Source organism: Eucyclogobius newberryi, unplaced genomic scaffold, assembly GCF_026437365.1.
Source record: "Eucyclogobius newberryi isolate DKJ021-1_F unplaced genomic scaffold, fEucNew1.0.hap1 SCAF_14, whole genome shotgun sequence".
NCBI classification, from domain to species: Eukaryota; Metazoa; Chordata; class Actinopteri; order Gobiiformes; family Gobiidae; genus Eucyclogobius; species Eucyclogobius newberryi.
The window spans coordinates 12,523,545-12,665,242 of record NW_027315768.1 but is presented as its reverse complement, the minus strand read 5'-3'; the positions used below and the strand labels follow the sequence as shown (position 1 = coordinate 12,665,242).

The window sequence follows — 141,698 nt, the reverse complement described above, 5'->3', positions numbered from 1 at the left end:
GATACAAGTATAGACACAAGTATAGACAGAAGTATAGATACAAGTATAGACACAAGTATAGACAGAAGTATAGATACAAGTATAGACACAAGTATAGACAGAAGTATAGATACAAGTATAGACACAAGTATAGACACAAGTATAGACAGAAGTATAGACAGAAGTATAGATACAAGTATAGATACAAGTATAGACAGAAGTATAGATACAAGTATAGATACAAGTATAGACAGAAGTATAGATACAAGTATAGACACAAGTATAGACACAAGTATAGACAGAAGTATAGACAGAAGTATAGATACAAGTATAGATACAAGTATAGACAGAAGTATAGATACAAGTATAGACACAAGTATAGACAGAAGTATAGATACAAGTATAGACAGAAGTATAGATACAAGTATAGACACAAGTATAGACACAAGTATAGACACAAGTATAGACACAAGTATAGACACAAGTATAGACAGAGGTATAGACAGAAGTATAGATACAAGTATAGACACAAGTATAGACACAAGTATAGACAGAGGTATAGACAGAAGTATAGATACAAGTATAGACAGAAGTATAGATACAAGTATAGACACAAGTATAGACACAAGTATAGACAGAAGTATAGACACAAGTATAGACAGAGGTATAGACAGAAGTATAGATACAAGTATAGACACAAGTATAGACAGAAGTATAGACAGAAGTATAGATACAAGTATAGATACAAGTATAGACACAAGTATAGACAGAGGTATAGACAGAGGTATAGACACAAGTATAGATACAAGTATAGACACAAGTATAGACACAAGTATAGACAGAGGTATAGACAGAAGTATAGATACAAGTATAGACAGAAGTATAGACAGAAGTATAGATACAAGTATAGATACAAGTATAGATACAAGTATAGACAAAGGTATAGACACAAGTATACTGTATACCTCATACAGTATCCAGACATTGATAATGTTGCAAAATTGCTTATTTTATTACATTTGTCTATAATTCAAATTATAAAATATAACTTCAAAGAGAATAAAGTGAACCGTAATCTTTCAAACGAGGGTTTAAAGGAATATATGATATTTCTGCCTATTCTAGATAATTTTATGGTTTTATGGAGCATTCACATTTGTGCAAGACTTGAACATCAACCAAGACTTTTACAGGCACATTTACACATTCCTGATGCACTGTTGAAATATCATCTGAATATATTCTTCAGACATATAGAGAAATATATTTCTCAGGGTAATGAGAAAAAAAAGTAAGATATTTGTTTTTGTCCATATTACCCACCTCTACGTATAGATATATACTGCACACACAGACATATGATTCTTGTATTCCCATGTAGAGGTGTATTATGTCATGTGTATATGTATATATTATGTATAGTATTATGTATATATTATGTATAGTATTATGTATATATTATGTATAGTATTATGTATATATTATGTATAGTATTATGTATACATTATGTATAGTATTATGTATACATTATGTATAGTATTATGTATATATTATGTATAGTATTATGTATACATTATGTATAGTATTATGTATACATTATGTATAGTATTATGTATACATTATGTATAGTATTATGTATACATTATGTATAGTATTATGTATATATTATGTATAGTATTATGTATACATTATGTATAGTATTATGTATATATTATGTATAGTATTATGTATACATTATGTATAGTATTATGTATACATTATGTATAGTATTATGTATATATTATGTATAGTATTATGTATACATTATGTATAGTATTATGTATATATTATGTGTAGTATTATGTATATGATGTGTAGTACTATGTGGGCTCTGCCACCTGCTTGTCTCTAAGAGGATGTTTAGGCTGAATGAACATCCAGAATGGCAGAGACAAAAACTCTTCAATCAATTAGTTTTAATTAATATATAGCAGTTCAATATCAAGGCTCCAAAAACGTTTTGAAGATAAAGGGAAGCGTTCATTTAATTTAGCATAATCAAAGCTTCCAGAGCACGGGTGAAGGTAACAGGCTGAATGATGTTCTAATCACAGACCATTGACTCATCCGCACGGCTTTATGATTCATAAAACATCACACAAACACACTGCTCCATTACGTAAAAATGCAAACGAGAGAAACGTAGAGGAGACTTTTGACATTTGCACTGAGACGACGCTGACCTACATTAGCTCTCACTCACAGGACACGTCCTTGTTTCAATCCAGGAAGGCAGAAACAACATGGCTTTGTTGGTTCTTTTTGTGTGGGCACATTCAAATTCAGCTGAAAGGAAAGACCTGGTGACAGCAAATTATAATTTTGCAAACAATATCTACCTGTTTAAATCAAATAAGCAAGAGTTATTAACCTTGATGTCACAGCAGTTTGTGGCAAAGCATTTTGTAAATATCACTAGAGTTCTGTTCACAGGTTAATTGGGGTGTTTCTATTCTGAGCATGCTCCAAATAACAGGCAAATGTGTTCTCGGAGCAGAGTCAATGTTTATCCTCAGTTTGACATTTCAATTGAAGAAATGCATTCTCGTTCATGTCTATGACTTCACTTTAACTGTTCCAGTGGAGGGTCCGCCACCTGTTTGTCTCCATGGACGTGTTTTGTATTATGGAAATCCAAAAGTCAAACTATGTGGTAACTATGTAGTAGCCAGTGGGTGTTTGTCACATTACTAAAGCCTCAAACTTCATTTTAGTAACAAACGTTTTGTATCTATTGAAATTGTAACACCACAAAAACACAAAAATACAGTAAACATAAAGATATTATGAGGTAAACTGATGTTGTCCTACTACAGTGAACTCCTGTCTCTTACCATGTCAGTATAATAATCATGAATTATTATTATTATTTAAAAATGCATTAAGAAATAATCATGATACCATTTTTATTTTTATGAATTTTACCATGCTGTGAAAAAGTTTGATCATTAGACTTTAGAGGTGGGTGATAATGTCAGCATTTTGATAATATCGTGAATGTTGTTTTGAAAATAGCTAAATTTGAATATTGAGTATATAGTTCATAGTAAACATGCTACAAAAAGAGCTGATTAAAGATACACATTTAAAATAGTAGTGATATGTCTGTGCTTTTGTTGTTATTTTACAGACATTTCCCTCTCACTGACAGCAGCACACGTCACATTGTAGTAAGTCAGTCGCATTCTAATTGCGTTGCGTTCAGCCGACACAGCACTGAGTCCCACCAAATCTGTCATTCTCCTAATCACTTCAAAAATGCATCCACACTATAGCAATGACACCAGCATTCTCCCTCTATGTCCTTTTTATCTCAGCACAAACACTGGCTCTTAACCTATCAGTCACCTTAATGAACTCATCACTGACCCCATTAATATGTTTTATGACAATCACCCGCTTATTATTCAACAACATAAAAAAGGCTGTATTTCTTCTCGCAGTTGCAGCCGTTAAAAATCCACAGTTTAGCTTTGCCAAGTGACACGGTGGCACTGAATATCAAATGTCTAGCAATAAACAGTAAGGGAACTAGCACGAACAGAAACGCCTATGTGTTTGAAAAGCAAGGAAAGTCCAGGGAGTAATATGAGAGAAACTGGTCCAATAGAAGTCAAGTAACTGATCTTTTAATAGAATGAGTTAATATTTTGAGAGGTTTTTCGTTTGTAGTATTTTTGTATTTGGCAAAGTGATTGTGATTGTATTTTGTATTGCATTTTGTTATTAGATCGGCTTCATATGTAAATTATTTTTGATTAATATAGACAGGACTGTGCAATTAATCACATTTCAATAGAGATTCTGTCGTTTATTCACATTATTAGCTTGAGTATTTTTATGCATCTTCTCGTTTGTATGAAATATCTCCATTTATAAGATGCTGGCTCTGATGTAAATGCTATAATAATAAAACTAAACACTTATAAACACTATATACTCCCTGTAGAGACAATTGTTAGGTTAAAGAGTCACATACAGCTATAATGTGTATCATATGTAACTACTGGTGACTGATGCTAGGACTTGGTGACATATTTCATAGTAAATGTCTCATTTGATTCTGCCAATCGCCGATGCCATTCAATATGGCTGTTCTCATGACAGACGACTAATGTTTCCACTGCATCGAAGCGCGCATTCATAAGCCCAGATGGCTTGGCAGATCGTTCTATTCATTCTGGCTTTGCTAATTTGAGTTTTTTTTTTCTCTTTTGGTGTGAATTGTGGGGCGTCGTCCAGTGGAACAGCACGACAAACGCAACTGCATTTTCCTACTTGTTTTACTGAACAAAGATTTAAAGCAGAACTTAGATTTTCACTTTATTGAGCGTCTTTATTTTTTGCCTTATTGAAGTCCCTGTGATGGTTAAATATGTATTTTTGAGTGTTTGAAATGTCTATGTTCTCTTCCTTCTGTCTCTGGGCTGAAAACTAGCCTTGCAACAAGACAACTCATCTGAGAAACCCTGGCTTTTTTAATATTCTGACTTATTATGCTAAAAAAAAGCAAGCAAGATCTTTATTTTCTTTTTTAAAGCTTTTGCGTCTATTTTCTGACAATGTATTTTCACCAGGGACCTGTAGGGGAAGCTCTATCACCAGAGTGACTTAGTTCTGCTTTAACTTTTAAGATAAGATAAGATAATCCTTTATTGTCCCACATTTTCATCCTCACTAAATAAAATCTGTCAAATGACAAAACAAGATTTGAACAAAGATTAAACACAAATAATTAACTTTTAACTTCTACATATTGTACGTAATTTAGGCCAAGCAAAATGTGCATGTAATTTATAAAAGCTGCTAACAATGAAAGTGCTAAAAATGGGAAAAAGAAACACCAGAGGATTAGCCGTAGACCTCTCCAACATTAGATTTGATGAAATGCACAGCCCTGTCGTGAACCAAACATTCAATACACTGCGGAAATACAGACAAAGACTATGCACCAACACTAACATCAGCTACTGTACACCAAACACAATATTAGGCTTCTGAATATAGATTTCAGATTATAGAATTATTTTGACACGTGAAAAAAACAATCCCAGATATATACAATTATTGATAGCGATACAACGGCTCAGTGCAATATTGTGATAAATGTGTAATATATTGAGCTGCAGCTCCTCCGAATCCCTGAAAAGCACAAAAGAATCAGAGCCAGACTGAGGCTGTGTTCGAACTCATCCATCACTGGTGTCGCACACGCCATAAACAGCAACCTTGAGCATGAGAGAGGAGAGGGTACAGAGGAGGGGGGAGAGAGAACGGCAAGGAAAGAGGTGAGCACAAGGCGAGAGAGTGAGAAAGAGCAAGAGAAGAGAGCGCACGGGAGGAGAGAAAGAGAAAAGAATTAAATCAGAAAGTAAAGGAGGGGAGAGAGGGAGAAAGGGGGAGGTGGATAGAATGAAGGAGGAGAGAGAGAGGGAGAGAGAGGGAAAGCAGGGCAGAGGAGAGGCCAGGTCTCAGCTGGACTCCCCGAGGAGCCGTGGTGGCCTGCATGATTACACACACACAGATGATGTCAGTGGAGGATCCCCAACACTTACATACGTCCACTGTTTGGTCAGTGCTTCTTAAATTAGACTGGAAAAGGCCAGTGTTTTTAAGAGGTCAGACACTCTCTTCTGCCCACTGCTTGGAAGTGACGGTCATTTACTTCTATTTGTCCATTTGGAACGATAGTGACGGCACAAACAAATCCAATTACAAAGATTTATAGTTGTTTTAGAAAAGAATAATCAGTATTTGCACAACCTACTCCATACAACATGTGCATTGTCTAATAATAACTAATTCAGTAATGACCATAGGTGTAATAATGGTGATTATATGAGAGAGAAAACTGTGACAGATTTATGTGTAAACAATAACATACAGTATGTTTATTGTGCAAGTACTGGCTATAACATACCTTACATGAACTAATATAAATAATGTTGTTGCATCACAGCATTTACAATGAATAAACCATAATCCACATACAGGATGCAATATTCATAATATCATATATTTGAGTGTTTTAATCAAATCGAGTTGTCTACAGTTTCCAGCCTCTGCACACAATGGTTCCATTTAAAGCAGAAACCGTTATAGAAAACAGTATATGTGGTTCACAATCTACTGCATGGAAACATGTGTGTCAATCCTATCAGCCTCTACAATCTACAGTCAATCGCCATCAAATAGAAGAATTATTGCCCGAGAACCATGTCCTGTCCCCACAATTCCTGATGGGCATGACTTGGCAAAACAAACAAAGAAAAAAAACAAAACCAATAACGCAGAGCAGCACAGACCTGTCAATCAATACACAAAGCACTAAATACTGTAAATCTGAGGTTAACATTTTTTAACAGTGATATTTGAGAGATGTCTTCTGCATTGGAGAGATATAATGAGCAGTTGTGATTGTATTGTCCCAACACTGTATCTGATGCTCTGGTCCCAGACCCTCTAAAGCAGGAGGGACGAGCTCAACAGACCAGAAAACAAGGAAAAAGACAAATCAGCTCCAACAACAAACACTTGTCATGCTCAATATCTCAATGTATTTCAAGAGATGAATAGAAATTGCAGAATCAATGTATCAGCATCGTCCAATCAGAGGCACATCTAACACAATTGTACTTTAATCTAGGGAAATAAATAATGTAATCTATTTAATATAATCGGAAAACTTTTAACACAGTATGAAAGCATGCAATACATGCCTTATTTCCAGGGGATAAAATACAACTACAAGATAAAAGATCTGTTTTAAATGATCTGGAACTTGGAAAAAAAACAAATAGTGTAAGCATTTGATCTACAGAGTGTATAACTGCATCAGTGGTGGACAATTACATGATGGTCCTTGTCATGTACTAATGTGCCAGTCCCTGGTGATGACAGCGTTTAAGAAAACATTGATTGTGCCCTCACTCTCCTCAAGCTTTGGACAAAAAAGAAAAAACATTGCACAATTAAACACAAAGGAATCCAGTTAAGGCCATGTAGCGACATCTACAGATTTATGCAAATGAGCCTTTCATATGCGCTCTGTACATTTGTTAACTCACACTGGCCCCGAGGCGGCAGACGGATGAAAAAGAGGTTGGGGGGCGGCAGGGGCTGAGGTGGAGAATGTGGGGGGGCTGTTCAGCACTCAGCACACAGAGGAGAGCTACAGCCTGCCCCTGTCTGCCCCTGTCTGCCCCTGTCTGCCCCTGTCTGCTGCTGCTGCTGCTGCTGCTGCTGCTGCTGCTGCTGCTGCTGCTGCTGCTCAGACAGGGCTGGGAACCATTGATCTGCTCTTCCTCTTCACAGAACAATAGAGGAAGCATGCTTCCTGATTAGGCACATGTCAGAGGCGAAGGCCCTTGGGCTGAACACAACACAGTCTGTCCTCAAGTGTTGGTTAGTAATCCAGGAGGAAGATTCATTCATTCATTTTCTACCGCTTGTTCCCTTTCGGGGTCGTGGGTGACTGGAGCCTATCCCAGTGACTTTGGGCCTTAGGCGGGGTACACCCTGGACAGTGGCCAACTCGTCGCAGGACCAACTGGAGGAAGACGCTCTGCTTTAATGCAAACAGATGACAACATACCGTACTATCTAACGAATGATCACTCATCTCTGCCCCTCCATTTCATCATATATATTTAAAATAGTCACACATTGTAGATTACTATATGTCTCTGATAGATTGTGTGTATTCACTATTTTAATGTTTTCAGATTATAGTTTAGTTGTTGGTACTTAAAAGAATAAAATAAAATACATTCAGGTTATATGAATGAATTTGCTGCATGTTTCCAAGAGACACAAAGCGCTTAGACAATTACAAGCATTGGTAGATGGTTTATGACACCTTATTCATGTTGATAACCCATTAACCAAAAACATGTGTGTATAAATAAATAAATAAATAATGTACAACAATTGCAGGCATTAATAAGCTGCTTATTAAACTGTTGCGTGATAAATACTAGTAAATGCCTTTTAAGTGCTCATAAATGTCTATTCATAATTACCAATTTGTCTGTATTTGCATTTATAAGCTATGTAGGTCCATAACACCTGTTAAATAATATATAAGAATAATACATGAATATAAATAGCCACATGTGCAAATATATTACTGAAAGGACTTCACTATACCGGTCATTTCAAGTTGTTTTATAATAACTGTTCCATTCATATGTTTATATATTAGAGAACATGAAAATGTAGCATTAGAGCTTGTAGTATTCCCGCTGTTCAGGTGAATGCAGTTTCTCTACATGAAGGGGAATCCTTAAGGCCACATAAGAGTTCAAAAGTAAGCTCCAAACGCGCCCTATGGCCAAACAAGTGCACACACAACTCCCATTCAGACTGACGTTTTGATTCGCCGTAATTCCCGTCACACAGAGCGAGGGCTTAATCAGGTACTTCTGGCCTCGCGTCAATCACAACGCTCGCCTCAATTATTCATGCCGTTATAGTTTATTTATGACAGTATTTTCCCATGCCACCTGAAAGTTCGCGGAAGCCGCTCCGCAAAGGCAAGAAAACAGAGCTGCCGAGGCGTTTCATGCAGACAGGGGCGGCTTTCATCTGGCACGCCGGCTGGGAAAGCAGCGGGACGGGGGCTCATATTCGGCAGACAAGCCTTATCATTTATATATAGTGAGTACGGTGTTAAGATCGCAGAGCGTTTTCATATGCAAAACATCAGCAACAGTTATCTGACACAAGAATTGGGTGAAAGTAGGCCAGCTCGGCGTGCGTCTGCGGTTATGAGAAAGCAGTGTTCCTCCAATGGAAATGAACGGATGGCGAGGTAGAGATTGTGTATTGTGTACTGCAGGACGTCAAAGAGCGAGCTTAAACAAATCCCCCTCAAACACAAATGACGAGCTGTGTGAAGACTTCTGTCACGCAATTGAATCGAGACGTGTGCGTGATGCGGCAGGTGATGTGATCTTCATTTTCACCTTCATCGTAGTTATAGGTTTGTGTATGAGAGGGGAGGATTTAGTGTTACATCTGTGAACTACGTCTCGTTTGTCTCTCAATGACAGTAAAACACTTGAATAAAATGCGATGGCTCTTGAGCATAAGAGACAGCATTTAAAAAACAAACTGGATTTACTCCCACTGCAAATATTGGAGTACTTTCTGCGTATCTGTGGCTGATATTCATGAGTGCAACTGCAGCTATCTTCCTGGGACTGAAGACTTTATTTTGAAGTGTAATATAGTAGTATAGTATAGTAAAAGCAAACATGTGTATATGAAATTCACCACTCTAATCCATTTTAATCATTAATTTTTTTGGTTCAATTATAAAAAACAAAATAGGTTGCATTTTTTGCCATTTTCTGACATGTTTCCGTGAGCATCTGTCACACGTGTCACTTACAGCTGACAGATCTGGTAAATTGCTTTTAATAGGATTTTCATGACAGATTAGCACAGATCAACTTGGACTCGCCTACAAGGAAACACAGGGCAGTACAAAATATAAATATATCTAATTCTAAAGGAAATCATTTGGCTTGAGTTCAGTGCTCAGTGTTCAGACGTACACCCCCTTGAGCAGAAAGGCCATTACATGTTTTATCTGTATATTTGTGCTTGTATTTCTTTTACTCAGACATGTCGGATTCTCTTTAATGAAATTGCAAAAGTATGAATGGCTGTCTATTGTATCATGTACAAAATAACTGCCGCCATCCTTCTTTTATCAGCCTTTTGTTTTGCACTTTCAAAGGAGCCGGGGAGATTATTTTTGCGATAGGCTGTGTAATCAATGTCACTACGATTAAATTTAGCTTTCATCCTCACAAGAGCAGAGAAGGATCCTGTTTTGTGTTTAAATGCAGGTGTCAGTTTTTAAAGAGAGTCGCTTATTATAAAGACATAATACTCACGATTGTCCCCGCGTTACACAAAAAAAACATCTATGTAATGACACGCCGCGCGCTGATAAATACAACTCATTAAGACGGGGAAATATGTCTTTCTTTTCCGCTCTTAATTAGCTGGCGCCAGACAAAAGATTCCAAAAAGGTGTCATGGCAACGTCCCAAGAGAGCCGTGTCCTGACCGTGTAAGCCCAGAACTCAGCCAGAGGAGGGCTGGGAAAGAAACAGAAAGGAGTCACATCAAAAGCTACTAAACTGGAACCATGAACCCCGCTGGGAGGCACAAAGCCAGGCTGTAATCTGAAAGGTTGATATTAGTTCACACTACACTCCTTCTGCAAAACGGATTGTTGCTGTTTGTCATTTGGAGCTGGGATGAGAGGCAATTAATGAACGTGAACATGGAGTATTAATGCATCTGAAATATGGTCAAACCTACACAGAGATTAGACAGTGTTACATTTTAATGAACTGATCTTAAAAAGGCTGAAGTTATTTTAGTTGAAAGCGGCAGGAAGTAGAATCCATGGCCTCTGGTAGATGATATACTGTCAGTACTATTCCTTTGCTGCATGTAACACGGCTAATTGCAGTTTTTTGGCAGATGGACAGCGGACTTAAAGACAAAACATTGTGATCAGCCATATGTTCAGCAGAACCTCTCCAAAATGTTCAGAGTCGTTTAGCACTGAGCATGAGAATACTGTATTTATATGATTTTTATTGCTTATGCTTTTTCCTCAAAAGAAAAAGAATCAAGTAGAAGAATCAATTTGTCTCTCTTCTAACCAAAGAGGCATTTCTTTGTTATTGCCTGTGAAATACAATTATCATTAGGGCCAAATGTTAATTAATTTGTTCAGTAAAAATCAATTACATGTAGCTTGTTACTTAAATCCAATTCGTAGTGGTTAGTGGTTTGTACACAAAAAGAGTCTATAGGATAATAACTAACGATTCATGAGACAAAATCAACAAATAAAGTCAATCAGTATGTCAAAAGAATAAGCACTGTGCCATTTATCACGCAAAGAAATTGTCAAATGCATAATCCAGGGCCAATCTGACTCACAGTGACCCTTAACCCTGTCAATAAAAGCTCCAGCAGATCAGGCATCAAACCGTGAACTCTTGTTGTTCCACATAAAAGGATATCAAATTGATTGTGAACCTTTTTCCCTTCTCTGACAATCCAGCCACACCGGACTCCTGCAGGGACGCCGCTTCCACCGCCATTAAGCCATAATACCTTCTCCGAGAAGCCTTTATGGAGCCGACGTTCAATGTTATCGAGCTTTAGCCATCTGCGCTACAGTATGTAACAGCAGCACGACCGAATCACTTATTCAAATCAGTGGCGTCTTAATGATGCGGCTTTTCACGAGTAAATACATCTACTTCATGTTTCAACGTCCTCGTACTCACAGCAACGTGTACTAATTAAATTCAGCTCCTCTGAGAACGGCGAGCTGATAAATTGAGGAAGCAGATGGAATCGAGGAGGAGAACATATAGTGGTATGAGGAGAGGCCCGCTCCCCAAACACACGAGCACACACAGCACCCACCCCCCCTTCACCTTTCAGATCTCGATCACAAAGATGGCAAAGGCCTGTGTGATTGCGCGCACGGCAAAGACTCATTTTTTTCTTTAACAAAGGGAGAAAGAGGACATGGAATAAAAGAGGCCGTGCGAGGCGGTGATAACATATGATTTCTAATTTAAAAATGTAAATGGAACGTTTGTTAAATGCATAGGAGGGCAGTAGTACTCTGACTGTGTCCGCGGTGTCTTCATGTTGAACAATGAAGACGTCTTTGACTATATGAGCAGTAGAAGTGTTGTGTCTGAGGCGGAGCAGCAGTATGTAGGCACAAACCAACAAGAACGAGCTCGAAAACAGCTTTTATAACACGTAATCTACCAATTGTGTCAACTTGATCTCTTCTTACTATATTCTGCACCAAATCTGTCTGATCTGCAGACAGAAAATGTATTGCTCCAGTCTTTTCTTCTCACATAAACTTGTACCAGCTCATTTACATAAGCAGTACATCTTTTTATTCTAGTTAAGATTGTCTCATAAAATAATAAGCCAACTTGTTATTGAATAAACACATTGTCTGCAAAAGGTATAAATCACAGACTCAAAATGGAAACGACAGAAAGTAACGTGATGATAATAATGATCCTGGTAAAATACTGTATAAATAATGTACAAAACTGACACAATTATGGTGACTCGTTACTAAACTGTGTCAATAACATTTTACTGACATACAAGGCTTTTTAACTCACCAATTAAGCTTCCACAAAGTCAGCAGCAAGAGCTCATTATTCCACAACAAAGACTATTCTCCAACGTGTACTTCAACTGTTTTTCACATGACGCGGAGCTCATAATAAGATTACAGCAATAACCTTCAACGCAACATTCAAAAGGCAATAAACACACTTTGTCCACATGTATTACCAATGATTATGCATTAGATTGTGACATACATCGTACTAAATGTAACTGCTTTGTCCTGAAACAACCAAAAAGACCTACGTTTTCTACTTTAACACGAATTACAGACATAAACTTGAGAATTTGGGTTGAACAAAATAATCTATACAGTGTAATCACATTCAGAAAAGATGCATAATCATAGTGAACAATCAGATCCATCTCCAGTGAGAGTAACTTGCATTGTCTGTCTCAATATCACATCATATCTTGTTATCAGAGGCTCTTTTGTGGCAACAGTTGTGTGCGCTTTGAACTCCCCGTGGGAATAAATATGTTAAAGTATTATGCAAAATTGACAACAGTGATTGCCCATAATTTGTTATTTTTGATTGATTCGTGCATGTTTGAGTTATCCTGCATTTGAGGTTTGAGTGGACTGAAAATTCTGGTTTCATCTACCCCCTGTCCCCGCCCACATCCCTGTACTTAGTTGCGATTGTTGCAAAAATTAAGAATCACACATAGAGATAAAAAAAACGTTGTGTAGAGGAAGTCAATTGTCCCACTTCTATTATCAAGCCACAATGAAGTTTACGATGAACAAACGGTCAAATTATGATCTACTATCCATGTTACTGCTCAATACTATGTACAACAAGTATACAATGTGAGAAAGCTCTGACCGCATGGCTCAAACAGACAAATAGACAGAGAAGATCTTACCTTTAGAAAGAAATATTACAAAACCGCAACGCGCCGCTTCTGTTCTGTGAAAATAATAGAGAAGAGAGATTATTTATTAATGCTTGAATAAGAAAGTGAGGGCAAAAATGATCACACAAGACAGGGGAGCTTTGAGAATGACAGCTTCAGCTACTTGTGGTACTGCGAGTATCTTTTCTGAAGTTTTTGACTGTAAACATGATGTAAACTTCAACGTTTCGACATTGACGCCTGAGTGATTGACAGGGATTTATCTTAATCTCTTTGTGAGCCCTTCTCTCCCTTTCATAGCCGGGGAGTGTGGAGGAGGTGGTGCGGGCCGGGGTGAAGAGGGGGCGGTGGTAGTGGTGGTGGGATCCCCCTGGGGAAAGCAGCAGGAACAGACCCTGCTTCCTTCGCTTGATTCTCAGCAGGGTCCCCCACTCACGGCCCGTCCTGGCATTGTGAGTGGCTTAAGGTCTGAGAGCCTTTTGGTCACAATGCAATACAATGACTGGAGCCACACAGCACTCGGGCATGTGTTCTTTAGAATGACAAAGGTATAGAGGGATTTTTAACAATAGTAACCTTCCTTCTATCTTTATTATAGGCAGTAAAGACACACATGGCGATGACATAACGTGACCATTTAAGTAGATGTTTTAGCAATTACATGTTCACAGGCACATTCATGTTAATGGCCATGTAATATCGCATTATAATAGTTAAAAGAGTGACACACAAGAGTTCAGATGAATGGGGAACACACACACACACACAGATTGTCCCATTGTTGGCCATATAAATGTGTGGCAATGGTATTACACCTTATTACAGGTGCGCAAGTGAAATTAAACAGGCATGTGTATTCAAAAAGAAAGACAAAAAAGCTGTACTTACCATTCATTCCATAACTATCTTGCACCCGGTGAATAACGCCCCTGTCTGCGTGCACTTTCCTCCCGTTAACGCGTCGCAGTCCGCGCGGATCGGTCAGTGCGGTGTCGTTAAAAGCCCAAATCCCGGTGAGTCGCGTGTCCACCAGCAGCAGCCGGTACAATGGTCGCGCGCACGAGCCGCAGATACAGCCCTCCTTCCGGCTGCTGAGAGGGGGAACAATGGTGCAGCATCGGACTGACAGCTCCGCGGACAACGTGACGCGCCCCGGCCAATCGCGGCGCGTCTACGGGACGGAGGAGCCGCAGCGCGCGCACACACGCGCCGCCGCTGCGCCGTCATGTGCCGCGCTTGTGTTCAGAGCATCATCACATCATCACCGGGACCAGCTTTTATACAGACTTATTTATGCATTCACACAATAAACACGCGTGACACTCGTGAGAACCGTTACAAGAACATGGTCAGGGCCATTACAAATACGTTGTGTTTCTGCTGTTGGAGCCTGTTATCCACCTTCACTGATGACTTTGTGTAATTACTGCATATATTATATTATTAACAAACTCCAGCTTCTGTTTTACATTTACTGGGGTTATTAGGGTGAAGAATGGGAAAAGTCCACAGCGGAGCAGCGGCCGCGGGATGGGATTCTTTTACCCAGTGACGCGCGCCATCTTGCGGCTGTAAAGACGCACTGCACAACTGGGGTTTTGACAGCGTCATTCCCTTGATATTAATTATTTTTATGTAAGTTATTTTTGCTTGTACTCAACACTTTAATTCAATTATAATAGCATAAAACCAAGTCAGCAATCATGCAAACACTGTTCACATTTAAGCCGTATGCTCTGATCCAATACTTAAATCACTGGGTGTTATAGATGTGTGAGTAGCTTATGAAATAATAGCTGCAACACTGAAAAGAAAGCACTCAGACTTCCATATTACTGCAAGCTCAGCAACAAATAATCTTGGCTGGAGTGTGCATTCCCTTGAGGTGTCACATTACCTTGTTCTGTGGTCGGGAGGCAGCTGGCTGTGGCTGAGACTACAAAGCCCATAGCACCCGCTAGAGGGCGCAGTGAGGCTGACTCTTGACACTGCTGTAGGAGAAGCACTGTTTAAACAGACACATGGCAAACAGAAGGTGTCAGTCACTAAGCAAATGCCCTGATGGACTGGTTTACATTGTAGAGACAGAACACTCGTCGTGCATGTAAATGGCCCAAAGTCAAGGTCACATCTTCACTGTGAGTGACAGACGCAGACGGGACGAGGAAGCTGCACTAGAGAGAACACACTAACATTTACTATGACACTAATATTATGTAAGTGCTGTTTTCACCAACACAAAGTCAAAGTACTTATTAGTCACAGTGTGGATCGCTGATGCTGCCTGTCTTCTTATGCCTGTCTTCTTCCTCTGCCTGTCTTCCTCTGCTTGTCTTCCTTTGCCTGTCTTCCTCTGCCTGTCTTCCTCTGCCTGTCTTCCTCTGCTTGTCTTCCTCTGCCTGTCTTCCTCTGCTTGTCTTCCTCTGCTTGTCTTCCTCTGCCTGTCTTCCTCTGCTTGTCTTCCTCTGCTTGTCTTCCTCTGCCTGTCTTCCTCTGCTTGTCTTCCTCTGCTTGTCTTCCTTTGCCTGTCTTCCTCTGCTTGTCTTCCTCTGCTTGTCTTCCTCTGCCTGTCTTCCTCTGCTTGTCTTCCTCTGCTTGTCTTCCTTTGCCTGTCTTCCTCTGCCTGTCTTCCTCTGCTTGTCTTCCTCTGCTTGTCTTCCTTTGCCTGTCTTCCTCTGCCTGTCTTCCTCTGCTTGTCTTCCTCTGTCTGCTCTGATATCCATGGTCCTGGAGTTTCCTTCGAGCAAATATCGTTTGTAGTAGAACTGGATTCATATAATAAGAGTCTTATAAAGTATTTATAGAACACTTTAATTGCCACATTGCACGCAGCAGGTGCAGGTAAAAATATATTTACTTTGTGTTGTTGTTTGCATGGTTGTTACAAAAGATCACTATACTATACTATACTATACTATACTGTACACTATGCTATGCTATACTACATTATACTATACACTATACTATACTATACTATACTATACTATACTACACTACACTATACCATACACTATGCTATACTACACTATACTATACTACACTATACTATACACTATGCTATGCTATGCTATGCTATACTATACTATTCTATACTATGCTATGCTATACTATACTATACTATGCTATGCTATGCTATGCTATGCTATACTATACTATGCTATGCTATGCTATGCTATGCTATGCTATGCTACGCTACGCTACGCTACGCTACGCTATACTATGCTATGCTATGCTATGCTATGCTATGCTATACTATACTATACTAACAAGACACTTTAGCATCTCCTTGTTCTCCGTTCTTTGCAGCTGAGACAGGTTCAGATGACATAATCCATGGCAGGTTCTGCACCTGCCAACTTTATTTTGATTCTGTTCAATCTTTATCATTCCCATTCCACATGTGATTTATTTGCTTGAAAACAGTTTGTCTGGGGCAGTCATAAAAGTCATAAACACTGGACTGAGATGAATGAGGCCTTCAACACTGACATTCCATTTGACTTTAAAACTGTGGATCTCGGCGGCAAAACACCAACAATGTAAATGATGGATGGAAGTGGAATGACATTTGGCTGCAGCAAAAAAAAAAAAAAAAATTTAAAATGCTATAACAAGGAGATTGATGATCGGGACAGAGCCAAATATCAAGGACCGGACTGAAATAACATTGCAGTGAATTTGATAATGGACAATTTTGCCAGACATCGGGACAAATGGGACAAAAGTGTCTTGTTCTGTTTGTTTTGTGTCATAGAAAAAGACAGAAAGAAAAAACTATTTGACAAGATGTATAGTGCCGTATCGATCAGCACGTTCCTGTTCTGTTTCCAGGTTTTGCTGTGAAGAAGGAAAGTGGTGCTTGTCTGTGTAACGTGATGTTTTTGAGCAGATAAAACACCAGAGCGCACATGACACTGGGCGGCCTGCTGCTCTGAATTATACATTCCTCTCAGGTTAACCGTGGATATCCGGTGTCCTTCATTCAGCCGCACACTCCATCCGGAATCTCACATTTAAAAGAAAAAAAACAACTACAACTCACGTTCAGTCCATTTTCACACAGAAAACATTCATGTTTTCATGTCACATTCATTAACTGATGTAAATAGAGTTTATTTTACCATTATTTTCCCCTCCATTCTGCATTAAGAAATGAGAGGTTCTGTCTATAGGAGTTTTTGTTTGTAATAGTATTTTTAATAAGTGTTTTTTTTAAACTTCCTATAAATTATCTGTCCTTTTCCTCTGTATCTACTGCGTTGCAACAATTAAATTTACCCATTTGTGGACTATAAAGTGAATAATTTATCCTATCTTATCTTAAAACCTCGTATAGATTTGTCGATTGAGCGTATTTACTGTTCATTTGTAATGAAATGTACATCCTAAAGAGGAGTGGAGTGTGATTGTGTCACAGTGAAGCATCAGAATCATTAAGTCCATTGCTCTTTCTTCTGGGGCTTTTGTGTGGAGTCTGTCAGTCCTGGTGGTGGGCCCCGCAGCACGTAGAAAGTGGAACCCTGCCGAGTGCACTGACCTGTGTCCTCCCCCCTCCTGCGGTCAGAGTACCTGGCGATAGCGTTGCACCGCAGTGGAAATTCAATCAAGAGATGGTCCGCCTGTGAGGAGCAACACTTCTCCCCGAGAGATCGATGAGTCCGTCTGAAAAGGGCAGAAGACTTTAGACACATCTGGGATTAAAGCTCTCCACTTCTGCTTTACATGTAAGTGCATTTGTGAATGTTGTGTACTGTCTGACTCAAAATAACAGTTAGAAAACCTCCATAAAAGTAGTGTCACAGCTAATGGTTATTTCAGTAGTCGACTAAACTGCAGTTCATCGTTTGATTAATCGCAGAGTCAAATTTTAACCAAATAAAGGTTGAAATGTGGTGACTAAAGGATTCTAGAATATTAGCAGATGAATCGTACTGTAGGAAAAATTCTGTTCTTTTTTGACATTTTGATTAAATAATGTGGCTGCCCGTGCTGCTTGGTGGTTGAGCGTTTGGGGTGCAGCACATGTGCCAGGCTCCATGTGCAGCCGGCCGCAGTGTTGTGGGTTCGAGTCCCAGCTCCGACTGTTTGCTGCATGTCCTCCCTTCTCTCTCATCCACCTTTTCATTTCCATCTGTCTAATAAAGCCAAAAATCCTTTGAAATAATAATAATAATAATAATGATGATAATAATGCAGCTGTCTTATGTAACAGAAAACAACTACAATGATCAAAAAATATGACTTGGATTATTTTTTATAGTGGACTAGACACAATTACCGGTAGTCGATTAATCGTTTCAGCCTTACATGAAAAAATACACTTTTTGAAATGGAAACCACGGCTTTACCGTGTCCGTTTGACATATGGATGTTTTGATGTAAATAAGACATTTCATCACACTAAAGTCTGTGTGATGAAGCGTGATGAGACTGAAACTAAATACACTGAACTATTATTAATCATGAGCCTGTTCACAGATAGAACAAGGAGTCACAGCTTATGTTTAATAACTGTAACAACCACAAAGTCTCATTCTTAATTAAGTCTCAAGGTATGAAATGTGTAATTTGTATAGCTTTATTTTCCAATATAATATTAAAGCATAATTTACAAAAAGTACAACACAAGTTCAGAGTTGTTAAAGGTTAAGTGCAGATTACAACGTCTTGTATTAATAACTTTGCTGTGGCCGCTCATTATGTCACTTAATAAGAACTACACATTTAATGAACTTAATTGATGAGGAATAAATGGTTTATTAAGAATGATTCATGCTCAGTAACTACCTAATTACTCCTAAACCATTAAATGGTTTATTAAGGCCTATTAATGTGTAGTAACAGAATTATGTCTAATATCACAATGTTGAAGCTCTGTTGGGACACAATTTCAACTCTACATTTGGATGTAACTAGTTTCAATTATAATCAAACACAATAGCAATACTAGCAGAGAATATGACAGAGCTTGAACATCACCAGGGACTTCTTGAGCTTGAGCTAACGCAGTTCAGACTCTGATGGTCTCGTTCCATTGTTCACAGTCGTTTACACTGTGGGAAGAACAATGAGCGGATCCGTCGAACATGAATGATCCTGATGGAAGGAGACAGTCTGGCACGGAGCACAAACGCACGATTAGTCCTGTGTAGCAGCCAATCGTGTCACACGACGGCACCACCGATGAATGTGAATGGCAGGGTCTCTATGACGACCGGAGTGAATGAGCGTGGGCCGAGGGTAAAAGCTCAAGGAACTGTTTTCACACTAAACATGGTGTAGTGTCGTTATTCAGAGCAGATTACTCCAGATCAAAGCGTTCCATGGCCATGTGTACTTCTGATTGTGATAGTGCTGTAAATACTGTACATTTATACTTCAAAGTAACAGTGAGCAGTTTTGAGTCAAATATCTGTAGCCTGTATTTGATTTGTTTTTTGTTGTTGTCACAATTGTCATTTAGAGAGAAGAAACTGCAAAACCAACACAAGAAAATGTGCTTAAATTATTCTGTTCTCAAGATTGACCTTTCTCAGACTTATAAAAAGAAATAATTTTTTTTAAATAACAATGGCAAAAATAATATCAGAGTTTTCTTGAAGCCAGGTCACACATTTGTTAGAAATTCTTTGCGTACAATTCATGTAAACTTTGCGTCTTTAAATTGTCTTTGAGAGGCATATGTAAAGTCAACACTGGGGGAAAGTTAAAGAATAAAGTAGATGGGGGTAAAGGTACTTTTGCAGTTGACAAAAGACATCAACAACAACATAAAGTCAACACTCTGATTGGTTAAATCCCCCTGTTACTCGCTCAGACCCATAAATGTTGAGCAATAGGAAGAGTGCATGGGGGAAAGTCTCGTTGGACATGATGTGACATTAAACAGAGAAAAAGAATGTGAAGATTTCACCTAAATATAGCCACAATTCCATATTTTCCCCATATCGCTCAGCACAGTTTCATGGCACATTTTATGGCCAATGCCATGTGATCACATGGTCTTGAACACCTCATATCGGGGTGACCAGCTCCAAAGGTGGGGTAAGGTGAAGTTCTCAGTTGGTTTTAAATTTCCAATAACAGGTCACATGTACAAGTAGTGTTGCAATGTCAATTCCAACCACAAGGTGGCCAACAGCTCCACAAGAGGAAGTCCTGTGTTGTTCTGAAGAAAGTTGGACTAACACAGTATAACACAGTATATCAGTTACTCCAGCCTAACCCTCATCTCAGATGAACACATGCAGATAATGACTTGCCTCCGCTCGCTAATCGCTCTCACTAAATCGAGGTGAAGATAAACAAATGATATGTAAATGTACCTAATATAATGCAATATTAAACAGCATCATAAAACACTGCTGAGACTAACCCTGTCCACAGCCTATTAATAACACAAAAGTAACTGCTGGCTGACGTGTTTCTGGTATAAGTTATGATTTAATATGCTTACACTGCAAGAGACGCTCTCACATTGGCAAAGATGAATTTAGCATTCTGCATTTTGCATAATGGCACTTGTGCTTAGTAAACAGTTCAATCAAACTAAAGTCACTTTGGGCACGCAAATAATGATTCAAGAGAAACGTGTTCCAAAGACATGCTTTTCCATGACAGCCGCTGCAGCACATGGCTCATGATGGAGCCCGTATGGATTCACCTAAAGTGGGTTAGTATTGATATAGTTTGGGACAAATTAAAGTATACATACAACATACATTCACTTTATAATAGTTACACACTTTGACACAGATATTGAGTACCTCTGGCATAATATACCATAATGTCCAAATCTTTATATATTCAATTCACACAAAAAACAGAAGAAAACAGTGAGAGATGTGGACGTACACACCTACACAACTGCTTTTATTGCACTGGTTTGACATTTGAAACACAGATTGCCTTGTAAAGGGACAAAGTTAACGAGCAATAGCAATAGTTTTATGATTTTCCCGACATAAATGGGAGATGCTACATAAACTGCATTGATTCGTATTTCCCTAACTGATCAGTCAGAAGCTTCCAGACGCTGCTTGAGATAGTGTTCAGCATCGATTCATCTCTGAGTCAGTGGGACAAATGTGTGTAATATGGGCGGCGTGGACTTCCCATCAGTGGCGCCTTGGCAGAGGACAGACGCTATAGTAACAGAAGCAGGCAGAGGAGTGTAAACAAGTTTAGAAGTGACGTGAAGTGAAAAAGCATGTGATGTGGAGACGTGAACTGACGGAGAATGTTCACCTTTACAGGACGTTTTCAAAGTCTTGATCTCCAGCACAACTTCAAACGAAACAATGACCAATAACTAATCGTACCGTCATTTGAAAAGGTCAAATATTTGATAAGTGTTAATGTAATGTAGGCCGTCTGTCTTTGAGTAATGGTGCTCAGTCTTTTGTCACTTGAGACAGTTATTTTTAGGCTCTTTTTGAGTTTCCGTCGTGGCTTTTGGTGCCGGAGATTGGGTGTCAGGCATCACTATGTCATAGGACAAGCAGTGGCTAAATATATATGTCCTGTTGCTGTGAATGCCACTGAAGTGCGTGCTTTTTGCTAATTGACTGAGCCTTTGTATTGGTTAAGGCTTCGTTTGGAAGCCTGTGTCATTTTGTGTCTATTGTTTTGGTGTTTTCTCTTGTATGAGACATTGTTGGATTTTTAAGAAGGTAAATTCATTGTAGTTGGTGTTTGATGTAAAATTTTATTAAAAGTTCATAATGGAACAGAACAATTAGCTATAGCAGGCCCAATTAATGATAACCTTTTTTTTAATAATTTTAAAAATGTTAGGCCTCTGCCCCAGTGACCCAGTTTCAAGGCGTTAGTACTTTTGTTTCATGGGCTTCTCAGAAAATGGACTACATGTCATAAAGGGCTATACTTGGAGCAAAAGTCTTTCTCCTTGGGGTTTAATTTTAGTCTTAGGTCTTAAGTCTTATCTCCATGAATTAAAAGTAGGACAAACTTTGTTTTATGTCTAAAAGTCCAAAAAGTGTATATTGAAATGTGTTTTGAAAGGAATAGGAAACTGCTGGATGTAATATACAGCGCGCTATGACAGGTTTTCTTGGTTTTAGATGGAGGTCACTACACTGATTGGTTGGGGAAATCTATTGAAATATTTAACATGCCTTAATTAATTCCAATCACATGTCAACCCTGGGCAGCGCAGAGCCGTCCTCACAAGAGGGTTGTGTTTTGTCATTTATTCATTTTATTTATTCAGGGAAAACCAACTGAGAAAAGTTCTCTTTTTCACAAAATAAACAGCAAACAAACATAGGATACTAAAATACAAAATTTAGTCAAATTAACCAATACATAAAAACATAAAAACACATTTACACATACAATATGAGATCAAATTATATAAAACGTGCATCTGTGGATAGTCCTGGACCAGTTCTTTAAAATCATTAAAAGGCACAAAATGATTGATCCATGTTTTGTTCTGTGTAAAGCCTTTCTTCCTGTCTCTGTGTCGACACGATGTGATTGTGAGATAAACATGTCCTGAGACCTCAAAGGGTTTTAATACTTGAACTGATGTGTAATAAACTTGATGAATAATCCAACTACTGCAGAGCAATATACAATATACACAAACTACAGGCAGTGCTGAGTGTGAGTTCTGTCTCCTCCTGTAATGGACCTTAGAGCTGAACCTCAGAGCTGAACCTTAGAGCTGAACCTTAGAGCTGATCCTTAGAGCTGAACCTTAGAGCTGAACCTCAGAGCTGAACCTTAGAGCTGAACCTTAGAGCTGAACCTCAGAGCTGAACCTTAGAGCTGGACCTTAGAGCTGATCCTCAGAGCTGAACCTTAGAGCTGAACCTCAGAGCTGAACCTTAGAGCTGAACCTTAGAGCTGAACCTTAGAGCTGAACCTTAGAGCTGAACCTCAGAGCTGAACCTTAGAGCTGGACCTTAGAGCTGAACCTTAGAGCTGGACCTTAGAGCTGAACCTCAGAGCTGAACCTTAGAGCTGGACCTTAGAGCTGAACCTTAGAGCTGAACCTTAGAGCTGAACCTTAGAGCTGAGCCTTAGAGCTGAACCTTAGAGCTGAACCTTAGAGCTGAACCTTAGAGCTGAACCTTAGAGCTGAACCTTAGAGCTGAGCCTTAGAGCTGAATGATAAACTGAGTTCAGAGGTTCTAACTCTGTTGCTGTAGAATGCACATATATAATATCAGCATCATCTAGAACCTAGAGAAATGTCGCCTGGATCAATCGTTTTCTATAATTAAGAGGAAAACACCTTATTCTTGTAAAACACGTTATACTTGTAATAGTTGTAATAGTTGTAGAGTTGTAATAGTTGTAATAGTTGTAATAGTTGTAGGGTTGTAATAGTTGTAATAGTTGTAATAGTTGTAATAGTTGTAATAGTTGTAATAGTTGTAGGGTTGTAATAGTTGTAATAGTTGTAATAGTTGTAGGGTTGTAATAGTTGTAATAGTTGTAATAGGTGTAGGGTTGTAATAGTTGTAATAGTTGTAATAGGTGTAGGGTTGTAATAGTTGTAATAGTTGTAATAGTTGTAATAGTTGTAATAGTTGTAATAGTTGTAATAGTTGTAATAGGTGTAGGGTTGTAATAGTTGTAATAGTTGTAATAGGTGTAGGGTTGTAATAGTTGTAATAGTTGTAATAGTTGTAATAGTTGTAATAGTTGTAATAGTTGTAATAGTTGTAGGGTTGTAATAGTTGTAATAGTTGTAATAGTTGTAATAGGTGTAGGGTTGTAATAGTTGTAATAGTTGTAATAGTTGTAATAGTTGTAATAGTTGTAGGGTTGTAATAGTTGTAATAGTTGTAATAGTTGTAATAGGTGTAGGGTTGTAATAGTTGTAATAGTTGTAATAGTTGTAATAGTTGTAGGGTTGTAATAGTTGTAATAGTTGTAATAGCTGTAATAGGTGTAGGGTTGTAATAGTTGTAATAGTTGTAATAGGTGTAGTGTTGTAATAGTTGTAATAGTTGTAATAGTTGTAATAGTTGTAATAGTTGTAGGGTTGTAATAGTTGTAATAGTTGTAATAGTTGTAATAGTTGTAGGGTTGTAATAGTTGTAATAGTTGTAATAGTTGTAATAGTTGTAGGGTTGTAATAGTTGTAATAGTTGTAATAGGTGTAGGGTTGTAATAGTTGTAATAGTTGTAATAGTTGTAATAGGTGTAGGGTTGTAATAGTTGTAATAGTTGTAATAGTTGTAATAGTTGTAGGGTTGTAATAGTTGTAATAGTTGTAATAGTTGTAATAGGTGTAGGGTTGTAATAGTTGTAATAGTTGTAATAGTTGTAATAGTTGTAATAGTTGTAATAGGTGTAGGGTTGTAATAGTTGTAATAGTTGTAATAGTTGTAATAGTTGTAGGGTTGTAATAGTTGTAATAGTTGTAATAGTTGTAATAGGTGTAGGGTTGTAATAGTTGTAATAGTTGTAATAGTTGTAATAGTTGTAATAGTTGTAGGGTTGTAATAGTTGTAATAGTTGTAATAGTTGTAATAGGTGTAGGGTTGTAATAGTTGTAATAGTTGTAATAGTTGTAATAGTTGTAATAGTTGTAATAGGTGTAGGGTTGTAATAGTTGTAATAGTTGTAATAGTTGTAATAGTTGTAATAGTTGTAATAGCTGTAATAGGTGTAGTGTTGTAATAGTTGTAATAGTTGTAATAGTTGTAGAGTTGTCCCCTCCACATAATGCAGTGTTAGCGCTGTATGCTACAGTTTTATAAAAGTAAACACATAACTATGGTATATTGTGATTATTTTATCTTCAATTGGAACTATTGTAAATCATGAAGTAATGCAGAGTTTTGCATAGGTGAAGGGTTAAATATTAGACATAAATCATGACACTTTCTGGGTAATGTTACTGTAGAACATGAAGAACAGAAGCTTAAGTCCAGGATTGCGTCACATGACACATGAGGCTTAAAGAGTCGGGCTAAACAGAGTTAGGTTTCCTTGACCCAAGTCATGCCACATATTTCAGTTATGATTCTGAAGTCAAGGGGCAATCTCAAAATGTTACTGTGGGAATTAGTCCCATTCTGGATGGTTCTTGTTGCCTTGGTAATAAATACTTGTTACACAAATACGTCAATTCAATAATAAATAGAAGTCATTATGTGCACTAATAAAGTGAGGAAGTTGAGCTCTGTCAAAATGACAGGGCTTTTCATTTGTCATGAACTGTTCACAGATGTGACATCATTATGCAGCTTTCCAAATGCACATTTAATGTTTATGTGGATGAAGTAAATTAACTGACATAAATTGCCCACTCCGAGATTAGAATTTGCCGGAGTTCAAAATCAACTAAAGCAAATGCTGAACATAGCACATGTACAAACATCTTTCATCTTTGTGCTTCCAGCTATTTTGTGTTGGGAATGTTTTCACTTTTGCAGCCAACAAAAAACACAAAGGTAACAAATCCGTGCAGCTCCATCGACACAAACATAATGTAAGGGACTTCACAAACCTCCATATGAATACTAAACAACATTGAAATTGGATGAGCCAAGGCCTCAACATACACAACATAAACTATTGTTAGCATAAGAGTTTTACCAGATAAACAACTCTTTATCTGACCCTTTAGATTCAAATATCTTTGACAGTGACAACGTGTATGTGCATGGATCATCTTTCATCTTTGAAATATTTGTTTTAATGTATGAATGTTTTCTGATAAAATGTATTTTTGTGCTTGGGCACAGGTTCTGACAGAAAGTACTTACTGTGGGTTCTCCCTGTGTTACTGTGGGTTCTCCCCGTGTTACTGTGGGTTCTCCCCGTGTTACTGTGGGTTCTCCCCGTGTTACTGTGGGTTCTCCCTGTGTTACTGTGGGTTCTCCCCGTGTTACTGTGGGTTCTCCCTGTGTTACTGTGGGTTCTCCCCGTGTTACTGTGGGTTCTCCCCGTGTTACTGTGGGTTCTCCCTGTGTTACTGTGGGTTCTCCCCGTGTTACTGTGGGTTCTCCCCGTGTTACTGTGGGTTCTCCCCGTGTTACTGTGGGTTCTCCCTGTGTTACTGTGGGTTCTCCCCGTGTTACTGTGGGTTCTCCCCGTGTTACTGTGGGTTCTCCCCGTGTTACTGTGGGTTCTCCCTGTGTTACTGTGGGTTCTCCCCGTGTTACTGTTGGTTTTCCCCGTGTTACTGTGGGTTCTCCCCGTGTTACCGTGGGGTTACCGTGGGTTCTCCCCGTGTTACCATGGGTCCTCTCCGGCTCCTCCCACTGTCCAAAGACATGCGTTAGGGTTAGGGTTAGGTCAAATTTGTAACTCTAAATTGGCCCTATGGACAGGTGTTGAAAATTAGCATATTCTACTATAACACTTAAAACATTGCATCTGGTTCGTCCAATGTAAATGCTATGTCCATATTAAATAAATAAATAAAGGAACTTTAATAATGCTCATTAAGCCTAAAACAGTTAAGAGAAAAGCAGAGGAAAAATGTTTAAAGAGGCCAGCTCTGGACAGCTGCAGGAGAGAGATCTGAGCTTTCTGAGAAATCCCTCTGTCTTTGGACAGTCAAGGTGCAAAGAGTCACTGCTCAGTCCGGCTCTGCACAGAGGACAATAACAGCCCCGCTCTGCAGGACAAATCTGGACAAACCGTGAAGCTACATGAGAGTCTTTTTTCAAAGGAAAACTTCAAAGGAAAACTTCTCCATGAAGATAGATCAGTTTTAGGCCATTATGTGGAATGTCTGATGTATAACATCTCCACGGTGACAGACCATTCACCAGAAAAGTTACAAGTCAGGTCTGTGCAGAAACAAGCTCAAAACAAGGGTGTATGTTTATGCACAAATGTCTATAAATGTTTGAGCTGAAGTCTGAAACATGAGGCTTTTTATGACTTCAACTATGACTCTTTCAACTGACTTAACGGGACGTATTATCAATCAACTTTAATGAGCTTTTAGCCTTGTTATGACAGTGTTTCCTCATCATTTGTTACTCAAAGTTGTATTTTGACTGCAAGTATTGTTGTTGTGTTACTTTTAATGGCGGTTGGCAGCAGTAGAATGACATGGAGCATCAGGTGGTGGTCAATGGTGCAGTCGCTCCAGCTGGTGTTGGACGTGGGGCGGTGCGGGGGCTGTTGTAGCGGCTGGTGGTGTGGAGGGAGGGTTGACCCAAGTTATGATGTCAATCGATGGTGCTGCAATGGGTTATTACATCATTGAGGTAAATCTGGGACATTTACAAGAAGTATAAATCGTTGAACAGGGCCCACTGCTGTCATGATCTGACCCGTCTCTGACCAGGGAGCATTACAACAATTGATATTGAAACCCAAATTACATATTGTGTTCCTGTGGAGTGTGGACCATCAAAGTACCATCATAGTGAAATGTACAACCGAACACGAGAGCCCTTTGTCCTGTCAATTTACACAACATTAAGAACATAGTTAAGATGTCAAATGTAACTTTGTTAAATAATTGCAACCACACTGAGCCAAGTACAATGGGGTGGGACTTTATACTTCTTACCATTCCACTTCGAGCTATTATCATAGCAATTTCATATGAACTGGTTTGTGCACCTGCATGTGTAATTATTGTAAACCATATGTGTCGTAGGCTTTGCAATAAGCTCAAAATAAACCAATCAATCAAAGTGTCTGAAACAATATCTCATTTTGAATGTTTGTGTGGACTATTAATAATACTTTGAATAGTGTTGGACAGAAGCTACTGCCCCAACACCACACACTAAATATATCAGCGACAAACATGGCGTCTAAAAAGATTTAACGACCCTCTAAACACTGTAAACAAGTTGCGAACCCAAATTGAGCATCTTTTCTCTGCGCAGCATCACTAAAACATCCAAAATAGCAGCATTAGCTCGATATGCTGCTAAGATTCCTGCTATCTACGCCCCAAGCAACCGCACTTGAATAATTGCCAAAGTGTTTGAGTTGACAAGATATGCGATCATAGTGTCAAATTTGAAAGCAAGCGCAGACATTTGAAACACACCCTTTGAGTCCATGGATGTGTGCTATGGCTGTGTCTCTGAGGCCACAGCATTCAAATTGGATTTCAAGCTCATAAAGTGTTTAGAAGATGATTCTTTCCATCAGATTTATGAAGGGAAGGGAGCCACCGCCTTGATTTAGGAAGCGCTCAGCCTAATTCTCCACAGAGGCGTTGGAAGATAAACCTTTGGGCGCTTACTTTAATTTGCAAACAATTTTTAAACCAAAGGAGCGGATTTTCTCAGCCCCGTGGTGTCGATTAGCAGCTAAGAAGTATATCCTCCTCACAGCTGTGCTTCTGCCACCGCCAGGAAGCCTTCGCATACATAAAACTAAAAGTATGCATAATATTATCTCTGACACTTAATCAGTCTCCATTAACGTGCCGCAGACGAGCCTCCCTCAGACGTATCGTGCACTTTTCTGCACAATTCAAGGGTGTAAAACTGCAGGTGTGACATTTACAGCGAATGAGACGATGATATAATGATGTTTGGAGCCTAAAATGTTGCTCCGCTTGGCTGTTTGTGCATTTCATATTTTCTTTCTCAAACCAAAAGTGACGGACAGTCGATACAGAGCGGGCGGGAGGTATGTGGGTGGACTTTTTTTTTTTTGCAGCCCGACTGTTTTAAATTAGAAGCAGTAATGTTTTCAGTGGACCACAAGAGACCTGGCTTGTCAAATGTAATAGCTTCACAGATAATGAACAATTTCACCACTCTTTGTCTGTCTGTGCTCACTACTGTTTCTTAGAATCATTGCATTTTTATAAGATAAGATAAGATATTCCTTTATTGTCCACACATGGGGAAATTTCATTGTTGCAACGCAGGTAGATACAGAGGAAAAGGACAGATAACTTATAGGAAGTTTAAATAGAAGTTCTTAATAGAAGAACTCTAGACAAAAACTTCTCATTTCCTAATAAGGAATGGAGGGGAAAAATAAAGATAAAACAGCTAGCGTAAGACAAGATAATACTAATAATAATAGTAAGTAAGTAAGTAAGTACATTTTATTTGTTTAGCACCTTTCACAGACAGAAGTCACAAAGTACTTCACAAAACACAGAATAAAACAATAAAAACAAAAAAAACTTACAGTGAGCAACACATATACAACAATATACAGTCAAATCAGTCCGTAAAACAAAAGCAATTAAAAGGCTTGACTAAATAAAAAGGTTTTAATAATGGTAAAATAAACACTATTTTCATCAGTTATATGCACATGAATGTGACATATATATATACATATATCTGCACTTTTTTGATGCATTAACTCCACAGTCTGCATCCATCGTCTGCAGAAAAATTCAAACTTACCAAGAAACGAAGGTATATTTTCTGTTGGGTAACCAGGTGAACTAGGACTGCCATATCTCCTTTTAGCAGAGTATGCCTCGGTGATGTCTGTCTGCTGCTTGTCATGACGGCATACTGCTCAGAGACAGAGGCTGGAGCAGCCTCATCACGCTCGGGCTTAAAATACTTAGTCCACCTGACATCATCCTCTAAGCCTGTTCGGATTCAATTTACATTCTTCACGTCTGTCAACGGCCAAAAGGATGCAAAGGTGTCGGGAGGTTTGAAGCTGAAATAGATTGTAATAGTAGAAACATTTTAAAATACACATGAAAAATATTTCTTACACTGTTATTATTTGAAGTATAGATGTTAAAAATACATTTGATTAATCCACAAAGAGTGTTCCCTTTCTCCACATTTTGGAAAGGAATAAGGATGCAGCCGGTGTAACAAAGGAGTGGCTCAGTGAGGGTCCTTGAGTGGCCCACCTGAACCAACACTCTCCACCTGATGGAGCCTGAGAGGTTCTGCAAAGAAGAACGGGGGGGAACTGCCCATAAATGTGCCAAGCCTGTAGCATTACTCTCAAAAAGACTTGAGGCTATAATCAGTGCCAATGGAGCTATTGTATTGTATAGGATTGAGCAAACGCTGTGAATACTTATGTACACAGGCTTTTTATTTTTACTAAAAGAATTCAAACAGACTTTTGCTCATGTTGTGAACACTTTCTGGATGCACTGTTCACTGCAGCTGATTTTCTTTGCAGTTCCGTAAGTAGATTGTAGCTAATTGCGAATGCTAATGATGTATAACACATTAACAACAGCAGAGACTAAAACACTATGAACGACAGCCGAAAGTTATTACAAATATTATAGTTTGTTTTGCTCTAATTGTATCGTCAATTATCACAAATGTTCTATTTGAATCATGATAAAACATTCACCTAACTTGGAAAAGGAAAATACATTTGATGATTGAGTATTTTTCTTGCCTCATTGGCATTGTGTGACTTTAATTTATTGTATGTTTATTTGATAGGAACAGAACAAAAAACATTTTAAAGCATTTGAAAGTGAAAACTATGTCCATGTGGCTCAGAGCCAAATGCAGACCAGGCTCTCCACATCCAAGAGATGTTATGTGTTAAAACAATCTGTGTCATTAAACACATCTTAACAAACCATAAATAAGACTTCTTGAATTTTAACTGATCTAGATATCATTTTTTTGCGAGGCAAAATCACAAAATGATTGTCAATTGACAGTACGCAAAAAAGGAAATAACAATTATGTTACTAAAGTTTAGGAAATATTTGTCCAAAAGTAGGAATCTGTCTCAAAGTATTTATGATTCATATTGTGTTTGCAATCTACTGCCTTTTCAACCAGTAATCGAAATGCGGACAGTCCTCACTATTAAATATAATCTTCTACAACACAAACACGCAGACCAATTTCAATCACCCCTTTCCGTATAAAAATGTCTTTGATCGATCCCTTGCTCTGGTGATTTACAGCCTCTTGTAATGGCATGTGGTGGAGATGTGCCTCATTGTCATGCGTCCCGTGGTGTTATCTGCCTGTGGTCGGCCTGCTGTGCTCACTGATGTGGACTCTACACCATCTCTACAGGGAAGAACATCAAAACCACTGCTGGCACCGTTTCACACAACTTTGAAATTCTGATATTGTTCTGTATCAGTATTTTGACATTAGAAGATAATGTTCAATGAACAATCAAATTTTTTGTTACAAATATGAGTGTTTATGTATGAGGACATAAATGAGGCTTGTCAGATGGTTGTGACGTCACACATTCTACACTCACATGACAACAGCAAACGAAACTGAAAGGAGTTTCTCTGTTGTTGCCCCACAACAATTCTTCTTCTTAATTGAGTGAAAGGTAATCAATGTGTGTGATCCCACAATGTCAGTGATACAGCTGCAGTGGTTTTCTACAATGCTCAGATAAAAAGTACATGTAAATGTCTATATCTATATGTGTATATTTGTTATTGGACAGTGTTGTTTTGAGCTCTTACATGGGAAATGTCATTCCTCACCCTCCACACTTTTTGTTCCACTCACTGCTAAAATTCTGAATGTTGTGATGTCATCTGTATAACCTTTATAGTGGTGTGCAAAATTTATTGAGATTTGCACATAACTGCACAACAATACAGTGATTTGAATTTTTTATTTTATAGCTATAATCATGTTACACATATTGAGCGTCTTCATTTGTATTCATGCCATAATAATTATACATATTAACATAATTTCATTATCATCCCCCAAAATGTTGTTTATGATACTGCAATCACATTTGCTTTGTGGCAACATTCAGCAGACGTCAATCAGCCGGTGTGTCATTCCTCTTCTTTCTTTATCATTGATACATTAACTGTTGTAATTGAACAAGCCGTCCATCTCTGGAGTCTTATTTATTTACAGCCGTGACAAAGATGACACTGACACCACTGCACATGTATGAAACGTCTCATGAAAGACTGAAACGCCATCTTGTCTGTCCACATATCACACTTGAATCTAATATAGCGTCATATATGGATGTCGAAAACTGTAAAAGGTGCGAGAACATTTACAATAGAAGTATTTGAATTTGGAATGAAATGTCTTCTCTTTTCTTTCCCTGCATCTTTGCCTTCGCTCTGTGGCTTAACTCTGCCATGGATCACAGCGGCTGAATAAAGCAGAGATTCATGAAAAGAACATGAGATATACCAACACTGTCATCTTCACTGAAGCCACAAGAAATACAACACTGTAATAGCATTTTACAAACCATTGTATTTGATAATCCAAAAATAAGGAGCAAGGAGAAAAAACATTTTACAGCTACATTTTTGTTATAAATTAGACATTGTACTAAATCATTACAGCATAGTCGTGGATTTAATGAACTTTTAGGGATTGCTAATACATTTAAAACACATCTGATTATATTTCATTGTGAACTGAACAACTTTGAAAGATAGATATTATTGTATTTTCACAGGAACTTTTAATTACCCTTTTAGGAGAAGAAGAATACAAAAACTACATTTGTATTTAAGAACCTATTGGCAGGACTATAGATATAAATTAACTTGTAGATTAATGTGTTTAAACCCCTTAAAACTACTTAGACCATCAAAAATTAACAACACTTACGGTAGTTAAAACAGACTTCACTATTCCTCATACAGGAAGAGGGGCGTGGCCATATTGCCTTTGAACAGAGTTTTGAACACAAAGATAACGATGGCGGATTTGTACTGGTCAAAGGAAACATGAATGAAAGTGTGTTTACTATATAAATGTATATGGTCCACCAGGAAGTGACCTCACTTTCTATCCCGAAGTTACAGATCTGATTGCAAACCACTCTGAGAGAACCCTTGTCTGTGGTGGAGACTGGAACTTACATGTTCAGACGATATTAGATTAGTCTCAAACGCACAAAGTAATGCTAAATCTATAAATAATCAATATCTGGAGAGAGGTGAATCGTAAAGTCCACCAATATTCACATTTTTCCACCCACTTAAGATCTATACTAGAATAGACTACTTTGCAAAAAAGATAGATCCAGACGGTCCTAAGTGAGCATGCCCTTATTTACATCACTGTAGATCAGGAACAGGAACAAAAAACACACTTTGGAGATTTAATAGTTTACTCAAGGACCCTCAATTTATAAAAACAATGTCAAATGACATCGAGATTTATTACGAGGAAAACTACAATGGTGAAGCTTTGGGGGGCAGAGTAACTGCTGTCGCCTCAAGCAAAAAGGAACAAATGCAGAAAAAAACTAAACGATTTACAAAACAAGCTATAGATGTCAGAAGCTAAACATGCCAAAAACAAGGATCCTCAAATGCTACAGGAATTAGAGGTGAGATTAATGACCTGGCCTCACGAGAAATCATTGCTCTTCACCAAATAAATAAAATAAATAAAATAAAATAAATAAAATAAATAAAATAAATAAAATAAATAAAATAAATAAAATAAATAAAATAAATAAAATAAATAAAATAAATAAAATAAATAAAATAAATAAAATAAATAAAATAAAATACATTAATAAAATAAATAAATACATAAATACATAAATAAATAAATAAATAAATACATACATACATACATACATACATACATACATATATAAAATTATATATAATCTAATTATATAACAATCATAAGAATTCCTGATTTCCGGTTATGGTGGGACTTCCGGTTATGGTGGGACATCCGGAAAAACAACCATAAGAAGTCCCGTTTGCAGTGTTCCAGAAGCCATGTGGGGGACCAGCAGCTTTGGTCTGATGAGAGCAGATTTACAGTTTTTGGCCTAAAGGCAAAAGGCGGTGTGTGTACATGTATGTGTGAGATGTATGTGTGGCAGTAAACTAACACGACACATGACTCTGAACACACCATCCCCACAGAATACAGGGCAATCTTGGGAGAAAGTCTGTTTGGCGTCTGCAAAAGACTTGAGCCTGGAGCTTCACCTTCAGCAGGACGATGACCTTAAACATAAAGCCAGAGCTATATACCACGGATACATTTTATATCTCCCAAGGGGGGCGTGCCAGAAAATGTTTGACAAGCCATGCTTTAAAGTGACAAATAGTACAAAAAGAGCTGATTAAACATAAAAAGGTTATGTCCAAGCTTTCAAATAAGGGCATACATTTCAAATGTTCTGATACTTCAAACTCAACTAATAATATGTTTACATATAATAATATGTTTACATATTATACATGTTTTAACACATTTTGGTTGGATTGACATGTATCATCTGAATATCATCATTGGAAAACAAAAAAATATGTTAATTTGTTGATGTTAATTTTTGTCAATATCGCCCACCCCTTGTTTGAATATTTGGTTGTTTGCAGAGGGTTTAGCAATGTAGTTTAGCAAGCAAAATCTGTGGCACATGTTACAAAGTGAGTGCAATTCCACATATCCTGCTCTCTCTGGACTTGCTGACAGAGGTTTGAGTTTCCATAGATGAGCAGACCTGACTGTGGCCATGTCTAGGCGGAGTGAGTCTACCTAATACCAGAGTCAGGCTGGCGCCGCAGTCTCCTGTCAGCCTACGGCATGAGCTGGCGTGCGCTTCCACACTCAGGGGTGTCTCTTGTATTTACGGCCTTTTTGACCCCCGCCCCTAACAAATATCATTACATCACTTACCCTGTTTCAGAGCCACTGCCAAGCACTGCATGGCCCACACTTCTCAGCACCCTTTTCTGTGACTAGCATTTACACCTGTTAATCATTCACTTTGCACTGCTTGTAGATCATGAGGAGAAAAAGATCATAAGATTCCAGTTTGTTGTGGATGTGTGGGCATGATGGGGCCTTTTATGACAGGCAGTAACAGCTGCTGTAGAGCGCAGCCCCTGTGATAGAAGCTGTGAGGATGAAACCTGGCTGACCTGATTTATTAGTACACCAGATCCTAGACGAGTTGCAGGAAGTATTTCCATATAGATTTTTGGGGGACTTGTCATGAGAGGTATAGAGGCCTATGTCCTCAAAAAAATTCTGGCCAGACCTCTCCTCTGAAAGTGGGCGGGGGGTCTAAAATAAAATCAGCTGTCACTGTCTGCTTGTTGGACTGAGGTGAACACATAGCACTGGAGCTGGCCTCCAAGACCGACTGGGATTTTCTATTGGTTTGGATAGACCCTGCAGGCCGGGGGTGCAGTGGCCACCGTGTGGGATTCTACTGAGCTTTTATCCTTTATTATCTACTCAACCGGTAGGATATTTTATCACTTTATACAACTTTTGAATTACTCCTGCTGGATTATCTTGAAAGGGATAAAAAGTATTCATGTGATTTAGATTGAAGTGAAACCATTGACATGACACACATTATTATACTCTGCTTCAGAGGGTCATGATATTAACTATAAACTCTAGTTTAATATGCATGAAGCTGACAAGGCACATGCTTCACACATAACACATGTTTAGAATACAATCATTCAACCTGTATTTTTTATACACAGATCAACCTTCTGAGGTGCATTTAAAACAGTGTGGCTTAAAAGTGACCAAGAGTAAATAACAGCAGCGACCTAAATAAAACCTAAATGTTAATCCCAACCTCCTTAGTTAACTTTACGTTTCATGAAGAAACATGACCCTTCGTGGTCCAGTTTAAAATAGGTGTGATTTATTTTTGCATGAACATGGTGCCTAAATTACTTCACTTTCTTGTTATTTGAGCTAGCAGCTAGCAGAGTGTCATTAGATATCACCTCACACTGTTGACAGATTTTTTGGGTTGTAAAATTAGATTTTTTACAAAAGACCTACAGATCAGAAAAGTTTAGATATTAAACATGTTTTAGCGATTCCCATTATGCAAAAATAATAATGCATTACAGTCTATCCTTCAGCGTTTGCGACAGCATTCAATAATAAATCACTTGTGCCACCAGTATACAGGCCGTATACATCGTTTTACTAAGGTTTTTTTACATTCTGTATTTTACATTAGCATTAATAGATTATTGTTTTGGACTTAATTATGCAACTCTGACAGAAAACCTACCTTATAGATATTAGTCTGTTTGAGGCTTAGTCAGAAGAGACTGCCATACCTTGTCACAATCAACAGGGGGAGGCCCTTCCACAGGCAGCTTCAGGAGCAAACACAGCTACACTTCAAACCAAAATGGCCAAAAATAATACTAAGATAAGATACTATAAAAATGTTTTTCTCTTCTGTTGTGCACTTAAATGTCATTTTATCATATATTATTTGATGAGTTGAGACAGTGTATCAACAAGATACCCCCATTGCCTTTGCTATAATTATTTTCTGTCAAGCCTTGTTGACAGTAATGGCAGGTTCACATACTGTACATGTCATGTAAACTGTATACCAATGCACTAAATGCCAAATATAGCAGCATTCTGACACAGAAACAATGTTCTACTCTCCTCCAAAGACACTTAGAATATTATAGCTAAAACACCATTATACACCTACATTGTACAGAATAAAACCACTTTGGGAACGTTTAAATATTGTAGTAATATTGCGATGCTATTCATCAATGCAAGCATAAAAATCATGCTTTTCACTGTCTATACCACATAGCTGCTGGCAGCAAAAATCTCACCAGGGCAAAAAGAAACGTAACAAGAGGAACCGGCTTCATTCTGAAAACTCAAAGGTCGTCCCACTGACCAACTGTGTGGCCATGTACCAAGCAGCTGTCTCCACGCGAGCAGACAACACCAGCGGGGTACTGAGCATGGAGTTAACTGCTGCTGCTGCTCTTGTATCTACAGCGCTTCATCTGAGATAGTGGATGGCTATGGAAACTTCTAGTTACGCACATATTCACTCTTACACTGATGTAAAAGAGAGACGCTGTTTTAAATTGCTGGCCAAAACTTTGTGGGGGTTTAATGGGCTTTGGCAGGCTTTAGAAATGTAACAACACTCAAACTGCATGTGCCGAGAAATAATGTGAAAAGTGCCCTAAAATACTCCAGTCACGCTCCCATGAATTGTCTGTACACCAAGTTGGTATAGCCATGTTGCACTGTATGTTGAAAGAGTCGAGGGGATGACAGTTTGACAAATGACATACATACATATTGTGTGCATGCAAAAATAGAAAGCGATATAAGACATACTTCACTTCAAACAAGCTGTTTTTTTGTTATTGGCATTGCCTATGATTTTAAATGCTTTATTCTAAAATGGTTGGTATCGTTATGTGCTGTATGTGCTGCTTTTCCGAGAAGAGCATATGTCATTAGTTATAGACAGCAATTGCAAGGTGCACGCGCTTCATGCCAACTAAACTGAAGAGCCTTTTCAGCCATCACTTTGATTTCCGGTTATGTAGAAGTGGAGGCAGCTAATGATATTTCCTGCTTCATTAGGTCATGGAGGAATCAGAGGTCTCTTCCCTGCCTGGGGGAATAGCCAGCGCGAGGAGACAATTTGAAAGTCAAGAAATTGCATCATCACACAGTGTTACGCAGTTTCAGTTTCAACACAGAACAGTGCAGGTATTATACTGTGCACTTGGGTTATTGAGTCATTGAGACTTTGCAGAATCCGTCAAATATGTGTCTGATGCATATTGTGTGGCATGTGGTTTAATCAACAAGCAAGCACTACCAAGACGAGTAAAAACCTCTGCATTTTGTCTTGTAAACAAAGATTTAAAAGGGCAGTTACTTTGCTCTGTAACAGAAAAGAGAACAGCTTGAAATAGTTTTGATCTTTGTTCCATCTGTGATGACCCTTTCTAAACTGTGCTAAGCAATCTGATCCTGCATTTTCTCTGCATGTTTGTTTTGTATTGGAGCGAGGAAGCAAATATACTGGTAAACTCACATCTGACTATGGCAAAGAGAAGCTGAAGTGGCATTGAACTAATCCGAGTGGATGTGTGCGTGTGTCTGTGTGTGGCGTGCACATTTATCAACTGTGTTTGACACCCTCTGTCTGCATCATCACAGGAAACGTCTAACTCTGAAGTGACGGTGTCAGGCAGCAGGCAAGTCCTCTCAGGCAGTCAGCTAAATCACAACCACCAAACTATGGTATTTGCTCATTCTATCTTTGTCACTATAGTTTGTTATTCATATTAAGGAGCTAAATCTGATCTTGTTGTCTATATCTCTTAATGTAGGTCTCTTACAGTGGCAGTACACTGGCTTCCAATTTTGAAAACCATGAAAATGAGACAGGTAAGTATTAATGATAAATATAATGTATCATCATAACATTTACATGCTTTCATTTACATAAATGTCCCTGTTAACACGTAGACGAGGATCAGCCCAGATACACAACCAAAGAGCTGAGAGATCACTTTGAGAAAACAATAGAGGAGGCTGCACCCCACAAACCAGCAAAGGTAAACCATTATAAACACACATAAACACACATTCATTCACACATTTCATTTTCTAATTAAAGTTTAAAAATAAATGTACATTTATGTTTTAGTTTATATGAAATGTATAAAGACATCTAGAAATATATATACATCTTTTTTTGTCCTTCAAAAGATTACCCGTGACATCAATCGGTCAAAGTGGGCTTCAAACATGACCCAAAACGACACAATGTCCAGTGAAGCATATGAAGCATCTATAACTGCAGCACACGATGACACTGGAGCGGCAATGATGGATTACAATGATTTTCCGCCACCACCAGCTGATGATTCTGACTACCTGCCACCCCCACCTCCAGATTTATTGCAAATGCCACCGGAGAATCATGACATGCCAGTATTCCAGTACGCACCAGAGCCTGAAGAACCAGCCCAATCCTCCAAGTGCACCCTCAGCAAAGACGCTTACTTCAAACAGAGGAGTCAGAGTGAGCTCAAACGTCTCTACAAGCACATTCACCCGGAGGTTCGGAAAAACATTGAGAAGGAGATTTTTAGCGATGTCAAGGAAAGTGTTCAGAACCAGGAATTCACCTATAAAGAATATGCAGAGGAAATGAACCAAGATGAAGAGGAGGAATATGAAGAGATCCTGCCGGGAGATGTACAGTCAATGCGGTGGATGTTTGAAAATAAGCCCCTCGACACCATCAGGGACGAATCTCCGGATGAGGAGGACGACGACAAAAAGATAACACAACAGGAAGTCATTCTTGGGAAAGATGTCAGACGCACCGCTTGGATGTTTGAGACAAAGCCCAGGGACAAATCAGAATACAAAAACAAAGTCAATAAATTGGACAAAGGAGATGTGCGAGCTGCAGCATGGTTATTTGAAACAGAGACCATGGACAAACTGAACAAGAGACGAAAGGAAGACGATTTAACAAAGGAAATTGTATTCACTGAGGAGGATGAAGACTCCACCATCAACATGATCGATAACAAGTACATGCAGACCTTGGGGCACACGGAGACAATTGATGAGAGCCATCTGCTCATATTAAGGTCAGTGTTGGAAGAAATTAACGGAGACATGAAAACTATCACCAGCACTTTTGACACGCAGTTTAAGTGCGTCATCATGGGACAAGCAAGTGAGATCTTAGAAGTCAAATCCGTACGTAAAATTGAGACAGAAATGGAAAACTCTATTGCCTCTCGTTGGCTTTTTGACACTCAGCCACTAGATCTGACCAACACAGAATCCTCTACTTTCAAGCTTGTGTGCAGTCTCTCGATGGAGGACAGCAATAAGGGCGACTGGGGAAGGTGGCTGTTTGAAATAAAGACTTTGAGTTCCTTCACTGAATGGGAAAGGTCAAAACTGGAGAAAGAAGAGGTCATTGGAGCCGATGTACGCAAGCATTGCATGGTTTTTGAAACACAGCCGATGGATACTTTGAAAGATGACTCCAATGCTAGGCCCCAATCAATTGAAGATATTATTGGTGGCAATGTTAAATCTGCAAGAAACTTTTTTGAAACCAGTCCACAAATAGCCAGAAGAAATTGTGCAGCGGTTGGAAAACTGAAAAAGCGAACACTGAATGAGGAAGAAAAAGGAGATGTAAGACACCAAAAGTGGCGATTTGAGAGTCAGCCTCTCGAGCACATAAGAGAGGCACGGAAAGAGGTTATTCGCACCGTGAATGTTGAGACCGACCTGACACAGGAGGATGGAACGAGCTACAGGGCTGACGTGCGCAAGAACTGCTGGGTTTTTGAGACACAGCCAATGGATGGTTTGAAGGATGATTCAAACAGTCGGCCCACAACAAAAGAGGAAATTATTGCAGGTAATGTGAAATTAGCAAGGCATTATTTTGAAACTGCTCCAACAGAGGAAATAAAGGACCTTGCTGATGTTGGAAAGCTTAAAAAATCTGTGGCTCTTGAGGAAGAAAGAGGAGATGTGCGGCACCAGAAATGGAGGTTCGAAAGCCAACCACTGGAACAAATTAGAGAGGAAAAGAAGCAGGTTGTTCGTACCATTGACATGGAGGAAATAGATAAAGTAGATGTTTCAAACTACAAAAACATTTTTGAAAGCACTGAAATAAACCAAAGAATTGATGAATCACATAGGATATTAGTTGAAGGCGTCACATCTGGATCAGTGAAATCCAATAAAACCTTATTTGAATCAACTCCGCTTTATGCCATGCAAGACAGCTCCGGACACTTTCACAAGGTAAAAACAGTGCGACGAGAAGAAGTTGTTAAAGGAGATGTAACAACGTGCAAATGGATGTTTGAGACACGCCCAGTCGACCAGTTTGATGAAAGTATCAGCACGTACCAAATTATCAAGGGGATTTCCAAACAAGAAATTGAGTCAGGTGATGTTAAAACTGCTAAATGGCTGTTTGAAACACAACCATTAGACGGAATGAAATACTTCAGTAATATTGAGGATGAAGAGACAGCTGTAACCACAAAAAACATTGATGTCATGAAAGGGGATGTGAAGTTATGCAAGTGGTTATTTGAGACCAAGCCCATGGATATCTTGTACGAGAGAGAAGACCAAACAGGTGAATCTGAAATGGTGCCAAGAGGAGACGTAAAAACATGCTCTTGGCTTTTTGAGACTCAAGCACTTGATACTATCCACGATGAGACAGAGACTATCATGAAAACACGAACTGTGGATCAGGACGAAATCACAGGGAAAGATGTTAGAACAGCCTGTTTTCTGTTTGAGACTGAGAATTTTGAAAAAATGACAGGGGAAGAGGAAAATTCCTTTAAACGCATTACTGAGATTGACATTGCTTCAGGAGATGTGTCAAAGATGAAGTACATATTTGAAAACCAAACATCTGACATCATTACCTCCACCTCGGAAGAAGCCAGACAAACGTTGAAGAGGGTTCAGAAAGAGGACATCCAAAAAGGAAACGTTGTGAATTGCAAATGGCGTTTCGAAAACCAATCAATAGATATGATACACGATCGTGAGGAGGAACACATTAGTAACCGCACAGTTTATGATATACAAGGAGGCGACGTCAACCAGGGTCGCTTCATGTTTGAAACATGCTGCTTGGATAAAATTCATGAAGTTTCAGAAAGTGACACCGAAGAAATTAAAAAGCGAAAAATTGTTTGCGACGAAGAAGAAAAGGGGGACGTGAGAAACTACACCATGATGTTTGAAACTCAACCTCTTTACGCCATCAAGGACAAGGAAGGTCATTACCACGAGGTCACAACAGTTACAAGTGAAGAAGTTAAAAGTGGGGATGTGGTTGGAACTCGGTGGTTATTTGAAACAAAACCCTTGGATGCCATAAAAGACACAGATGAAGTGTACATCATCAAATCTGTCACACAACAAGATGTTCAAAAAGGGGACGTCACATCTGCCAAGTGGAAATTTGAAACGCAGCCTCTCGATAGGATTAGTGAAGAAAGGAAAGCTTTACTACGAACAGTGGATGATATTCAAGGTGGAAACGTAAGAATGAATTTGAGTCGATTCGAGTCTGATAACTCATCACAGGAGTCTGTCAAAACCGTTAATGTGAGTGAAATACAAAAAGGCGACGTGAGAACAGCAAAGTGGAGATTTGAAACCCAATCCATTGACAAAATAAAAAGTATGAGTGCGGAAAATCTCATTGAAACTGTTAAAAAGGAGGATGTTGCAAGGGGAGATGTGAAACAATCTGTGTGGCTCTTTGAGAAAAACCCTCTCGATCATATTAAGGAAGTTGATGAAAACACAGAAACCGCCGTCATTCAGGAAGAAATCCCCAAAGCTGATGTAAGAACTACAACATGGCTCTTTGAAACTACACCATTTGATGACTTTAATGAGACCAAAGTGGAGAAGACTGAAATAATGGGCAAAAGCGTCAAAGGAACACTTTCTGAACTTTATAATCAAAAGATGGTTAGATCTGAAGGAATACTGATTGAAGCAGATGAAATTGGTGATGTTAGAATGGCTAAATACCAGCTGATGAATCAACAGGCTCCTGAAATTCAACGTGAGGACATTATCAGAGGAGATCTGCAAACAATCATGATGAATCTGTTGAATCAGCAAGAGAAAAGTGAGCGGCAAGTGGTGATAGACTCACAAGAGATGGGGAATATTAGCTCAACTGTGCAACAATTATTTAGCCAGGAGAAGCAGAGTAGTGTTGAAAAAGAGGAAATTTTACGTGGTGACATTCAAGAAGCAATAAACAACCTTTTCCAAGAGGGCAGGTCAGCAAAGCACGGAATACTAATCCAGGAAGATGAAAAGGGAGATGTACAAATGACATTATACTCCCTCTTGAATCAACAGGACTCTGCCTCTGTTGAGAAAGAGGATATTGTAAGAGGAGATATAAGAAGCGCTCTCCAAAGACTGTCCAACACAGACGGGCTAGATGAGTCTGTCAAGATAAAGGTAGATGACGTTGAAAAGGGAAATGTCAGCTTTTACTCCACATGCATTGAGTCCGGGGCCCTTGACTACCTTAAACAGTTCCACACAGGCTCTGATGAGACATATTCTGAGAAATCAGAAAAAGAGCAGATTCTCGGGGGTGATATCAAAGGCACAAAACGTATCCTCAATCAAAGCCATGTACATATTGAACGGAGCGTAGAGGACATTATACCTGGAGATGTTCACAATGCAGTCAGGGTTTTCATGACAGAACCAAGCTCCTCGACAGAAAAACTGCAAAAAGAAGAAATAGTAAAAGGTGATTTGAGAGCTGCTTTGACCTCCTTGTCTGAGTCAGTAAATCAAACCGTTGTTGTGGAGAAAGAGGAGGTAGTGAAGGGCAACATACCTAAAGCTTTGCGGTGCCTTGAGAGGGCTCAGAGGAGCCAAAAAGAAGTGGAGAAGCCAGACATTGTTCCAGGGAACATTAGAGGCACTCTGAGGTCCCTGGAGAAGTCCACAACCAGTAGAGTTGAAACTGTTGTTGATGATTTGGTTTCTGGTGATGTCAAAGCCACCCTAAAGTCTCTCGAACGGGCGAAGATAGCGGTAAAGGAGGTTGAGAAGGAGGAAATAGTAAGAGGTGACATTCATTTGGCAATGCAAAGTCTGCAAGATGCATCTTCAGAAAAGAGGACTTGTCAACAAGAAATCGATGTGCAGGGTGATGTGAGGGGAACCATTCAGCTGTTTATGGAGTCCCCATCTTCTCCAAGAATGCAGAGGAGAGTAAGCATTGAGGAAGACATTAAGGGCGATGTCAAAATGTCTATTAAGTCTCTATATGAGTTACAAGACGAGCAGAACCAGATGGAAAGGGAAGAGGTTTTAAAAGGTGATGTCAAAGGAACTATCAAATCTTTGATGGAGAATGCCCAGCGTGAAACACCCAAAGTGCAATACCGGAGAGTGCGAGTGAAAGAGAGCCCTCCGGTTAAAAATCTTAACACTGATGCACAGAGACATGTTCAAAAGATCAAAACGGCTAACACGGATCAAACAACAAAATCTATGTCAGTGGAACATAAAACTATACAGCAAAATCACGGCATTAAAACCGTCAAGACAGAGTTCCGGAACTTAAGCTCTTCCTCCAAGAGCATGATCAAATTGGATAAAACCAGAGTAAAAACAGATGTTTACATATTGCAATCAAATACTCCAGAGCCTGATCTGCCCCTTCCACCTCCACCCCCATCTGTGGTGGATGCTGATGTCCTTCCACCACCACCTCCACCGGCTGTTGAGTCTGACATTGATCACCTCCCTCCTCCGCCACCCCCGCTTCCCTGCGAACAGGACTTCCTCCCGCCGCCTCCGTCTCAACAGGAACTGGAGAGCATGCCAGCACCACCATCCCCAGGAATAGCCAAGAAGATGACAGTGAAAAGGGTTAAAGGTCCTATTGTCCACCCGGTCCCAAAACTTGAACCTAAAGTTGAAGTTAGTAAAACACAGCAGGTATCTGTGACGTCTGGAACAACCTTTGAGGAAAGCCTTTCAACAGCAGCAACGACAACAACCACAAGAACGATTCGGACTGAAATCCCGTCACCATCAGCATCACCACAGCCATTAAAGAAAGTTATTATTCCTGTAAGATTCACACCACCGCCGTCCCCTCCTCCTTCAATGAGAGGGAAAATGAGTAGATTTAGCACACCGCTAATGCAAGCTGAAGTGAAGTTTCGCCGGCTACGTGACGAAACACCTCCGACCACGCCCACTCCCCCTCCATGTTACACGCCTGATTTAATGGACTCACTTTTAACAACAGATACAGAAGAGGTTACGAAAAATGCATCACATATTACAAAGAGCCACAAATCTCATGAATCAGCGAAGCAGGTTGTCATTGCAGATACAAAAAGCACTGCAAGCAACAAGAAAAATGTAACAGGCGTAATTATGTCTTCTTCAAAACAGCAAAGTGTATCTAATGAGAGTTTGAAGGTTGTCTCTGTTCAGAAGACCTCATCTGTTTCTGTTGTTAAGCAACAGACACACACTGCATTAACACAGAAAGAGGTTTCTATTTCCTCAACCGAGTCGCTCAAAGCTCAAACAAAACAGAAGCAAATTACTGAAGGAAAGATAGATAGCATTAGCCAAAAAAACATGGTTACATCTCAGAAAGAATCATTTACAAGTGAGACTATTCCAACTATGCCGAATGTTAATTCTAATCAGGCCCAAATCGCTGGAAATCAGATCGCTGTTAAAACTGAGCCTGAATTAACAGACTCAAGTTTGAGTAAGAACACTAAAAAAGATGTTTCAGATAAAATTCAACCTTCGCCTCAACTCAACAAGAAAAAGAAAAAGGATAAATCTCCAACTAATAAACAAGAGAAGGATCAACCACCTCAATCAGACAATACATCAAACGGTAAATCAGGCAAAGGTCAACAAAAGGTCAAAAAGACATTAAAGCAAGACAAACAGCTGGACACAACAATAAAAGGTGAGAATAAACATAATGTGAACAACATGGAGGTGAAAGTTGTCAGTGAATCTCAACAAAAGCTGGAGGAGAATAAAGATAATGCCTCCTCGAGTTTAGTCTCTGGCAATTCTGCCAGCATAACCTCACCTCCGGAAACACAGTCTACACCAAAGAAGAAAAAGAAGTCCAAAAAGTCCAGAGGCGTGGTGCAGCAACTTCAAGCTAAAGAAGTCTGCAGTGAATCAAAAGTGGAAGTTGCAGAGAACAAAACATCTACACAAATACAGAAGAGTATAACCATTTCTCAGGTTCACACAAGTGAACAAAAAGAGCAAATTGAAGTAAAGGAAAATGTATCAACTACAGTAAACAAAGAAGTTAAACATTCGCAAGAGCAAAGATTAATCCAAAGGGAAGTTAAAGAACCTGAGAAGAAAAAAGAAACGTCAGTGTTGCAGTCAAGCATAAAGGAATCCCCAGAAAAGAGCAGAGTCGTCCCGATTACTATGACAGGCAAGAGTGAAGAAAAGGAAGAGCTGAAGCCTGTAACACGAGCGGTGAAATCGAGGCAGGAGCAAGTTCAAATGTTAATCTCTCATATCGTAGAGCTGCAAAAAGAAAAGTGTGACTTCAAATCTGTGAAAACATTGCTTACTACAGTCCCCGATTGGCTCATCAGCCCTGAAAGGAAATCTGAACTGGAGACGTCTTTGAGTAAAAGGGAAACTACAGATTTTCTTTCTCGTGTAAAAATAATAGCGGAGGGTTTTCTAATGAAACTGGATGATAATGAGACAATGGAAAAGCATGAATGTAAGCTGGTTTCTGAAAAAGTTGCCTCAAGTGGAGCATCACAGAGAATATCCAAACTTAGTATAGGCTCCTCTAAAGTTGAAACCCAAATAACAACTAGGACTGAGAAAAGAAAAGAGGAGGTGAGTCAAAGTAAATGTGTGGACCTTCGAGCGCCCTCGCCATCACTGAGGATGCGGCCTCCCTCACCCACTTTCATCACCATAGAATCAACACGAAGAGGCGCTTCCCCGCAGAGAGTCACCCCTTCTCCCACTCCACTGCACAGGCCACTCACACCGCCAACACCTCCGCCACGCAGGTCTGACACGCCAACAACTCGCCTCACAAGAATCACACCGTCTCCAACCTTTGACAGAGCAGAGAACCTGGCCAGACTAAAAGACACAACAGCCAAGCTCTCCCGCGGTGTGACCCCACCACCGATACTAGCATCGCAAACAACAGAGAAGAGATCTGAGACTGTGGAATCCACTGCATCGTTCAAGCACCAAATCAAAATTGAGGGTCAAGTGATGGAAACAAAAACTTTGACGACTGAGGAAAAGGATTTAACAAAACAAATGGAGGAAATGCTCTTGAATGATGTCCGTAGTAGAGGTGACACTCACATACCTGACCCAGAAGATGAGGGGATCTCAGCGTTGACCTTTGCCTCTGTTAGAGAAAAGATGGAGTTTTTTGAAGAGGCTCGAAAGGCAGAAATAAATAAAACCTATGTGCGCAAAGAGCCCATTTCTATTCCTGAGCGTTTAGGGCCTGACATGGAGGAGGGGAATGTGGAAGAAGTGAAAGAAATAGAAGAAGACGAGCTTCCCCAGGCAGACCTTTCAAGTCTGGTAAACAAATTTGAACCACCGAATGAGAAAACATTTGAAGATACAAAAGAACTCATTCCTCGTGCTGAGCAGCTTCACAATGAAGCTGATAGCGCTGAAAAAAACAAAGTAGAGCAGGAAATGCCAAATTTTGACATTCAGGCTATTAAAGATGTTTTTGAATGGGGTGAGCAAAGTTCCTTATTCAAAGATGAGAAAAGGGCTCAGGAGGATTCTGTGTCAAGGCTGAATGAAACCGCACCAGACACTTCAAAGAGGGACGGTCCTCTGGAAAAAAGGCCAATCTCACAACAGAGCAGTCCTCTTCCTCTTCGAAGAAAGAAAGAGGAAATGATGCAAGCTGAACCATCAGGATTTACCGAAACAAAAAAATTCACAGAGGATTTCTCAAATGTTGATGAATTTGGCAATGAGATGAGTGGAACACTGACAACTGTCACCCAGCACTCAGAAAGCACTCAGCGGGTGCCTTTCTCCTATGCTGACGCAGTTAGACGAAAGGCAGCGAAGCGAGCCGAGACGTACGATGAGGACGCCACTGAAAAACTGCTGAGGAATTTCCACGAAACATGGACAGAGAGCGAGACGGTTTTCAAGAGTCTTGGCTACACCGTTTCTTCTGAGGCCTCACGAGTTCTGTCGGAACAATCTGGTAAATGTCCAGCATGTGTCAGACCGGCATGGACTTGAACTAACGGGATGCTTTGTTTGGATGGATTTGATTCTAATACATACATTGCCTGTGCTATGCTGTAGGCCAGGCATGTCCAAACTAGGGCCTGGGGGCCAAAAGCGGCCCTCAGACCAATTTTTTATGGCCCTCCAGCTTCCTGCTATGTTGGCCCAAACAACAAGTAGTACTTTTTACTGTGAAATTGGGAAAATTCAGGCATATTGATACCAACCTATCATTAATGTTCTAGGTTTAATTAAAGGTGTGGAGGCTCAACGCAATCGCGTCAAATGCCAAATTTCGAATGATTCACTTTGTCATCCAATAAATTCGATATCGTCAAGTTGTTTGTGGCCCTCTGCCCAGTTTAAGTTTCAAAATGCGGCCCTTGGTGATAAAAGTTTGGACACCCCTGCTGTAGGCTATGAAACCATGTTTAATAACCACAATATTGGACTAAAAACTTGTAAATGCATTTACAAGTCCAGTGAACCGCTGACATATTGCTACACTTTTTATTTAAAAAGATCACTTCCAAATTGACAATTTAGACACACATGCGTAACATGTAATGAGTTTTTAAGAACCGTAGACTTCAACCAAACGCATCTTCGAAATAATCTTTGTTCAGTATTCAGGCTGTTTCTATCCATTTTTACATTTTATCTATCAATGCATAACAAGTTTGTACCTTATATGTGTGAATAACGACTCTGCATGTGTGGAAGCAGGAAATGTTAAAAAATGCTTATAATAAATGTTTTTTCACAGCCTCCAGTTCCGAAGTCGGAGCTTTGCACGGTTTGTCGGAGGAGAGCATATCCGATGGACGCCCTGATAGTAGACAAAAAAAAGTACCATAAATCCTGTTTCCGCTGTGAACACTGTAGGAATAAATTAAGGTAATTGTACAATTTTAGGAGATACAGAGCTACAACCGTTGACAACAAGTGAATATATGTTTTTCTTTTCTTTTAGTGTGGGAAATTATGTATCACTCCAAGGACACTTCTACTGTTTACATCATTACAAACAACTTCTGAAATCCAAAGGGAATTACGACAATGAACTTGTACAGCAATCTTCTGGTGGACCTATCCCCTCGGATGAATGGAGAAACTCAACAGGCAGCCTAAGCTCAGTAGATTACAAAACACACAATCATGGAAATCTAGCAACAGATCCGAACAAACCGCAGGGAAATAAAATATCTGTTGTTTGGCCCCCGCAGGCAGACCACCCAAAGAAATCTTTTAAAATAGAAGACGACATTCAGTTAACTAAACCACAGTGGCCCCCACCAGACAATGCTCCAGACTCACCCACGTTGCACCACAGAAAAGCTGTTCCTAGAAGTGTCCTGTGAAGTTTTTTTTACCAGTCAAATCAACCCATAGCAAAGCAACGGCGAATATGAATATGGATATGGATATGGATATGGATAGTAAAGTATGGTGTTTCGCTGATGGTATAAAGTCAAGTGAGTTGAAAGGCAGCATAGATTGTAAGGATATTGAGGGAACTTTGTATATACTTGTAAATGGTGTGGGAGTGAGAAGCAGGTTGATTGTAAGTAGGTTAGATGTGCAAAGTGGACGTGTGAAAAGTGGCTGTAAAAAAAACAATCTACAAATTGTCAATTCTAGTTGTATTATGATTGACATAAATCATTTATTTTTACTTTTGCTGTAATAATTTAAGTAAATATAAACCAAAGCAGCAGTTCACAGTAGGTGGAACAAGATTTACTGTTTTTAGAATTCACAATTCTATTATTTCCCATTTCTGAATTTGTTCATCTTTATACAAATAAAACCATTGTTTCTTTTTTAGGAGAAAATGTCAGTCTGGGGACTGTGCAGTTGTATTATTTTGTCAGGGCTTAATCTTATTTTCTTTTGTAGCACCTGGTGTGCAAGCTTCTAAAAGGATCTTGGAATTATATTATATATAATATTAAGTATATAATATCAGTGATAAATTGGTAATTGTTCTTGTTTTGGACATTTGTATCCTATATTGAACAACAAATATTTTTAAATGAAAAAAATGTATTTTATAGACTGGAGACAGTTATACGTTGCTTTGTACAAGAAAGTTCCTGATTGTGTGATGCTGTCAGGCTGGTTCACTTATTGCTGATCTAAGGACAATAAAATGTATGAAAACAGTTTGAGCAGTGTTTTTGAACGTGTGAAATGTCCCACTGCATGTCTGAAAGTTCAGTTTTGTTTAAACTCAAGAAAATGTTCTAGGTATTTTACTTTTAGTTATTTAGTCAGTATTTGTGCTGTGTTATAACATCAATTGTATCTAAAGTAATACCATAGCTAGAACAAAACTGGTCCATCTATATTTCTGGAATTTTCTTCTAATATTGAAAAAGTCAAATATTCAAGAGTTTAACAGGTCATTTCTCACACATTCAGCATAATCTTCTGAAGTTATCTCCCCCCTTGAGAAGACTTTAAGCTAAAACCGCAGTGCAAAAGAAGAGCGTGTTAGGAATATTAAGATCTTTGGATAGAACAAGTTGTAAAATTGTTTCTAGTAACAGTTTAATAATAGCTATCATAGGCTGTAAAAACCAAATGTGGTTGCGTGTCCTCTGTTACTCCTCAATTTGGACCTGGAAGAGTTTTACTGTTGAAACGAAGCCCCTATAAAAGGCAGTAGTGCATTAGTCCAACCACATAATGAAAAGGGAGAGTGCTGAGGGAAAGATACATGTGTTATAGCTATAAAACAGTTGAGCCAAATTGTAAAAATAGTACGGCAGCAACTAATGATTATTTTAGTAATAGTCGACTAGTCAGCGTTTCATTTTCTGATTAGTCGTCAAGTCAAATGATCAGTACACCACTCACGATAGTAAATTTTGATGTACAATATACTGTATTGTTCTAGAAACTATCATGACAAACAATAACAGTGAAACTACTTCATGCCACAGAGTAACCCGGAAATCTCAGTAAAAATCTTAGCAAAATTATGTGCTGTAATAAATAAAGAGCAGAATGAAGTTGTTTTTAACCCTCTAGAGGTTGATTCAAATGTGTATATATATATATATATATATATATATATATATATATATATATATATTACCAAAAATAACAAAACATTTCCTATTATATTAGTGCAAAGGAAAGATGTGAACGATTAAAAAATTAAACCTAAAAATAACAAGTCAAGCCAGGCCTAATAATTAGCCTTTTTCTACTACTCATTAAGACTTGATAAAAATAATAAATAAATAAAAATAATACATTAGCTGTCAAATAAGGTGTCAAATATGGTGACTCAAGCTGTCAAATATGGTGACTCTAGGCTTCCAGATGGAAAATATTTACTGTATCATTAATGAAAATCAGAAATTGTTTGTAAATTTTTGACATTTTCATTTAATAATACCACTGTCTTTGTCTTTTCATATGTGTTTGAGAGTCGGTCTAGTTCAGATCAAAATACAAACGTGATTATTTCTACAGTCAACCGGTCATCATTAGTCAATTAATCGTTGCAACTGTGAAAAAAATAGGCCACAATTTGAGAAGCAACACAGACTTTCATCATGTATTTTTGGGCATGAATCACTCCAGACTTGGTTGTGTTCTAAATTCTCTCACACAACCTCTATCTACCTTGCTAATCCAGCCTTTGTGCAGTGCTCACTTTCTCCCTTTGCGCGGATTGGTACAGCCTACATTGGATTACCTTCTCATTGGTCGGCTCAGTCTACGTCATCGCCGTAGCCCCACCTCCGCGCCGCCCCCCTCCAGCCCAGCCGCTTCAGGATGTGGAGAGCGATGCTGGGGCAGGCGGCAGTAGCGTGTCATCAGGACCACAAGCCGGAGTAGGATGGAGACACGAAGGTAGGCACGTTGGATTTTACTGCCTTTATCTAGAAAAAAAAAACAGGAATATGCTTTGTTGAGGGCGCTTTTGGTTCATCGCTCGCGGTGCACGTCTCTCACCAGCGTAGTCCGCGCGGAGCAGCACGTTTGTTTTAGGAGCTTTGTTTTTGAGCCGCTAATGAATCGGTCACTTTGCTGCTCCGTCAACGCGATTGGCGCTGCTGCCGCTGCTGCTGGTGGTGTGATGGTGGTGGTGCTGATGGTGCTGGTGGTGCTCTCTGGCCGCACAGAAGGGAAGAAAAGGTCCGAGATGCAGTGGTTGTTCTGGGCGTAGGACGGTGCAGGGGGCGAGTTGCGCCGGATAAAGAAAAGTTGAAGCCTCTGTATTCCTGCTGCTGCTGAACTCATGCTAATGCGAGTCTGCGACGGACGCGATGCTCCAGTCACCTTAGCTACGGAGACAAGAAAGAAGTAAGTTCACGTTGTAAGTGTGTCCATCCGTCTACCTAATTGTGAGCAACAAAAATGAATAATAAAGCATCATTTTAGACATTGTATTTCTTCAGGACTTACCTATTCGCGGTGTGCATTTTTGTGATTAATACAATGAAAGTAAAGAAATAGAAAAGAAAGAAAAGAAAATAAGTACAAAAATGCACATATACAGTAACAAAAATAAATGCATGCAACAAAGTAACGTTGGTTTACTGTTAATTGGCCTATATTCCTATTTATGGGGTTTCGCTCACTGTTACAGGCAGCATTTTGATAACTTTTCACCATTCAGAATATTGATCATTCCTATGGCAACGGTCCTACTTTTTCCGCGTCCTAAAAAACATGGATAACATTGTTAATATGCTTAAAACTCAAGTGTACACCTGAAGGCTACATTCCTATTCCTGAGATTCAGCGCCTATGCAACATTTGAGGATTTTTCACATTCAAACGATATAATAATTAGTTAAACTTGTATTTATCATATTGTACTACTTACTATTGCTGTAATAATCTGTGGGTTTGTAGATTTGGGTTTGGAAAAGTGAAATCTTCCACCATCCCCCCTTCTCAAACCAGTCAGTTTCTCTACGTGTTGTAAACTATATCATATAAAGGTTTGAAATAAATAACAAACTTACTAATCGCTATGGCAACAGTTCTATTTCCCCATCATTCTGAATCTCATGGTCAGGCTTTTGAAGGGATGGCGTTTTCATTAGGCTGTGTGCAACTGTTTTCTACCAGCAAAAAAAAAATGAATTCCTGGTATGTGCAACATGTTGAGGACTTTGAATTCAAAAAATTTCTTGTTACGTTTTGAATCATTCTGAAACCGTTTAACAGGTTACTTAATTACTGACAAGGTAATTAGTAGCAGACAGCAGTTCATTGTTGAATCAGTCTATTTTGTAAAAGATGAATGTCAATCTTAACCAGAATGTGTACAATAATAATCATCATCATCATCCTCATAATAATCATAATAATAATAATAATAATAATAATAATAATACTACACTGCTTATAACACCATCCAATCGCACATCCTCTTCACCTTCAGTGTGTGCCATTGTGCTCATAACAATATAATTTTAAATAATAGATCACGCTCTGTGAGGCTCTCATTCTGATAAGATGTGGTAGTTGTCATAGAAACAGTATGGACAAAAACTTTATTCTTGTTGGCTACCTTGACTGCGTGTTGCATAATGAAGCACCATATTCACTGGACTTCACTATTCACTACTTTTTTACAAGCTTGAGAAGACGAATATCATTTTTGCAACAGTTAAACATCAGAGTCAAAAGTCAGGACGTCGTCTTAAAGAACAGACCGCAGCAAAGAACAGTTTAGGTCATTATCTGGATCAAACGCTAATCCTGCTTCTCTTCCCCTCACGTCATGAAAGATCCTCCATATCCATCTGGTCCTTCTTTGGCTGTTGGCATGATTTGGTTGGAGTTTGCTATGCCACGAAGCATTTAGCTCACTCACGTCTTTGCTTGTGACCTGCTTACTAGTACTGCTCCACTAATCACGTTCCTGCAAGGTGTAATTAGTCGAATGGCTGCAACCTTAATCCGCAGAGTAACTCCAGGGTAGTTCAGCAACGGCTTTGCTTTGTCAGACAGTATTTAGCTGTGGAGGCCAGGTGGATGAGCAGGAAGACCATCGTGTTTAGCTCCTGTTTGCATTGTTTTTAGCGGTAGTGAAGCCGTTGCATTTCATCTCCTTAGTCAGTCGTTACCATGGGCCAAAGGTCTTTCATTCTTTTCCTCTCCACTTGCAGGCCACCCGAGTAGGCTGCTGGGTTAATAGTTACCTGCCAACAGAAATAAACCACAATTATATTTTGAAACATTTTCTTCAGTTTTAATGATGAACAAAGTCTTTGAATCAGCAATAGTTACATTTACAGTTACTAAACAAGTGATTGTGTGATATGATAAGGCATGAGCTTTGTTGGCAGATAGTTAAATAGTCAAATAATAGCATACATCAGCATCTCAAAACTAAAAACACTCTTCTTGGTTATCTAATGCATGGGCTCCCAAAGTCGGGGTCATAATTCACAAGATTTCAGGATATAATTTCACAGTAATGACAAGGAGTTTATATTTAAGTGATAATGTTCTATTTTTGGTAAAATAAGACTATAAAATACTAAAATAAATGTCCTTTCCTTACTAGAAATAATCCTTTGCATCAAGTACATTTTGACGTGGGGGTCCAGAGTTCTTCACATGGTTATTTGGTGGTCTTGGCCTAAAAGGTTTGGGAATCCCTGACGGAAAAGAAGTGCCCTAAAAAGCACATAAAGGCGCTGTCTTCCGGCTTGTACCACTTTGGAACAGTGAGAGCTGTTCCGGTGACACAATGCCTCAGATTGTTCTGAAATGATGATTAGACCTCTCCTTTTCGCAGATTGGCTGGCTCCAAAATTGTGGTATTTTTTTTATGTGATTTGAAGGACCTCATGAGATTACAGCCCAGTTTTGGCCTATTCACCAGGCCCCACTCAGACAGGCACTCGGCCATGTTCCTCTGAGCCAGTGAACTCATGTCTGTCTGGGAAAGAGCCGACATTATTGCAAGATTATTTAGTAAAAAGTGTTTGGCAAATTCATTGTTCAACTTCAGAGTGCAAAAAGTGAATTGGTATGGATTGATTTCTTATTCAGTTCGTATTTGTTTGTCAGGGCGCACTTTGTTGTGCGCCCTGACAGTTTGTTGTTGTGCCCTTTGGCAAGCTATTTTACCGCTCTATTGCCTAAATGTGTTTAAATGAATGAGTGATTGGTTATGATCGGAGAAGCTGTTGGCGTTGCATTAAAGCGGCTAAACCAGATTTTTTCATGTTAAAGTAAAATCTATTTTGCCCCAGCAGAGATACAGTATTGTAAAAGCAGCTCTTAGGGTGAAATTGAAACATTATGCACTGTCTGCTGCTAATTACACTCTTTTATTCTCCGTGAAGCAGAAAGCGCACGGTTAGCATGCTAGTTGTTGTTAGCATTACCGTGACTAATCGGGATGTTATAGAAACGCATTAGGTAAGTGAGCAATACATATGGAATCCTGCAAAGAGTTTAAAATGAACTAATCCTAGCTTTTCCCCCTTCGTTGCATGAGTAATTTCATTTGCCTTCATTATTCTGTCCTTTTTACAGCCATATTTATTTCAAAGATTTCCTTTAAACCCAATAAAGTAACAAAAGAGTTTAGCGTGTGAAAGTTAGTTACAAATACACATTATTGGCATTGTCATTGCACTAATGTTACGCCCAAATAATTGACTATTCATTACTCATTAAATAACATACAATAGTGCTAGTGAAAATAGTGGTTATTAGGATTGGGAGCATCGGGATCGAAATCGATACTGACTCAGTGAAATGTGGGTATAAATACTGTTGTATGTGTTAAAGATATTCATGTCTTTATTGTTTTGTGTCACCTTCACCAGTAGCAGTCTGTGTCAGGTGTTCTTTTTGTCCTTTAGAGTCTATTTTAAACCTTTTTCAGACATATATTAATTAAAATGCCGCCTCCCATAAGCTTAGACCAACATTGAGTAATCGGTATTGAAAAAAATGACCGTCAAAGTACTTGGTGTTGTATGGATACCAAATATTGTGACATTGCCCATCTCTAGTGGGTATAATTCTCCCACAAGTGATTCGACAATGAATAAATAAACCATCTCAAACGATAATAAAAAGTTGTCACTCTCCTCCAATCACACAAATTGATGGAGCAAATAGAAACTTGATTAAACTTCTAATTATTATTGTTTGTGTGATTTATTTGCAATCCATTTTGTGTTGTTAATTTCACAGTTCCGTTTCCGCCGCCCTAAGGTTTTCCATCTTGAGTGACTTACTGCAGCCCCAATATAATGAAATGTACTTTTGGAGAGTAATCTTGTAGGTCACATTGAGTCATGTAATTTCGGTGGTCATATAATTGGTTTACCAGTCTACAAAATAACTAATGGCAAAACAAATCTGTCTTTAAATTGGGGGAATTGACATAACTACCTTGTTCTGCCCTGAAAATTCATACAACAATTTCTGAATGAATTGCGGAATGGTCAAAACAATCTACTTTTTACGTAGAAAAAAAAACAATTTATTTCACATGGCGTGGGATTGAAATGTTCTTTGTCTATTATTTTGAAAAAGAATGAACCGTTCTTCTGACCAATACACAACCATGCAGCCAAATTGATAATGACCAGGCCTGAGTTATTTGTGGCAAATCAAATCAGACCGAAGACAAGGCTCCCAACCGGATGCCCTGATTACCCAAACGAGGCTGAGCATGTGACCAATGTTATCCGGCAAGGTCAAGTAATTAATAACGTTGTACATACACATTCAATGCTGATTCTTTTTGTTTCAGTTGAGCTGGTCAGTTTGAGTTTGGTGCTGACCTTATATCACCATGACCCAGGTTGTTATCCAGGCTCTCCAGAACACTGCCTCTAGCCTTTTGAAACCAGCATCTTTCAGGTTGGTTTGAAAAGCTTTTAGAGGTCATCGTCTTACATAATTCACACAGTTGGCATCACTAACTGGTCATCTATTGTGTTAAATAATAGTCCAAATGAGTTCATAGTTTTGTCATTTTACTACAGATATCTTACGCCTACACAATAAACAGCTTTCACCTCTTGTTTTTGACTTGTAAATATGTTGATGGTACATATTCAAATGGTTTTATTTTGTGCAATGACTATGGTGCCCTTTTCAGAAACAAAGCTTGTTTTTCATGTAATGCCAGGATAAGCCTCTGCAGTGGTGTCAGCAAACAGAGTCTTCTTTGTGGGGACATTGTGCTTTTTACACATGTTGAACACTGTAGATCATGGAGCCTCACTCATCACTGCACCTTGGTGAACGTGCCCTCGACTTCCACTCTGGTGTTCATTTATAAATCTATCATGTTACTTCAGTCACTATTGTACATAAGGGTGGGTACTAGGGCTGCTTGAATATAATAATCATGATTATTCAAACTTTTTTTTTTTTTCAAACAACCCAAATTTAACTTATTATTAGTTTTGCCCATTACTAGTTTGTCTTTCCCATTGGCCTATTTTAAGCTTTTCATTATTTGAACGAAATGTGAGCTTACTTACTGAACTAAATCGCATTTGATTTGTCTGTGACTGTAGCTATAGTAACATTTAGGATTTCTATTTGTGTGCAGTGTTTCTATGTAGGGCTGTGCAATAGTTTATGACAATTTGCGATTATTAGGCCTAACGATTACAAAAAATGCATAATGGAAAGGTTACAGATAATAATGAATGACTGCACACACAGAGCTGCCTCTCTCTCCTCTACAGAGGGGGCGCTGCAGGACAGACTGCTGCTTCTGCGTGTCCTCAGTGACCCTAGGGAAGCTTTCTATCTAGGACTTTTCTGAGGGGTTAGTTTGTTTAGTTTTCCGTTTTTAGTTTTTAGTGTTCTGAAAAGTTGTTTGACGCGAGAGGCGAATATACAGTACTGTACATGCTGTGCCCACGCAGAGAGCAGGAGTGTGTACTTATTATCCTCATTAAGTTTGTCCTGAAGCGACGCCAACATCCAGCTAGATGTGCTGCTGTTATTATTTCCACCTGCTTTTGTTTCATAGATTTATGATGTAAACTGTACTCAGTAGTCTAAATTTAGCCGCTAATAACTACTTCTTGTAGACACAATGTAGCTAACCACAAACTGCCTATGTTGTACAAGTTAAGTTATGTAGTTGGCAAATCTAATCAATTCAAACGGTTCTTACTGGCGGAGTTACTGACACTGTGAATATAGAATTACATTTCACACGTTTGGCCTCTTTGATAATGAACAATACACCCTATATATTTTAAAGGTTTTGTAGCAGTAGAATGGATTTAACACGACATGACCTGAATTGGTGGTCGTGTTCAATCATTAGCCTTTCTCTTGTTGAACACAGTCATCATTTGATCCAAAGCTGGCTCAATCCGCTCTCTGATGCCAGGGTTATTGTGGTATGCTGCTGTACTGCGTTTGACTAGGTTTGGAGCTGCCTTATTAGATGAATGGATTTGAAGTGCGCCCTGTTGAAGTTGGGCTTGATTTCCCCAGTGAGCACCCGACTGACCGAATACTTTTTATTAAGCTGACTGAAATGGCTGTGGACATGTTCTTCGGGCTGGAGCAGAAGAAAATGGAAAGTTTGAAAGCTGGTTTTACACTGAAACCCACTGGGACTTTTACTTAGCCTGACAGTTGTAATTTAATATCGGCAGCGCACTCTTATTCAAATTTGCCAACTGTTTTAGAGTCAGCTCTTTACGTGGCTGGCCTGCTGTTTTGAGAACGTAAACCGTCTGTGAAAAATGTATTGAGCTTTACAGTCTTTGCGTTTTCAATCACTTGTTTGTGGAAACAAATGGCTCTCCAGGGACCGTGCAGGAGCAACAGTCTGTGCTCTATGAGGAAAAGTGACAATGCGGTCAACAAAATATGTGTTGTGAAAGTCTTAATCATTTTAAATATAATGACTCGAGAAATATACTATGTGACTTTAGAGTACATGGCATGTATTGATAATATATCAGGCAAGGAATGGAGTCTTCAAAATCAATAGGAAAGACTTAATTTATAAGTAGACTATTGATAGCCCTGCTGAGAAACAAAATACAAACTAAAATAACAACACGACAACATTGACTTTCCTGAATGGGCTTTGCCTGTATCAGAACTAATATTAGATCACAGTAGAATTTAAGAAACTGCCTTTATTTAGTGTCATTTATGCATTTATGCATCATTTTGGTATTCAAATTGGCATCAAGTAACACGCATTTTCCTAGTAGAAACATTTAGTTTGAAATTGTATCATGGCAATAGAATAAAACGTTAAACGTTGAAAGTTTAACTTTATTTGGAAGTAAAAGGGGATGTTTTGTAAATGCCAGTCTTTTCAGCAAAAAGCTCTTTATACTTGTATCTGGGTAATTAGATCAAAGTCCACAACCTTGTCTCCTCTCTCTTTCGCTCTATGAAGGCTAAAATGGTTAAAAATAAGCAGAAGGTGCCATGGAGAAATGATGATTTGGTCAGGGCACAGAAAAGGGAGTGCCGCCGGGCCCAACGGAAATGGCACAAGTCAAAGCTCCAGGTTCAAAAAGAGATTTACAGAAAGAAGTTTGTTCACCAAAAGCAAAACATGTACATGGAGCCCAGTCTTCTCCGGCACCTCCACCGCTCTACTGGCTTTACTGGCTCTACTGGTTCTACTGGCTCTACTGGCTCTACTGGCTCTGCTGGCTCTACTGGCTCTGCTGGCTCTACTGGCTCTACTGGCTCTGCAGGCTCTACTGGCTCTACTGGCTCTGCTGGCTCTACTGGCGCTACTGGCTCTGCTGGCTCTACTGGCTCTACTGGCTCTGCTGGGTCTACTGGCTCTGCTGGCTCTACTGGCTCTACTGGCTCTGCTGGCTCTACTGGCTCTACTGGCTCTGCTGGGTCTACTGGCTCTACTGGCTCTACTGGCTCTACTGGCTCTGCTGGCTCTGCTGGCTCTGCTGGCTCTACTGGCTCTACTGGCTCTACTGGCTCTACTGGCTCTGTTGGCTCTACTGGCTCTACTGGCTCTGCTGGCTCTGCTGGCTCTACTGGCTCTGCTGGCTCTACTGGCTCTACTGGCTCTGCTGGCTCTACTGGCGCTGCTGGCTCTACTGGCTCTACTTTGCTGAGCATGGATCTGAAGGAGGGGTCCTTCCACGGGTCCTTTGATCGGCCTTGATGACAAATTTACAGCCGATGTATTGGTCGATCTCTATTTCCAACTGTATCAAAACTAAAAGGAACAAGAGAAAAATATGTTTATCTGCACGATAAGTGCTGTTAGGCTGCAACAAGCTCTGCACTAGAGTCAAAAACGGCAAAGTCTAATCACTGCTGCAAGAATGAAGAGACCACTGACTGATCACAACCTGATCATTAACAACATGGAGTGCAGAATCAATGACTCTGGAAACATTTTATAACACCATGTCAAAGTGCTCATTATTCACAGGGAGGGGTTGAATGATGAAGAAATTGTGGTTGCTGCGAGGCACATCATTATCATGTGTCCTGGAAGTGTCCTGTTGCACAGAAATATTGGACAGAAATGAACAAGGCATTGCAGACTGTTTTTGACACCACCATCCCACTCAATTTCAGAACTATTTACTTTGGCTTCAAAACCCCTGCCATGGACACAATAAATGGATACCTTTGGAACATACTTCTGGTGGCTGGGAAAAAGACCATGACAAAAACAAAAATGTTTTCAACTCTACAACTCTGTCTGTTTTTGTGCAAAAACAACAGTTAAACACAACTGTGCCACAGGGATTCTTATAATAAACTATTGCCCATTTGAATCTCGGAGAGAAGAATCTTGGCATCATAATGTATGATTCTCTTTTTTGTGGAGGGTGGAGCCCTCTGTTTCGCTTTAGGCCAGAGGATATACATTGGTGATAATTGTACCTTAGACCACATTTCTATCCAGAGATGGATTGTCTTTCCTGGCAAATATCTCTGAACTGAAGAAGCTTTGATGACATTAGAAAATAAGGGGGTGGCATCCAAAGAAGGCTTAAAGTATATTAAGTACAACATATTATTATTAATTTCTGGCCCTGCCCGGTTCTTTTTCCCCCTGTTTGTTTGAAAATGATGAGTGGCAAAACGTCTTTACTCATTTGTCCAGTTGACTGAATTTGATTTTCTTTTTTAACAGAAACTGCTTGGACGACTGAGAGACTACACAGACATCTTTATATTAATGTGGGTTACTTTTTTGTGAATTTGTGTCGGGGAGCAAACAAATTCACCTCTGATACCATATGCATTTCCCCAAGAAGTATGCATTTGTGTTCACTTTTCCTTTCGAGTGGAAGCGGCGCTTTGACAAACACAGTCTTTGTTTATCATGCTTGATTAGCCATGTGCTCAGAGAGATAGCATCTTTTTACTGGTCTGGATGTTCTTCTCATATACTGTAGTTTAATACTGTTGCGCATCATTGGCAAACTTCACAGAACCAAAGTATCAGATCGGTATTGGAACATACTGTCATTATCCATCATCTGCAAACAGAACACTTCACAGTGTCCCTGACTATTTACTCACCAATTTATATTGAGACCATTCTTAAGCAGGTGTAAATGCAGGCAGTAGGTGTGATTGGCAGTGTCACTTCCAGATGATAATGGGCAGATAGGAGTTAACAGCGTGTGCGATCTCATGCATAATGCAGCGCTAACACTGACGGGGACAACAGTGAGCAGAGATACGAAGACACCTCTGCTCCAAAGAAACACCTGAGCTCTGCACAAGACTGACGGAGACATTAGCACAAAAAGTGAGACTACATACAATTATGGATGAGATAAACTGCTCTTTTTATTGTCCTTTTGGCTACTAGATTTCTTAACTGTTGTAATCTAAAGCAGTGGGGGTTTTGTATGCTGCATTATATTTGTAAAGGTGCCACTTTGGAACTTGTTGGGCTGTAGTCGTTCCTTGTCATTAATTGGTTGACGGTCTCTTCCGATATGGATTTATTATTTTGAGCCGATACGATATCTAACATTTTGTTGCTGCTCTGGCCAATAACCAATTTTTGCCAAACCCAATCTTTACATTTTAAAATCCATAGCAAGGCTCATAAATCTATCTTAAGTTGAAAGGTTACAAATTCATTTTTCACATGAGTCAAAATGATAAGAGAAGGCATTCATTTCTATAAAATAATTCTTGTCATGACTGTGTAAACATCAGCTATATTTTTAGCCTAAATGCTCTTCTCTTTCCATTTTTTACTCATTACTTGATGCTAAAAGTCAAAGTTCGAACGATCTGGAGGAAAAACTGGGAATGACACGTGGGCACACACAGACTGGGGCATCATATATTGACTGATATTGATACTGGATCCGGTATTCCTGGGTTTCAGGCATAAGGATTCCTTCTTAATTCGAAGGATATGGCATGACAACGAGCCTTTGTTGTTACATTAAAATGTGCTATTCAAATCAAAATATTATACCTTTTGACTGGAGAATTGAAGATTCTGTTGACTATCCTACTTCTTTGTGTACATTGTTGTTTTGTGCAAGATCCTTACATTTTGGTTCAGCTTTTTGCCAGTGCCATACTGCGTTATCCTTTAGTCGAAGTCTTTTGTCAACCAAGAATGTCTTTAGTTGAATAACAGCCGTAGTCATTTTTCTGGTGGGAGGCTTTACAACTTGCTATTGTCTTGCCTGAATGTTCCACAGAATGGCATCAAACTCACCCATCTCACTGTCTTATTTTTTGTTAAATTCTAGCTATTATTATGTTATGTTATTATATTATTCTGTACAACTTTCCATGTAGGCAAAGCAATACTGAATCTGAATGGAGATGGGCAGATGGCAGCCCCTCCATCTGAAACGTTTTGTCTAAATACTTTTAACCTGTGATATTACTTTTCCAAAACTGTGTTGTGTGAGCTTGAATTCTGCTCTGACAAGGGAGTTAGAATTTAGAACATTTTTACCAGCCAAAATGAAAATCTCTCCAAAGTTGCCACTATGCTCTTGTGGGTGCGAAGAAAATGTCATTATACAAATTGTAATGATCTGCGATCTAGTTACATTGCAGTAAGTAATTCCACAACTCTCCTGAACAAACTTAACAAATCCACCAGGCACAAAATGACTCACATCCATCTTAAAGGCATATTTACACTCTATTTCATCACCAGGAAGCAGTTTGGATCAGAATCTGTCTTGTATGTATTCAGATAGTTTTAGAATACACCTCACTTCCACGCATGTTCTGAAATGTAGTTTAGTTTAAAGTAAGGCCCTGAAGTCATGACCTTGTGCTAAGGTTGTTTCCTCACTCTGAAACAAGCGCTGACTTTCTTTTGACGTCACATGTTCACCTTTGAATGTGTCAAATGAATAAGCTTCGCAAAGAGAGCGTACTCCGTGCCATATTCATTTTTAAAGTTGCACAGTTGGACTTGCATGCTAAAATAAGAGATCAACAAAGCCAACAGTGCATGACGTGACCAGTTTACTGCCATTTCTGTTTGTAGCTGTTAAGCAGAGCAAAGAGGAAGGAGATGTTTGACTTTTAAACCAAATTTGTTGAATTTTCTCAAAAAGCAAAGACAAAACTTTTCTTTAAACTGCCAGTAAAGAAAATACATTGGATGACTATTATGATTAGCACATAGTTACTGTGAGATAATGTGTGATATAAATGGACTAAATACTAGGGCTGTCTGTTGCGGTTAAATCATTTCTCTTGTGGGAACTTTATGCGCCTCAGCTCAGTGGTGTGAGCTATAACACATAGATCCATAATAATACTTGTAAACAGCGGTTGTACATGAAGAATTGCAACACAAAATAACGGGGTAAAGAAGGAAATTGTATCATAACTGATGAAGAATGGGAACATACACATCTCAATGGAGAAGGCCAAAATCCCATGTCTGGAAAGAATTCTGTTGGGAAAATGCATCATGTTTTTATAACCCCATGTGAAAGTGCACATTATTCACAGAAAAATACTAATTGTTTGACTTTAAAATAATATATCTGTGACATAAAACTCCAATAATGTAAATGATCGATGGATACCAATGGAATGTTCTTTTGGCTGCAGCAAGAAAAAGCAATAACAAGGAAATTTTTGACAGGTATGAAACCAACTGTCAAGGACTGGACTGAAATAACTAGACTGGAAAAAATGTTACTTTGACCTCAAATGTGCACAAATTTACCAGTCTCTGGGGCAGATGGGACTGATACATAGGGGAACATGTGACTAACCGTTTATATTGTCTAGTTTATTCTTTGTTTTATCTTTTTCTCCCATGCTCTGCTTTTTTAAAAATAAGAACATCAAGAAAAAAATGAAGTTAGGCAGGTGTCAACACAAGTTATTGAGTAAAACTTGATGTCGTTGTAGCGCTTCCCGATGAGTGGATTTATGTTAGAGTGTACGGCTACTCCAGTAAGTAAGTATGTATTGCAGAAAGCCCATACAATCCTAGAACAATGTCTGTTCGAGCAATCTGACTGAAGGGAAACAGTAACACACTTTGAAGTTTCCTTAAAATGGCTGTAGAAAGTACCTGTCTTACTACAACCCTCTGTTACATATTCCGAGCGTCTTTGCAGCAGGTAAAGAAACATCAATGGGCTCATAGTTAAAGCTGGGTTCCTGATTTTCACACTGTAACTCTCTCAGTAATCTTTTTTTTTTTTTTTTTTTTTCAAGCGTGCAGGGCTTTGAAACTGTTTTTTCAAATGGCAAAGTGAATCTAGGCGGACCATCCATGCACAGCCAATCAGAGCACTGCTTTCAGCTTTTACTTTTGGGTTGACGAAGACATAAAATACTATATTATTAGCTACAGACAATGTACAGCTGTCTCATTTTGATTACAAAGTGATGCTTTTACAACATACCCTTTGGTGGAAACCATAAAATGTACTAATTTACAAGAAAACAAAACCCTAGCACCCTAGCTTTAAACACTTAAATTACACTGGTCATTAAAATGCAAAATGTGTTGCAGTTGCTTGAGCCGTTGTGTAGTTTGATTGAACATGGCAATATTTTGGTTACCGTGACAGCCCTACTAAATAGTGTTTCAATGGGTGCTTTCCTGGTTTGGTCCTGGTTTGAACCGAGTTCACTAGTACTCAAGGTGTTCTGCAGTTCTAGACTTTAGGATCGTTTTGTTATCATGGTTTTATAGTGTTTTATAGTCAAGGCCCGCGTTTGTCGTTATCGTTTAGTCAGTTAGAATTAGTCCTTGTCTTAATATTTCTAAAGCCCTTAATGAGGTGCCTCTTGATGACAAAGGTAGATCTACTGGATGAACATATACGCTCACCTATTGTGTTGCTTGTACACAGTCACAACTGAGTCAAGGGTATATCACTGAAGCATGTCCGTCATGAGCCAGGGCAATTATCCGTCAAAGCAGGAACAGGTCGATCCGATCTCCCCTCTCCACCTCGGCCTCCAAGGACCAGAGCATCGGGACATCCTGTGAAGGTGACTCTTTGCCCGCATTGAGCAGGGAAAGAGATATTCCTCTGCAAACACCACACCAATTACTGAAGCAGGACCGATGTGGGCTGGAGACTGCAGCCAACGCTTTTGACCCACGTTTTAAGAACAATCAGGTTTATGCCATGTTAGGATCAGTAAAATGTGCTGAAATGCAGTTTTCCCGTTTTTAATAGTTTTATTTTTAGTATTTGTGTTGAAGGAATATAATGGGTAGCGTTCTCATTCTAGAATTATGTTGTCATAATTTCAGAAGGATTGGAAGGGCCTTTAAAACTCTTAAGGGGTTTTACTGTAAAATGTATGAGCCACAAATGTTGAAACTTATCATTATTTGTGAAAGATTTCACAAACTTCAAATGGCTTCAGTGCGGCTTCCTTCCAAATGACAATTTGGGGTAAATAATGGCATTGTGAAGCTATTGTGAAAAACTGTGTGAATTCGTTTTTTGCCTATTTTGTGACAGAGAAGATGTTACTTTGTGCCAGTTTTTGTTTCATGTGCATAGATCTTGTATTTACAGAGAAGGAGAGAGAACAATCAACTACCTTCTATCATTGAATTCTGACCTGTCCTTCAGCTCAGTTTTAAACCATGATAATAATAGAATATTTTGCCTATACTAAACGCTAGTGGCTCAGTTAAATGGTGTTGATACTTTGGCTAATGTTTTCTAATGAGGCTACAATAATGTTCTTGCCTTATCATTATTTCCCCTAATGGCTACAGGGATGACTGGAGCCTATCCCAGTGACTTTGACACTTCCACTCCCACAAGTGTGTTACTGATGTGGCCTGTGTTAAATGGTCTTGCATTCCTGTTTCCTGGTTGGTGGACTGGGTTCCGCTGGCTCTGGGTTGGCTCCTTGCCTCTGCTTTGGATTGATGGGTTGTTTAACTGCTCTACCAATCACAATCCACTGCCTGCACCTGCCTATGCCTCGACCAATAAAAGCATCTGGATCAGTGACAGGTCACCAACGCTCTGTGTTAGATGTGTCTCTTTGTGTGACTGTTCTGATAGTCTAGTATTAAGTGATTGCTTGGTCTTCGGGTTTGTGTATTTGTAATTTGTTTGGATTTAATCTTATGCTAGAGCCTATTTTTGTTTAATGAGAACATTATTATTATTATTATTATTATTATTGTTTTTGCCTGTGGCTTATACTTATTTATAAAAAACACATAATTTATACACTTTAACATTCTTGGTTGTGTTACTTTCCCTTCTTTTTCCCCTAGTTCAGACTTTATTGTAACACATTGTTGGCTCCTTCGGGATCTGAACCGGGATCTCGCAGATATATTATGAATTGTCTATTTGTTATCTTAAAAATGTCACCCTGCCTGACCCAGTCTGGCTAAACCTAGATATTTCCTGTATTCAGATGTGTGGACCCTGTCATCAGTGTGCACAATGGCCCTTTTTGTTGCTTGTGGAGGTCCGGTTGCTATTCCAGGCCTGTTGTCTCTCCGAGGACAGAGAAGGTCAGCTCCACCTGAGTCAGCTGCAGCTCTCCCTTCTACAGACAGGAGCTCACGCTGCCGCACAGTGTCTGCTTTCAACCCTGCATTATAGTACACCAAAGTGCAAGAAAACCCAGACTCTGAGGCATTCAGTGTGAATGTGTATTACAGCCATTTTGCCGTTCACAGTTGCATCTTAAGTCTGATCTATACATCTATAATATCTATAATACAATCTTGGACATTGTCAGTTGGGGTGGGAAGTATTTTTCTGACCACTGCTGTTGTGATTAGCTAATTTCCTGTAATTTCTTGTTTTAATAGTCTTTCAGAGTGCATATTTTTAAGGGAGTGTCTGTCTGCAGTGCCGCGGTGCGCGGCCGAAACTGCGATGTTATTTTTGTGCCGGCCGCGCGCCGCGGCTCCTGAAACTGCGCCGCTATTTGACCGCGTTTTAGCGCCGTTTTAGACCGCACCGCGTTAAGGTTAGGGTTAAGGTTAGGGTTAGGGTTAGGGTTAGCCATGAGGCTATAACGGGCTATAAGGGAAATGCCTCGGTCCCTGAAACTGCGCGGCCATTTGACCGCGCCGCGGCTCTCCACCCACGGCCTATTTTTAACCACATCTGCATTACAGTTTTAGAGAAGACAAACTTATTAATACACCAGAACAGTTTGTAGTGGTCTAAACTCTTAACTAGTTCTATAAATGTTAAATAATAGTGATACAGTTTTCATCTTTTATTAAAAGTGATAGTGTTTTTTTCATCTTTCAATCTTGAACTTTAACATAAGTAGATTTTTGTTTTACATTTTGTTCATTGTAAACCACAATATTGATCTCGATTGGCGTAGTAACAGATATGGATCCATTTACTTCCTGTTTGACACTGCAGCAACTGACAAGCCCCGCCTCTTCATAGTGGCCTGTCACCTGAACAGGCATATTCAAATGTGTTTTTTTTTTTTTTTTAAGTTGCTAAGTGACATTTTACATGTGTCACTTTAATTTTTTTTCCAATAATCACAACTAAGTAAAGGGATGTGGGCGGAAATAGGGGGTAGGAATTTTCTGAGCACTCGAGCCTCAGTTGCAGGACAATACAGGATCACTCAGACATGCCGGAATCAATCAAAATACAACTTTAATAAAACTAACTTTGAGAAAGATTTGTTGTGTTTTGTTGTCTTTTCAATAGTTGACAATGCTGTTATTTACAAGCACCAAAACATTGGACAGTGGCAGGAAGTCGGAGCTCCCATGTCGAACACAGGAGGTCAAGAAAATGGATTTGGTTTGGCTCTCAGCATACACTTCTATTGATCATGTGCCAGAGCTCTGGGTTTGCCGGTGGCACCATTCAGTGTTAATTTTGAATGTTTTTACTTTCACTTTTATTTACTTCAATTTTAATTTACTTTTAGTTTTTTGACTAAAACAATTTTCAGTTTGTCAATAATTCTTTTTAGTTCAATTTTAGTCAATGAAAATGTTGACTAAACCTATAATACTTTCAGTCAACCAGCACATATGTATTTTATTTTATTTATCATAAATTGTATTGCATTGCTTCATGAATATGTACAGACATTGTTCTTGACATTGAGTTTGTTTTACTTGGACTGAAAAGTGGAACGTGGATCTAATCTTCATTCTTAATTTTTATTATTTGACCAAAATATTTAGTATTTTAGTGGACAATTCGTCTATGAAAAAAAATGTACTTTTAGTCATAGTTTTAGTCTTTTGGATTACTTTTTTTTTTTTTTTTGAATTTAGTTTTAGTCAGCGAAAATATGACAAAAACAATGCCAAAAATATTTTTGTCGACACAATGAACAGTGCCACCCTGCTGGACACAAAAATACTGGCTACTTTATGTTTTATGTTACCAGTATTATGTTTTTTGTTACTAGTAAATACTATGTACACCGACACAGAAAATCTTATGTTTATGTTTTAAATGTCCATAAACCATTAGGAGAGCTGTGACTATTACTGGTGTTGACAGATCATATTTACATTTTTTTCACATAACACACTCATATGTAAATCTGTTCGGGTTAGCATACTGACTTGCTAAAAGCTGTCAAAACAACAAGGATCAACACAAGCAAAGAGATGGCTAGTCCATTTGGTGTCAGCGCTGAAAGATGCAAATAAATGTACATAACAATACATTTCTTTTCAGTGTGCCGTCAAAAGCTGGCTCACCATCACTCAGGTCTGTGCGCACGGAGCGGAACGCCTGGTTACAGATGGATTCTTCCAGATTTAAATCAGTGGTGAGGAAACAGAAACAGAAAGCATCCAAATTTCACTCAAAAGCTTCATCTTTGATCAAACCCAGCTCTGTAATTTTTCAACTTTTTTTTTAAAGTAGGAATAATAGGGAGCTAAAACATTATGCCGACCTATTGCAAAGCTGTTCTGCCGGTTTTAAAGCTGACATATTATGCTAAATCAATGTAATGAGCCCGTAACCTCATCATTAGTTGTGCTTTGATTCCTGCACGTTTGAGTAATCCTGTATTGTACTGCGACTGATGCTCGAGCGCTTAGAAAATTACTGTTTTCATCTATTATTTTTGAGCATGAGGAAAATACAGCCTGGCAACCCTGATCTGACGATAGATCTTGAGACCTTTTGTTATAAGGCTGCCCCAAATAAATTGTCTGTTTGCTGTAACCCGACCCAACATTTTTCAAGTGGGTCGGTCGGTAGGTAAATTCTTATTTTTTTTACTTCGAAGGCAAAACAAAACAAAAAATCAAAATTTTGCCATTTTTTGACTCTGAGTGACCGCCAGGGGTCAGGCTTCAACAGTCAATAACGGAAAACGTCTCGATCAACCCGATCAGGAGACTAAATCTCCCGATTTTAAGATATTTTTCAATCGACCTTTTGCACGTCGTTATCCTTTATTTTGGTAGCGAAGGCGAGCGGGGGGAACATGCGGGGGACACGGGCGCCGCCATGTTTTTTTGAAGCTGCTGGGTGTGTTTTACTCCAAGAATGCATTGCGTAAGTCTAATTTAAATCAAGCCACACCATGATAGAGAGTGACATGACCTATGGCCAGGTCAGTGGCACCGGCGCATTCAAGCCAATTTGTGAAAGACGATATAGGTTCCCTCCTGTCGTATCTGTTTAGTTACAGATGCACATGGAGGACCGAAAATGAAGATGCACATGTGCATTGTGTTAGTTGTCCGTTGGAATGAACGATAGGTTTCACCAGCGCTATAGAAATATTCGACACAACGCTTTAGGAAAAAACGGTCGGTGAGTCAGCGAAATAGTTGAAAAATAAAAGAATTTGGCGTTTTTTTTAACAAATTGCTGATAACATTTTTTTCAGTCGGCCAGTTTTCTACCAGGTCGGTCGGTTACGGCAAACAGACATTATTTTGATCAGGCTAAGGTACTACCGTATGTCAAAAATGCAGAACTGGTTACAAGTTCAGCGTGGGAAAATTGACCTTTTGCTTATTGTTGTGCTGTATTTAACTCAGAAATCCTCTACAATAAATGTCTATTTATTGTTATCACTTGGCATTAACACCTGATCCCACGTCGCAGCAACTTCAACCAAACGTCCCATCTCTTTGTCCTTTGTCCTGCAATAACAGCGGCCGAAGGGGTACACTTGTGGAATACAAAGAGCAGAATACACACAGGATTTGGGCCTTTGAGCGCCGGGACAGAGTGATTAACCTTTCTCTCCAGCGAGTCCCTGTCAGCTGTGATTAGGATGGTCCGTACACCGGAACAAGCCCAGACAACATCTCCAAATGATATGGTACTCTGCGCACGTTTGGTCGAAGGCAAGCCAGCAATAAATTCAAGGAACAACACATTTTTTTGGTAAACTTTAGCCAAATTCTATTATTTATTTGCTGGATTTCTTGTGGCTATGTTTTAGGTTCCTTGTAAAATTCCCAAGCATTTTTTCTTCTTCTTTTAACTGCTTAAAGGCGGTATGGACGATTTTTCGGCGATTTGAGAACGCAGGCGGAAGTGCACATGCGCACTCCCCCGTGCGGACTGATACAACACACACGTGCATTTGTTTATTAGCGCAACGGAGCGCATCGCATCACTCGTCTCCCGTAGATTTCTGTCCACTTCTGCGTCAGCTCGAACTGTCTTTCTCAGTCTTCATTTTGCCCCGTACACTGAGGGAACTATATTATGATAGATCCATGCGCTTAGGCACGCGGAAACGGGCACAAACCGCACGCGGCTGCAGATGAGTGATAGGTGCGTTTTATGATTGATACGTTGCAGGACAAATGATTTATCCACGCCACGAGGAAATATGATAAAAAATTTGCTGAAAAAAATCATCCATACCACCTTTAATCACATATAAATACATTTAACTTTGCCAAATATTAACAGCCAGAGTTTCCCAGGTTAGTTGTCTTTGGGTTGAGACGTCTGACACCCGAAAATACATATTTAACATCACAGGGACTTACAAAGATGTTTATTAAGGTACACATTTTACTGTTGATAATTTGCTTAATGTCCTTCCTGCCCTTCACCCCCTTTCACACTTTTCTGTCCCAACTAATAAAGCCTATGCGTCCAAAAAATAAACACAAATAAATAGATGGACGTTTTTCCCATAAAGAAAGCCTATCCTTGAATATTTATTTTACATTAGCATGGCTTATGTATGCATCGTTAGCCTTGATTAGCTTGGATTAGATTAGCTTTGCTATTAAGGCTCCATAGGGCCGAACAATATAAAAAAAAACATCACATTTTTCACAAGGATTGCAGTGCACATTTTAAACACAACCAGTAGCTTTAACATTTGAAAGCAGACTAAAATATCCTTCTAAATGAATACCATACCTTGACATTTGCTGATGTGTTGACTACAGGTTTAGCAAGTTTTGTACATGATGAGATGCTGTCTAGTTTTCAGAAGTAATTACGCTTCTTAAATTATTGCAGACTTTGCCATTAAAACTGCTATTTGAATTGGATTGGCGATACATCTTATCAGCCTGACTTAGCCCGTTAAAGTCATAGTTACCCATTAGATCTAATACCGGTGTATATATATTTACAATTCATTTTGACCCTGTTAGAATCGTTGATCAAATTCAAGTTTTTCACTACAACCAATCTTCTATATTCTTGTCCATGTCCATTGATTTTCTAACTTTATGTCAAAAAGAGGTCCGCTTTTTAGAAGTCAATGTATTCTGATGTCCACCTTTCGAGACGTGTAACAGCCAGTCACAGCTGCATCTCCAGTGTTAGTTTGACGGACATGTCTGCATTAACTGTAACTCCAATAATGGTGGCAAACTACACAAAATGGTCGGTGTCTGAAAGCTCAGACCAAACCAATCCGTCACACTGTATAGGCTCCTGTGCTCGCATTCTACTCGCTACTAAAGGCTACTTAACATAAAGTTGCAAAACAAATGATGAATGAATGAATTAATCTTTTTTGGTAATTACCGTAAAAAAAATTCTGTTGCAGCGAGGTTGATGTTGTGGAACCTGACAAAATGCATTTGATTTGTGAGTGCTTTCAAAAGCAATTAGCAGCTCATTACACTCCACAGGCCTTGATTGAGAGCAGAACCACAATTCTTTAGAACTACTGCAGAGAAATGATGGATATTGAGAGAAAAAAGCAATCCATAAACACAACAAAAATACATTTGGGTTGTCATTTGTTAAAGAGCTTAGCACAGAGCTTCCCAAAGTGTGGGGTGCACCCGCTTGGGGAGCTCACCTGTTTTGGGGGCACAGAGCTTTGCCAAGTGCTCTGTCCCTCCTCTGTCCCTCCTCTGTCCCTTCTCTGTCCCTCCGCGCACCTCTATCCCTCCTCTGTCCCTCCTCTGTAGCTCTTCTCCTCTGTCGCTCCTCGGTCCCTCCTTTCTCTGTCGCTCCTCTGTCCCTCTGTCCTTCCTCTGTCCCTCCTCTGTCGCTCCTCTGTCACTCCTCTGTAGCTCCTTTGTCCCTTCTCTGTCGCTCACCTCTATCCCTCCTCTGTCCCTCTGTCCTTCCTCTGTCCCTTCTCTGTCACTCCTCTGTCACTCCTCTGTCCCTTCTCTGTCACTCCTCTGTCCCTCCTCTGTAGCTCCTTTGTCCCTTCTCTGTCCCTCCGCGCACCTCTATCCCTCCTCTGTCCCTCTGTCGCTCCTCTGTCGCTCCTCGGTCGCTCCTCTGTCGCTCCTCTGTCGCTCCTCGGTCGCTCCTCTGTCGCTCCTCGGTCGCTCCTCTGTCGCTCCTCGGTCGCTCCTCGGTCACTCCTCGGTCACTCCTCTGTCGCTCCTCTGTCGCTCCTCTGTCGCTCCTCGGTCGCTCCTCGGTCACTCCTCGGTCGCTCCTCTGTCCCTCCTCTGTCGCTCCTCTGTCCCTCTGTCCCTCCTCTGTCGCTCCTCTGTCGCTCCTCTGTCGCTCCTCGGTCACTCTTCGGTCCCTCCTTTCTCTGTCGCTCCTCTGTCCCTCCTCTGTCACTCCTCTGTCCCTCCTCTGTCACTCCTCTGTCCCTCCTCTGTCCCTCCTCTGTCCTTCCTCTGTCCCTCCTCTGTTGCTCCTCTGTCCCTCCTCTGTCCTTCCTCTGTCCCTCCTCTGTCCTTCCTCTGTTGCTCCTCTGTCCCTCCACACACCTCTGTCCCTCCTCAGTCCCTCCGCATACCTCTACCCCTTCTCTGTTCCTCCTTTGTCCCTACGTACACATCCTTATCCCTCCTTCAATTCAATTAGATTTATTTTTTAAAGCTCAACCTCACATGTGCAGTTGCCTTGAAGAGCTACAGTGAAAAGCAGATTAAACAATATTCATAGAAAATGAGCAAATGTCCCCCCTGTCCTTAAACCCTCATCCTCGGCAAGGAGAAAATACCAAACCACTTTGGGAAAAAGTAGAAATCTCCTCTGTGTCTCCTCTGTCCTACCATGCATGCTTTTTGTCCCCTTTTCGAGTCTAACTTTTGAACTTGCTCAGCACATCTGAAGAATATGAGAGCATGTGCATTTGTTTCCTTTACGCTTTGATCCCATTTGCTGTTCATGTTAGGCCTCGGCCCCACTGCACACTTATTTCACCCAAAACACACATACAATTGTCCCGTTTTGGACTTGTTTTTTTAGCCAGCATTAAAAGTGTCTGGGAATGATCACGCTGTCCACACAAGAGGCGCATAGGGAGCAGCATGTCATACGCTCGTAGATTTCAGAAAACAGAATCAAACCTATTTTCAGGTTCAAAAAGACTGTAATTTACTTTTGAAAACCCTGTGTTGTGCTCAGCTGTACAGACGGGAAATACAAGCCTATTCACGTGGGTATTTTAGTTACAAGTGTCTAAATGTGTTTGATCGACTTTCCCTTAGAAAACATGTTTGATCGACTTTCCCATAGAAAAACACAGAGCCAGTGCCATGCGTAGACATCCTGCTCCAGCACGCATTCTGTTGGAGCTGCCGCTGTGGCCGTCCTTCTGTTTATGTGCGGCTGTAATTTCATGAGCTTACGTGTGTAAACGCTGTGGCGTGTATCGGGCCAGCTATAGCCATAGACATGCCCACCCAAACTGATGGTCTTGCCCACCCAATCAAAAACGCACCCCACCTCAACGTGCATCAGACTGAGCAAAAGTCTGTCCGTACACGTTGGTGCATGGAGGAGTCTCGTACACACACAATTGTTTTAATCTTTCTTTTTTACTTTCTCACACTGTTCCCTCTGTTGCACTCACTCAGAAGTTAAATACTATTACTATGGATGGAGGACCCTCCCAACATGTCCCCTTCTCGCTCGCTCTAATGTTATTTATTGTTGAACATTTGTACTATGATCAATTCTGTCCAGCTGTATAGAGTAATAGTGTAAATAGTGTGTGTATGTTTTTAGCTTTCTGTCGACCTGCCAGGGGGTCTGCAGATGGAAACTATCCTAAGGCTATATTCTGGCCTATTTACATTTAAAGTTTAAATATGAATTAATAGGCATTGTTGCTTTTCCTCAAATAAAAAAAGATATATTTGCATTAGCCTAATGATAATCTGAACTCTGTAGCAAATTATTTAAAGCTGGGGTACCCGATTTTCAGACATTCTCACATGGAGCTCGTCCCTCGCTCTCGCAAACCCTTCACATCGTTAATATTCATAAGCATACTGTATATTTGGGCTCATGCATGGCTTGAAAACACTGCTTTGTGGTAACTTTGTGTGCCTCAGCGCTGCGGTTTGCAGTGTATGTTGTGTCCCATAAGCCCGTAATAATGCATGTAAATTGAGGTTGCACTTGAATAATAGCAACAAAAAATAACAGCAGGCATAACTAACAGTATTTGTGTGTACATTAATGGCAATAGTGTGCAAAAATCTTTAAAAGCGCTAAAGTGATGATTTATGTTTATAGGTAAGTGAAACAGCCTGGCATCAGCTCCCACTCACTGCTGATTCTCATGTTAACTTTCACTTTTGTTTTCTGTATATGACATATAGTATATATGATTTTACTGCATGTATATGGTATATATGATGTTTATGGAGGAGGAGGAGGTGGATTATGTCAGATTGGATAGTATGTATGTTTTGGCTGCAACTTTACGTGGACTGTTTAGCTGCATCTTCTCACTGAGTTTTAACCACGACACATTTACTTGTGGTTTAAGCGTTGACCTGGAGCGAGGAGGAGGAGGATTACAGCCATATGTTGTGCATGTCTGTTTTGGCTTCATCCCGTGCATTGGGTGGATATAAGACAACTCTGGACCTTTATCGATGATGATACACTGTGCTTTGTTTGGGTCACAGTATGCTTATTGAAACATGGTGCTGTTTGTGCAGAAGGCTCAGTCGTTCACACCTCTTGTTACTGTCTGTGCTGTGGATTTATTGACTCATTGACAAGATTAATTTGAAGCCATTGAAAGTTGGCACACAGTCGAGCTGAGTCTGGTGGCAGAGAGAAAGTGTCCTTAAAATGGTGTGAAAACATGACATAGTTCATTAAACAGTAAAATTATAGTTAAACCTCATTAAAACATAAATGCGGTTACTGCAGTAACTTGAGCCCTTTTTTCAGTTTTAGTGATCAAAGCGCTGTATTGCAATATTGCAGTTACCACGACAGCCATACTTTCAACTCTTACTTTTGAGTTGACATGAATTAAAATACTATACACAAACAGCACACAGGAGTCTCATTTTTGTCACAAAGTGCTGCTTTTACAATACTCATTGGTAGAAAACACAAAATAGACTTAGAAAAAAGTTGGGCACCCTGGATTGAGAAAATATCACAATTCATGTAGTCCTATATAAGTTTTATATAGTTATAAGTTTGATATAGTTATAAGGTTTATATAGCCTATATAAGTTTTATATAAACCTCTAATTTATTTATTTTTATCATTATTCATTTTTGGGACTATAAAACAACAAAAACAAAACCAAGCAAGTCCAGAGAGAACCAAAATAAGTAAAACGAGAAATTAGAAAATTATGAAAGTTTGACGCATACTAAATCCATAATAAATAATAATCATTTGTAGAGCGGCTGTCCAGATTAGTAATGTAGATTATTTGTCCCCTTATAGGACTCTTAGGGGTTTTATTATATATCACAGGAAGACTTTGGTTAAGTCCGTCTGTCATTCAGAGGAGGAAGAAGGATGACCAATAGAAAAGGAGAGAAAAGGAAAATAGTTGAGGAGACATTAAGCGTAACAGAATTACGCAAGTCATGTTAAAATTGCTTACCCCTTTTTGTTGTTCCCAACTTCCCTGTATCAATCGTTTCCTTATCGCTTGGAAGAAACACATCTTGGGTGCTCAATAGCCCAATTTACCGTCTGTCTCTTTAGCAGCGTCTCAATATAGTATTAGAATTACCTGAGCCACCTGCCACCCACGCCACTTAGCTTCAATGAACTACCAAAAAGAAACCCATTTCAACTGCATCAAGGTGACAGAAGCTAAACCCCCATTTAATTATGTGTTAATTAAAATCCCAGTTTGTTGCCTTTTGAGGCACTTTTTGACTGTATTCTTGACCAAAGTAAATATACCTACGTTTTTGTATATGTTGTACAATGTCTAGAAAATACAGTGCACAATGTATCAAGACAGGGGCAGGAACATGTTTTTGGCTAATTTATGTACTGTAAGTTCAAAGCGTACACTGGAAAAAGTATCGGTGGAAATGCTACTAGGCAAAAGCAGCATTGCTAATGTAGAGTAAAGAGGCAATTAAAAGCTAACACAATTAGCTCAAAGATGGTTACTTTAAAAAGTTCTGACAGAGAATTAAAACATTAAGTATGTTTTTGGTTGTTAGAGTAGTATGCTTCATTAGATTTGATTGGGTTGTGTTTATAGCCTTTTTGTTAAGTTGTTAATTAGGTTACCTAGTTTGATAATTAGCATTCTAAAGTAATTACAAAACGTAATAATACTGCATGTCTGCTTTGTTAGTTAGCCATTTGAATTAAACCCTTTGCTTTTTTGTTTTAACACTCTATGTAGATACAAAGAATTATTTGTTGTAAAGCTGTGAAAAGAATTGTAAAAATGATTGTAAAGCAGCCAAGTGCAAATTAGCCCAGTGGCATATCGTATGTTGGAACAATAGGTGGCATGGTGGCTAAGCAGTGTTGCCAGTAGGGATTTCAACATTAACTAGTTTTTCAATTATTGCAATTATTTATGGCCACTGTAGGTTATTCGTGCTGTTTTCTAACTTGTGGTATACAGCAGAAATGTCTCAATGAGTCACGGACACGTGTATATGTGTGTTGGCCAGAGCTCAGCGTGTAAACGACACTGGATAACGCACTGAATGACCGGTCTGTGCGAATGACCACACACAGTTTTATGTGGACCACACCGTGAGCCAAAAGTGGAGTCACAGAACACACAAGCTCAAGGGAGGAGAGAGAGAGCGAGGGCGGAGAAGAGGAGGTGGAGGAGAGGAGGAGACAGGTAGTGCCAGAGCATAATTTTCCCTGTAAATGCTGTTTTATTCTTCACAAATCTGTTTGTTGTTGAGGTGAGCTAAAGGAAAGTTTCAAGGCCCGACACTAAGCCTAACCATGGCGCTCATCCCTGAAATAACTGATATAATACTTAAGAGCTGCAATGAGGGGCCAATAAGCTTACATTTATTATTATTTGTATTATTTACTCAATTTGTGGCCCTTGTATTTTATTTTTAGAATTATCTGCTGTGTTAAATGATAGGCAGGTCAACTGTTATAAAAACACATTTTCCACTCACGGAAAATTTCGGAATATTTGTAAGTTTAAACATAAAAAAATTAAATATAAATGTTTCCTTTCTTTTTGCCGATAGTCGTGACTAACCGTAAAATTGCAATATTTCTCCTTGCGATATTTGCACTCTCTAAAATGTAAAAAAACGCAACCGAAGTTAGTGTCCTGCATTCATGCCTAATAATAAGATTACATTTTGACAGCTATAAATCTCACGCAGTCACACCCACACGCACCATCAAACAACTGTATTTTTTCAATACATTTACTTAACAATGTCATACTGCATAGGCCTGACACGCTGTGGCCCCTGAACAACAGCCACTGGTGCATTTGTGAGACTGAACTCACTCTATTTCAACAACATTTGTGTCCCACTGCATAGATATTCCTGGTCTGACGGCATGAAATAAATAACATTTTGATAATTGCTCTATACGCTAACATTATTAAACCGTAGAACGTACTGCGTTATTGGTTTTCCCTGTTGACACGGAGTAAGTTGCTCCATTGTTGCTCCAATTTCTCCACAGATACAATCCACAGAACACGTATATTCAACATTCTAGAGAATAACAAACGAGATAGCAACACAGCACTATTCGTTTGAGTTGTGTTGGGGAGAGCACATGCCACTGCTGACCAATCAAATGTCAGAACACACACATAACTCCACTTGTGCAAGTCCACTCACAATGACGTTTATCCTGGGTCTGTTTTTGGTGAAATCAAGAATACTGTGAGTACGAGGTTCAGTCTGACTCCAGATCAGACCAAAAGCACAGCAGAAAGGAAAGAAATCATGAAACAAGACTTTATCTGACGCTCCAAAATCACCATACATTTGGGGATTTTTTGAATTATGGATCATACCTCATACAGAGGTTTCATTTTTGTACAAATATGAGTTTTTGGCTATAATTTTTCCCCGATCATCGTGCTGATTGGACAAAACTGATTATGCAGTAAACGTCTCTGTCACATAGTGGGTGATGCTAGCTTGTATTCAGGAAGTAATACAGAGGATTTTTTAAACACAAATTAACTACATACAATGGCAGCAAATGAAATACAAGAGACATTAGTACGTTACACATTGTGTGCAGATCATATGTGATTATGTTTTAATATACTTCCTGTACATGAATTATCAATTATCTCTTTACAAGCCAAGCTATTCACAAACATTTTACAAAACACATTTTTACATTTCCAAGACAAATATGAAGCCATACTGTTTACAAAGTGGAAATATTCACTAGGATACAATCAAAATAAAAACTTGTTCTTACTGCTGGTTGATAATTGTGATGGTCTCGCACACTTAAAGCTCATGCTCGGATCTAAACTGTGTTTATGCATATTTTAAATATGTGAATGCTTTTGCATTGCTTGTGCTGTTCCCCTAGATTGTTCCATAGTTTGATTCTACACAGAGACACACAAAAGTTTATTTTTCATTATTATATTGTTATGTATCGGATGAGTTGGTTTTCTGATGTGTTTGCACAATCTCACTCGTCTTATAGACTTCTAAAACTAAACATTTGAAGCCACTGACTCTTTGAATTCTGATTTTTCCCCAGAATAAAAGCATGGCTCAGAGCAATTTGAGCAGCAGCAGTTTTTTTTTTTTTGGGCTGAGTCCCACCTTTATCATCAGAGAGGTTTGCTTCCTGTCATGGCTGATCAATTGTCCCACAGTCCCGTGGGGCAGTGGTGTTCCTCAGGACTCGGCTGTACTAAAACACCCCAGGCCCCGGAATAAACCTGCCACGTTCAAAGACTGTTGTTTTCCACAGGCTCCTGGGGCGAACACATTCACAGGTGGTTTTAGCAGACCAGTGGACTGACCTTCAATATGTGTAAACCAAGAGAGCTGTTATGATTTGTTGAGACATTTCAGAGATAACCACGTTGGAAGAAGCAGTTTGATCTTCTGCTTTTCAGCGGGTTATCTCAGGATGCATTTCAAGAGATGACAAACAAAATCAATGAAATATGAGAATGAAAAAAAGGTTTCTTGCATTAACAATTGATTAGTTTAGGATTGGTTTAAGTTGTCTGAGGTTTGATTGAAGAGAAGAGAGAGAATGTTGGAGTAAATTGTCCATAAATATTTTTTTTAAACATACAGTTCAAGGTTTATGTAAATCTCAAAGTGCTGCCCTGTGTTTGGGTGGTCTGAGCTGCAGCACATATTATTCCAGGCTCTGTGCCAGCCTCATCATTGTGAGATCGATTCCCAGCTCTGACAGATTGCTGAATGTCCCGGCTGCTCTTCACATTTGTTTCATGACTGCCGTGTAAAAAAAGATAATGGTCGGAGGGGGAAAAGGTAATTTCCTCCTCAAACGTCAAAGTTGGCAGTCGGATCCCCTGACATGGAGCTTGAGCTTAAGACTGGAAGAATCCTTCATCAGTTTTTAAATTTTCTATAAATGTTAAGTACTGGGAAAGAGTCAGTCCAGATTGAGCTTTACATACTGTAGGGTTTTCCCTCAGAAAGACACTGTTATTGGCAGATTTTAAAGGGGCCAAAAGCACTGAAAAACAGTCACATTTCTGTCAACCTGAAGTGTCCAACACCAAGACGTGTTATAGACCAGGGTTGCAAGAGCGTCTAAAAAACCCGTCCAGCGCGGCTGTATTTTCCACTGTATTTATGAAAGTGGCGCTCCTCCAGTGACACTGACTTGCCCCTCCCCCGTCTCACGCTCAAATCGAAGCTCCACAGATGGCTTTGGATATGAGGATTTTTCATGAATACATTTGACATGGACAATTGCTCTGGTCAAACCCGTAGACAATAGTTTTGACCCACGGCAGCTCCTAAAAAGCGGGAAAACCTGGCAACACTGTTATAGACAACCGAGTTAGCCACGTTCTCCTCGGTCAATCCGACTACGTTTAAAAATGCAAATTCTCTCCAAATCACCAGACTAGGACCAGTGCAGACTGTATTGACTTTGAGATCTGATTGGAAACAGACTTCTCATTTGGACCCATTCCAAACGAGGCATTAATTAAAAGCCTCACAGAACTGGCACCGTCCCATTGTCCCAAGTCTGCCGCAGTTATTTTATAATTTGTCGCCAACTTTCTTGCCAAATCATTCATTGTATGTCTAGGCTGTATGATTTGCAATGATCACCATATCTAACCTTCATAACATTTGGCTAACATTAGATGAAATGTGTTGCAGAATGTTTCGTAACTGCTAGTACTGTCACAGTATTGGACCACGCTAAGGGTGCCAGTGATTTATGAGAACGCATACTTGGTGCACTGCTGCATTCTTAAAGAAGAAGAAAGTCTTTCCATAGATACACTCAGTAACTGTGCTTTTTCTCAAACTGTATTATGCAAGTATATTCACTTTAAGTAGGTTTTGTGATAAAGCTAGGTTTGGTTGTTTCTTATCCAAAAGAGTCGCAATATGACAACAAAAATGTGGCTCGATTTTTTTGTCCTTGTACTGATCGATCACAATCTTCAATTTTCTCTCTTTAAAAACAATGATAATGGGTTAATAAGCACTACAGAGAGATCTGCTCCAAACCATAGGCTTTTAAAATCTCAGATTATGCTTGGAAAATTATCTCATAAGATTACATTTTTTCCATGTGTTTACATTTGGCTCGGACCAAAAAATAGTTACGCACAAGCAAATAAAAATGTTTTATTTTATTTGGTCTTTCCAAGTAAAATTGCTTTTAGTAAGTAATGATTTCATGAACATAAACTTAAAAGACATTTAATCTGTACCATTTAATATAAATAATATTCAAATGTCTTCATCCTCATTAGGGGATTTCATTAATTGCCCAGCCCTTCTAGTAAATAACATTTGGAGAAGTCATAGTTCTGCGAGTTACGTCTAGAGAAGTTGTAGTTAAAAAATGTAGCACAGTGACAATTGTCAACTTAACCACACAATGTGTGTAAAAATCTCATTTTGTCTCGTTCTTGTCTCGACCTCTGCAAAGGGTCGTTATGGGCATGCCAAGCACTTTAGATTGTGTAATGGTTATTCCTCATTTACATTTTCATATTTTAGCAGAGGCTTATTATTAAGCATCTTATATCTTGAATCTAATCTGCTTCGATGTTGCTCATGACGTGAGCTTAACATATGTATGAATGTATCTTATCTCTGCTGTAGAGAAAGGTTCATTATTTTCCTGTGAAGCGCCTCAGTCACAGAAAAACTCCACTTATTTCTTTGAGCTTGTTTTGTATGTTTAATATTTATATTACTTCTATCAGTTGTTATCTCAGCGTTGACGTTAATTCAGCATAATCCACCATATGTTCCCCCCCCCTCTCTCTCGCAGGCCCAGTGTCTCCAGGGGGTGTAGCACGAGGCTGAAACTCTTCCGCCGGGAATCCTCGCGTGGGCAGCCCGTTCTCTCCAACTGACTCTCTGACCGCACCAAACCAAACGGTAATTCACAAAAACAAACTCTTTCACTGTCTGCGTACCACCATTGAGTGTGCATCCAACTGCCAGCAATATAATCCTAAAGTTCAAACCACTTTTTCCCTGCACCTGCCTTGGCATTTGATGAATAGCAGTTTTGTTGGGTTTCTGAGCGTGATTTGTCTAGGCAGCGTCTTTGTAGACTCCCCTTTTGAATAGTGTGGGCCATTCTCATTCTCCAGCTGTGATGGATATAGATTTTCACACTTGAATCGGGTGCATATTGCTCTCACATATTTCAAGCGTCCACATAAATAAGGTTTGTGCTGCACAGATGCTCCCATGTGTGACGTAAACAGAAAAACGTCATGCATTTGGATGATAAATATGCCAATAAAGAGTTTTGCCAATACATATTTGGAGTGGCTCTCAAGAACATGGCTGAACAAATATGCTTTTTGTGGTTTTATTTGTGATAAATTAGCAAATAATTCAAACAACCTTCTTTCACATTGTCATTATGGGATATTGTTTGTAGAATTTTGAGGCAGATTGAGTGTCAAAAAAAGTCAAAGCCTCATTAAAAGTCATTGTTGAGTGTGTAAACCTTTTGGTGTTTATTTTGGATAATAATTAGCGCGTAAGACTAGCATTTGTGCTATAGCCTAACAAACTTTAAGTTGAGATTTCTGTGTGGTTTTTGTAAGCATCTAGTAACAAAACCTCCTCTTTTACATGTTACTGGGGAGAAGCACTGAAATACCATGAAACAAACATATATATAACATGTATATATGTACTCTATATACTTTAATACAGGGATAGGCTTCACCATGCAGTCATGTGACGGAGCGTTCTATTTAGCATTAGCATTGGCCAATTGTAAGAGTTTGAGCAACAGGCAGAGATATATAATGTCACGTCTATGAATGTCTATGGTCAAAAGTCCTTGAATGTTGCCTGGAAACAGGAAGTTGAACCCATTAATACCCCAGCAATGACCCGTATATATCGCCCGAAATGAACGCACAGCATAAATTAACAACCATTTGCAATTGAGTTCTTTCTTGCCAAATTGATTGCTTTGACATATTGTAAACTCAATCAAAATGCTAAAACTAACCGCTGTAGAAGGAAGCAGATGGATATTCTCTGTGCATCCTTCCAAAGGTCAAAATGTCACGTTTGTACCAGAAATTGTGCGTGTGAACAGCTGTCAGCTTTCTGCGAAATCCCTGTAATCTTTTTAAACTTTAATTTATTTATGGAAATGTGCTTTCTCTATTTATGCACCAAATCTCAAGTCAAAATGAGGAGAGAATACAATATGTAAAAATGGTTTGCTTTACATTGTAGTTGGCCTTGAGTGACAACATAGATACATTGTTGAAAGGAGATCTACATTACACTACAATTTAATGTAGATTCAAACCGCTGTTGAAGATTGTATTTCAAATGTCCCAGGCAAAGCAATAGTATCTCCATGGAGTAAAGTAGATGGCGCTTTGTCCACTAGAAACATTACATTTTGCACCTTTACATGTATTGTCTTGTCTTGTACAAAATGCTAAAAAAGGTTTTTAAACATAGTCATCTCCACACCGTTTTGCATTCGGAAGTCATTCTATTCTTTCTTCTTTTTGGCTTTCCAAAGATGAGACGGAAGTCACTAGACCACTGAGAGATTACACAGACTCTTTGAACAAACTACACTTTCAATTTCGACCAGATTTCATTTTTAAATTGAGAAACATAAGCTGTTCCCCACAGTCATATTAAATGATCAGAACATGATTGTTGCCCATTCTCCGTTGAAACGTTTCGAGCATTTCATCCCATTCATAATGTGTAATATTTTTTTAAATTTGTTTCATCATTCTAAAACATGTGGACAAACAGAAACCAGACAAATTATCAAGCAAATTATACATGTGCTTTTTGATTAATAAATGTACTTATATGGTGACAATTACAAAAGAAGAGCAAGCATATTGAAACTATTCTATTTAGTAATGATTCATGTCTATAATACTTTCTGTAGAAAGTACGATCTTGCATGACACAGTTGTATTTTTCTGCACTTATTGCATGTGAGGACTCTAAATTGTCTCTGTGGTGAATGAATGCGAGGATGACACTTTTTCCAATATTCAAATCACCTCCACAAATTGCTATATTTAGATTCACCCAAAAACGTGCTAAACCACAATCTACAAAAATGCTAATATGGTTGTAAAGTTCTCTCTCCGCGGTGCTGAAATGAACACTGGTAATCAGCACTTTGTGAACGATCTTCTAGGAACTTTACAAGGAAAAACGCATTAACCAAGTGCGTTTTATTTAGCATATTTTAGCGATGACAAACTACCTGCTCAGTGTTCCACCTTTTGCACCCAAAATATAATAACCATTTATTGGTGTGTTTGAAAGTGTGGGTTTAAGAGACATGGAAAAGGTTGAGTGATGCTCAGGCTTTGGCGAGCAGAGCAGAGGAGAGCGGTCTATTCCCTCACCTCTCCTGTGGCCATTGATGCAGACATATTGAAAGTGAATACATATTTCATGACAGAGCATTTGGTAGTTTGAGAGTAGAGGTCAGGGAGTGATGGGGACTGGGAAAAGCAGTGTCTGAATCTAGGTGAATACGTCAAAGTCTTTGCAGAACAGCTTGTCTATGTTCTCTATTGTAGGCTTGTAAAAGTGTACACTGACATTACTATTGGAAGTAGAGACCGATGTGAGCAGTTATCAATAGTGGAAAGTTTGGGAAAATATCTATTTGCGATTGCTCTGACAATAATTGAGATTAGATTTGTAATTAATGCGTTAATTATAAGATTTACTTTGAAGTTTGCATTTTAAACCTGTTTTAAACTACAGCTTCTGCAGCTTTAAAGCAGAAAAAGATAAGGTTGTTGTTTGTGGAGGAAAATATTTCTGACCTTTTGTGGTTAATCCGGATTATAATGATAAAAGGAATGTGCTTTGGTGATATGCTGCAACATAAATCAATGAAAAAGTGAAATCCATTTGAGCAGAATCTTGGGGAATTGTGAAAATATTGTCTGAATACAATTATAGAGCCACTTTAAGCAGCCAATTGATATACATGATATGCATTTGCCCCCACTTATGATGCTAATATTTACCTCTTTTTTGCCAATAAAAGCTCCCACTATAAAAAAGACAAGTTGTAATCTGAATGAAAAGTTCTGTGGGTCTCGGGTCACCAGTACGAGTAGCCCATGGCACGTTTACAGGCTGAGAAATATTGAACTTTGAACTTCAGGGGCCCACAAGCGCGCGCAGCATCGCGGCATCATTAGAACAAGATAAATTTGTTGTTTTAAACCTCGTTATTAGCATGTAAAACAATTTAAAGTACTTTTATCTTTTATTTGATTTGAAGAGCACAAATACTGAATCATATAAACCAGAGATCATGATCTTTAAAACTGTTTAATTCAATATAATAATGCTTCTTAGATACAAAATAAATACTGTTTACAGCATTTGACACAAGGAGATCTAGTGGAATATATAAAATCACAGCCTACAAAATAAACTACAAACATATATACATTGCCCGGATGCTAACATCTCCAAAGAAGACGGGGCCCTTGGATACTTCCACATTGACACAGCTTTTGTTGCAAACAACTTTAAAAAGACTGAATTGTGGAGATTGACGCCCGCCGACCTAGATATAGCTTTTGGGGCAAAATTAGACCGGGCATTTCCGAGTACACCCGAACGTGACCGAACGCAGCGGCCAATCAGATGCCCTTTTTCATCGAAATTAGATCACGGACACCGCTCGGCCAATGAGAAGCGAGAATACTGCGAAGTGGCATGTCTGTCAAAACGAAACCTAAGCGATGAAAATGCCCCAAATATGGCCAAATTACTAGTTAAATCTTGATTTTTTTCAAAGAATTTCGACAAAGGGGCACGGCGGGCCCCCTCCTAATTCAAACCCTGGGTGCGCCGGCGATTTGAGGGCTTATGGGCCCCGGGCCCCGGGCCCCGGGCCCCGGGCCCCCGTCTATTTCGCAGCCTGGTTTACTGTCCTGGGGATATGATAACGTTCACAAACATCTTTCTTCTACTACACTAGAATGCAACAATTGATCAGTACAACCATGAAATCGACTATTAACGTTGACGTTGGCTATTTTTTAATCGTTTTTAAAATTTTAATCAAAAGAATACTTTTGACATGAATACGTTAGTAGTTAGAAATCTTCAGTCAGCAAATTTAGCCTCTATCGTATTTTATTTCTGGTCTATAATTAGAAAATCTCAACATTGTCTGATCAAAAAAACTATTGCTGACTAGTCAATAGCTTTAATAATTGTTATTTTCAGCTCTATTTGGTATAAAAGTTGCACAATACAGGATTCCGGTGTGACCAATTGAAGCCTTTTCTTGGATGAAAAACTTGGATGGACATTTTGACACTAGGCAGAATTGGATTGCATTTTTTAAAATTGTCACATTCATTTTGTGTGTGTGTACGCTTTATTATCATTATTGTATTTTTTTGGCATTTCTCCTCTATTGTTGCAATTCATTACTGAACAAAATAAACGTGCCTATGCTATAAAATCCAACTGAATAAAAGTGTTACAAGACAAAACTAGTGCTTTTGTGCAGTTCTATTCTTATATTATCTCATTAGTTCTTAACCAAAAACCAAAACAAATAGTTTATCATGCCATTGTTAATAATTGCTGTTTACAGTCTAGACACATCCAGGTGCTTCCCATTTAGCATAACATTAGCATAGGTGTGTGAGCCAGACCCAGGATAATGCTATTCTGAGAGTGCAGGGTTTGACATGGAGCTCATCGTGCCACATAATGAGCCTAAACACCACTCCTGCATAATTATTCACTGCTATTGCCCGTGTCATTGTTATTACAGCGGGGGAAGGGGTCACGCTGGCTATTTACATTAACTCCCAGAGAAATCTTCTGGAGCTTTTTAACAGTCCGAGTAATGGACACCTAATAGCTTCCGGTCGCTTGTCTTGCCTTTGCCGTAGAAGCTTTTAGTTCATCAATACGTCAATCCTTAGCGTCATATTCCATGCGTTTGCCCTCCGCTAACAAACAAATAGGACTGACATTATGGTTGTTTGGTTTACAAATGGCTGACCAAACAGCTCTTTCCTTTTCAGAAGAAGTGATCAATAGTTATCCGGAGTAATGTGAAATCAATGTTCCTCATAACTCACACGTTAGGTAACATCGAATTGAGTGGCTACTGTAGATTATACTGTAGCTGTGATTGGGAACATACTTTGTTCTTTTTACCATCAAATACCACATTGTGCAAGTTTCGACTGGTTGACTTTGGAGTGGATCGGGGCGGTCTGAAAGTGTCTCCATTGTAGTAAGTGAACCAGACCGAGCGGTACCAGCTTTCAAACAGGTCTGCCTCACTTCAACGAGATGATTGGATAAGAGATCATTTTTGGGTATTGCTGTCATCATGATTAAAAAGGATAATTCAGGTACAATTTAGATTTTATTTATTAGGAAAACATGTATTATGTTTGGGTGTCGTCGGTTACTCACGTAGCTCTCTGTATAGGGCTACCAGACTTCAGCAGCCAAACCCGCACTTCTGAAAAAGACAAAAACCCATGGAATGTCCAGCGTGGCTGTATTTTCCACAATATTTATGAAAGTTGCACTCCTCCAGTGACACAGACCTGCCCTGTCTCTCTCTAATGTTCGAATAGAAGCTCCACAGAGTACAAATTACTTTAGAAATGTATATTTTACTCAAATTCAGTACTTTCATTAGGTTTATTCTAAAATGAAAAACACAGACAATATTTTGACCCAGGCGGCACTTAAAAATCCACCCACCTGCCTGGGAAAACTGCAGACCTGGCAACACTGTCTCTGTAAGCCAGGCTCTGAGCACGGAAACACAGTCCACCATAAATTAAACAGTTCCAAAGCGCTCTGAAGCAGTGCCGTGTGGTCAAGACAATCAAGGCAAGCAGTGATGAAAATCTAAAACAGCCACGTGTCACATCTATTTTTATATATATAATATATCCAAATAAGTCTGTTTCCCCTCACTTCTGCTGCTGAAGCCTGGATGGAACTCACAGTGTCTTTTAGTGGCCTCTACAGGCGGCCAGGCAGAATTGCAGGAGGCGTGGCTCTTGTGCCACAGCTGCGCAGTCTGTGTCCCGTTCATGCTCCGCCCTCTAACATGAGCTTTTAGAACCTGAGCGGAAAGCAGCTTGTTTTAGAGGTCTGCACTCTAAAAGCACGCTGAATAAACCTGTGGGAATCAAAGATGTTTGCAGGTTTTGCCAAAGCGAAGTGAAGCAACAGCAGCACCAAGTTTCAACAAACAGACAAAAAAATATATTTTAGAGACAAGTCTGTGTTTGTAGTAGCTAAGGCTCTGTTCACGTTTCTAATGATTAGACGTTAGTTAGAAATACAGGCAGTAGTTTAATAAGATAGAGCGCTAGTTTGTGTAATGAATTGGTCAGTGAAGTGAAGCTTATTTAACTTTGTACATGTGCAGCACTTGCATGGTAGTTTTCTTCCCCTTTTCTATTATCCACTAAATATTGATGAACACCCCAAGTCTGCTTGTCCATCCATAAAAGTCATAGCACGCTACTGCTCTAAAGTGGCTCGACCAGTCAAACGTGGCTTATACCTTCAGTCAACATTCAAATGATTGCAAATCAAATAGTTTCCCCTGAATGGAGTTAAGCTTTCTTTGTCAATCCATTTTATATTTATACTTCTGTTCACCTAGTATTTTAATGTTTAATCTACCAAACTGTGGCATATGGCAAATTCCAAAGGCTCAAGCAAACATGATCGAACAATTTATGTTTGGTAAAATTCACCTTTGTCTGTTATTTCATTGCTTTCACAATTGCTTAATATTTCATTTGAGTTCTGCAGGAAAATTTTTTTTTGAAGCAGCAGTTATAGATTATGTTTACGAGCCGCTCTGTTAAACCCATAACAAACTTTTCCTCATTTTTATGTTTTTTCAAAGATTCACAGAAATGTCTCAAATGGGGCGATGTTTGTTGTATTGTCTGGAGCGTTCCACAAGACATTAAATGTATCTATTTCCATGGGGAAAAGCAAGTAACACCACCAAAAAAGTGACTTAGAGCACATTAAATCATAATATAAATAATTATCATCACTATATCACAAGAAACTAGCCTGTTATTTTAGTCCTCTTTATAATGCAGATTTGACCTGTAAAACATTTGATATATTTCAGTTTATTAAACATACTGTGTTAAATGTTCAAGGAAACTATCACAAAACAACGAGACACTGCAGTCTTCAATAGTGACATTCCATTTGACTTAAAAAACGATATATCTCGGCTGTAAAACTTCAACAACGGAATCGATAGATGGATACATGTGAAATATAGGCTGCAGCAGAAAAAGGATATGGACGACAGGGATGGAGCCAACTGTTAAAGACTGGACTAAAACAACATTAGACATTTATAAAAGGACAAGACTAACGTTTGCAGTGAATTTGAAAATATATAAAAACATCCATCGCATTGTAGTTATGAATAATCTTAACTCATGCAGCCACCATGATAATAGCTATTCCTTTGTTAGTATAACTCAAACTTAACAGCAGAATGGTCATGAAGCTGGTTGAAGTAAGTCGTGTATTCTTCATATACTGCAAAAGAAATCCCCCCAGCCATAGATGCGATGCGTACTTGTGTGTATTTGAATGTAGTGTGTTATGGAGGATAAGAAGGAGCTGGAGAGGATGGACTCCCACTGGATGTCAGAACTCAGCGTGTGGCCTTCTTGTTCCATAGGATTTGGTATGTGGAACAAATAAATGCTGAAATGATTTAATTGCATTGACTTTCTTTTTTAAGACCACACACTGTGACAAAACTTGACAGATGTTTTGGTCTGGAATCATATCTCGTTTCCTCGATTTCAAACGGGCGTGACCGATAGCGTGCGGGCTAATCGGGAGAGAGGGGACGTTTCCCGGTGGGCCGCACGACTTTTGGGCCGGTGGCTGCTGTGGTTCACGGCCTCAGCACTGACAGCTGACAGCCCTCTGCTCTGTGCCTTTCCCTGAGCACTGATTGGCTCCTCTGGCTGTCTCTGATTTGCTGCTGTGTCATTGGTTATTTTTGGTATGATTGGTGTAGAAAGTGGGCGGGAGGTTAGTGCAAGTGCGTGGTGTTCACAGAAGAATGAGGTCTGATCTGCTCATGGATATGACGATAAGACTTTTTACACACCATTTGTCATTATTACAGTGTATTTATATAGTCACTAGAGCTTTATCATTTATCTGACTCTTATGGGTGTTTCACAAAGTACAAGGCACATGTGGAGCAGATAGACTGGAGCAAAGAGGCATTTGGGACATGTGCTGTAAAACCAAGTAAGTTATGGACAAAGACGTGATAACAACAGCCCCAGCTAAACGTTAACATAGATTAAAGATAAATATTGTGACTAAAAGGTCTGTATTTTGTGGTTGGCCTTGTAGTAGTGGCTCAGAGAAGAGGTTTTATTCATCTGTAAGAGCTAAAGTGGAACAATTAAAGCTACAGAACAGCAGCTCTTTCTTTCTGAGGCGTGTGTGTCTGCTGAAGGTGAGGCTGGTTTGTACTTGGATTCACAGTGAGTGAAATGTAAGTGAAGGGAAAGGGACCGTTGATAAAAACAAGCCTACATTTCCTGGGCTGCAGTAGGGGTCCCATTAGGGCCCTGGGCGTGACCATAAACACATGGGCAGTTCATGTATAAAGTCTTCCACATGTAAAACCAATTCAATTACCAATAACCAATCAGTTCAATTTATCTTTGTAAAAAAAAAAAAAAATCACAACAGCAGTTTCCACGCAGGGCTGCACAAAAGCGTTGATTTTACCAGCAGAAAGTGAGAAAATCAAACAATGAAACAGTCATTGGTCAGTAATAGAGAAGAATTAAACAAATGGATAACTGATTTTAGACCCTCCTTCTCAGCAAAGAAAACGTAGAAACCTTGTCGATCCTATTCCCAGACAGACAGGATGTAGACTGTAGAGACGGAGACACTCAAGACACAGGGTAGAGCAGAGGTGTCCAAACTTTTTTCACCAAGGGCCGCATTGATCAATGTCGAATTTGATGAATGACAAAGTGAATCATTAGAAATTTTGCATTTGACGTGATTGCGATGAGCCTCCACACCTTTAATTAGACCTAGAATATTAATATTAGGTTGAATTTTCCCAATTTCACAGTAAAAAGTACTACTTTTTGTTGTTTGGGCCGACAAAGCAGGAAGCTGGAGGGCCAACAAAAATTGGTTTGAGGGCCGCATTTGGCCCCCGGGCCCTAGTTTGGACATGCCTGGGGTAGAGGCTCATCTAGTATAGCAGAGGTCATCCAGTCAGGTGAGGAGGATCCAGGGCCACAGCTCAGGAGTGTGGCTCTGTCGTCACTAGAGCAACGACACAGGTCCTGAAACACATGGCTCTAACTTTATGCCTTTTACGGTCCGATTCCACAGCCTTCTGCATTCAAACAGAGCGTTGGAGGGACAGAAACCTCCATGTCTCAAGTGGCAGATACAAAAATGACTTTCTATGTTTGTGGTCTATAAAAACAATGAGGGGTCCAGTCCAAAAACATTCCGCATTAGGACTTTCAGAGATGAGGCAGAAAGAGAGGCAGAAAAGGAAAGGAGGACTCTTAGTCAGAATTCCTTTTAACGCTTTATAAAAAAAGATCTCATCAGATATAATCACCACCATCTCTCCAACAGTCTCGTCTCTGCCTCTGCCTGCTCCTTTTTCATAAGAAAATGCTCCTAAATGGATTCATCTTATTGTGAAGCCTGGCACTATGGGGACGTTTGATGTCATAAGGGAGCGCTTCGTGTCTCACCCTCTTCACCACTTTTTATTTGACTAAAATTGATCTCACATTTGCAGAGATACTTTTTCAGCTGTAATTTATGAGGTGCAATTTGATCGATGTAAACCCAGACACATGCACCGACTAAAGCTGGACTGTTATGAAAATAAACCTCAGATACTTATAGATTGTAGGACCGTTATTATTGCTTTGTGACCCTCTAAAATGAACTGAAATAAAACAAATACATTTTTTTGCAGTGGATGAAAGTAACGAAATACAAAAGTAATTGTCATTTTTAGGCATCTGTACTTTGCTTAAGTACATTTTACTTTTACTTCACCACATCTGAGTGCAGGTATCTGTACTTTCTAGTCCATTAAATGTTTGAACTGGACTAATAAATAGAAAGTACTATTCATATGGTTTGAGAAGTTATTTGTGGTGATATTCTGCATTTAACGTTGTGAGTACAAAAATGTAAATGTATAAATTGGTGTGAATTGATCAGCACAATTCTTTAAATTCCCTACATTTATCACTTCAGCAGTTTAAATATGTACTTTTTTTGTAATATGTGCGTTTAAGAAGATATTTTTGTGTGCTATACTTTATTATTAGTTTGCTAGTGTGATCTGCACTTTTACTGAAGTCTTCCACGACTGAATATTTTCCACAAAGTCAAACATTAGCTACGACTAATGTTTGGTGGTTATCGACATTTTGGCTTTGTCCAATTGTCCAATATTCAACAAAAATATGTCCTCAAATGTAGTGTACCGGCAGAACTTTCAGATGTAATTTTCTCATAATAATTATATAATCCTGCAGTTCACTATGAATATGAACAAATATTTATTTTAACACGTGGACTTGAAACAAACTGATGACGCTATTTACCGCCTGTGATTCATGTTCTTTCCATCTAACCTTGAGAACTATTCTTGCCCGGAAAGCGGTTTTCTGTTGAAGTGTTGCCAGGTCTAACTCCACAGTGTCATGAAATCGATTTTGTTTTCTCACTCCTTATGTGTACTTTTACTGTGTACTTTTAGGAAGTCACTCCAAGAAAGTTAGAGGCCTGTACAACTAGCATTATACCTACTTCTTGTTACTATGAAGATGGTCTTGCTTTGCCTGGAATATTCCACAGTATGACATTAAAGTTGCTGTACCAGATGTTTACCTTCTTGAAATTATGATCTATATTTATTCATATTTTATTTGTTTATAAAAGCCCTACTTTGTCTGTACATATACTACATCCAGATTTTCCAAGCGGATTCACATTAGATTAATCCGGGTGAGATTTTTTAAGCAAATCTCATTCACAATCGACACTAATTTAGTAATGAAAGAATAATAGAGTAACCGGTTATCAAAAATTGTATCAGATGCCGCGCTGATATATAGCAATTTGCTCATTACGGGTGTTTTAATTGCTCCAAAATATCTTGCAGATGAAACATTTTGCCAACTAATAACATCTCCAGTCAAGCGGGTGATAGAAAAGCTCCATATCGCACCTTTAAAAATGTGAATTTAAAGGAGTGTTTTGCTGTTGCTAAATCCACGTATGTGTAAAATCCAGTCAATAAAGTCATATTTATGTCAAATGTCCGGTCCTTCCTCGTCACCTTGACATTTTGAAGACGCCTCGCTCTCTGCAGCCGGTTCCATCAGCGCCTGTTATGCTCGGCCTCTTTTCATCACAAGTGTATTATCGCACTTTGAAGCCGCCGACTCTTGCAGATTGGTTATGGAAAGTATTTTGCATTTTCGGGCTCTTTGTGGAGACTGCCTGCATTGCTCATAACCGGCGATGGGCAAAAACACCTTCAAATAGGTCAGACCCATCTGTCCCTCTAATAAGACGCCTGGCCGCGCGCTGATATGACACGGTTGGGTGGGGGCGCCGTAGAGAAAGCAGCCTCTCATTAAGGTGCTGCAGTCAGGTGGCGGCGCTCCCGATAGGCCCGCTCAGATACTCACTATAGATAAGCCATCATTAGGGGAGCAGCGTTTGAAAGCGCACAATGAGAAATACTGTGGCGTGATGCTGTTTGTTCAATTTAGATCGCATATTCTCTGTAAGAAGGAATTTATACCATTTGAATGTGTTCTTATATAGAGACGGGGAACGGTGTCTGCTTTTGAGATTGGACATATATTGAATGATTGATAAGAGTTTGAGTTATTATATATGATTGATTATACTTTGTTTTGAAGATATGCCGAATTTCTTGTTGTATACTGTTAAAAACAAAGGTATAAAGTAATATTTCTTGCCTAAAAAGGATATCTCTCTGTATTTTTTTGTATTCAGATCAATATCAGTCCGTTCAGTGTTTTCATCTCCTGGAGTGGATGTGATGGCTGCATCTGTCGTCCTATCCAGACAAATAAGGCTGGTTATGTGGCTTGGTACGAGGACAAAATATCACAAGAATGAAAAACAAATATCACCAAATGATAGATGACTCTGAGTTTGATTCAGGGCGCAACGGAGGGAGAGGTGACCAGATGTACTCTTCAGAAAGTGTCTATTCTGGAGCCAAAGCAGTAATATTTCTGCACTTTTTAGGGTCCACTAATACAATAGAAATACACATTTTATCTGTCCAAAATATCTATTATGGCATTATATAATATAGTCCAGTGTCTATGGGAATAAAATGTGTTACTCTAAACTAACTTTTTTCAATTTGTCTTTGAATGAGTTGTTATTTTGGAAAGTTAAAATATGCAGTTTTATTTTTTTAAAGTATAATTTTGGCAAAGCAAGTTTGTTGGATTTATAGCAGACGTGTTAGTCTCCTGTAATTACTCAAAACTAGCTACGTCCAAACGCACTGGATTATTATTTTTATTGCCGGAGAATTTTTATTATTATTTTTTTCATGGAAACAATTTGTATTAGAAATTCCATAAACTGTTTATCCTTTGATTTGCATTTTTCAAAGTCATCGTTTATTAAAAGTATTTGCCTCATAGCGTAATGTCCTAAAGTGCTTTTTGTTCATATAAATTGTTCTAAGGATGGAGTCAGTGTCTGCCGAATTAGAATTAGAATCAGAATCAGACAAACATTTATTTTTGGGGGGTAAAAACAACTTTATTCCGTCGATATTAAAGGTGCACAAAGTAACTTTTCTAGTGGTGGGTCTGACATCCCTGTGATCGCGCTTACTCAACTGGTTCATTTGTACTCACCCTCATGTTCATCTGTACTCAGCTTCATGTGTGGCTGTGTAAACTCTAAGTAACTCTAAGTAAGAATATATGTTTAGCAATGTATTTTGAGCAATAACTACATCTGTAATGGAATAAATGCAAGACGCCACACTGCAGAACATCTCCATACAGACAAGCAGGTGGCGAATGCTCCAACAGAAAAGGAAATGTTTTTAAATGTCTTACAATTGTTAGAAATACAAGCTCGAAATAGACCATCAAAAAATGAAATAAAAGAAAGAAGTGTCATGTTTTTAGAGCACACTTCCTCTCCACCATTGTTCTCTGATGACTGCAGATTCTATACAGTGTAGAGACTATATATTTGAGACAAGAGCTGGTCTGGACTGAAGGATTTGGTCCAAGGAGGCAGTTTTTTTCCCGGCGTGAGTGACTGACAGACTGTGACGCCGCTGCCTCTTCCATCCATCACATCGGCACATTAAACACCACACATAGACCTCGCTATTAGACCAGGATTCTGTTCAGCCACAGCCAGCTAAGAAGAATAAAGTGTGTTTTTGAGGCATACACTCCACAATCTGAGCTCACCATTGTGTGGTTTTCAGCTACAAAATGAGCTGATTTGCGGTGGATTTGCATTTGAACAGGTGGCCATTTTGTTTGCCTTTTTTCTCCTCACTGTCAAATTAAACAGTCTGGAGGTTTGTGTTTGAACAAAAACAGAACTTTTAACAGCTCTATTGTTGGCGGTTTGCTTGTGGTGGTGGTGCTGCTGCTGCTGCTGCTGCTGCTGTTTTACAATCTATGCATTTTTAATTGCCACCCGACGAGGAAGTAGAAATATTCAAATAGAAAAGATTGCTTGAGGAGTTTTTACCGACTCCAGCTAAAGTTGGCAATGGCAAAGCAACTCCCACAGAGCACATGGACACAGCAGATACACTGTTTAAGATGTCAGGCTGATCGTAGAGGGGTCAATTAACATTTATACTGTGCATTCAGATTGGAAATATCTCTAATATGGTGGGGCAGATGTGAGTCCTGCCTGTGATACTCGCTTCTCTGTCAGTAATTGGATTGAACAGCTGCATGGATTCACGGTATGTTTGGAGCTTATGCATTTAGTCCTTCTTATCACGAGTGCGTGCGTGTTCTGGAGAAATCATGCTGTGCAACTGTGCTGAAGTCCGAATCAGCCAGGCACTAACCGTTTGCACTCACACTGGACAAATTTAGCCAACTGTATGTGGCCCTGGTTTCTTTGCGTGCACGTTATTAGGCCCGAGCCCCAGCAGGGCGGAGGGCCTATTGCTCCCGCAACGCTGCCGAAGGCAGCGTTGCAACTGTCTGACCAAACATGCGGGCGCAGCCCGCATGTTTGGTACCCCGTCGCCCCTGGCAAGTACAGTGAACTAGCCCATGCCGAAGGCATGGATCATGCATACTTACTCCTGCTATGACAGAAATAGTCAACAATGAGTGAATGGGTGTAGCCCATTCACTCATTGTTGACAACAGCAGCGCGAAGCGCTGCATTCCTCCAAAATCACTCCTGGCATCGTCCCGTACGCGGGAATCCATGCCGCAGGCATGGGCCATGCTTGTATCTGCTCAAATCAATGGAAGTCTATGGGGAGTGGGCGGGGCATCCCGACGGAATAGGGATTGACGAGCGCGTAAGCGCTCGTAATGATGATTCCACCCCATGGCGGCATCGGGAAGGCTTAGAGCTTTCAAACAATGTATAATTTGTTGTTATAGTGGAAACGGCTATATTGTTTTTGCTAAAAATATTATTATTTTTAGGCCCGAGCGCCACAAGCTGGCGAGAGGCCTATTAATCTCGTAAGGCCGTGCGAAGCACGGCTGCGAAAGTGCGCACGTAGTGCGCACGAAATCGAGCGCGAAGCGCTCGCCCACTTCCAAACACTCACTAACGCACTCCTTCACTCACGCACGCCCCGTGCATACTAATTAATAGTAGGAAAATGGAACATTACCGTTGTAAACGGGCGAAGCCCGTGCAAAAGTGCGCACTAAACGAGCACTTTACATTGGGATGACGACCGCGAAGCGGTCGTCATCCCCATATAAAGCACTCATTTGCCCTAAGTAGCTCACGAATACGTTCCCCATCTCTTGCATGTTCCATGCATATAAGCATGTAATGCAAAAATTGAACATTATTACTGTATAGAGGGCCAAAAACACAAAGTGGGCGGAGCCCACTCAAAATTAACGAAAGTACCCGTCAGTGACCAGGGACCCACACCATGAGGTAGGAAAGCGCGAGCGCTTTCCGAAAATGTATAGTTTATGATATTTGAAAAATGGGAAACATTGTTTTCGCATCGGAATCTTCTTCTTCTTCTTCTTCTTCTTCTTCTTCTTCTTCTTCTTCTTCTTCTTCTTCTTCTTCTTCTTCTTCTTCTTCTTCTTCTTCTTCTTCTTCTTCTTCTTCTTCTTCTTCTTCTTCTTCTTCTTCTTCTTCTTCTTCTTCTTCTTCTTCTTCTTCTTCTTCTTCTTCTTCTTCTTCTTCTTCTTCTTCTTCTTCTTCTTCTTCTTCTCGGGACCAACCCCCCTATTTTTCACCCAGTGAACATTGACGAAAAGTCACAAAAATGTTCACACCTCTAAAAATCGTGCCTCTCTACATTCTGGCTATTTCCCTTTTCTAAAATAAAAAAATTGGCGCGTCAGCGCCCCCAAATGTACCAAAAATGCATTGAGAGATGGGAAATGACCCAAAAAAAATCTGATCGTAGAATCATGAAATTTGGCGCAGAGGTAGATGGTGACAAGAGAAGTAAAAAATATTATTACGGCAACGCCGTCCACCCAACCAAATGTCGGCCATATTGCTTCAAAAATGGCTAAACATGATTTTGGAGTTTTTCCAAACGTCGTACTTTTACGAACTCCTCCCAGGGCGTTGGCCCTAAAAAGCTGAAATTTGGTGAAAATGTTACTGAGGAGTGGGACATCAAAAGTTATCCAAATTACATTGATACCTCTCACGGTCTCTGTGCGGCGAAGCCGCAAACTGTAGCTAGAATTTCAGAAATCTCCCATATTTAAAATTTCTGCCGTTTGCGCAGATAAAGTCCGAATTGCGTCAAATTAGAATCAGTTGTTAAACTCTTTGCCCTAAACCCACTTGAAGTTAAATAAATTCATTTGGCGCCACAGCGCCCCCTACAAATTTTATATGGAGGTTAAATGTTTAGTTTTGCGAAATTATATGAAATTTGACACACAACTCAATTTTAGCATCCCCATCAAAAAAGTCAATGAGAGCCATGTCATAATTGTTATGGCGTTGCCGTAACGATGACCGAAACCTTCCATGTTATTCCAATGGGGAAATCGCCAGAACATGTTTACACTTTAGACTTTCACAAACTCCTCTTAGGGCGTTAGCCCTATTAACCTGAATTTTGGTGAGACTCATCTTCAGGGGTGGACCATCAAAAGTGATCCACATTTTTATTCAAAGAGTCACGGTGTCTGTGCGGCAAAGCCGCACATTGTGCCAAGAATTCAAAATAAAATTGCTTTTTGATGGTAAAACAAAGGGGAGAAGATGTGACAGCGTCACAGATTCAGCAGTAGTCGCAATAAAAGAACAATTGGGGCGCGTTAGCGCCCCCTCCTCTTGCGGCGTGGCGGCGGCGTGGCGATCTCTAATTTGACCCCCTGAACATGCTCAAAAACTCACCAAACTTTGCGCAAAATTCAGAATCGGCGAAAAATTTGATTTTTTCTGGGCCATTTTTTTTTTGTTAAAAAATGGCGCGACAGCGCCACCGACAAAAGTCAAAATACATTGCGCCTATGGGAGACGCCCCGAGGTCAACTTTGGCGTAAAGCTACGAAATTCGGGACACGCATTCCTCTCGTGAGGACAAAGAAAAAAAATCATTGTGGCCACGCCCCCAGACTTACCCTATGGCCGCCATCTTCCTTTGAAAATGAAAACACGCTGTGTTAGCCATTTTGTTCACGTCAAACTTTGACGAACTCCTCCTAGGGCGTTTTGCCCACCAACTTCAAAATTGGCGTACGTCCTCTGGACAAGTGGGGCATCTAAAGTTATCCAATTTTTGGAGATACCTTTTACGGTCTGTGTGCGGCGCAGCCGCAAAGTTGGACAACTTATTTTGGAATATTGCAGGTCTAAAAATTGCTCCCATTTGATCAAAACCAGTCCGATTATGACCAAATTTGAATCAGTTGTTCAACTTTCTAGTTTGGACCAGTTTATGATGACAAAATTGAAATAGGCGCGATAGCGCCCCCTACAGAGTGACCTTTAAATTAACATTGAAGGTCAAAAATTAGTTTGACCAAAATGTTCTAAACTTTACCCAAAATTCTATTTTGGCGTCCCGATCAAAAAAGCCAATCAGACAAATGCCTTAATTTTTACGGCGTAGTCGTAGCGATGACATAAACTTCCCATGTTATCCCTATGGGAATACCGCTAAATCTCTCGAATATCAACATTTTTCTGTTTCACACTTTAACGAACTCCTCCTAGTGCGTTTTGCCCACCAACCCCAAAATCGGTGTATGTCCTCTAGACAAGTGGGGCATCTAAAGTTATCCACATTTTAAGGATAGCTTTTACGGTCTCTGTGCGACGGAGCCGCAAACGTTTCCCAGAATTCTAACTATTTGGCCTTCAGAGTGGCCTATAAGCAATAGAGTTTTTCCAAATGACATGACATTTTGAACAAAATTCTAATTTGCCATCCTGATCATGAAAGTATGAGAGCCAAAGTCATATTTTGTACGGCGTAACCGTAGCGATGACAGAAACATCCCATGTTATCCTTATGGGAAAATCGTTGAATCGCTCAAATCACCACATTTTTACGCTTCACACTTTAACGAACTCCTCCTAGGGCGATTGCCCGATCAAGCTCATATTTGGGGAAAATCATCTACACAAACGGGGCATCAAAAGTTATCCATATTTTGATTTTAAGTGGTACGGTCTCTGTGCCGTGGAGCTGCAAATATACTGTCACAAATGGGAAAAACGCCAAATCCTTGAAATGTTCACATTTACGCTTCACACTTTAACCAACTCCTCCTAGTGCGTTTGGCCCACCGATCTCAAAATCGGTGTACCTCCTCTATACAAGTGGGGCATCAAAAGTTATTCAAATTTTATGGATAACATTTACGGTCTCTGTGCAGCTGAGCCGCAAACTTTTCGCAGAATTTGGACTATTTGGCCTTCAGAGTGGCCTATAAACAAGAGTTTTTCCAAATGACATGACATTTTGCACACAATTCTCATTTGCCATCCCCAAAATAAAAGTATGGGAGCCAAAGTCATATTTGGTAAAGCGTAGCCGTAGCGATGACAGAAACATCCCATGTTATCCCTATGGGGAAACCGCAAAATCTCTAAAATGACCACATTTTTACACTTCACACTTTAACAAACTCCTCCTAGGGCGATTATCCGATCAAGTTCATATTTGGGGAGAATCATCTACACAAGCGGGGCATCAAAAGTTATCCATATTTTTATTCCAAGTGTCACGGTCTCTGTGCGCTGGAGCTGCACATTTGACCGATATTTGTCTTCATTTGCACTGGTTAAGCACAGCATTGTACATGTCCAATGTGTCACTGTCTTAGTTCTTAGACAATTGCGTTAGCGCCAACTCTGTAAAATGCAGAGAGCAGAGTCGGAAGGCCGGCGGCCCGCGAGGGCCGTTGGATGCCGCTTGCGGCTTTAATTTTTCTTGTTCTTCTTCAGCGCTTTGATCTCTAATTTGACCCCCTGAACATGCTCAAAAACTCACCAAACTTTGCCCAAAATTCAGAATCGGCGAAAAAAATTTTTTTTTCTGGGCCATTTTTTTTTTCGTTAAAAAATGGCGCGACAGCGCCACCGACAAATTCAAAATACATTGCGCCTATGGAAGACGCCCCGAGGTCAACTTTGGCGTAAAGCTACGAAATTCGGGACACGCATTCCTCTCGTGAGGACAAACAAAAAAAATCATTGTGGCCATGCCCCTAGACTTACCCTATGGCCGCCATCTTCCTTTGAAAATGAAAACACGCTGTGTTAGCCATTTTGTTCACGTCAAACTTTGACGAACTCCTCCTAGGGCGTTTTGCCCACCGACTTCAAAATCGGCGGACGTCCTCTGGACAAGTGGGGCATCTAAAGTTATCCAATTTTTTGAGATACCTTTTACGGTCTGTGTGCGGCGCAGCCGCAAAGTTGGACAACTTATTTTGGGATATTGCAGATCTAAAAATTGTTCCCATTTGATCAAAACAAGTCCGATTAGGACCAAATTTGAATCAGTTGTTCAACTTTCTAGTTTGGACCAGTTTATGATGACAAAATTGAAATAGGCGCGATAGCGCCCCCTACAGAGTGACCTTTAAATTAACATTGAAGGTCAAAAATTAGTTTTACCAAAATTTTCTAAACTTTGCCCAAAATTCTATTTTGGCGTCCCGATCAAAAAAGCCAATCAGACAAATGCCTTAATTTTTACGGCGTAGTCGTAGCGATGACATAAACCTCCCATGTTATCCCTATGGGAAAACCGCTAAATCTCTCGAATATCCACATTTTTCTGTTTCACACTTTCACACGAACTCCTCCTAGGGCGTTTTGCCCACCGACCTCAAAATCGGTGTACGTCCTCTAGACAAGTGGGGCATCTAAAGTTATCAAAATTTTAAGGATAACTTTTACGGTCTCTGTGCGACGGAGCCGCAAACGTTTCCCAGAATTCCGACAATTTGGCCTTCAGAGTGGCCTATAAACAATAGAGTTTTTCCAAATGACATGATATTTTGCACAAAATTCTAATTTGCCATCCTGATCATAAAAGTATGAGAGCCAAAGTCATATTTTGTACGGCGTAACCGTAGCGATGACAGAAACATCCCATGTTATCCTTATGGGAAAATCGTAGAATCGCTCAAATCACCACATTTTTACGCTTCACACTTTAACGAACTCCTCCTAGGGCGATTGTCCGATCAAACTCATATTTGGGGAATATCATCTACACAAGCGGGGCATGAAAAGTTGTCCATATTTTGATTTTAAGTGCTACGGTCTCTGTGTGGCGGACCCGCAAATATATGTCAGAAATGGGAAAACAGCGAAATCTCTGAAATGTTCACATTTACGCTTCACACTTTAACAAACTCCTCTAAGGGCAATAGCTCGATCAAGTTCATATTTGGGGAAAATCATCTACACAAGCGGGGCATCAAAAGTTATCCATATTTTTATTCCAAGTGCTACGGTCTCTGTGCGGCGGCGCAGCAAATTTGACTGACACTTGTGTTCATTTGCACTGGATTGGCCATGTCCAATGTGTCGCCGTCTGTCAAGTTCTTTTTTAATTCAACACACAATAAGGGCCCCATCTTTATCAAGTCGAAAGCGCAGAGTGGGAAGGATGCAGCTTGCGGCTTTAATTGTCCTTGTAATGCGTTGGTGGAGATCCACACACGTTCAGTTGTCCAAGTCTTCATTTGTTACCAAACTCACATTTTTTTTTTGTCTTCACACTGACTTCCAAGCCAGCTTACTCGCACAAAATAGCCACTTTTATCAGACCGCATCCGTTTGCTATTACTCCAGTATCCCCCTGGTTTGATTTTAGGTTGAGTTGTTTGGCAGATCTTATATCACCGCAACAGATGGATGTGAAACGACCACTATATTCAAGGCCAGAACCATTCCATCGCCCATTTGCCCGTTTCTGGGCAGGGATCATCCAGCGTACATTTCTAAAACAGTTATCGTGATTAATGCTGCAATTACAAAGCACAGTGGAGCCATGCTAATGAACTGTAGCATTCTCCTGCACAGAGGTGGGATTGAATCAACTACCTCTAATAAATCGTGTTATGCATTTTTATCCTCTTCTCGGCTTCATAAATTAAGAGTGGAGGAGTATTTATAGTTGCCATGGTGGACCACAAGCTGCCATGACATTACATTTCCATGAGCGTAGCAGTATGCAACAGTTTGCATGTAGGGAGACTTCAGAGAGATCCAGCTGTGTGGAGATCGGATCTATTTCCACCAAAGAGAGTTGACCTTTTGTAAAGCTGGTTGTGTAGTCCTGTTGTTCGGTCAGACAAGCGCAGTGCATTAGGGAATAAAGCGAAACGATGAGGGTTTACGTGGATGATATGAATTATTGATGATTCAGTTCTTTGATGGTCTCATTTTATGCTAAATAGATTTTTCACGTATTTTATGAATATTCATCAAAGAAATACCCAAAGTTGTGTTTCATTTCCTTCACATTTCTGAGTCATCCTGAATATTTACGTTACCTCTTGACGAGAGTTCAAACTGCTTGGCCCAAACCGCCCCCACAGTGTGTTTAAGTCTGGTCTTTTAATCTCTGGCTTTTAACAGCGCGTGAGTTGTGTGGTCCCCTGTGTCCTTTTTATGATTATTTATTCATTTTATTCATAGATGTTATTCCTCATTCATCCAGTTGTCTGTTGTTGAAAAGGTTTCAAAGGACAATGTTTTTCCAATCAAAACGTTTCACTTTCATTTGAAAGTCATTGTCTGTGGAGCTAGATTATCCCTGCCCTCAGGAAAGAGCATAACAAGGTGCATAAGGGGCCCTGTCCTCCTGCAAATAAGAGAATCCCTCTTTGATCAGAAATTGTGGATTATTTGCCAGCTGTTTACATGAGGGAAAGCCAGTCAAATGCCAATAAACAGTGCTCCGAGGCAGTTTGGATTGATTGTCATCATAGGCAATTTGTGCAGCAGCTGCACTTTTGTAATCAAACAAAGAACATAGCCTACAGTAGGCCTACTTTGTCTATAGTTCTGTATTGTTTCAAACAAAAGTCTCAGATTCAATTGTCGCCGCCCTCTCTAGCGTTTTTGAGAGTTTCAGGCAGCCACAGTTTAAACAGACACAGACAGATCAGGGGTGAAGTTGGGGGCGGTTTGACTTTGCAAATGTATTCTACGATACACAAGGAGCAAAATGGTCTAAAAATGATGATCATTTTCAATTAGAATGAAACAGGACGTGTGATGTATTGAGCTCGCTCGGCGAACCCCAGAACCATCACCAAGGCACACGCAAAGTGCTTCAACTTCTTACAAATGTGTAAATCATGTTTTGTAAATGCAACAGAAAGTGTCACTAGTTTGCAGCCTGTTGTCTGCTCTAGAGCTTCGACCTGTTCTTCAGAAGAGCAGGAGAAAGGCTTCGCTTGAGCAGGGACCGAGTATGGAAAAGGACTGTGGGGGCCCTCATAAAAACTGAGTAATGAATTGCAACTAATTACAACTAAAATTCTTCAGAATACAGGCAATTATATGACCTCCAGACCCCCCCTTAGGATTGTGATTCATGCAATATATATAAAATGAAATATATACAAAAAGAAAATACTTCAGAAATAGACACCTTAAGGTTGTATTACAGACATCAAACCCTTACATATTTTGACTGCCAATCAGGTACTGACCCATGGTGGGTGAGTATCAGTATCAACAGAACCGTAATATCCCAGTCTAACAGGTAAACAAAGGCGGGGCAGTATCGGGCTAAACTCCACCTTGAAGGTAGAACTAATCTAGTTTAGAGCAGTACAAGGTCTTCTAAGACCAGCTCCTTCAGATTGAAACAGATGTGATATATATATATATATATATATATATATATATATATATATATATATATATATATATATATATATATATATATATATATATATATATATGCTAGAGAAATAAAGTGGATTGGATAATGTCAGCCAGTGGTAATCTACGAAGTGCTCCTCTGTCCATTCACGTTCTCCAGACTCATTTATGTTTTTGTGCTCAATTTACCATCACAATGTTGCTAACCAACTCATGTTTCATCCATCCATCTTCCATCCATCTTCAGGCGCCCAGGAGGCTCCGGAACAGATGCCCGAGCCACCTCAGCTGGCTCCTCTCGACGTGGAGGAGCAGCGGCTCTACTCCGAGCTCCCCCCGTGTGGCCGAGCTCCTCATCTCTAAGGGAGCGCCCAGCCACACGCTTGTATTCGCGATATCGTTCTTTCGGTCATGACCCAAAGCTCATGACCATAGGTGAGCTTTGCCTTTCGACTCAGCTCCCTCTTTACCACAACGGTCCGATGCAGCGACTGCATCACTGCACCGATCCGCCTGTCGATCTCACGCTCCATCCTGCCCTCACTCGTGAACAAGACCCCGAGATACTTGAACTCCTCCACTTGGGGCAAGGACACCCCACCCACCTGGAGAGGGCAAGCCACCTTTTTCCGGTCGAGAACCATGGCCTCGGATTTGGAGGTGCTGATTCTCATCCCAGCCACTTCACACTCGGCTGCAAACCGTCCCAGTGCATGTTGCAGGTCCGGGATTGATGGAGCAATCAGGACAACATCTTCTGCAAACAGCAGAGATGGAATCCTGTGGTCCCCAAACCGGACACCCTCCGACCCCTGACTGCGCCTAGAAAGTCTGTCCATAAAAACTATGAACAGAACCAGTGACAAAGGGCAGCCCTGGCCGAGTCCAACATGCCCTCTCATGTTTCAGCCTTATTTAAACTGCTTCACTCCTCGGATTCTTTGCACTCTCTGCTGCCAAAAGGGGGTATTTTTTCGTTGCTTTTGCTTTTACATTAAATACCATGACAAAAATGTGCTAAAGCACTTAAATCAGATTTACGTTTATCAGATACAGTTATCACAAACCAAACTCTGCCCTTTGGCTGTAGTATAAGTATGACCTGTAGTTTGCGTAATGTAATAACGCTTCACACAATGCCAAACTGAGGATGTTTAATGACATTATTCATGTATTTCAAATCCTCCCTACGAGGATGCACTAATTTCCCCAGTTAAATTAGTTGTTTGCCTTTTAGTGCTCTGTCATAAGGCTTTTGAAGCTAAACCCAGAACCTGAGTCGAACTGGTGTTATCACATGATGTGTGGTATTTTTGGAGCCAAGGTGAGGTGTTTCATTCAGTCTGCGACGCTGGGGGCAGGAACAGAGAGCGGCCGGGCCGGGCAGCATCTGTTCAGGGAGAAATAGTGCTGGCACAGGCCTGGAGCCGAGCCAAGTCCCTGTCAGCTGTGCCTATGTGCTGCTGTGGACCAAAAACTCTTCTGCCACTGCAACAAATGCCTGTCGAGGGGAACAAACCGTCCCCAAGGTGAGGCCTGGGGAAGGAGAGGTGCTTTGGGGTTTTAGTGGAAGACAATTGAAAATGATGATAGTCAGTTATTTCATGTGAACGATCTGGAGCTGCAACAAATGAGTATTTTAGAAGTCGAATTGTCAAAAGTTTTTGTCTATTGTACATTGATACTTTTTAAATACATTATCAACCAAATAAAGTTTGACTGAAAGCTTCTATAGATTGAGAACTTGATTGGATGGATGGATATATGGATATGAGTAAATTGTATTATTAGTGAAAAATCGGAAATTCTTTGTTCTTTTTTGACATTTTGATTTAATAATGTCACTTTCTTTGTTATAAAAAAGTCTGTATATTTCAGATAACAATGACGACGGGTTCAATTCTACAAGATTAATCCAAAATGCCAGTGCAAAGGGATGTAAAGGTACAAGATCGCCCATAAAACAGGTCCAATTTATATTAGCATTTCTATATAGTACTCCTGAGTTATTTAAATACTACTGCATTTGGCTGCACATACTTGTACACAATGTTACAAAATTAATGTATCGCAAGTTTTTAAGACAAAATAAATTATAATAATAATAATACAAATAAAAATACAGATGGAAAAACTCCTTACAAACTACAAGACCCTTTAAGGCACGTTACGCATCTTTTTTTTATGAACAGTTTTTTTGTCCAGCTCGTTGTATTGCTGTGAGTTTTCCTTATGTTTATTATTCGTAAACTCTCATCTGTTGGACAAAGACACAAAGGCATTTCAACATTCACCGTGCATCAGTGAACAGAGAAATATGAGTGAAATATTCCCAGACTAAATGAGTTTATTCAGCTTGTCTCTGTGGAACCACATTATTACTCTGACTGTTTGGATCATTGTTGCATGGCTCGTGCTCACTGCTGGGTGCGTTGGCCTTTATGGTTATGTAAGTTGCCTGTTGGAAATGCCCCGGAGGTTTACTGCAGAGGAAGTGTGATAACGTCAAACAATACATACAATCGACAGGGCAGTATTTTAAGAACTGTGTATTAAATGTCCATAGAAAATGTCTCTTGAATTGGTTGACTTCCAGTGTGACCTTGTTATAAAATGACTTGAATGACAACAGCTCATCAATATAATCATTTTTACCGTTTTCTCTGTGCGACCCTAAGTTCTAAACAGCTTGGCTAATTTTCTGAACTGTAAAAAGCAGTGATTACAATGACATATTATGAGATCTATTCTAGTAGCAAGTCATAAGATTGTAACATCTGAATTATGATGATTTTTGTTCATAAATGTTATCAAAGTACTAGTATATTGAAGCTACAACATAAAGAGCTTCACAAATTCATCTTTTGATATGTAAATAAACATAAAACCATTCAATAATGAACATTTATATGCCAGACTGACTTTCAACGGACTAGTCTTTGTCTCTTTTTTTGCCATTTTGCTCTCTATCTTGTTCTGTTTTTCTTTTGTATTACTGTATATAAAAACAATTAACAGTAAAATAGTAAATTAAATCAAATAAAAAATAGCAAGCGACTTTAAATGCACAGTTAGTTTTAGTAAATGTAGATAGCCGTTCTTATTTGGGATGTGGGGAGACATTTCCTCTAAAATATCCCCATATCTTTCACAATAAAATCTATACATTCTTTTACCATATTTTAGTGCTTTTCTCACTGATTCTGCAAAAAAGTGTAGTAGTTGTATCTCTCTGTTTCTCCTCAGTACTTATTTCTTATTTGCAATGCTCATTGTCTCTGCACAGTCATCCAAATGCATAATTGTGTTTGTTGGCTTCTGACAAATTGACCTAGAAATAAGTTCTGGGCTGGTTAATTGCCTTTGCTAACAGAACTCCATCACAATCAGACACTTCATCTAAACCTTAGTGTCTTTTCATTCCCTTTCATTTAGCCGGGCCCATGACTCCCGTGGGACTGAGTTATCTGTGAGAATCAGCTTTGACACTTTCCCAATCTTTCAAAAGTCCTGTCTGCCTAATGTAGCTTCACCCTGTAATTGCCCAGTATAGATTCAGCCGCTGTTTGTCCTGCTGTAATAGAACAGCATCATTTTGAAAGAAGCCCTGAGCGTCAAATATGTAAATAGCTCTAATGCAGTAGAATTTACAAACGCGTGAAGCTGGTGAGCTACGGAAAGCCGCAGTTGCCCTGAGGCAGAGTGACGGATATGGCATCTTATTCAGAGCCAACAGATATACACGTAACACACCGATATGTGTAAGGAGTGCTTTGAGTTAGCATTTCATTACAGTTAAAGCTGCTTTACAAACAGCTGAAGGAGGAAGTGGCGATTTCATTCGAGGTAACTAGTTTGTTGCTCTCACAGACACATTCATGCATTTTCTAAAGTTATTTATTTATACAGGGATAGAAACTCAATGAGAGGTGAGTATCCTGTTGAATACCAAAACACTTTAAACTAACTGTAAAATGTCAATAAAAATCAATAAAACAAATTTATAAAAACACAGGAATAAGATCATGCAAAGCAAGAGCACTGGCATTGTGGGTAATCCTTAACGTCTCAGTGTTTTGTTCCACAGACGGAGCAAAGCTGCTGAAAGGCTTTTCCCTCCACTCTGTGTCGACACGGTGCAACTGTAATACAAGAATCTCCTGAGAGCTATATTGATGAATACTTGATCTGATTTTCAACATACTTGATAAATATGAACCGACGCTCCTCCTTGAACCGACACCTTAACGTGGTGGAGGGGTTTGAGTGCCCGAATGATCCCGGGAGCTATGTTGTCGGGGGCTTCATGCCCCTGGTAGGGTCTCCCAAGGCAAACAGGTCCTAGGTGACGGGTCAGACAAAGATCGGTTCAGAAGCCTCTTATGACGACGACACAATCAAGGCAGTTCACGTCGCCCGGATCGGCGTCACCGGGGCCCCATCCTGGAGCCAGGCCTGGGATGGGTGCTCCATGGCGAGCGCCTGGTGGCCGGGTCTTACCCCACGGGGCCCGGCCGGGCACAGCCCGAAAGAGCGACGTGGGGCCGCCCTCCCGTGGGCCCACCACCCGCAGGAGGATCCATAAGGGGCCGGTGCAGAGAGATCTGGGCGGCAGTCGATGGCAGGGGCCTCGGCGACCAGATCTCCAGACACAGAGACTAACTCTGGGGACATGGAATGTCACCTCGCTGGGGGGGAAAGAGCCTGAGCTTGTGCGGGAGGTTGAGCGATACCGACTAGATATAGTCGGCCTCACCTCCACGCACAGTTTGGGCTCTGGAACCCATCTCCTCGAGAGGGGCTGGACGCTCCACTTCTCTGGTGTTGCCCGCGGGGAGAGGCGGCGGGCTGGTGTGGGCTTGCTGATAGCCCCTCAGCTCAGCCGCCACGTGTTGGAGTTTACCCCGGTGAACGAGAGGGTCGCGTCCCTCCGCCTTCGGGTGGGGGACAGGTCTCTCACTGTTGTGGCCGAACAGCAGTGCAGAGTACCCGGCCTTCTTGGAGTCCTTGGGAGGGGTACTGGACAGTGCACCGACCGGGGACTCCGTTGTTCTACTGGGGGACTTCAACGCCCACGTGGGCAATGACAGTGACACCTGGAGAGGGGTGATCGGGAAGAACGGCTTCCCCGATCTGAACCCGAGCGGTGTTCAGTTATTGGACTTCTGTGCTAGCCACGGATTGTCCATAACGAACACCATGTTCAAGCACAAGGGTGTCCATCAGTGCACGTGGCACCAGGACACCCTAGGCCGGAGGTCAATGATCGACTTTGTTGTCGTGTCATCAGACCTCCGGCCGCGTGTCTTGGACACTCGGGTGAAGAGAGGGGCAGAGTTGTCAACCGATCACCACCTGGTGGTGAGTTGGATCCGCTGGCGGAGGAGGAAGCCGGACAGACTTGGCAGACCCAAGCGCATTGTGAGGGTCTGTTGGGAACGTCTAGTGGAGCCCTCTGTCAGTAGGGTATTCAACTCGCACCTCCGGGAGAGCTTCTCCCATGTCCCGGGGGAGGCTGGGGACATTGAGTCCGAGTGGACCATGTTCTCCGCCTCCATTGTTGATGCGGCTGCTCGGAGCTGTGGTCGCAAGGTCTCCGGTGCCTGTCGTGGCGGCAACCCCCGAACCCGGTGGTGGACACCGGAAGTAAGGGATGCCGTCAGACTGAAGAAGGAGGCCTATCAGGCCACTCTGGCTTGTAGGTCTCCGGAGGTCATCGACGGGTATCGGCAGGCCAAGCGAGCCGCGGCTCGTGCTGTCGCAGAGGCAAAAACCCGGGCCTGGGAGGAGTTCGGGGAGGCCATGGAGGAGGACTATCGGTCGGCACCAAAGAAATTCTGGCAAACCGTCCGGCGCCTCAGGAAGGGGAAGCAGTGTCTCACAAACACCGTTTACGGTGCGGGTGGAGGCCTGCTGACCTCGACTGGGGATGTCGTCGGACGGTGGAAGGAATACTTTGAGGATCTCCTTAATCCCTCAGTCACGTCTTCCGAAGAGGAAGTAGAGACCGGGGACTCGGAGGCTGGCTCATCCATCACCCAAGCTGAAGTCACTGAGGTTGTTCGCAAACTCCTCGGTGGCAGGGCTCCGGGGGTGGATGAGATCCGCCCTGAGTACCTAAAGTATCTGGATGTTGTAGGACTGTCTTGGTTGACACGTCTCTGCAACATCGCGTGGCGTTCGGGGACCGTGCCTCTGGACTGGCAGACCGGGGTGGTGGTCCCTCTATTTAAGAAGGGGGACCGGAGGGTGTGTTCCAACTACAGAGGGATCACACTCCTCAGCCTCCCGGGTAAGGTCTATTCCAAGGTACTGGAGAGGAGAATCCGACCGATAGTCGAACCTCGGATTCAGGAGGAGCAGAGTGGTTTTCGTCCCGGTCGTGGAACACTGGACCAGCTCTATACCCTCCATCGGGTGCTCGAGGGTTCATGGGAGTTTGCCCAACCAGTCCACATGTGCTTTGTGGATCTGGAGAAGGCTTTCGACCGTGTCCCTCGGGGTGTCCTTTGGGGGGTGCTCCGGGAGTACGGGGTCCGGGGCCCTTTGCTCAGGGCTGTCCGGTCCCTGTATGACCGGAGCAGGAGCTGTGTTCGCATTGCCGGCAGTAAGTCAGACCTGTTCCCAGTGCATGTTGGACTCCGCCAGGGCTGCCCTGTGTCACCGGTTCTGTTCATAATTTTTATGGACAGAATTTCTAGGCGCAGTCAGGGGTTGGAGGGGGTCCGGTTTGGGGACCACAGGATCTCATCTCTGCTGTTTGCAGACGATGTTGTCCTGATGGCTCCATCAAACCCGGACCTGCAACATGCACTGGGACGGTTTGCAGCCGAGTGTGAAGCGGCTGGGATGAGAATCAGCACCTCCAAATCCGAGGCCATGGTTCTCGACCGGAAAAAGGTGGCTTGCCCTCTCCAGGTGGGTGGGGTGTCCTTGCCCCAAGTGGAGGAGTTCAAGTATCTCGGGGTCTTGTTCACGAGTGAGGGAAGGATGGAGCGTGAGATCGACAGGCGGATCGGTGCAGCGGCTGCAGTGATGCAGTCGCTGCATCGGACCGTTGTGGTAAAGAGGGAGCTGAGCCGAAAGGCAAAGCTCTCTATTTACCGGTCGGTCTACGTTCCTACCCTCACCTATGGTCATGAGCTTTGGGTAGTGACCGAAAGAACAAGATCGCGGATACAAGCGGTCGAAATGAGTTTCCTCCGCCGTGTGGCTGGGCGCTCCCTTAGAGATAAGGTGAGGAGCTCGGCCACACGGGGGGAGCTCGGAGTAGAGCCGCTGCTCCTCCACGTTGAGAGGAGCCAGCTGAGGTGGCTCGGGCATCTGTTCCGGATGCCTCCTGGGCGCCTCCCTCGGGAGGTGTTTCAGGCATGTCCCACCGGGAAGAGGCCCCGGGGAAGACCCAGGACACGCTGGAGAGACTATGTCTCTCGGCTGGCCTGGGAACGCCTCGGGATCCCCCCGGAGGAGTTAGAGGAAGTGTCTGGGGAGAAGGAAGTCTGGGAGTCCCTGCTCAGACTGCTGCCCCCGCGACCCGGCCCCGGATAAAGCGGCAGAAGATGGATGGATGGATGGATTGATAAATAATCGGGCGAAAAGAGCCTGTTTCAGATGGAGATGAGCAGGATGGACCACCAGAGCAAAGCCAGCACCAGGCTCTTTTGCCCAGCTGCAGACAGTGCGCTGCAGGTTGATTTTGACACAAAGTACTGATTTGGGAGAACAAATATTCCTCTGTAGGGCTGTAACTAATGATTATTTTAGTAGTTTACTATTTAAGCCATTCAATTATTATTTCCACTGTTCAATGAGATTTCAGATCATGAAATTAGGGATTCTAAATTTATATCATTAAGTTAATTATTGATGTTGAGGTATTTTGTCAGTTATTGCACGAGGCCAGGACTAGAACAGGACCAAACCAAATCAGGAGCAAATAACGACAGATGTGATCCAGTGTCGGGAATCTACTGAAAATACTGAACTGGTACTGTTACTTTTTGACGATGACATTCAGAATACAATTGAAATCAAACACATTGCAGTATTTCTAAGTATTTTCCCAAACTGCACAGCGTTAGTGAGGAACATAGAAAGCACAGCTCATGTGGCGCACTCGTTCTTCCTCTAATAGTGATGGATAAATGCAGAAAGAGCGAACAAACATTAACTATTTTGAATCCTCTGTCATGTTTTCAAACTAGAATGAAAGGTCGGCTAATGTAGAAGTATTCCAAGTATTCAGACGCAAATATGATCATCATTGCAGCCTCATTGCTCTTAAACCCCCCTCATGTTTTGATCGCTACAGTATTTGCTTGTTATTCTGTTGCTTTATTACCCAGGTCTCCTCTGCCGTGAGATTTGTGTTTGCGTCTTGCAAAAACTCTCTTTTGTCTCCTCTGTCTTCTGTATCGTCAGGCGCTAATAACCGAAAAAGCATGGATACACAAACAAAGCCGGGGCAGATATGTCTTCTTTGTTCTGCTCCTTTGAATGCAGTGAGTGACGACTGACGAAAGGGCATCCATTAAACTAGAAAGCCCAGGCGGTACAATTATTCATTAATATGCGTGTTTATAATTGCTTTTGTCTTTTTTTTTTTTCATACATAAGTTGGATGTAATTTGAAGGCGTTTTGCCGAAAATGAAGGTTTAAAATGTGGAATTAAGCAGACTAATCAAGTGTTGTTACTTATTTGATGGAAAATGTTTGTTGGAATCTTTTCTGAAAGGATTATTAGATTATTATTATTATTATTATTATTAGACCTCAGCAACCGCTTTCTAAAAAGGTACAAAGAAGTTCAGCAACTCCAGTTTTACTTGTTAAACTCTAAATTGGAGTTCACGTCCGAGTTTGCTAGCTGTCCGACAGTTAGTGCTTTAAAGTAAATGTGATAAAATGCAATTAGCAGCAGAGTAAATCTTCCCCGACAGTCTGGGTCTGTGCCACGGACGAGTGAGTGAAGTTTACACACTGGAAGATTTAAGGCTGTACAACGCTCTGTTTTGATGTCTGCGCCAACACGCCAGACATTTCCAACAGCAAATGTCACGCCTTCTTCCACCAGATACTCTTTTTTTCTCTCTTTCTCCTCTCTTTTTTCCCCTTTTTTCCTCTCCATGACCCCTGCATCCTTCACCGCCATCTATTCATTTCAAGCTTTATTATGGGAAATTATGAGACACCAAGACTGAGCCCATATTAAGCTATTTCAAGCTGATAATGGATCGAAACTATGACTACTCCAGGACCATTTTAGGGATAGTTGATGTATATTGGTGCTAATATCGGAATCATGAACTGAAACAGAGATTTGAGATATTGAAAATGTTCATGAAAAAAAATTATGACACAAACGACACCGACAAAGCAATGACATCATATTTGGAATTACGGAAAATTTAAAGAACGGGATGTTTACTTTAAACTTGTCACGAACGGCAGAACAGAGCCAATTTACAGGGCTAGAAACAGGCGATGAATAAGGCGTCTTTAATGAAATATGAACAGTAAAGTACAAAAAAAACTCTTGGTCAAGAGTAACAAAAACATAAAATCTTTCCAGCGGTGGGCAGCGCCTGCAACCGCGGTGTCGGGGGCAGACGAGAGGCGTAGTCAGGTCCGTTCCAGGTTCAGTACACAGGGAAGACAGCGTTAACAGGGGATAGGCGAAAAGAGTAGTTTCAGGACGGTCCAGGGTCGACGACAGCAAACAGGTATCACGAGGGACAGGCAGGAATCAGAGTCAAAAGGTAATCAGGCTCAAGAACGCTCGAATGCTGGTGCTAACAGGGCAAATACAGACAATCTCGCCCTGAGACAAAGAACCCACACACTTATATACTACACCCAGTGATGAACAATCAGATACAGCTGTGAACCCACGCACAGGTGTGAGGGGCCTGAGAGACAAAAGGGCGGTAACCAGGGAGAACAAGAAGGGAAGGGGGAAACGAAGAGAAGCAGACAGAAACACCCTGAGTAAAACTAGACAAACTATACATCACCAGACAGACGGTGACCATGACAGGACTATGTGCCTTAATCTATAACATTTTTAGGCCCGAGCGCCACAAGCTGGCGAGAGGCCTATTAATCTCGTAAGGCCGTGCGAAGCACGGCTGCGAAAGTGCGCACGTAGTGCGCACGAAATCGAGCGCGAAGCGCTCGCGCACTTCCAAACACTCACTAACGCACTCCTTCACTCATGCACGCCCCGTGCATACTAATTAGTATTAGGAAAATGGAACATTACCGTTGTAAACGGGCGAAGCCCGTGCAAAAGTGCGCACTAAACGAGCACTTTACATTGGGATGACGACCGCTTCGCGGTCGTCATCCCCATATAAAGCACTCATTTGCGCTAAGTACCTCACGAATACGTTCCCCATCTCTTGCATGTTCCGTGCATATAAGCATGTAATGCAAAAAATGAACATTATTACTGTATAGAGGGCCAAAAACACAAAGTGGGCGGAGCCCACTCAAAATTAACGAAAGTACCCGTCAGTGACCAGGGACCCACACCATGAGGAAAATGTATAGTTTATGATATTTGGAAAATGGGAAACATTGTTTTCGCATCAGAATATTATTATAATATTATTATTATAATATTATAATATTATCAGTTGCAACGCTGCCGAAGGCAGCGTTGCAACTGTCTGACCAAACATGCGGGCGCAGCCCGCATGTTTGGTACCCCGTCGCCCCTGGCAAGTACAGTGAACTAGCCCATGCCGAAGGCATGGATCATGCATACTTACTCCTGCTATGACAGAAATAGTCAACAATGAGTGAATGGGCGTAGCCCATTCACTCATTGTTGACAACAGCAGCGCGAAGCGCTGCATTCCTCCAAAAACCCTCCTGGCATCGTCCCGTACGCGAAAATCCATGCCGCAGGCATGGGTCATGCTTGTATCTGCTCAAATCAATGGAAGTCTATGGGGAGTGGGCGGGGCATCCCGACGGAATAGGGAGTGACGAGCGCGTAAGCGCTCGTAATGATGATTCCACCCCATGACGGCATCGGGAAGGCTTAGAGCTTTCAAACGATGTATCATTTGTTGTTATAGTGGAAACGGCTATATTGTTTTTGCTAAAAATATTATTATTAGGCCCGAGCCCCAGCAGGGGGAGGGCCTATTGCTCCCGCAACGCTGCCGAAGGCAGCGTTGCAACTGTCTGACCAAACATGCGGGCGCAGCCCGCATGTTTGGTACCCCGTCGCCCCTGGCAAGTACAGTGAACTAGCCCATGCCGAAGGCATGGATCATGCATACTTACTCCTGCTATGACAGAAATAGTCAACAATGAGTGAATGGGCGTAGCCCATTCACTCATTGTTGACAACAGCAGCGCGAAGCGCTGCATTCCTCCAAAAACCCTCCTGGCATCGTCCCGTACGCGAAAATCCATGCCGCAGGCATGGGTCATGCTTGTATCTGCTCAAATCAATGGAAGTCTATGGGGAGTGGGCGGGGCATCCCGACGGAATAGGGAGTGACGAGCGCGTAAGCGCTCGTAATGATGATTCCACCCCATGACGGCATCGGGAAGGCTTAGAGCTTTCAAACGATGTATCATTTGTTGTTATAGTGGAAACGGCTATATTGTTTTTGCTAAAAATATTATTATTAGGCCCGAGCCCCAGCAGGGGGAGGGCCTATTGCTCCCGCAACGCTGCCGAAGGCAGCGTTGCAACTGTCTGACCAAACATGCGGGCGCAGCCCGCATGTTTGGTACCCCGTCGCCCCTGGCAAGTACAGTGAACTAGCCCATGCCGAAGGCATGGATCATGCATACTTACTCCTGCTATGACAGAAATAGTCAACAATTAGTGAATGGGCGTAGCCCATTCACTAATTGTTGACAACAGCAGCGCGAAGCGCTGCATTCCTCCAAAAACCCTCCTGGCATCGTCCCGTACGCGAGAATCCATGCCGCAGGCATGGGCCATGCTTGTATCTGCTCAAATCAATGGAAGTCTATGGGGAGTGGGCGGGGCATCCCGACGGAATAGGGAGTGACGAGCGCGTAAGCGCTCGTAATGATGATTCCACCCCATGGCGGCATCGGGAAGGCTTAGAGCTTTCAAACGATGTATCATTTGTTGTTATAGTAAAAACGGCTATATTGTTTTTGCTAAAAATATTATTATTATTATTATTATTATTATTATTTTTCTTGTTCTTCTTCAGCGCTTTGATCTCTAATTTGACCCCCTGAACATGCTCAAAAACTCACCAAACTTTGCCCAAAATTCAGAATCGGCGAAAAATTTTATTTTTTCTGGGCCATTTTTTTTTTCGTTAAAAAATGGCGCGACAGCGCCACCGACAAAAGTCAAAATACATTGCGCCTATGGGAGACGCCCCGAGGTCAACTTTGGCGTAAAGCTACGAAATTCGGGACACGCATTCCTCTCGTGAGGATAAACAAAAAAAATCATTGTGGCCACGCCCCCAAACTTACCCTATGGCCGCCATCTTCCTTTGAAAATGAAAACAAGCTGAGTTAGCCATTTTGTTTACGTCAAACTTTGACGAACTCCTCCTAGGGCGTTTTGCCCACCGACTTCAAAATCGGCGTACGTCCTCTGGACAAGTGGGGCATCTAAAGTTATTCAATTTTTTGAGATACCTTTTACGGTCTGTGTGCGGCGCAGCCGCAAAGTTGGACAACTTATTTTGGAATATTGCAGGTCTAAAAATTGCTCCCATTTGATCAAAACCAGTCCGATTAGGACCAAATTTGAATCAGTTGTTAAACTTTCTAGTTTGGACCAGTTTAGGCTGACAAAATTGAAATGGCAGTGATAGCGCCCCCTACAGAGTGACCTTTAAATTAACATTGAAGGTCAAAAATTAGTTTTACCAAAATTGTCTAAACTTTACCCAAAATTCTATTTTGCCGTCCCGATCACAAAAGCCAATCACAAAAATGCCTAAATTTTTACGCCGTAGTCGTAGCGATGACAGAAACCTCCCATGTTATCCCTATGGGAAAACCACAAAATCTCTCAAATTACCACATTTTTATGTTTTACACTTTAACGAAGTCCTCCTAGTGCGTTTTGCCCACCAACCTCAAAATCGGTGTACGTCCTCTAGACAAGTGGTGTATCTAAAGTTATCCAAATTTTAAGGATAACTTTTACGGTCTTTGTGCGACGGAGCCGCAAACGTTTCCCAGAATTCTGACTATTTGGCCTTCAGAGTGGCCTATAAACAATAGAGTTTTTCCAAATGACATGATATTTTGAACGAAATTCTAATTTGCCATCCTGATCATAAAAGTATGAGAGCCAAAGTCATATTTTGTACGGCGTAACCGTAGCGTTGACAGAAACATCCCATGTTATCCTTATGGGAAAATCGTAGAATCGCTCAAGTCACCACATTTTTACGCTTCACACTTTAACAAACTCCTCCTAGGGCGATTGTCCGATCAAGTTCATATTTGGAGAATATCATCTACACAAGCGGGGCATCAAAACTTACCCATATTTTGATTCTAAGTGCTACGGTCTCTGTGTGGCGGACCCGCAAATATATGTCAGAAATGGGAAAACAGCGAAATCTCTAAAATCACCACATTTTTACGCTTCACACTTTAACGAACTCCTCCTAGGCCGATTGCCCGATCAAGCTCATATTTGGGGAAAATCATCTACACAAACGGGGCATCAAAAGTTATCCATATTTTGATTTTAAGTGGTACGGTCTCTGTGCCGTGGAGCTGCAAATATACTGTCACAAATGGGAAAAACGCCAAATCCTTGAAATGTTCACATTTACGCTTCACACTTTAACAAACTCCTCCGTGGGCAATAGCTCGATCAAGCTTTACTTTGGGAAAAATCATCTACACAAGCGCGGCATCAAAAGTTATCCATATTTTTATTCCAAGTGCTACGGTCTCTGTGCGGCGGCGCAGCAAATTTGACTGACACTTGTGTTCATTTGCACTGGATTGGCCATGTCCAATGTGTCGCCGTCTGTCAAGTTCTTTTTTTATTCAAGACACAATAAGGGCGCCATCTTTATCAAGTCAAAAGCGCAGAGTCGGAAGGCCGGCGGCCCGCGAGGGCCGTTGGATGCCGCTTGCGGCTTTAATTATTATTATTTTTCTTGTTCTTCTGCTTTTTGAGCTCTAATTTGACCCCCTGAACATGCTCAAAAACTCACCAAACTTTACCCAAAATTCAAAATCGGCGAAAAATTTTGTTTTTTCTGGGCCATTTTTTTTTTCGTTAAAAAATGGCGCGACAGCGCCAGCGACAAAAGTCAAAATACATTGCGCCTATGGGAGACGCCCCGAGGTCAACTTTGTCGTAAAGCTACGAAATTCGGAACACGCATTCCTCTTGTGAGGACAAAAAACAAATATTATTGTGGCCACGCCCCCAGACTTACCCTATGGCCGCCATCTTCCTTTGAAAATGAAAACACGCTGTGTTAGCCATTTTGTTCACGTCAAACTTTGACGAACTCCTCCTAGGGCGTTTTGCCCACCAACTTTAAAATCGGCGTACGTCCTCTGGACAAGTGGGGCATCTAAAGTTATCCAATTTTTTGGTATACCTCTTACGGTCTGTGTGCGGCGCAGCCGCAAAGTTGGACAACTTATTTTGGGATATTGCAGATCTAAAAATTGTTCCCATTTGATCAAAACAAGTCCGATTAGGACCAAATTTGAATCAGTTGTTCAACTTTCTAGTTTGGACCAGTTTAGGCTGACAAAATTGAAATAGGCGCGATAGCGCCCCCTACAGAGTGACCTTTAAATTAACATTGAAGGTCAAAAATTAGTTTTACCAAAATTTTCTAAACTTTGCCCAAAATTCTATTTTGGCGTCCCGATCAAAAAAGCCAATCAGACAAATGCCTTAATTTTTACGGCGTAGTCGTAGCGATGACATAAACCTCCCATGTTATCCCTATGGGAAAACCGCTAAATCTCTCGAATATCCACATTTTTCTGTTTCACACTTTCACACGAACTCCTCCTAGGGCGTTTTGCCCACCGACCTCAAAATCGGTGTACGTCCTCTAGACAAGTGGGGAATCTAAAGTTATCCAAATTTTAAGGATAACTTTTACGGTCTCTGTGCGACGGAGCCGCAAACGTTTCCCAGAATTCTGACTATTTGGCCTTCAGAGTGGCCTATAAACAATAGAGTTTTTCCAAATGACATGATATTTTGAACAAAATTCTAATTTGCCATCCTGATCATAAAAGTATGAGGGCCAAAGTCATATTTTGTACGGCGTAACCGTAGCGATGACAGAAACATCCCATGTTATCCTTATGGGAAAATCGTAGAATCGCTCAAATCACCACATTTTTACGCTTCACACTTTAACAAACTCCTCCTAGGGCGATTGTCCGATCAAACTCATATTTGGAGAATATCTTCTACACAAGCGGGGCATCAAAACTTATCCTTATTTTGATTCTAAGTGCTACGGTCTCTGTGTGGCGGACCCGCAAATATATGTCAGAAATGGGAAAACAGCAAAATCTCTGAAATGTTCACATTTACGCTTCACACTTTAACAAACTCCTCCTAGGGCGATTGTCCGATCAAACTCATATTTGGAGAAAATCATCTACACAAGCGGGGCATCAAAAGTTATCCATATTTTTATTCCAAGTGTCACGGTCTCTGTGTGGCGGACCCGCACATTTGACCGACACTTGTGTTCATTTGCACTGGATTGGCCATGTCAATTGTGTCGCCGTCTGCAGGGCCGGCCCAGCCTATAAGCGAACTAAGCAGCCGCGTAGGGCCCCGAGGCGTTAATAGGGCCCCCAATCTGGCAACCCGTTTTATGCGAAGTGCAAGCGCAGCGTGCGCCACTGGTGTAGTAGCGCTGCTGGCGCGGCAGCGCACACAGCGGTAACATAACACACAAACCGCATTTATTTGTAATGACAATCTGGCAACCGAGACACCAAACCTGCGCTGATTGGTCGCGAGCAGAACGAGAGCAAAACATAAACACAACAGAACGTGGTCCCTGCGTGGTCCTCATGTCCAGAGGAATATATCTCCTGGTTCCGAAAAACGAAAGAAGAAACTTCTTGACGATGTAAAGAAACTGCAAACTCAACAACACTCTCCAGGTATTGAACTTATCTTACAAAGAGACGGTTAATGCTGCTGTTTGAAACAACACGATTCTGTCACGTTAGTTCGCTCAGGCTGGAGGCGACGAGAGCTCTGCCCCACGCACAATATGTCTGAATGAAAGATAATAAACTTAACATTTACACCAGCCCGTGTTAGCTGCGGAGGTGGCGTCTATGCCCCGGGTCACTAAGAGGCGGAGATCCGGTCTGGACGAGCGCCGTCTCGTCCAGAACCTCTGACGTGAAACTTTGGAGTGAACAGTGTGCGGCCCCTGTCCCGGGCCCCTGTCCCGGGCCCCTGTCCCGGGCCCCTGTCCCGGGCCCCTGTCCCGGGCCCCTGTGCAGCCTCAGTCAGAGATGAGCGGTTTGAGTTTGCGTCCCTCTCTCTCACATCACCATGTGTGAGATCAATCGTGACTCGTGATGTCTGTTTTACTTCTTAAAGTGCAATAAGAGGAACGTAAAGGTTTATGCGTGTAAGGTCCATCAGCCAATCACATCGCAGCATTGTTTCATGCAGGAGTCCAGTGTGTGATGTTCTGATCAGAACAAACATTTATATTGTAATTCACTTTTAATAGAGCAATAAAACATTTCAATTTATTTAAAAAGCATCATTAGACTATTTGTTATAAATTATAATAAACTGATAATATTATAATTACGTCTGTTATAGAATAATACTATATATTTTTATACAAAAGTGGCAAAGCTGCAGAAACGCAGTCTCTTCACTATAGCGAGGTTTGGACCTTCACTTCTAGTTCTGTTCATTCTCTGGGAATAACATGTTTGCACTGTTTTATCAGTGTCAATTGTTAATCAAGCAATGCTTATGCCATTTGTTTAATTTAATATAACTTGTTTTGTCACTTTGGCAAGAAGGAACAGTTGGGAGCTGTAAAAGATAAATTAGTAAGGATAACTATTAATTTTACATTTTCAGTTAAAATTAATCAATTTGATCATAATTATTTTCATAGCCAATATTGTATTGAGTAATTAAGTACACTAATGTATTAATAACTGGCTTTAGTCATTTTCTCCTGGCACAGTTTCATCACATCATCATTTTATAGCATTACAACCTCAACATTTTACTCTTATTTTAGCCGGCTGGACCACATTAAAATACAACAGAATACACGAAAAAGGTCTGAAAATCTCTGGGGGAGGGCCCCCAGACCCCCCTGTTCATTAGTTTAAACTGCTAATGTGCTAATGTGGCTGTCGACCCTTAACGCCCACAAATACGCCCAAAAACATATCTGGGATGTGTGTTATTTGTACAGGGAGTAGAGGTGATGTCAGCGGAATACCAAGTTGCATTGTGGGATTTAAGTTAGCAATATTTGAGCTGTTGAGGTGCTGAGAATAAACTAACTGGCAAACGGATGCCCTGGAGTTTTGGTGAACTTTGTTTGCGTTGAAGAAAGTTCCCATATGTGAATTGTTTACTGACAATGGCAATAAAACTGATTCTGATGACGTGGTGAGGGGCCCCCAAATTTTTTTTCGCTTAGGGCCCCCTGAAGGCTTGGGCCAGTCCTGGCCGTCTGTCAAGTTCTTTTTTAATCCAACACAATAAGGGCGCCATCTTTATCAAGTCGAAAGTGCAGAGTCGGAAGGCCGGCGGCCCGCGAGGGCCGTTGGATGCCGCTTGCGGCTTTAATTCTTTCTTCTTCTTCTCGGGACCAACCCCCCTATTTTTCACCCAGTGAACATTGACGAAAAGTCACAAAAATTTGCACACCTCTAAAAATCGTGCCTCTCTACATTCTGGCTATATCCCTTTTCTAAAATAAAAAAAATTGGCGCGTCAGCGCCCCCAAATGTACCAAAAATGCATTGAGAGATGGGAAATGACCCAAAAAAAATCTGATCGTAGAATCATGAAATTTGGCGCAGAGGTAGATGGTGACAAGAGAAGTAAAAAATATTATTACGGCAACGCCGTCCGCCCAACCAAATGTCGGCCATATTGCTTCAAAAATGGCTAAACATGACTTCGGAGTTTTTCCAAACGTCGTACTTTTACGAACTCCTCCCAGGGCGTTGGCCCTAAAAAGCTGAAATTTGGTGAAAATGCTACTGAGGAGTGGGACATCAAAAGTTATCCAAATTACATTGATACCTGTCACGGTCTCTGTGCGGCGAAGCCGCAAACTGTAGCAAGAATTTCAGAAATCTCCCAAATTTAACATTTCTGCCGTTTGCGCAGATAAAGTCCGAATTGCGTCAAATTAGAATCAGTTGTTAAACTCTTTGCCCTAAACCTACTTGAAGTGAAATAAATTAATTTGGAGCCACAGCGCCCCCTACAGATTTTATATGGAGGTTAAATATTTAGTTTTGCGAAATTATATGAAATTTGACACACAACTCAATTTTAGCATCCCCATCAAAAAAGTCAATGAGACCCATGTCATAATTGTTATGGCTTTGCCGTAACGATGACCGAAACCTTCCATGTTATTCCAATGGGGAAATCGCCAGAACATGTTTACACTTTAGACTTTCACAAACTCCTCTTAGGGCGTTAGACATATTAACCTGAAATTTGGTGAGACTCATCTTCAGGGGTGGACCATCAAAAGTTATCCACATTTTTATTCAAAGAGTCACGGTGTCTGTGCGGCAAAGCCGCACATTTTGCCAAGAATTCAAAATAAAATTGCTTTTTGATGGTAAAACAAGGGTAGAAGATGTGACAGCGTCACAGATTCAGCAGTAGGCGTAATAAAAGGACAATTGGGGCGCGTTAGCGCCCCCTCCTCTTGCGGCGTGGCGGCGGCGTAGCGAGGGCCGATCATTGCCGCTTGCGGCTATATTTTGTATTTATTTTCCTGTTCTTTCTCTTTTTCTGATATGCGTGTTGTTATAACCCCCCCACAAAATATAAGAAACAAAATAGAAAATGTTCATGATATTCTGCACCAATATAGAAGAAGCTAATAAGATAAGATAAGATATTCCTTTATTGTCCCACATGGGGAAATTTCATTGGTGCAACGCAGGTAGATACAGAGGTAGATACAGAAGAACAGAACAGATCACTTATAGGAAGTTTGAAAAACACTTTCAGTAGAAGATCTCCTATAAATAAATAAAAACTCCCATAGACAAATGAATAAATAAATACATAAATACCATTGCATGTGATCACGACAGTAATTGCACATGAATATGTGTCACGACAGCACATAGATTGCACATGAATTTCATAGTAATTGCACATATGACAGAATTGCACATCAGTATTAGGTTAGGTCAGTATTGCGAGTGTTCAGGACTAACAGTTTTTGTTATAAAGTCTGACAGCAGCAGGAAGGAAAGACCTACGGAACCTTTCCTTCACACATCGAGGGTGGATCAGTCTCTCACTGAAGCTGCTCTCCAGAGCGGAGAGAGTGTCCTGCAGGGGGTGACACTCATGGTCCAGCATAGATGTGAATCTAGCCAGGACCCTCCTGTCCCCCACCTCCTGCACCGAGTCCAGAGCACAGCCCAGGACGGAGCTGGACTTCTTGATGACTCTGTCCAGCCTCTTCCTCTCCCTCTCTGTGATGCTGCTGCTCCAGCAGGCCACACCGTACAGGAGGGCTGATGCCACCACAGAGTCGTAGAAGGTCTTCAGGAGTGGCCCTGTCACTCCAAAAGACCTGAGTCTCCTCAGGAGGTAGAGCCGACTCTGGCTCTTCCTGTACAGTGCGTCTGTGTTATGAGTCCAGTCCAGTTTGTGGTTCAGATGAACACCCAGGTACTTGTATGAGTCCACTCTCTCAATGTCCCGTCCCTGGATGTTCACTAATGAGGGGGCAGTGGGGTGGCGTCTGCGGAAATCCACCACCATCTCCTTGGTCTTCCCCGCGTTGATGAGGAGGTGGTTCCGCTGACACCAGTCCACAAAGTCCTGCGCCAGTCCTCTGTACTCCGCATCATCGTCGTCCGTGATGAGTCCGATGATGGCAGAGTCGTCAGAGAACTTCAGCAGGACACAGCTGTCCGTGTCATGTCTGAAGTCTGCAGTGTAAAGGGTGAAGAGAAAGGGCGCGAGGACAGTGCCCTGGGGCGCCCCCACACTGCAGGTCCAAGTGTCAGACACACAGTTCCGGGCTCTCACAAACTGGGGTCGGTCTGTGAGGTAGTCCAGGATCCACTCTGCCAGGTCATACTCCACACCAGCCGTCTCCAGCTTGTCCCTCAGGAGCAGCGGCTGGATGGTGTTGAAGGCGCTGGAAAGATCGAAGAACAGAATCCTCACAGAGCTGCCAGGCTTTTCCAGGTGAGAGAGAGAGCGGTGCAGCAGGGAGATGACGGCGTCCTCCACTCCGATGCCAGACCGATATGCAAACTGCAGCAGGTCCATAGCTGAGCTCACGGTGGAGCGGAGGTGGTCCAGGACCAGCCGCTCCAGTGTCTTCATCAGGTGGGACGTGAGAGCCACTGGCCTGAAGCTGTTGAGGTCTTTGGGGCGCATTAATATGAGCTAATATATGAATATCATGCAACAAATAATTTGATATAATAATGATTTAATGATTTAAAAAAACTTTACTTAACCAGCTAAAAACCCCATTGAGATCGAGACCTCTGTTTCAAGGGTGACCTGGGATAGTAATAATAAAATGAATTTGATTTATACAGTGCTTTTTGGACACTCAAATACACTTTCTATTGCATTATCCGTGCGTTCCGTATCTAACAAAGATATTATTGTAGCCACAGCTTTCCAGAGGCAGGCTGACGGAAGCAAGACTGCAAATGTGTGCCATCACTGACCACCACTTATCACTCACACACAACATTCACACATGCAAAGTGGGTGAAGTGTCTTGCCTAATGACACAAGGACAGTTTGCACTGGAGCTGCTGTCCCTCTGTGGCCCCTGGTCTCCCGTCCACACACTCACCAGGGCCATGTTAGCTTCTGAGGTGCGACAAAATACTGACACGCAGGTAAAAGGATACAGTTTAATGATTTTTACAAAAGTGGCAGACATATTATTCTTCTGTCTGCTACACAGTCATAATCTATGACACCCTTGGATCATTATTTTATATTTTGGACATTTGATTGTAACGAGGATTATTGGAGCTGAATGCAGGAGAATAAAGATGACGCAAACGTGCATGAATCACTCGAAATACAACTTTTGAGTGAGTTAATGCGAAGGAAAAGCAATTATAACATGATTTAAAGTCAATTTAGCACGTGTGTCATTAAAACTAGGTCTGAACTTGGGCTAAATTAGGTCCAATCCAAGACCAAACTGGATCATAGGCCGCTTGAACTGAAGCCGGCAGCCTATTAGCCCGGACACACTGCTATTGAAGAACATTTTGCTGAGGTGTCTGTCGGCGCGCTCAAGGCCATGCATCAGCACATTTGGGTTGACCATACCAACGTCAAGCATAATGGGTCTTTTCTTTACCCGTGTCCCATCTGCAGTGACTACATTGCATTACATTTATCTATTTTTTTAATTAAAATTATTTAACATTTTAAAGAAATAAACTCCCTATGATGTCTTTTGTGGTGGACATGACCAGAGTCTCTGTCTACAGGCCTCTCCTGGCACAACCAAACAGGAAGTGATGTCACCGACTTTGTAACAAAACAAAACAAATGAACTAATAATGAATTCTAAACAAGACCGTTACTTTTACTTTGCCAAATAATAATGATGGTATTATTTATAATGCCCAGGCTTTATGAAGATGTTCAAGATGCATTTGCACTAGTTACACACACACACACACACACACGCACACACACACGCACGCACACCTACACACACACACACCTACACACGCGCTCGCGCGCACACACGCACGCACATACACCTACACACACCTCTACACAAACACCTACACACACACACACGCGCACGCACGCACGCATACGCACACCTACGCATATGCACACCTACACACACACACACGCGCACGCACGCATACGCACACCTACACACACACACACACCTACACACACACGCACGCACGCACACCTACACACACCTCTACACACACTCACACACACACACACACCTACACACACACACACACACACACCTACACACACCTCTACACACACTCACACACACACACACACTCACACACACACACACACACCTACACACACACACACACACCTACACACACCTCTACACACACTCACACACACACACACACACTCAATCACACACACACACACACCTACACACACACACGCGCACGCACGCACGCATACGCACACCTACACACACACACCTACACACGCACGCACGCACACCTACACACACCTCTACACACACTCACACACACACACACACCTACACACACACACACACACCTACACACACACACGCGCACGCACACGCACACCTACACACACACACACACCTACACACGCACGCACACCTACACACACCTCTACACACACTCACACACACACACCTACACACACACACACGCACAGTAGTAATATTTTGTGTGTATTGTGTTTACAGCTCTTTTACATCACAGTATTTTGCTGTGTCTCAAGGACAAGCCACTAAAGTATATGTTTTATATTTTAAAACATAATTCATGAACTCATCAACTAATGAAGTTGACTTGACAAAAAAACAAAACATCTTTCACTTTCACCTTGACAAAATCACATAATTATTCTGCTAAATCAACATTTATGAGCCTTTTTGTTTTTCTTGCATTTGGTCTCATCATGAGCTAAAGTATTTATTTATGTTTGAGTTCTCATTGTCCTTGGACGCTTGAGCGCTCAGAAAATCCTGCCCCCTGGTGGACGGGCTAAAGCTCTGTAGTTGCTTGCAATTCTCAGAAAAAATATTACAGTTTTTTACGATTGAATAAACACAATTTTTATTGTTTTGTTTTAATTAGCAAAACCCTACACACAATTAGCACAACCACAAACCCAATTAGCAAAACACCTTAGCTCCTTTGCAAAATGAAACACTCTTGTAAAAACTCTACACTAATTTATCAAAACCATATTTTTTTAACATAAGAAACACACACGTTGCATATGACTTAACTATGTTTGCACCAGTTACACACCAGTTACACACCAGTTACACACAAGTTACACACTAGTTACACACCAGTTACACACCAGTTACACACTAGTCACACACCAGTTACACACCAGTTACACACTAGTCACACACCAGTTACACACCAGTTACACACCAGTCACACACCAGTCACACACCAGTTACACACCAGTCACACACCAGTTACACACCAGTCACACACCAGTCACACCAGTTACACACCAGTCACACACCAGTTACACACCAGTCACACACCAGTCACACCAGTTACACACCAGTTACACACCAGTTACACACTAGTTACACACTAGTTACACACCAGTTACACACCAGTTACACACTAGTCACACACCAGTTACACACCAGTTACACACCAGTTACACACCAGTTACACACCAGTCACACACCAGTTACACACCAGTCACACACCAGTTACACACCAGTTACACACCAGTTACACACCAGTCACACACCAGTTACACACCAGTTACACACCAGTCACACACCAGTTACACACCAGTTACACACCAGTTACACACCAGTTACACACCAGTTACACACCAGTCACACACCAGTCACACACCAGTCACACACCAGTCACACACCAGTTACACACCAGTCACACACCAGTTACACACCAGTCACACACCAGTTACACACCAGTCACACACCAGTTACACACCAGTCACACACCAGTTACACACCAGTTACACACCAGTCACACACCAGTTACACACCAGTCACACACCAGTTACACACCAGTTACACACCAGTCACACACCAGTTACACACCAGTCACACACCAGTTACACACCAGTTACACACCAGTCACACACCAGTTACACACCAGTTACACACCAGTCACACACCAGTCACACACCAGTTACACACCAGTTACACACCAGTCACACACCAGTTACACACCAGTCACACACCAGTCACACACCAGTTACACACCAGTTACACACCAGTCACACACCAGTTACACACCAGTCACACACCAGTTACACACCAGTTACACACCAGTCACACACCAGTTACACACCAGTCACACACCAGTTACACACCAGTTACACACCAGTCACACACCAGTTACACACCAGTCACACACCAGTTACACACCAGTTACACACCAGTTACACACCAGTCACACACCAGTTACACACCAGTCACACACCAGTCACACACCAGTTACACACCAGTCACACACCAGTTACACACCAGTCACACACCAGTTACACACCAGTCACACACCAGTTACACACCAGTTACACACCAGTCACACACCAGTTACACACCAGTCACACACCAGTCACACACCAGTTACACACCAGTTACACACCAGTCACACACCAGTCACACACCAGTTACACACCAGTCACACACCAGTCACACACCAGTTACACACCAGTTACACACCAGTCACACACCAGTTACACACCAGTTACACACCAGTTACACACCAGTTACACACCAGTCACACACCAGTTACACACCAGTCACACACCAGTCACACACCAGTCACACACCAGTTACACATCAGTTACACACCAGTCACACACCAGTTACACACCAGTTACACACCAGTTACACACCAGTTACACACTAGTCACACACCAGTTACACACCAGTTACACACCAGTTACACACCAGTTACACACTAGTTACACACCAGTTACACACTAGTCACACACCAGTTACACACCAGTTACACACCAGTTACACACCAGTTACACACCAGTTACACACCAGTCACACACCAGTTACACACCAGTCACACACCAGTTACACACCAGTTACACACCAGTCACACACCAGTTACACACCAGTTACACACCAGTCACACACCAGTCACACACCAGTCACACACCAGTTACACACCAGTCACACACCAGTCACACACCAGTCACACACCAGTTACACACCAGTCACACACCAGTCACACACCAGTTACACACCAGTCACACACCAGTTACACACCAGTCACACACCAGTCACACACCAGTCACACACCTGTTACACACCAGTCACACACCAGTCACACACCAGTCACACACCAGTCACACACCAGTCACACACCAGTCACACACCAGTTACACACCAGTTACACACCAGTCACACACCAGTCACACACCAGTCACACACCAGTCACACACCAGTCACACACCAGTTACACACCAGTCACACACCAGTTACACACCAGTCACACACCAGTCACACACCAGTTACACACCAGTTACACACCAGTCACACACCAGTCACACACCAGTTACACACCAGTCACACACCAGTCACACACCAGTCACACACCAGTCACACACCAGTCACACACCAGTCACACACCAGTCACACACCAGTCACACACCAGTCACACACCAGTCACACACCAGTCACACACCAGTTACACACCAGTCACACACCAGTTACACACCAGTCACACACCAGTCACACACCAGTTACACACCAGTCACACACCAGTTACACACCAGTCACACACCAGTCACACACCAGTCACACACCAGTCACACACCAGTTACACACCAGTCACACACCAGTCACACACCAGTTACACACCAGTCACACACCAGTCACACACCAGTTACACACCAGTCACACACCAGTTACACACCAGTTACACACCAGTCACACACCAGTCACACACCAGTTACACACCAGTTACACACCAGTCACACACCAGTCACACACCAGTTACACACCAGTCACACACCAGTTACACACCAGTTACACACTAGTCACACACCAGTTACACACCAGTTACACACCAGTTACACACCAGTTACACACCAGTTACACACCAGTTACACACTAGTCACACACCAGTTACACACCAGTTACACACCAGTCACACACCAGTTACACACCAGTTACACACCAGTCACACACCAGTTACACACCAGTTACACACCAGTTACACACCAGTTACACACCAGTTACACACCAGTCACACACCAGTCACACACCAGTCACACACCAGTTACACACCAGTCACACACCAGTCACACACCAGTTACACACCAGTTACACACCAGTCACACACCAGTTACACACCAGTTACACACCAGTCACACACCAGTTACACACCAGTCACACACCAGTCACACACCAGTCACACACCTGTTACACACCAGTCACACACCAGTCACACACCAGTCACACACCAGTCACACACCAGTCACACACCAGTCACACACCAGTTACACACCAGTCACACACCAGTCACACACCAGTCACACACCAGTCACACACCAGTCACACACCAGTCACACACCAGTTACACACCAGTTACACACCAGTCACACACCAGTCACACACCAGTCACACACCAGTTACACACCAGTTACACACCAGTCACACACCAGTTACACACCAGTCACACACCAGTCACACACCAGTCACACACCAGTCACACACCAGTTACACACCAGTCACACACCAGTCACACACCAGTTACACACCAGTCACACACCAGTCACACACCAGTCACACACCAGTCACACACCAGTTACACACCAGTTACACACCAGTCACACACCAGTCACACACCAGTTACACACCAGTTACACACCAGTCACACACCAGTCACACACCAGTCACACACCAGTCACACACCAGTCACACACCAGTTACACACCAGTTACACACCAGTTACACACCAGTTACACACCAGTTACACACCAGTTACACACCAGTCACACACCAGTTACACACCAGTTACACACCAGTTACACACCAGTCACACACCAGTTACACACCAGTCACACACCAGTTACACACCAGTCACACACCAGTTACACACCAGTCACACACCAGTCACACACCAGTCACACACCAGTCACACACCAGTTACACACCAGTCACACACCAGTCACACACCAGTTACACACCAGTTACACACCAGTCACACACCAGTTACACACCAGTTACACACCAGTCACACACCAGTTACACACCAGTCACACACCAGTCACACACCAGTCACACACCTGTTACACACCAGTCACACACCAGTCACACACCAGTTACACACCAGTCACACACCAGTCACACACCAGTCACACACCAGTTACACACCAGTCACACACCAGTCACACACCAGTCACACACCAGTCACACACCAGTTACACACCAGTTACACACCAGTCACACACCAGTCACACACCAGTCACACACCAGTTACACACCAGTTACACACCAGTCACACACCAGTCACACACCAGTCACACACCAGTTACACACCAGTCACACACCAGTCACACACCAGTCACACACCAGTCACACACCAGTTACACACCAGTCACACACCAGTCACACACCAGTCACACACCAGTCACACACCAGTCACACACCAGTCACACACCAGTCACACACCAGTCACACACCAGTCACACACCAGTCACACACCAGTCACACACCAGTCACACACCAGTCACACACCAGTCACACACCAGTCACACACCAGTTACACACCAGTCACACACCAGTCACACACCAGTCACACACCAGTCACACACCAGTCACACACCAGTTACACACCAGTCACACACCAGTCACACACCAGTCACACACCAGTCACACACCAGTCACACACCAGTTACACACCAGTCACACACCAGTTACACACCAGTTACACACCAGTCACACACCAGTCACACACCAGTTACACACCAGTTACACACCAGTCACACACCAGTTACACACCAGTCACACACCAGTTACACACCAGTTACACACCAGTTACACACCAGTCACACACCAGTCACACACCAGTTACACACCAGTCACACACCAGTTACACACCAGTTACACACCAGTCACACACCAGTTACACACCAGTCACACACCAGTTACACACCAGTCACACACCAGTTACACACCAGTTACACACCAGTTACACACCAGTCACACACCAGTTACACACCAGTCACACACCAGTTACACACCAGTCACACACCTGTTACACACCAGTCACACACCAGTTACACACCAGTTACACACCAGTTACACACTGCTGTGGAAATCCTTCAACACTTTTGGCTAATCCTGCTTCTAAGTGCACAGAGTTGTATGGGTGAAGTACACAGTGAATTTGCAAAACATGGCTCGGATTTGCTGCATTTTTATAGTGCTTAAACCTGATTGGTGCGTCTACAATTAAGCGATCTTGTGTTTGGTCACCTAATGGCAGTGTTCAATGGATTGGCACATGGGTGTGGTCATTTGGCACATGGGTGTGGTCATTTGGCACATGGGTGTGGTCATTTGACAGTCAGTGCTTTAGAATTGCAAGAAAGTGACATCTTGATAAACTTCTGTGTGTAAATGCACAAGTGTGTTCAGTGTTGTAAATCACTGTGTGTGTTGTTTTGCACAAAGTGTGAACTGACTCATTGTGTTACAGTGGAGCAGATCTGAGGCCGAGTTTTGCTCCTTGAGTGTGAGGTTTTGATAATTGGGCAAAACTTTAAATTTTAGTGTTTATTCAATCGTAAAAAACTGTAAGACTCTGCGTCAAAATGTAGCTTTAAAAATGTCTTGCAGACACTTTTAATGAATAAGACAAAACAAAACATGAATGACATGAAATGTCACTATGAAGAAGACTTGAAGTTCTGCCGTTTTCAACTGGAGTCAATGGACCTGTTTCTATTCTCAGTTGTCGGAGTTCAACTCCCTTTTAAATCAGTCCAACTGATTGTCTAAACTAATGAAATCACAAAACAATTTAAGAAATAAAAGAGAAGAGTGCAAAGAAAAATCCTTTCAGTCAAATGCACAGCTAAACAAAACTGTTTCTAACTTAGATTTGAACATTGTTAGAGTAGAATCTGTCTCACATCTTCAGGAAGAATGTTCCAGATTTTAGCTGCATAAAACTGAAACACAGATTCCCCATGTTTAGTGCTGACTCTGGCACCAGCAGGAGGCCGGTCCATGTTTAGTCCTGACTCTGGCACCTGCAGGAGGCCGGTCCATGTTTAGTCCTGACTCTGGCACCAGCAGGAGGCCGGTCTATGTTTAGTCCTGACTCTGGCACCAGCAGGAGGCCGGTCCATGTTTAGTCCTGACTCTGGGCACCAGCAGGAGGCCGGTCCTTGTTTAGTCCTGACTCTGGCACCAGCAGGAGGCCGGTCCATGTTTAGTCCTGACTCTGGCACCAGCAGGAGGCCGGTCTATGTTTAGTCCTGACTCTGGCACCTGCAGGAGGCCGGTCCATGTTTAGTCCTGACTCTGGGCACCAGCAGGAGGCCGGTCCATGTTTAGTCCTGACTCTGGCACCTGCAGGAGGCCGGTCCATGTTTAGTCCTGACTCTGGCACCAGCAGGAGGCCGGTCCATGTTTAGTCCTGACTCTGGCACCAGCAGGAGGCCGGTCCATGTTTAGTCCTGACTCTGGCACCAGCAGGAGGCCGGTCCATGTTTAGTCCTGACTCTGGCACCAGCAGGAGGCCGGTCCATGTTTAGTCCTGACTCTGGCACCAGCAGGAGGCCGGTCCATGTTTAGTCCTGACTCTGGCACCAGCAGGAGGCCGGTCCATGTTTAGTCCTGACTCTGGGCACCAGCAGGAGGCCGGTCCATGTTTAGTCCTGACTCTGGCACCAGCAGGAGGCCGGTCCATGTTTAGTCCTGACTCTGGCACCAGCAGGAGGCCGGTCCATGTTTAGTCCTGACTCTGGCACCAGCAGGAGGCCGGTCCATGTTTAGTCCTGACTCTGGCACCAGCAGGAGGCCGGTCCATGTTTAGTCCTGACTCTGGCACCAGCAGGAGGCCGGTCCATGTTTAGTCCTGACTCTGGCACCTGCAGGAGGCCGGTCCATGTTTAGTCCTGACTCTGGGCACCAGCAGGAGGCCGGTCCATGTTTAGTCCTGACTCTGGCACCTGCAGGAGGCCGGTCCATGTTTAGTCCTGACTCTGGCACCAGCAGGAGGCCGGTCCATGTTTAGTCCTGACTCTGGCACCAGCAGGAGGCCGGTCCATGTTTAGTCCTGACTCTGGGCACCAGCAGGAGGCCGGTCCATGTTTAGTCCTGACTCTGGCACCAGCAGGAGGCCGGTCCATGTTTAGTCCTGACTCTGGCACCAGCAGGAGGCCGGTCCATGTTTAGTCCTGACTCTGGCACCAGCAGGAGGCCGGTCCATGTTTAGTCCTGACTCTGGCACCAGCAGGAGGCCGGTCCATGTTTAGTCCTGACTCTGGCACCAGCAGGAGGCCGGTCCATGTTTAGTCCTGACTCTGGCACCAGCAGGAGTCCGGTCCATGTTTAGTCCTGACTCTGGGCACCAGCAGGAGGCCGGTCCATGTTTAGTCCTGACTCTGGCACCAGCAGGAGGCCGGTCCATGTTTAGTCCTGACTCTGGCACCAGCAGGAGGCCGGTCCATGTTTAGTCCTGACTCTGGCACCAGCAGGAGGCCGGTCCATGTTTAGTCCTGACTCTGGCACCAGCAGGAGGCCGGTCCATGTTTAGTCCTGACTCTGGCACCAGCAGGAGGCCGGTCCATGTTTAGTCCTGACTCTGGCACCAGCAGGAGGCCGGTCCATGTTTAGTCCTGACTCTGGCACCAGCAGGAGGCCGGTCCCTGAGGTCCTCCTTGAGTCCGAGATGAACTAAACTAATCAGCTCCATAAACTAAATGATCTAAAACTAAATGTTATTGTTGTATTTCCCTTTTGGTGTCAGATTTTTGCAATAATAGAAAACCCGTTCTCAGTAGACTGTACTCTACAGACACCAAGCGTTCATCATCCATTTGTTTGAACTGGACCAATAAAGTGTGTTATCATCAAGACCTCTTCACCGCTCGTCACCCTCACTTGTAATAAACGCTGCCCCCTGTAGACAGAACACAGGGATCTGAGCTGCTGTTTGGGGGTCTCGACCTCTTGTCTGTCACACTCAGAGCCTCACATTTGCTCAAATCAACATCAACTTTTAGGATTTTCAAAAACCTTTTCTGGTTGTTGTGGATCTTAGCTTGCTATAACATTTGTTCTCCAAACTTGAAGTAATAGCCTATTTTGGTTCATTTAAAAAGTGATTTTGTGAGGTAATCTGAGGTAAGAGATTTTCATAAGACATTGAAATGAAACAATTTAAAATAAAACATTTGGGGGAAATCTGCTGTGTTTTTGTTTCTTCAACAACATGTCAGATTTGCTCCTGTAAGTGACGTGTAGCAGACTGCAGTGTTGTTCAAGACCAGATCTGAGACAGGAGTGTCAATAAAGGACTCTGGAGAAACGGGTCTGATAAAGCAAGAGCAGGAAAGCAATATGCTGCCATGCCACAGCGCGCAAAACAAAAAACAAACAGTGGAGTAAATTCCCATTGAGTCAAAGGTGATTCACAACAAACTGTGGATCATGTTTTGTACTAAATCTGTGGAACCAGCTGGTTGTGCTGTTGCTGTGGTTTCAGTTCGGCTGACGCGGGTTACATCATAAGACCTCGCTTGCATTTCATCCTGATTGATGACCTCATGTGTCTTCTTCTTCTTCTTCTTCTTCTGCTTCTTCTTCTTCTTCTTCTTCTTCTTCTTCTTCTTCTTCTGCTTCTTCTTCTTCTTCTTCTTCTTCTTCTTCTTCTTCTTCTTCTTCTTCTTCTTCTTCTTCTTCTTCTTCTTCTTCTTCTTCTTTTCCCCCTGGAGTTACTTGCGTTGTTGTCGTTGTTTTCAATGGCGGCACCTGTGCATCTACTGGACTGAGCGTGGACAGGAGACCAGCGACGCCCCTACCTCCAGTTCTTTACTCTGATTCTCCAAATGGGAACTTTCTTTACTCTGACTATTATTTAGCGCCTTTAGTGCATTTTCTATTTCTGCCCATTCAAGCTATTTTGTTACATGGAATCTTCCTGCAGCTTTAGATCCTGATCCTTTTAGTTCTCTTTTGAGTTTGAGAAGCTCAGTTTACAACATCCACCATAAAGAGAACAAGATCCTCTCTATCATCAACCAAGGTATTCTCATTCTGGAACCTTCACACTTGGAACCTTCACACTTGGAACCTTCACACTTGGAACCTCCACACTTGGAACCTTCACACTTGGAACCTTCACACTTGGAACCTTCACACTTGGAACCTCCACACTTGGAACCTCAACACTTGGAACCTTCACACTTGGAACCTCAACACTTGGAACCTTTACACTTGGAACCTTCACACTTGGAACCTTCACACTTGGAACCTTCACACTTGGAACCTCCACACTTGGAACCTCCACACTTGGAACCTCAACACTTGGAACCTTCACACTTGGAACCTTCACACTTGGAACCTCCACACTTGGAACCTTTACACTTGGAGCCTCCACACTTGTAACCTTCACACTTGGAACCTTCACACTTGGAACCTTTACACTTGGAACCTTCACACTTGGAACCTTCCCACTTGGAGCCTCCACACTTGTAACCTTCACACTTGGAACCTTCACACTTGGAACCTTCACACTTGGAACCTCAACACTTGGAACCTTCCCACTTGGAGCCTCCACACTTGTAACCTTCACACTTGGAACCTTCACACTTGGAACCTTCCCACTTGGAGCCTCCACACTTGGAACCTTCACACTTGGAACCTTCACACTTGGAACCTTCACACTTGGAACCTCAACACTTGGAACCTTCACACTTGGAACCTTCACACTTGGAACCTTCACACTTGGAACCTTCACACTTGGAACCTCAACACTTGGAACCTTCACACTTGGAACCTTCACACTTGGAACCTTCACACTTGGAACCTCCACACTTGGAACCTCCACATTTGGGTGCAGTGCAGGCATCTCTCACTGTGTCTACTTTCACCTCTTTACTTTGCACTTTCTTGACTGCATCCGCATAGAACCTTGAGAGACTTTCATTTTTAGTACTTCAGAAGCTCTTTTGCTCACTTCACATCCGCTATGTTCTTCCCAAATATGCTTGTATTGTTTTCTGTTTGACGCAGTCGTTTTGTAACAGAGTTAACAACTTTATTGAATTCAAGTGATGAGCTGTTATAATTGGTTGTCTCTCCAGCAGAACTTTACTCGTTATAGATGAATCGATTTTTTACAGACTGTGGTGAGTAACAGCCCTCAGAACAAAAGAGTCCTCCGTCTCCAGCTGCCCAGGCATCACAGTGTCCCTCCTCTGTGTCCTCCAGGAGGAGCCGGGTGAACTCTGGAGACTACTGCTCTTGACTTTACACTGATGAAACATTGTTATTGTTGTTTTTAATGTCTGTAAAGTCTGCTTAAAAGATAAGATAATATAAGCCTTTATATGTCCACACAAATGTTGGTGTTGCGACGCAAGTAGTTACAGAAGTAGAACAGATAACTTATAGAAAGGTTTAAAAATCTTATAAACAAAACTTTTATAGACAAAACCTCTTATATTCTTAATAAGAAGTAAAATTTAAAAAATCAAATAAGATAAAAATAATAATAATAGTAGCAAAAGTAACCCTCTTATTTACAGCAGTTATATGGACGGAGAATATTGCACCAATATGATTGACATTATGTCACAGTATTGCACATGATTATTATACATATAAGCAGAATGTAAATGTGTAACTATTGGCCATTTATGCACTCAAATAAGAGTTTTATTTCACACAAAGAAATTGTCAGTAGGTACTGTAAGCTATGCAGACTTCCTAGTGATTGTGACGATTGTGTTTTCTGTTTTGCCCTGTAGTGACCCAAGTTGAGTTGTAATGGAAAAGTGTCTGTTTCCATTGAAAGAGCAGTCTTGTGTCTGTGGCATCTCTCAGCCTTGTTTGTACAGGGGCTGAGATATGACGGGCCACACACTAAAAGTTCACTTTTACCTGTAGCTAGTAACATTTAAACTGGCTATGCTCACTCTGGATTGAAATCAAAGGTCTATAAAATGTACATCTTAAATATTAACTTGCCATTTCTTTTGTGTATCTCTTTCAGATGTAAATGGAGCAACGAGTGTCACCAAGAGGAATTTGATGTCTAAACTACATTGGAGAGGAAAAGGCCCCACCTCTATCTTCCGTCCTGATCACTGACAGTTGATCTGCAGACGTGCAGCAGCAGCTCCAGGCTGTGCAGCTCAGAGGAGCTGCTCTAATGGAAGGGAAGCCTGAGAAGATTGTATCCCTCTCCATCGTCCCAAATGCAGCATAATGCCTTCCAAAGTGTCATGCTTGTACCTGCTGACAGTGGTGTGCTGGGCCAGTGCACTGTGGTACCTGAGTATCTCTCGGCCTACGTCCACCTATGAAGGACACATGTCCATACCCATACGAAAGACTGCCAAATCACCCAAAAACCTCACTTTCACCAACATCCGCTCTCGCACTCTCAATCCACACTCCTTTGAGTTTGTCATCAATGAGCCCAAGAAGTGTGAGAGTGTCAGCCCCTTCCTGGTCATTCTCATCAGCACCAATCATAAGGAGTTTGATGCCCGGCAGGCCATCAGGGAGACCTGGGGGGACGAGAGCATCTATGGAGACATACACATCCTCACCATCTTCCTCCTTGGCAGGAACACGGACGACGTACTCAACCAGATGGTGGAGCAGGAGAGCCAGATCTTCCACGACATAGTGGTGGAGAACTTCATAGACTCATATCACAACCTGACTCTGAAGACCATCATGGGCATGCGCTGGGTGGCCACCTTCTGCCCAAAGGCCCAGTATGTGATGAAGACGGACAGTGACATCTTTGTGAATATGGACAACCTCATCCACAAACTGCTGAAGCCCACCACTAAGCCTCGCAGGAGGTACTTCACCGGCTATGTGATCAACGGAGGGCCCATCCGAGACATGCGTAGTAAGTGGTACATGTCACGGGACCTGTACCCGGACAGCCGCTACCCCCCATTCTGCTCGGGCACTGGCTATGTGTTCTCTGCAGATGTGGCAGAGCTCATCTACAAGACGTCCCTCCACACCAGACTGCTTCACCTGGAGGATGTGTACGTGGGCCTGTGTCTGCGCAAACTCAACATCCACCCATACCAGAACAGTGGTTTCAACCACTGGAAGATGGCCTACAGCCTGTGCCGCTACCGCCGAGCTATCACCGTGCACCAGATCTCCCCAGAAGAGATGCACCGCATCTGGAACGACATGTCCAGCAAAAAGCACCTACGCTGTTAGGACCTGGTGCCCTTTGCCTTCTCTTTACAGTCACTGAACATTGTACAGAGGACTGCTGTCTTCATCACACATGTGTTACACACATTCATCGTCTATTCAATGTGATGCATTATGATTGTAGAAAACACATGAGGGTTTAGTGCCGCCCAATGCAGACGTCATGATGTTGTCATATTCCAGTCCTGCCTTCTCATTTCTGTTGCCTATTGAAGTGCCCTTGAGCAAGACACCAAACCCACAGCTCTGCAGCCACTGAGTCCATCAACTGTTGTACAGACCTGATATGGACAGTGTAATCCCTCATTTGTCCAGTGTTCCATTGTAGGAAAAGATTCAGTTGTATTCATCTGGACTCAGTTTTTAGGAAGTAACAAAACGTTTCGACTCTCATCCAAGAGTCATTGTCAATCTGCGAATCGAGTCCGGGAACTCCGATATTTATCCCACTCTGAGTAGGACCTGGCTTTCGCTCCGTCCTCACTGAATACCCGATTAGCATCTGAATGCCCTGGGCGTCTACCTCTTAGGATGCAAATCAGGTACTCAGTAAGGAGGGAGCGAAAGCCAGGTTACAATAGGAGGCTGATAGTAAATAAAGAGGGTAGTTTCAAGTGAAACACCCTTTATCAAGAGGTCTCGCCCGGTGGGCAGGTCCTACTCAGAGTGGGATAAATATCGGAGTTCCCGGACTCAATTCGCAGATTGACAATGACTCTTGGATGGGAGTCGAAACGTTTTGTTACTTGCTAAAAACAGAGTCCAGCTGAATACAACTGAATCTTTTTGGGCGATATGACAAAACAAAATGTTTGTGCTAATATAAACCCTTCCAGTGTTTCCATTAACCAGCACTAATGCATTTTCAATGCGTTAGTGTGAGCCAAAGATCACAAACTATGAAAAACCCAGGCGGTTTTAGTGTCTGACAACCACTCGACCACACGTGAGTTCATTCGAAAACATTTCCAAGGGCAGCAATTCTTTGTGTAGATTGTTACTGCTACTGATTCTAAAAACCTTGTAATCAACATTAATTAAATCTAACATTATTCTGGACTATAATGCACCAAAAACATAGCGATCCACAACAGTTGGTCAATTTTATTGTGTTGTTTCACCAAGCATCACAATTCTAAAGGAATAAGTGACTAAAGTGAAGTGAAGTAAGTACAAACTAAATTTAGAAACTCTAGGGTGAGTGAGATAGTGATAGTTCTTTCTAGTACTGCTGTAAAGAACATAAAAACAATAACCACGTATCTGCGATGTGGGATGGAATGTTTACATTAGTACCAGGCTGTGT

The 141,698-nt window shown here is 41.2% G+C and overlaps 3 protein-coding genes and 1 long non-coding RNA gene across 6 annotated transcripts in view; 2 read left to right on the top strand and 2 right to left on the bottom strand.

Annotated features, from left to right (window-relative positions):
* Nucleotides 1-14,201, bottom strand: part of csrnp3 (cysteine-serine-rich nuclear protein 3) — a 49,395-nt gene extending 35,194 nt beyond the window's left edge. The window contains exons 1-2 of the mRNA XM_072444322.1: nt 13,972-14,201; nt 13,093-13,136 (exon numbers count right to left, since the gene is read on the bottom strand). The gene's annotated coding sequence lies outside the window, so the exon portion shown is untranslated. The remainder of the gene's footprint in view (nt 1-13,092; nt 13,137-13,971) is intronic.
* Nucleotides 14,202-16,895: 2,694 nt separating this feature from the next.
* On the bottom strand, nt 16,896-29,515 carry LOC140359150 (uncharacterized). Its single transcript, XR_011926828.1, has 3 exons — nt 29,421-29,515; nt 17,621-17,745; nt 16,896-17,089 (listed from the first exon to the last, which is right to left on the bottom strand). It is a non-coding gene; the product is annotated as an uncharacterized lncRNA (long non-coding RNA).
* A 5,532-nt stretch (nt 29,516-35,047) lies between these two features.
* On the top strand, nt 35,048-48,820 carry xirp2b (xin actin binding repeat containing 2b). 3 transcript variants are annotated; one of them, XM_072444319.1, is made up of 9 exons: nt 35,048-35,199; nt 36,553-36,628; nt 37,350-37,478; nt 37,935-38,018; nt 38,108-38,165; nt 38,247-38,335; nt 38,490-47,577; nt 48,370-48,500; nt 48,577-48,820. In XM_072444319.1, the coding sequence occupies exons 3-8, from the start codon at nt 37,353-37,355 to the stop codon at nt 48,459-48,461; spliced, it is 9,537 nt and encodes a 3,178-aa protein (XP_072300420.1). In that variant the 5' UTR covers nt 35,048-35,199; nt 36,553-36,628; nt 37,350-37,352; the 3' UTR covers nt 48,462-48,500; nt 48,577-48,820. The 3 variants fall into 3 exon arrangements, with proteins under 3 accessions (XP_072300420.1, XP_072300419.1, XP_072300421.1); XM_072444318.1 differs by having other exon boundaries at nt 36,553-36,700; XM_072444320.1 differs by lacking the exon at nt 36,553-36,628 and having other exon boundaries at nt 35,049-35,199.
* Nucleotides 48,821-51,406: 2,586 nt separating this feature from the next.
* On the top strand, nt 51,407-140,656 carry b3galt1b (UDP-Gal:betaGlcNAc beta 1,3-galactosyltransferase, polypeptide 1b). Its single transcript, XM_072444317.1, has 3 exons — nt 51,407-51,473; nt 82,143-82,252; nt 139,194-140,656. Exon 3 carries the CDS (start codon nt 139,409-139,411, stop codon nt 140,393-140,395), a length of 987 nt encoding a protein of 328 aa, XP_072300418.1. The 5' UTR covers nt 51,407-51,473; nt 82,143-82,252; nt 139,194-139,408; the 3' UTR covers nt 140,396-140,656.
* The last annotated feature ends 1,042 nt before the right edge of the window (nt 140,657-141,698 follow it).

Excerpts from the sequence above, each read along its gene's own strand:
- xirp2b (XM_072444318.1), top strand. The coding sequence starts at position 36,656 with ATGTACCAAGCAGCTGTCTCCACGCGAGCAGACAACACCAGCGGG. Across the intron at positions 38,019-38,107 it reads ATCACAACCACCAAACTATG|GTCTCTTACAGTGGCAGTAC; the intron begins GTATTTGCTCAT and ends CTCTTAATGTAG. Across the intron at positions 38,166-38,246 it reads AAACCATGAAAATGAGACAG|ACGAGGATCAGCCCAGATAC; the intron begins GTAAGTATTAAT and ends GTTAACACGTAG.
- b3galt1b (XM_072444317.1), top strand. The coding sequence starts at position 139,409 with ATGCCTTCCAAAGTGTCATGCTTGTACCTGCTGACAGTGGTGTGCTGG.